At 37.6% G+C, this 144179-nt stretch overlaps 1 pseudogene; it reads left to right on the top strand.

Moving 5' to 3' along the window:
• The first annotated feature begins 35138 nt into the window (after nt 1–35138).
• On the top strand, nt 35139–134052 carry LOC124509274 (proteasome subunit beta type-6-like; annotated as a pseudogene).
• Nucleotides 134053–144179: the final 10127 nt, after the last annotated feature.

Genomic DNA, 144179 nt, shown 5'->3' with positions numbered 1-144179 from the left:
ACACTTAGCTAGATCTACCAGGAAGAAATGAGAGAGTGTCAAAGAATTCAATTTATAATTGAAATGAAAGAGGATAAATTATAACTAATACCACAGAAATACGAAGAATCATGAGACTACTATGAACAAGTATTCACCAACAAGTTGAAAAACTAGAAGAAATGGATAAAAGCCTAAAAACTTAAATTTTCCAAGACTGAATCATAAAGGAATATAAAATATGAATAGCTTGTTTACTGGTAAGGAGCTTGAATCAGTAATCAAAAACCTCCCAACTAAATAAAGTTCAGGATCAGATGGATTCACTGTTGAATTCTACAAAACACTGAAAACAATGATTTAATACTTATCCTTTTTAAAATCTTCCAAAAATAGGGGCTCCTGGGTGGCGCAGTCAGTTAAGCGTCCGACTTCAGCCAGGTCACGATCTCGCGGTCCGTGGGTTTGCGCCCCGCGTCGGGCTCTGGGCTGATGGCTCAGAGCCTGGAGCCTGTTTCCGATTCTGTGTCTCCCTCTCTCTCTGCCCCTCCCCCATTCATGCTCTGTCTCTCTCTGTCCCAAAAATAAATAAACGTTGAAAAAAAATTTTTTTTTAAATCTTCCAAAAATAAATAAAATAAAATAAAATAAAATAAAATCTTCCAAAAAATTGAAGAGAAAGGAACTCGCCCAAACTCATTTTACAAGTTTAGCATTATCCTGATAATAAAACCAGAGTAGGTCACCACAAAAAGTAAAATAACAAGCCAATATTTCTGATGAACATAGTTGTAGGATTCCTCAATTAAAAATTAGCAAACCGGGGCGCCTGGGTGGCGCAGTCGGTTAAGCGTCCGACTTCAGCCAGGTCACGATCTCGCGGTCCGGGAGTTCGAGCCCCGTGTCAGGCTCTGGGCTGATGGCTCAGAGCCTGGAGCCTGTTTCCGATTCTGTGTCTCCCTCTCTCTCTGCCCCTCCCCTGTTCATGCTCTGTCTCTCTCTGTCCCAAAAATAAATAAACGTTGAAAAAAAAAAATTTAAAAAATTAGCAAACCAAATTCAGCAATACAGTAAAAAATCATACAGCATGCACTTTTCCAAAGACATCCAGATGGCCAACAGAGACATGAAATGATGCCCAACGTCACTCATCAAAGGGCTAATATCCAAAATCTATAAATAACTCACCAAGCTCCACACCCGAAAACCAAATAGCCCAGTGAAGAAATGGGCAGAAGACATGAATAGACACTTTTCCAAAGAAGATATACAGATGCCAACAGACAAATGAAAAGATACTCAACATCACTCATCATCAGGGAAACACAAATCAAAACCACATTGAGATACCACCTCACACCAGTCAGAGTGACTAAAATTAACAACTCAAGAAACAACAGATGTTGTCAAGGATATGGAGAAATGGGAACCCTCTTGCACTGTTGGAGGAAATGCAAACTGGTGAGGCCACTCTGGAAAACAGTGTGGGGGTTCTGCAAAACAAATTAAAAATAGAATTACCCTAGAACCCACCAATAGCACTACTAAGAATTTATTCAAAGGATACAGGAGTGATGATTCATAGGGGCACATGTACCTCAATGTTTATAGCAGCACTATCAACAATAGCCAAATTATGGAAAGAGCCTGAATGTCCATCAACCAATGAGTGGATAAAGAAGATATGGTTTATATATACAATTAAATACTACTTGGCAATGAGAAAGAATGAAATCTTGCCATTTGCAACAATGTGGATGGATCTGGAGTGTATTAAGCTAAGTGAAATAAGTCAGTAAGAGAAAGACAGTTATCATGTTTTCACTCATTATGTGGAATTTGAGAAACTTAACAGAAGACCATGGGGGAAGGGAAGGGAAAAAAATAGTTTCAAACAGAGAGGGAGGCAAACCGTAAGAGACTTTTAAATACAGAGAACAAACTGAGGGTTGATGGGGGAATGGGAAAGAGGGGAAAGGGGGTGATGGGCATTGAGGAGGGCACTTGTTGGGATGAGCATTGGGTGTGGTATGTAAGGAATAAATCATAGGAATCTACTTCTGAATCCAAGATCACACTGTTTACACTGTATGTTAGCTAACTCGACAATAAATTATATTAAAAAAAATCATACAGCATGAACAGGTGGGATTTATTCCAGAAAAACAAGAATGGTTCAACACCTGCAAATCAATCAACATAATACACCACATTATTAAAATGAAAGATAAAAATGATATCATATCAGTAAATGTTGAAAAAGCATGTAACAAAATTCAACATCCTGTAATAATACAAGTTTCAACAAAATAAATATGAGAAGGATCATAACTCAAAATAATAAAGGACATATATAACAAACTTACAGCTAACATTATACTCAATGGAGGAAAGGATGCAAGCTTTCCCTCTGAAATGAGGAACAGAAACACTTCTATTAAACGTGGTACTGTAAGTTGTACCCAGAGCAATTAGGTGAGAAATAGAAATAATAGGCACCAAAATCATAAAGGAAAAAATAAAGTTGTCTCTGTTTGCAAATGGCATAATCTTATATATTAAAAATTCTAACAATGGTACCAAAAAACTGTAGAACTAATCAACGAATTCAGCAATGTTGCAAGATACAAACACAGAATGCAAAATTCAGTTGCATTTATATACACTAACAATAAAATATCTGAAAATGAAATCCAGAAAACCATCCCATTTACAATTTTATCAAAAGGAACAAAATACCTAGAAATACATTTAGCCAACGTGGTGAAAGACCTGTACACTGAAAACTACATGACATTGCTAAAAGAAATTAAAGATGAATAATGTAAACATGCTTCGTGTCATAGTTTGGAATAATTACTATTGTTAAAATGTCCATACTACCCAAGTAATCTACATATTCAATAAAATTCCTATAAAAAATCCAACGGCATTTTTCTCAGAACTAGAACTGTTAACTTAACATTTATATGGAACCACAAATGATCCCAAATAGCGAAAGCAATCTAGAGAAAGAAGAAAAAAGCCAGAGGTACCACAGTCCCTAAATTCAAACTATATTACAAAGCTATAGTGATCAAAACAGTATGGTTATGGTATAAAACCAGACACATTGATCAATGAACAGAATAAAGAGCCTTTAAATTAACCCATGCATATGTGGTTAATTAATAAAAAAAGGAGGTAAGAATATACAATGGGAAAAGGACAGTCTCTTAAATAAATTGCGTTAGAAACCTGGACAGCTACATGCAAAAAATATGAAACTAGATCAGTATCTTACAATATATACAAAAATAAACTCAAAGTGAATTAAAGCCTTGAGTGTTATACCTGGAACCATGAAAGGTCTAGATGAAAAAGGCAGTAAAATCCTTAACATTGGTATTGGTAATGTTTTTATGAATCTGACTACAAGGGAAAGTAAACAAAAGCAAAAATAATTACCTGTGGCTACATCAAACTGGAAAGCTTCTGCATACCAAAGAAAACCATAAAAAAATGAAAACGAATCCCATTGAATGTGAGAAGATACTTGGAAATCATATATCAAATAAAGTGTTAATATATAAAATATGTAAAGAACTCATTAAAATCAATAGTAAACATCCAATTTAAAAATGGGAAAAGCACCTGAATAAATTTTTCCAAAGAACACATATAGATGTCCAACTGGCACATGAAAAGTTAGCCAAAATCACTAATCATCAGGGATATATGCAAACCAAACCCTCAAAAAGATATTGCCACACGCTTGTCAGAATGGCTGTTATCAAAAAGACAAGAGGGGCGCCTGGGTGGCGCAGTCGGTTAAGCGTCCGACTTCAGCCAGGTCACGATCTCGCGGTCCGTGAGTTCGAGCCCCGCGTCAGGCTCTGGGCTGATGGCTCAGAGCCTGGAGCCTGTTTCCGATTCTGTGTCTCCCTCTCTCTGCCCCTCCCCCGTTCATGCTCTGTCTCTCTCTGTCCCAAAAATAAATAAACGTTGAAAAAAAAAAAAGACAAGAAATAACAGGCATTGGTGAAAATATGGAGAAAATAAAACCTTTTTGCAATGTTGGTGGCAATGAAAATTGGTGCAGCCACTATGAAAAACAGTATGGAGATAATTCAAAAATTAAAAAAAAAAATACCCCGGCAAATATGCCAGATCCCATTGAAGCAGCACCACAAGCCTGGCAGTGTGCAAGTAGCCCAGACAGGGGCCACACCACTCCACAGTGAGTCCTGCCACTGGGAGAGGGGAAGATAAGGTACACACCAGTCTGACTGTGGCCCCAGTGGTGGGCTGGGGGCTGGTGTTGGGTCTGACTGCGGCCCCACCCACCAAGACAAGTTACTCCTAACAGCACAGGGGAAGTGCCCTGCAGATTAAAGCCACCCCAGGGAATACCCAAAATGAAAAAAACAGAAGAATTCTCTTCAAAAGAAACTCCAGGAAGAAGCAACAGCTAATGAATTGAAAAAAACGATTTAAGCAATCTTACTGAACAAGAATTTAGAATAATAGTCATAAAATTAATCACTGGGCTTGAAAAAACCATAGAGAACAGCAGAGAATCTATTGCTACAGAGATCAAGGGACTAAGAAATAGTCATGAAGAGCTAAAAATGCTATAAATAAATGAGGTGCAAAATAAAATAGAGGCAGCCAAAGCACTGATTGAAAAGACACAGGAGAGGATAGGTGAATTAGAAGATAAAATTATGGAAAAAGAGGAAGCTGAGAAAAAGAGAGATAAAAAAAATCCAGGAGTATGAGGGGAGAATTAGAAAACAAAGTGATGCAATCAAATGGAGCAATATCCATATCATAGGAATTCAAAACACAAAGAGAGAGAGAAAGGGGCTGAAGGTGTACTTGAAGAAATCATAGCTGAGAACTTCCCTGATCTGGGGAAGAAAAAAGGCATTGAAATCCAAGAGGCACAGATCACTCCCTTCAGACATAACTTGAATCGATCTTCTGCATGACATATCATAGTGAAACTGGCAAAATACAAGGATAAAGTCAAAATTCTGAAAGCAGTTAGGGATAAACAGGCTCTAACTTACAAAGGTAGACCCATAAGAGTGGTGGCAGACCAATCTACTGAAACTTGGCGGACCAAAAAAAGATGGCAGGAAATCTTCAATGTGATGAACAGAAAAAATATGCAGTCAAGAATCCTTTATCCAGCAAGTATGCCATTCAGAATAGAAGGATAGATAAAGGTTTTCTCAAACAAACAAAAATTGAAGGAATTCACCACCAAAAAACCAGCCCTACAAGGGACCCTAAGGGGGATTCTGTGAGTGAAATGTTGCAAGGACAACAAAGTACCAGAGACATCACTACAAGAATGAAAGCTACAGACATCACAATGACTCTGAACTCATATCTTTCAATAATAACACTGAATGTAAATGCACTAAATGCTCCAACCAAAAGACATAGGGTATCACAATGGATAAAACACACACACACACACACACACACACACACACACACACACACAAAAGCAAGAACCATCTATTTGCTGTCTACAAGAGACTCATTTTAAACCTGAGGACACCTTCAGATTGAAAGTTAGGAGATGGAGAACTATCTATCATGCTACTGAAAGTCAAAAGAAAGCTGGAGTAGCCATACTTATATCAGACAAACTAGACTTCAAGTTAAGGGCTGTAACAAGAGATGAAGAAGGGCATTATATAATAATTACAGGGCCTATGCGTCAGGAAGAGCTAACAATTATAAATGGCTATGTGCCAAATACGGGAGCTCCCAGCTACATAAAACAATCACAAACATAAACAACCTTATTGATAAGAATGTGGTAATTGCAGGGGACTTTAATACCCCAGTTACAACAATGGATAGATCCTCTAGACACAAGATCAATAAAGAAACAAGAGCCCTGAATGATACATTTGACGAGATGGACTTGACAGATATATTTAGAACTCTGCATCTCAAAGCAACAGAATATACTTTCTTCTCGAGTGCACATGGAACGTTCTCCAAGATAGATCACATACTGGATCACAAAACAGCCCTTCATAAGTATAAAAGAAGTGAGATCGTACCATGCACTTTGAGAGCACAATGACATGACACTTGAAATTAACCACAGGAAAAATCTGGAAAACCTCCAAAGCATGGAGGTTAAGGAACACCCTACTAAAGAATGAATGGATCAACCAGGCAATTAGAGAACAAATTTTAAAAATATATATATGGAAACTAATGAAAATGAAAAGACTATCCAACAATCCAAATGCTTTGGGATGCAGCGAAGTCAGTCCTGAGAAGGAAATACATTGCAATCCAGGCCTATCTCAAGAAAGAAGAAAAATACCAAATACAAAATCCAACCAGCACACGTAAAGGATATAGGAGCAGAAAAGAAAAGACACCCCAAACCCAGCAGAAGAGAAATAAATATCAGAACGGAAATAAACAACATAGAATAAAAAAAAACTGTAGAGCAGATCAATGAAATCAAGAGTTGTTTATTTGAAAAAAAAATTGATAAACCTCTAGCCAGGCCTCTCAAAAAGAAAAGGGAGATGACCCAAATAGATAAAATCATGAATGAAAATGGAATGATTACACCCAATCCCTCAGAGATACAAGCAATTATCAGGGAATACTATGAAAAATTATATGCCAACAAACGGGTCAACCTGGAAGAAATGGACAAATTCCTAAGCACCCACACTCTACCAAAACTCAAACAGGAAGAAATAGAAAACTTGAACAGACCCATAACCAGCAAAGAAATTGAATGAGTTATCAAAAATCTCCCAATGAATAAGAGTCCACGACCAGATGGCTTCACTGGGGAATTCTACCAGGCATTTAAAGCAGAGATAATACCTATTCTTCTAAATCTGTTCCAAGAAATAGAAATGGAAGGAAAACTTACAGATTCATTCTATGAAGCCAACATTACTTTGATTTCCAAAGCAGACAGAGACCCAGCCACAAAAGAGAACTACAGACCAATATCCCTGATGAAAATGGATGCCAGAATTCTCAACAAGATACTAGCAAATAGAATTCGACAGCGTATAAAAAGAATTATTCACCATGATCAACTGGGATTCCTTCCTGGGCTGCATAGCTGGTTCCACATTCACAAAGCAACCAATCAATACATCACATTAATAAAAGAAAAGGTAGGAACCATATGATCCTGTAAATTGATGCAGAAAAAGCATTTGACAAAATTCATCATTGTTTCTTAAAAAAACCCTGGAAAAGGCGGAATAGAAGGAATATACTTAAACACCATAAAAGCCATTTATGAAAATCCCACAGCTAATATCATATTCAATGGGGGAAAACTGAGAGCTTTCCCCCTGAGATCAGGAATACGACAGGGATGTCCACTCTCACCGCTGTTGTTTAACATAGTGCTGGAAGTTCTAGCATCAGCAATCAGACAACAAAAGGAAATCAAAGGCACTAAAATTGGATAAGATGAAGTCAAGCTTTCACGTTTGCAGATGACATGATATTATACATGGAAAACCCGGTAGACTCCACTAAAAGTCTGCTAGAACTGATGCCTGAATTCATCAAAGTTGCAGGATACAAAATCAATGTACAGAAATCAGTTGCATTCTTATACACTAATAATGAAGCAACAGAAAGACAAATAAAGAAACTGATCCCATTCACAATTGCACCAAGAAGCATAAAATACCCAGGAAAAAATCTAACCAAAGATGTCAAAGACCTATATGCTAAAAACTATAGAAAGCTTAGGAAGGGAATTGAAGAAGATACAAAGAAATCGAAAAATATTCTGTGCTCATGGATTGGAAGAGTAAATATTGTTAAAATGTCAATACTACCCAAAGCTATCTACACATTCAATGCAATCCCAATCAAAATTGCACCAACATTCTTCTCGAAGCTAGGACAAGCAATCCTAAAATTTGTATGGAACCACAAAAGACCCTGAAAAGCCAAAGTAATATTGAAGAAGACCAAAGCAGAAAGCAACACAATCCCATATTTTAGCCTCTACTGCAAAGCTGTAATCATCAAGACAGCATGGTACTGGCACGAAAACAGACACATAGACCAATGGAATAGAATACAGACTCCAGAATTGGACCCACAAAAGTATGGCCAACTAATCTTTGACAAATCAGGAAATATTCAATGGAAAAAAAGACAGTCTCTTTAATAAATTGTACTGGGAGAAATGGGCAGCAATATACAGAAGAATGAAACTAGGCCACTTTCTTATACTATTCAAAAAATAAACTCAAATTGGATATACGACCTGAATCCTTTTCAGGAAAGGAAACCATCAAAACCCTAGAGGAGAAAGCAGGAAAAAAACCTCTCTGACCTCAGCCGCAGCATTTTCTTACTTGACACATCTCCAAAGGCAAGGGAATTAAAAGCAAAAATGAATTATTGGGACCTCATGAAGATAAATAATATCTTCTGCACTGCAAGGTAAACAATCAACAAAATTAAAAGGCAACCAATGGATTGGGAGAAGATATTTGCAAATGAAATATCAGACAAAGGGCTAGTATCCAAAATCTATAAAGAACTCACCAAACTCCACACCTGAAAACCAAATAATCTAGTGAAGAAATGGGCAGAAGAAATGAATAGACACTTCTCTCAAGAAGACATCCAGATGGCCAACAGGCACATGAAAAGATGCTCAACGTCACTCCTCATCAGGGAAATACAAATCAAAACCACACTGACATATCACCTCACACCAGCCAGATTGCCTAAAATGAACAAATCAGGAGACTATAGATACCGGTGAGCATGTGGAGAAATGGGAACCCTCTTGCACTGTTGGTGGGAATGCAAACTGGTGTAGCCACTCTGGAAAACAGTGTGAAGGTTTCTCAAAAAATTAAAAATAGACCTACCCTATGACCCAGCAATAGCACTGCTAGGAATTTACCCAAGGGATACAGGAGTGCTGATGCATAGGGCACCTGTACCCCAATGTTTATAGCAGGACTTTCAACAATAGCCAAATTATGGAAAGAGCCTAAATGTCCATCCACCAATGAATGGATAAAAAAATTATGGTTTATATACACAGTGGAATACTACATGGCAATGAGAAAGAATGAAATATTTCTTTTTGTAGCAACGTGGATGGAACTGGAGAGTGTTATGCTAAGTGAAAAAATTCATACAGGAAAACACAGATACCATATGTTTTCACTCTTATATGGATCCTGAGAAACTTAACAGAAGACCATGGAGGGGGGGGAAGAAAAAAAAAAGTTAGGGAGAGAGCCAAACTATAAGAGACTCTTAAAAACTGAGAATAAACTGAGGTTGGAGGGAGGAGAGGGTGGGTGATGGGCATTGAGGAGGACACCTATTGGGTTGAGCACTGGGTGTTGTATGGAAACAAATGTGACAATAAATTGCATATGAAAAAAAATTAAAAATAAAACTACTACAGGAGCTCTATCCAAAGAAAACAAAACCACTTTGTTGGTATATAATTTTTCATAATATTCCCCTCTAATTGTTTGTATTTCTGTGGTGTTGATTGTGATCTCTCCTCTTTCATTCATGATTTTATTTATTTGGATCTTTTCTCTTTTTGGTACGTCTGGCTAGTGGGCTATCAATTTTATTAAATATTTCAAAGAACCACCTCTTAGTTTCATTGCTCTGTTCTACTGGGTTGTTGTTGTTGTTGTTGTTGTTGTTGTTGTTGTTATTGTTGTTGTTACTATATCATTTACTTCTGCTCTAATTTTTACGATTTGCCTTCTTCTGTTGTATTTAGGCTTCATCTGATGTTCCTTCTGTAGCTCCTTTAGATGTAACATTAGGTTGTATATTTGAGACATTTCTTGCTTCATGAGGTAATCCTGTAATAATATATACTTCCCTCTTAGGACTGCCTTTGCTGGATTCCAAAATTCTGGATTGCCTTTGCAGGGTCACAAAGGTTCTGGACTACAGTGTTTTCATGCATTTCCTTCCATGCATTTTTTTAATTTTCTTCTTTAATTTCCTGATTAACACATTCAGTATTTACTAGAATGTTCTTTACCTCCGTGCATTGTGGTCTTTCCATATTTCGTCTTATGATTGACTTCAGGTTTCATAGAACTGTTCTCTGAAAATTTTCATGGTTCTATCTTAATATTTTGTACTTCCTAGGATTAACTGAATTCTTGGTCCATCTTTGCCATTGTAGATTTTGATAAAATAACTAAAATAATGTTTATTAATACCCTTGACATTGACAGTTGATGTCCCAAATCTGCTAGCTCTTTGTTTCAATGTTACAATATTTAATTGGGAGAATAAGTAGAAGATAACACCTTACTCCCCTCTCAAAGCTACTCAATTTATTTACTCAGCCATTCAATGCAAATAATAAAAAATAGAAAATATTGGGGCGCCTGGGTGGCGGAGTCAGTTAAGCGTCCGACTTCAGCCAGGTCACGATCTCACGGTCCGTGAGTTCGAGCCCCGCGTCGGGCTCTGGGCTGATGGCTCAGAGCCTGGAGCCTGTTTCCGATTCTGTGTCTCCCTCTCTCTCTGCCCCTCCCCCATTCATGCTCTGTCTCTCTCTGTCTCAAAAATAAATAAATAAACGTTGAAAAAATTTAAAAAAAAATAGAAAATATTGGCACTTTTTGAATACATTTTTTAGCATCTATTGAAAACATAAATGTCAGAAGAATGAAAATCTGCACTTCAGATTAACACCAGAATGTTGATGGAGGATTAAAATTTTCTATGGTATCATAGAAGAGGTAAAATGATTTCTGGAAATAATGCTATAAAATAGAAATGTAAAAAGTAGATCGACATTTCCCCTTATCCAGCTTTCTAAGGAAAACGTGATGATATATTGCTTCCCTTAAAAAAGGGCATCTGGGTCTTCAGGCAAATTAAATGTAAAAGTTATATTCAAGAGGGATTTGGGGCGCCTGGGTGGCGCAGTCGGTTAAGCGTCCGACTTCAGCCAGGTCACGATCTCGCGGTCCCGGAGTTCGAGCCCCGCGTCAGGCTCTGGGCTGATGGCTCAGAGCCTGGAGCCTGTTTCCGATTCTGTGTCTCCCTCTCTCTCTGCCCCTCCCCCGTTCATGCTCTGTCTCTCTCTGTCCCAAAAATAAATAAAAACGTTGAAAAAAAATTAAAAAAAAAAAGAGGGATTTATACTTCTGGAACGATGGAATAGATACACTTTTCCCTATTCTCACAAAGTACAACTGAAAATACTGGGGATTATATGTAAGACAAACATAAAATGACTCTGTAAGTTGGAGAGAAGACAAATCAGTTAGGGACCTTCGAACCTGAAGAACAACACAGTGGCAAGTTCTCCAGGTTTTCTTTTTGTCTTATGTATCCCAGACTGAGTGCTGAAGAAGGTAACAACCCAAAATTGCCTAAAGTTGAAGGGGAAAAAATCCTAACAAAAAGCTAGCTCTCTATACCCAAATCACTACAAATGGGGCACCTTAGCAAGAGAAAAAAATTAGGCAATAACTGCTGTACTTCAGCCGACACCACAGAAATAGCAACAGAATATTTATCCCTGCCAGCAAAAGCCAAGTGGAAAACCTAGACTTCCACCCTCTCCAGGCTTTAAAGAGGCACCCCAAACTCCCTGCCCGGATGTTTTCAGAAAAGGTAGGATGGAGAGATAGGAATTTAATCTCTACTGAGTATTAAAGAATATCTCCCACATTCAGTGTCAATCAAGACCAAAAGGTGGTATGATGAGGTTGGATTTCTACCCACATGTGGCTCTAAGGAGGCACTCCTCACTCTCCACACTGGATTAGTATGAGTAAAGACATATTACAGAGTCAGGACTTTCCCCATCACCTAGCAGTAATGAAGCAACTGCACCTTCCTTTTGGTATTAGTGAAGGCCATGTGGGGAGCAGTAATGAGGCACTGGTAACCCAGACAGCAAGAGAAGTTTGAGGGTAGGCCTAGTGGAGGAGCTCTCTTTCCTACAACCAGGAATAATAAGGGTGATCTTTCTTTGGGTGCCAAAAGAGGATTTTTATACTTATGGATTCAAGAAAATGAGAAAACCTCACACAGAATAAACTCAAACAAATTAATTTAAGAACACTTCATAATTATATTTCTGAAAACTAAAGACAAAGAAATAAATATGAAAGCAACAAGAGGAAAATGGCACCTTGATAATAAGGGAAAACTTCAAATGACAAGGATATATTATTATCAACCATGGATGCCCGAAGAAAGTGTCACATTATTCAAGTGGTAAAAATAAAAATAGTAAAAAATAAAAATTAAAAAGAATTAAAAAAAACATGAATTTAGAACTCTATATCCATCAAGAATAAAAGGGAAATCAAGACATTCTCAGATGAAGGAAAATCAAGGGAATTTGTTAGCAGCAGAATTAGCATAAAAACCTTTAAAGAAGGCTCTTTTTTTTATATATATATATGAAATTTATTGACAAATTGGTTTCCATACAACACCCAGTGCTCATCCCAAAAGGTGCCCTCCTCAATACCCATCACCCACCCTCCCCTCCCTCCCACCCCCCATCAACCCTCAGTTTGTTCTCAGTTTTTAACAGTCTCTTATGCTTTGGCTCTCTCCCACTCTAACCTCGTTTTTTTTTTTTTTCCTTCCCCTCCCCCATGGGTTCCTGTTAAGTTTCTCAGGATCCACATAAGAGTGAAACCATATGGTATCTGTCTTTCTCTGTATGGCTTATTTCACTTAGCATCACACTCTCCAGTTCCATCCACGTTGCTACAAAAGGCCATATTTCATTTTTTCTCATTGCCACATAGTATTCCATTGTGTATATATACCACAATTTCTTTATCCATTCATCAGTTGATGGACATTTAGGCTCTTTCCATAATTTGGCTATTGTTGAGAGTGCTGCTATGAACATTGGGGTACAAGTGCCCCTATGCATCAGTACTCCTGTATCCCTTGGATAAATTCCTAGCAGTGCTATTGCTGGGTCATAGGGTAGGTCTACTTTTAATTTTCTGAGGAACCTCCACACTGCTTTCCAGAGCGGCTGCACCAATTTGCATTCCCACCAACAGTGCAAGAGGGTTCCCGTTTCTCCACATCCTCGCCAGCATCTATAGTCTCCTGATTTGTTCATTTTGGCCACTCTGACTGGCGTGAGGTGATACCTGAGTGTGGTTTTGATTTGTATTTCCCTGATAAGGAGCGACGCTGAACATCTTTTCATGTGCCTATTGGCCATCCGGATGTCTTCTTTAGAGAAGTGTCTATTCATGTTTTCTGCCCATTTCTTCACTGGGTTATTTGTTTTTCGGGTGTGGAGTTTGGTGAGCTCTTTATAGATTTTGGATACTAGCCCTTTGTCTGATATGTCATTTGCAAATATCTTTTTCCATTCTGTTGGTTGCCTATTAGTTTTGTTGGTTGCTTCCTTTGCTGCGCAGAAGCTTTTTATCTTCATAAGGTCCCAGTAATTCACTTTTGCTTTTAATTCCCTTGCCTTTGGGGATGTGTCGAGTAAGAGATTGCTACGGCTGAGGTCAGAGAGGTCTTTTCCTGCTTTCTCCTCTAAGGTTCTGATGGTTTCCTGTCTCACATTTAGGTCCTTTATCCATTTTGAGTTTATTTTTGTAAATGGTGTGAGAAAGTGGTCTAGTTTCAACCTTCTGCATGTTGCTGTCCAGTTCTCCCAGCACCATTTGTTAAAGAGACTGTCTTTTTTCCATTGGATGTTCTTTCCTGCTTTGTCAAAGATAAGTTGGCCATACATTTGTGGGTCTAGTTCTGGGGTTTCTATTCTATTCCATTGGTCTATGTGTCTGTTTTTGTGCCAAGACCATGCTGTCTTGATGATTACAGCTTTGTAGTAGAGGCTAAGGTCTGGGATTGTGATGCCTCCTGCTTTGGTCTTCTTCTTCAAAATTCCTTTGGCTATTCGGGGCCTTTTGTGGTTCCATATGAATTTTAGGATAGCTTGTTCTAATTTCGAGAAGAATGCTGGTGCAATTTTGATTGGGATTGCATTGAATGTGTAGATAGCTTTGGGTAGTATTGACATTTTGACAATATTTATTTTTCCAATCCATGAGCAGGGAATGTCTTTCCATTTCTTTAAATCTTCTTCAATTACCTTCATAAGCTTTCTATAGTTTTCAGCATACAGATCCTTTACATCTTTGGTTAGATTTATTCCTAGGTATTTTATGCTTCTTGGTGCAATTGTGAATGGGATCAGTTTCTTTATTTGTCTTTCTGTTGCTTCATTGTTAGTGTATAAGAATGCAACTGATTTCTGTACATTGATTTTGTATCCTGCAACTTTGCTGAATTCATGTATCAGTTCTAGCAGACTTTTGGTGGAGTCTATCGGGTTTTCCATGTATAATATCATGTCATCTGCAAAAAGCGAAAGCTTGACTTCATCTTTGCCAATTTTGATGCCTTTGATTTCCTTTTGTTGTCTGATTGCTGATGCTAGCACTTCCAGCACTATGTTAAACAACAGCGGTGAGAGTGGGCATCCCTGTCGTGTTCCTGATCTCAGGGAAAAAATTCTCAGTTTTTCCCCGTTGAGGATGATGTTAGCTGTGGGCTTTTCATAAATGGCTTTTATGATCTTTAAGTATGTTCCTTCTATCCCGACTTTCTCAAGGGTTTTTATTAAGAAAGGGTGCTGGATTTTGTCAAAGGCCTTTTCTGCATCGATTGACAGCATCATATGGTTCTTCTCTTTTTTTTTGTTAATGTGATGTATCACGTTGATTGATTTGCGAATGTTGAACCAGCCCTGCATCCCAGGAATGAATCCCACTTGATCATGGTGAATCATTCTTTTTATATGCTGTTGAATTCGATTTGCTAGTATCTTATTGAGAATTTTTGCATCCATATTCATCAGGGATATTGGCCTGTAGTTCTCTTTTTTTACTGGGTCTCTGTCTGGTTTAGGAATCAAAGCAATACTGGCTTCATAGAATGAGTCTGGAAGTTTTCCTTCCCTTTCTACTTCTTGGAATAGCTTGAGAAGGATAGGTATTATCTCTGCTTTAAACGTCTGGTAGAACTCCCCTGGGAAGCCACCTGGTCCTGGACTCTTATTTGTTGGGAGATTTTTGATAACCGATTCAATTTCTTTGCTGGTTATGGGTCTGTTCAAGCTTTCTATTTCCTCCTGATTGAGTTTTGGAAGAGTGTGGGTGTTCAGGAATTTGTCCATTTCTTCCAGGTTGTCCAATTTGTTGGCATATAATTTTTCATAGTATTCCCTGATAATTGTTTGTATCTCTGAGGGATTGGTTGTCATAATTCCATTTTCATTCATGATTTTATCTATTTGGGTCATCTCCCTTTTCTTTTTGAGAAGCCTGGCTAGAGGTTTGTCAATTTTGTTTATTTTTTCAAAAAACCATCTCTTGGTTTCGTTGATCTGCTCTACAGTTTTTTTAGACTCTGTATTGTTTATTTCTGCTCTGATCTTTATTATTTCTCTTCTTCTGCTGGGTTTAGGCTGCCTTTGCTGTTCTGCTTCTATTTCCTTTAGGTGTGCTGTTAGATTTTGTATTTGGGATTTTTCTTGTTTCTTGAGATAGGCCTGGATTGCAATGTATTTTCCTCTCAGGACTGCCTTCGCTGCGTCCCAAAGCGTTTGGATTGTTGTATTTTCATTTTCGTTTGTTTCCATATATTTTTTGATTTCTTCTCTAATTGCCTGGTTGACCCACTCATTCGTTAGTAGGGTGTTCTTTAACCTCCATGCTTTTGGAGGTTTTCCAGACTTTTTCCTGTGGTTGATTTCAAGCTTCATAGCATTGTGGTCTGAAAGTATGCATGGTATGATTTCAATTCTTGTAAACTTATGAAGGGCTGTTTTGTGACCCAGTATATGATCTATCTTGGAGAATGTTCCATGTGCACTCGAGAAGAAAGTATATTCTATTGCTTTGGGATGCAGAGTTCTAAATATATCTGTCAAGTCCATCTGATCCAATGTCTCATTCAGGGCCCTTGTTTCTTTATTGACCGTGTGTCTAGATGATCTATCCACTTCTGTAAGTGGGGTGTTAAAGTCCCCTGCAATTACCACATTCTTATCAATAAGGTTGCTTATGTTTATGAGTAATTGTTTTATATATTTGGGGGCTCCGGTATTCGGCGCATAGACATTTATAATTGTTAGCTCTTCCTGATGGATAGACCCTGTAACTATTATATAATGTCCTTCTTCATCTCTTGTTACAGCCTTTAATTTAAAGTCTAGTTTGTCTGATATAAGTATGGCTACTCCAGCTTTCTTTTGGCTTCCAGTAGCATGATAAATAGTTCTCCATCCCCTCACTCTCAATCTAAAGGTGTCCTCAAGTCTAAAATGAGTCTCTTGTAGACAGCAAATAGATGGGTCTTGTTTTTTATCCATTCTGATACCCTATGTCTTTTGGTTGGCGCATTTAATCCATTTACATTCAGTGTTATTATAGAAAGATACGGGTTTAGAGTCATTGTGATGTCTGTCTGTTTTATGCTTGTAGTGATGTCTCTGGTACTTTGTCTCACAGGGTCCCCCTTAGGATCTCTTGTAGGGCTGGTTTAGTGGTGACAAATTCCTTCAGTTTTTGTTTGTTTGGGAAGACCTTTATCTCTCCTTCTATTCTAAATGACAGACTTGCTGGATAAAGGATTCTCGGCTGCATATTTTTGCTGTCTAGCACCCTGAAAATCTCGTGCCAATTCTTTCTGGCCTGCCAAGTTTCAAAAGAGAGATCAGTCACGAGTCTTATAGGTCTCCCTTTATATGTGAGGGCACGTTTACCCCTTGCTGCTTTCAGAATTTTCTCTTTATCCTTGTATTTTGCCAGTTTCACTATGATATGGCGTGCAGAAGATCGATTCAAGTTCCGTCTGAAGGGAGTTCTCTGTGCCTCTTGGATTTCAATGCCTTTTTCCTTCCCCAGTTCAGGGAAGTTCTCAGCTATAATTTCTTCAAGTACCCCTTCAGCACCTTTCCCTCTCTCTTCCTCCTCTGGGATACCAATTATGCGTATATTATTTCTTTTTAGTGTATCACTTAGTTCTCTAATTTTCCCCTCATACTCCTGGATTTTTTTATCTCTCTTTTTCTCAGCTTCCTCTTTTTCCATAACTTTATCTTCTAGTTCACCTATTCTCTCCTCTGCCTCTTCCATCCGAGCCGTGGTGGTTTGCATTTTGTTTTGCATTTCCTTTAAAGCGTTTTTCAGCTCCTCGTGACTGTTCCTTAGTCCCTTGATCTCTGTAGCAAGAGATTCTCTGCTGTCCTGTATGCTGTTTTCCAGCCCAGCGATTAATTTTATGACTATTATTCTAAATTCACTTTCTGTTATATTATTTAAATCCTTTTTGATCAGCTCATTAGCTGTTGTTATTTCCTGGAGATTCTTCTGAGGGGAATTCTTCCGCTTGGTCATTTTGGATAGTCCCTGGTGTGGTGAGGACCTGCAGGGCACTTCCCCTGTGCTGTGGTGTATAACTGGAGTTGGTGGGCGGGGCCGCAGTCCGACCTGATGTCTGCCCCCAGCCCACCGCTGGGGCCACAGTCAGACTGGTGTGTGCCTTCTCTTCCCCTCTCCTAGGGGCGGGATTCACTGTGGGGTGGCGTGGCCCGTCTGGGCTACTTGCACACTGCCAGGCTTGTGATGCTGGGGATCTGGCGTATTAGCTGGGGTGGGAAGGCAAGGTGCATGGCGGCAGGGGGGGCAGGCTTAGCTCGCTTCTCCTTAGGTGATCCACTTCAGGAGGGGCCCTGTGGCAGCCGGAGGGAGTCAGATCCGCTGCTGGAGGTTTGGCTCCGCAGAAGCACAGAGTTGGGTGTTTGCGCGGAGCGAGCAATTTCCCTGGCCGGAACCGGTTCCCTTTGGGATTTTGGCTGGGGGATGGGCGGGGGAGATGACGCTGGCGAGCGCCTTTGTTCCCCGCCAAACTGAGCTCTGTCCTCCGGTGGCTCCGCAGCTCACCCTCCCTTTGTCCTCCAGCCTTCCCGCTTTCAGAGCAGAGCTGTTAACTTATGACCTCCCAGACGCTAAGTCGCGCTTGCTGTCGGAACACAGTCTGTCAGGCCCCTCCGCTTTTGCAAGCCATACTCGGGGGCTCTGCTTGGCTGGCGAGCCGCCCCTCCGCCCTGGCTCCCTCCCGCCAGTCCGTGGAGCGCGCACCGCCTCGCCGCCCTTCCTACCCTCTTCCGTGGTCCTCTAGTCTGCACTTGGGTCCGGTGACTCCGTTCTGCTAATCCTCTGGCGGTTTTCTGGGTTATTTAGGCAGGTGTAAGTGGAATCTAAGTGATCAGCAGGACGCGCGGTGAGCCCAGCGTCCTCTTACGCCGCCATCTTCCTGTCGACTCCTAGAAGGCTCTTTTTTAATTAATTTATTTAAATTAGAGTTTTTAACATACAATGTAGTATTGGTTTCAGGAGTAGAACCCAGTGATTCATCACTTACAGATAATACCCAGGGCTCATCCCAAAAAGTGCCCTCCTTAATGCCCATCACCATTTAGCCCATTCCTGACCAACCTCTCCTCCAGCAATCTTCAGTTTGTTCTCTGTATTTAAGAATCTCTTATGGTTTGCCTCACTCTCTGTTTTTATCTTATTTTTCCTTCCCTTCCTTTATATTCATCTGTTGTGTTTCTTAAATTTCACATATGAGTGAAATAATTTGATATTTGTGTTTCTCTGACTGACTTATTTTGCTTAGTGTAGTACACTCTAGCTCCATCCATGTTGCAAATGACAAGGTTTCAGTTTTTTTGATGGTTGAACAATATTCTATCATATATATATACACCACATCTTCTTTATCCATTCATAGGTCAATGGACACGGGCTCTTTCCATAACTTGGCTGTTGTTGATATTGCTTCTATAAACATTGGGGTGCATGCACCCCCTTCAAATCAGCATTTTTATACCCTTTGGATAAATTCCTAGTAGTGAAATTGCTTGGTTATAGGGTAGTTCTATTTATTATTAGTGTGTGTGTGTGTGTGTGTGTGTGTGTGTGTGTGTGTAACTTCCATAGTGTTTTCCAGAGTGGGTAAACCAGGTATCATTCCAACCAAAAATGCAAAAGGGTTACCCTTTCTTCTCACCCTCACCAACACCTGTTGTTTCCTGAGTTGTTCATTTTAGCCATCCTGACAGGTGTGTGGTGGTATCTAATCATGGTTTTGATTTGTATTTCTCTGATGATGAGTGATGTTGAGCATTTTTTCATGTATCTGTTAGCCATCTGGATATCTTTTTTGGAAAAGTGTCTTTTCAAGTCTTCTGTCCATTTCTTCACTGGATTATTTGACTTTTGGGTGTTGAGTTTAAAAAGTTTTTTTTTTAAAGAATTTGGATACTAACCCCTTATCTGATATGTCACTTGCAAATATCATTCCCATTATGTTGGGAATTATAGTTTTGTTGATTGTTTCCTCTGCTGTGCAGAAGCTTTTAATCTTGATGAGGTCCCAATAGTTCATTTTTGCTTTTGTTTCCCTTCCCTCCAGAGACATGTCCAGTAAGAATTTTCTGTTGCTAAGGTCAAAAAGGTTGCTGCCTGTTTTCTCTAGGAGTTTGATGGTTTTGTCGTTTGGTCTTTTATCCACGTTGGATTTATTTTTGTGTATGGTGCAAGAAAGTGGTCTAGTTTCATTCTTCTGCATGTTGCTGCCCAGTGTTCCTAGCACCATTTGCTGAAGAGACTCATTTTTCCATTGGATTCTTTTTACTGCTTTGTCAAAGATTAGTTGGCCATACATTTGTAGGTTCATTTCTGTGTTCCCTATTCTGTTCCATTAATCTATGTGTCTGTTTCTGTGCCAGTACCATGCTCTATTGATGATTAGAGCTTTGTAATACAGCTTAAAGTCCAGAATTGTGATGCCTCCAGCTTTGCTTTTCTTTTTCAATATTACTTTGGCTGTTCAGGGTGTTTTGTGGTTCCATAAAAATTTTAGGATTGTTTATTCTACCTGTGTGAAGAATGCTGGTCTTATTTTGATAAGGTTTGCATTGAATATTTAGATTGCTTTGGGTAGTAGCGACATTGTAACAATATTTCTTCTTCCAATCCATGAGCATGGAATGTTTTTCCATTTCTTTGAGTCTTCTTCAATTTCTTTCACAAGCTGTTTATAGTTTTCAGTGAATAGATCTTTTACCTCTTTGGTTAGATTTATTCCTAGGTATCTTATGGGTTTGGGGGTAATTGTAAATGGGATTGATTCTTTAGGTCTAAAATGAGTCTTTAGAAACAGCATATTGATGGATCTTGTTTTGTTGTTGTTGTTGTTGTTTTCATTATGATACCCTATGTCTTTTAATAGGACCATTTAGTCCATTTGCATTCAGAGTTATTATTGAAAGATGTGTTTAGTGCCATCCTGTGATCAGAATATTTCATGTTTCTGGTGATTTTCTCTGGTCCTTTGTACTCCTTACTGTTTTGGTGTTCTTTTCCTTTTTTTCTCCACTCAGAGAATCCCCCTTACAATTTCTTGCAGGCCTGGCTTAGTGGTAACAAACTCCCATAGTTTTTGGTTGTCTGGAAAAGCCTTTATCTCTCCTTCTTTCATGAATGACAACCTTGTTGGATAAAGAATTCATTGCTGCATATATTTCCTATTCAACACATTGAATATTTCCTGCCACTCCCTTCTGGCCTGCCGAGTTTCACTGGACAGGTCTGCTTCTAACCTTATGTGTCTACCCTTATAGCCAATGTATCTTTTGTCCCTAGCTGCTTTCAGAATTCTCTCTTTATGCTTGTATTTTGTAAGTTTCCCTATTATAAGTTGTGGTGTTGACCTGTTTTTGTTAATTTTCAAGGGAGTTCCCCATGTCTCTTGGACTTGAATGCCTGTTTCCTTCCCCAGAGAAGGGAAGTTCTCAGCTTTAATTTGTTCAAATAAACCTTTGGCCCTTTTTTTTTTGCACTTCTTCTTCTGAGACTCCTATGATATGGATATTGTTTCTTTTCATGGAATCACTTACTTCTCTAATTCTCACCTTGTGATTTAGTAATTTCCTTTTTTCTTTTATTCTGCTTCATCATTTTCCATAATTTTATCTTCTATTTCACCTATTCTTTGCTTACCTCTTCATTCCTTACTGTCACTGTGTCTAATTTATTTTTCATCTCAGTTATAACATTTTTAAATTCACCCTGACTAATTCTTAGGTCTTTGATCTCTGCAGCAAGGATATCTCTGGTGTCTTCTATGCTTTCTTCAAGCCCAGCTAGTATTCTTATGACTGTTTTTCTAAATTCTTGTTCAGCTATATTGTGTAAATTTGTTTGGACCAAGTCCCTGGCTGTTATTTCTTCTTGACCTTTCTTTTGGGAAGAATTCCTCCATCTTGTCATTTTGACTAAGTTTCTGTCTTTTGCATGTTCTAAAATCTTGTTATATGTCCTGCACCTGAGAGCTATGCTATATTAAAAAGAGGTCATACACTGTCTGGCACCTGTCACTCCAAGAAATGTTTCTGCTGTATGCTGTGTGTCTTCTGCTGCTGTATTTTGTGCCTTCTACTCTTTCATAGTAATCAGTCCTCTGCAGAGCTCCTCCATGCTTGCAGTGGTGGATTGTTTGGACCTTTAACTAGGTGTGCTTTGATTTGTTTGTTAAGTAACCCTGGAAAAAAAAGGGGGGGAGACTGATGCCAAAAAAAGGGAAAAGCAAATGGAACAAAAAAATTTAAACAGAGAATCAAAAAACTATGAGGCTTACTCCATAGAAAAAGAAGAGAAAAAATAGAAAAAAATCAGAAGAAAAGAAAAAATAAAGAACAAGAAAAGGATAAAAAAGCTTGATATGAAAAAAGAGAGGGAGAGAGAGTGAATAAAGGAAAAGATACAAAATAAGTAAGGAACTATGAGCCTGATTCCAAATAATAATTAATACTTAATACTACTACTACTACTAATAAAAGTAAATATGGGGGGGATGAGTTGTCTCTTGGTGCCTGGGGGGGGGGGGTACTGACTTTGCTCTTCTAGAAGAGAGGCCACCTACATTCAGTGTCAGTATTGTCCCAGTAAATAAGCCAATGCCAGGCACAGAGGGGCAGGGTTTGGTGTAGACAGGTCCCACCTCCACTGGGAGCCACTGAGTTGCTCTGTGAAGTACTACCATGTTGGCGTTGGGGGTAAAATGGTACCACACTAATCTCTTGATCCCAGACCAGGGATCTCACCCCTGCTCTTCAGGCAGCCCTCACAGAATAGTAAAGGCAGTCAGCTTGCCTTGTGCCACAATGCTCCTGTGTTTTTTCTTTGGTGCACAGCTGGGATTCAAAACCTAAAGTCTTAAAAGATGTGGCAAAGTACATATCCACTCTCCACCTCTAGAGTAGAGCCTCTCCTTTGTGTTGATAAAAGGCCTTTGGCTGGCACCCCCAAGGTCTTTTGTCCTAGGGGAGGCATAAACCCTCTTCTAAAAGTACTCCAGGAAGGGAGTTCTCTTCCAAGTACACCCCAGGGATCTCTACCACATCCTATGCACTCCAGGGCCAGCTCCCTTTTCTCCAGGAACACTCACCACAGTTTCACTCCAGAGAAAGTCATGCACTTCCAAAACCTCAGATTTTGAGCTCCAAAAACTGTGAAAAAGAACTGGGAAAAGAACGCTCAGTACTTCTTGCTCTCCAGTCTGTGGTCCAGAGGGGTTTTCCTCTTGTGATAACTCGATGTTGCACTATCTCAACCCCTCTGTCATTCCCTCCCTTTTGTCTCTCCAGGGAAAGTGTTCACTCCCTTCCATGGTACTGCCATTTTTCTCTCCGTCAATTCATATCCACACACCTCCCACCTGCCAAGCTGTCTCCATCCATCTGTGGAGGTCATTCTGCCACTCTGTAGATTGATTTCCTGTGTGTTCCAAGTAATCTAACCTCAATACAACTGTGTTTGAGGAACGAGGAAAGCCTAGGATCCCCCTACTCCACCATCATAACTCCTCTCCTTTTTATTTTCAGCTTTTCTCATGTGTTATTGTTTCAGCGTGTTTTTTTTAATCTCAGCTATATTAGGGTATAATTGACAAATAAAATTATAAGATATTAAAAAATATATATGCAATGAAATATTATTCAGCCATTAAAATAGGAAATCCTGCCATTTATGACAATATGAATGGACCTTGAAGAAATAATGCTAAGTGAAATAAGTCAGACGGTGAAAGAAAAATACCATATGATTTCACTTTTATGTGGAATCTAAGCAAAAAAAAAAGTACCCAAATTCATAAAAAAAAAGTAGAGTGATAGTTGTGAGGGGTGGAGGTTTATGGAAAATGCAAATATTGGTCAAATGGTACAAATATCCAATTAAAGTATGAATAATTTCTGGAGCTCTAATATTTAACATGGTGATTATAGTTAACAATACTGTATTATATAGTTGAAAGTTGCCAAGAGAGTAGATCTTAATTGTTATCTACACACACATACACAAGTAATTATGTGAGGAGATACGTGTATTGACTAACCTTATTGTAATAATTTTGCAATATGTGTGTGTGTATCTAATTATGTCATATACCTTAAACTTACACAAAGGTATATGTCAATTATATCTCAAGAAACCTGGTTGGGGGGTAGGGGACAGAGCCTATAATAAGCTTTAATAATACTATTTAAAACAGATGTTAATAAAATACATTTGAAGAGGGTTATATGATTTGAATAATAACACATCAAGTTTCTATCATTTTCTTGATACTTTCTTTACCCATATGTAGTGCTGTTATATTAAGGAGGGATTATTATCATCATTAGCATTCTGTCTTGAAGCTTCATAAAAGCCATGTCAAAGAGGCAATAATTAAATAATGGGAAAATAGTTCTACAAAAATAGGCCAAGAGAAGAATATACGTTAAGATATTTGTAAATTTAATGCACAATGAAATAGGAGTATTTGGTTTATGAACTATGCTAAATGGTTTATTATGTAAAACATGCTTAATATTTCAATATGAGTGTATGAAGCAACTACTGAAATGAACTGAAAAGAGGCTGGCATTTTAATAACTACTTATGACTTTTTACAATGGAATAGGATACACATAAGATGCTCTAAACAGATTAGGTTTCCAGGGCCAAAAAAAGTATGTGCAGTTTTGAAAATAAAGTGAACTTCCTCTCTGCACATTTCTGAATGGTGAATGCTTGATTCGACATGCAATATTTTGATGACCTTATGTGTGATTCTCAAGAATCATTGTACAGTTTAAAATTGTACACAGGGTAGTCAATACATTTGTATATGAAAAAGAAATTGTTACTTTCAAAGCATAGCAAGATAAAAAACCTAGGGCTACTATGACCCCTAGTGGAGATAGAGAACAGTACCACTAAGACTCCTAAAGGAATTTAAGTCAGCCATACTTTTAAAAGTACACCTTTAAGATATTATGCTAAGTGAAATAAGTCAGAAAAAAAAAATACTGTGATATCACTTATATGTGAAATCTAAAAAAATCCTAAAAGTAATAGAAAAAGAAATCAGACTTGTGGTTACTAAAGACAGAGAGTGGAGGGAGGAGAGATTGGCAAACGTGGTCAAAAGGTGCAAACTTCCAGTTATAAGATAACATAAGTGCTAGGGAAGTAATGCACAACTTGATAACTATAGCTAGCACTGCTGCATTATATATAGAAATGGTAAATGATGAGTTCTCATCAGAAGGAAAATTTTTCCTTTTTTTATTCTTTCTTTTCTTTTTATTGTATCTATTTGAGGAGGTAGGAGTTAGCTGGACCTATTGTGGCAATCATGTCACAATATACTGTAAATCGTACCACCATACTGTGTACTTTAAATGTGTACACTGACATATGTCAATTATTTCTCAATAAAACTTGGGGAAAAGTACAGAATACTGGAAGGAGACTTCACAGATGTATAACTGTGTTTTGAAAGAGCAAGTAATATTTTGGTGAATACTTTAGGATTTTCTATCTATGTTATCATGTCATCTGTAAAGAGTGACAGTTTGGACTACTCGGAAGATGGTGGCATAGGAGGACGCTGGGCTCACCGTGCATCTTGCTGATCACTTAGATTCCACCTACACCTGCCTAAATAACCCAGAAAACCACCAGAGGATTAGCAGAACGGAGTTTCCGGAGCCAAGCGTAGACGAGAGAGGCCCACGGAAGAGGGTAGGAAGGGCGGCAAGGCGGTGCGCGCTCCACGGACTGGCGGGAGGGAGCCAAGGTGGAGGGGCAGCCTGCTGGCTAAGCGGAGCCCCCAAGTATGGCTGGCAAAAGTGGAGGGGGCGAACAGACTGTGTTCTGACAGCAAGCGCGACTTAGCATCTGGGAGGTCATAAGTTAACAGCTCTGCTCGGAAAGCGGGAAGGCTGGAGGACAAAGGGAGGGAGAGCTGCTGAGCCCCCAGATGACAGAGCTCAGTTTGGTGGGGAACAAAGGCGCTCGCCAGCGCCATCTCCCCCGCCCATCCCCCAGCCAAAATCCCAAAGGGAACCAGTTCTTGCCAGGGAACTTGCTCCCTCTGCGCAAATACCCAACGCTGTGCTTCTGCGGAGCCAAACCTCTGGCAGCGGATCTGATTCCCTCCCGCTGCCACAGGGCCCCTCCTCAAGTGGATCACCAAAGGAGAAGGGAGCTAAGCCTGCCCCTCCTGCCCCCATGCACCTTGCCTACCAACCCCAGCTAATACGCCAGATCCCCAGCACCACAAGCCTGGCAGTGTGCAAGTAGCCCAGATGGGCCACGCCACCCCACAGTGAATCCTGCCCCTAGGAGAGGGGAAGAGAAGGCACACACCAGTCTGACTGTGGCCCCAGGGGTGGGCTGGAGGCAGACACCAGGTCTGATTGCGGCCCCGCCCACCAACTCCAGTTATACACCACAGCACAGGGGAAGTGCCCTGCAGGTCCTCACCACTCCAGGGACTATCCAAAATGACCAAACGGAAGAATTCCCCCCAGAAGAATCTCCAGGAAATAACAACAGCTAATGAGCTGATCAAAAAGGATTTAAATAATATAACAGAAAGTGAATTTAGAATAATAGTCATAAAATTAATCGCTGGGCTGGAAAACAGTATAGAGGACAGCAGAGAATCTCTTGCTACAGAGATCAAGGGACTAAGGAACAATCACGAGGAGCTGAAAAACATTTAAAAGAAATGCAAAACAAAATGGAAACCACGACTGCTTGGATTGAAGAGGCAGAGGAGAGAATAGGTGAACTAGAAGATAAAGTTATGGAAAAAGAGGAAGCTGAGAACAAGAGAGATAAAAAAATCCAGGAGTATGAGTGGAAAATTAGAGAACTAAGTGATACACTAAAAAGAAATAATATACACATAATTGGTATCCCAGAGGAGGAAGAGAGAGGGAAAGGTGTTGAAGGGGTACTTGAAGAAATAATAGCTGAGGACTTCCCTGAACTGGGGAAGGAAAAAGGCATTGAAATCCAGGAGGCACAGAGAACTCCCTTCAGATGTAACTTGAATCGATCTTCTGCATGACATATCATAGTGAAACTGGCAAAATACAAGGATAAAGAGAAAATTCTGAAAGCACCAAGGGATAAACGTGCCCTCACATATAAAGGGAGACCTATAAGACTCGTGACTGATCTCTCTTTTGAAACTTGGCAGGCCAGAAAGGATTGGCATGAGATTTTCAGTGTGCTAAACAGAAAAAATATGGAGCCAAGAATCCTTTATCCAGCAAGTCTGTCATTTAGAATAGAAGGAGAGATAAAGGTCTTCCCAAACAAACAAAAACTGAAGGAATTTGTCACCACTAAACCAGCCCTACAAGAGATCCTAAGGGGGATCCTGTGAGACAAAGTACCAGAGACATCACTACAAGCATAAAACATACAGACATCACAATGACTCTAAACCCGTATCTTTCTATAATAACACTGAATGTAAATGGATTAAATGCGCCAACCAAAAGACATAGGGTATCAGAATGGATAAAAAAGCAAGACCCATCTATTTGCTGTCTACAAGAGACTCATTTTAGACCTGAGGACACCTTTAGATTCAGAGTGAGGGGATGGAGAACTATTTATCATGCTACTGGAAGCCAGAAGAAAGCTGGAGTAGCCATACTTATATCAGACAAACTAGACTTTAAATTAAAGGCTGTAACAAGAGATGAAGAAGGACATTATATAATAATTACAGGGTCTATCCATCAGGAAGAGCTAACAATTATAAATGTCTATGCGCCGAATACCGGAGCCCCCAAATATATAAAACAATTACTCATAAACACAAGCAAGCTTATTGATAAGAATGTGGTCATTGCAGGGGACTTTAACACTCCACTTACAGAAATGGATAGATCATCTAGACACACGGTCAATAAAGAAACAAGGGCCCTGAATGATACATTGGATCAGATGGACTTGACAGATATATTTAGAACTCTGCATCCCAAAGCAACAGAATATACTTTCTTCTCGAGTGCACACGGAACATTCTCCAAGATAGATCATATACATACTGGGTCACAAAATAGCCCTTCATAAGTTTACAAGAATTGAAATTATACCATGTATACTTTCAGACCACAATGCTATGAAGTTTGAAATCAACCACAGGAAAAAGTCTGGAAAACCTCCAAAAGCATGGAGGTTAAAGAACACCCTACTGAAGAATGAGTGGGTCAACCAGGCAATTAGAGAAGAAATTAAGAAATATATGGAAACAAACGAAAATGAAAATACAACAATCCAGACGCTTTGGGACGCAGCGAAGGCAGTCCTGAGAGGAAAATACATTGCAATCCAGGCCTATCTCAAGAAACAAGAAAAATCCCAAATAGAGAATCTAACAGCACACCTAAAGGAACTAGAAGCAGAACAGCAAAGGTAGCCTAAACCCAGCAGAAGAAGGGAAATAATTGAGATCAGAGCAGAATTAAACAATATAAAATCTAAAAAAACGGTAGAGCAGATCAACGAAACCAAGAGTTGTTTTTTTGAAAAAATAAACAAAATTGACAAATCTATAGTCAGGCTTCTCAAAAAGAAAAGGGAGATGACCCAAATAGATAAAATCATGAGTGAAAACGGAATTATTACAACCAATCCCTCAGAGATACAAACAATTATCAGGGAATACTATGAAAAATTATATGCCAACAAATTGGACAACCTGGAAGAAATGGACAAATTCCTGAACACCCACACTCTTCCAAAACTCAATCAGAGGGAAAGAGAAAGCTTGAACAGACCCATAACCAGCAAGGAATTTGAATCGGTTATCAAAAATCTCCCAACAAATAAGAGTCCAGGACCAGGTGGCTTCCCAGGGGAGTTCTACCAGACGTTTAAAGCAGAGATAATACCTATCCTTCTCAAGCTATTCCAAGAAATAGAAAGGGAAGGAAAACTTCCAGACTCATTCTATGAAGCCAGTATTACTTTGATTCCTAAACCAGACAGAGACCCAGTAAAAAAAGAGAACTACAGGCCAATATCCCTGATGAATATGGATGCAAAAATTCTCAATGAGATACTAGCAAATCGAATTCAACAGCATATAAAAAGAATTATTCACCATGATCAAGTGGGATTCATTCCTGGGATGCAGGGCTGGTTCAACATCCGAAAATCAATCAACGTGATACATCACATTAATAAAAGAAAAGATAAGAACCATATGATCCTGTCAATCGATGCAGAAAAGGCCTTTGACAAAATCCAGCACCCTTTCTTAATAAAAACCCTTGAGAAAGTCGGGATAGAAGGAACATACTTAAAGACCATCAAAGCCATTTATGAAAAGCCCACAGCTAACATCATCCTCAACGGGGAAAAACTAAGAGCTTTCTCCCTGAGATCAGGAACACGACAGGGATGTCCACTCTCACTGCTGTTGTTGAACATAGTGCTGGAAGTTCTAGCATCAGCAATCAGACAACAAAAGGAAATCAAAGGCATCCAAATTGGCAAAGATGAAGTCAAGCTTTTGCTTTTTGCAGATGACATGATATTATACATCGAAAATCTGATAGACTCCACCAATAGTCTGCTAGAACTGATACATGAATTAGGCAAAGTTGCAGGATACAAAATCAGTGTACAGAAATCAGTTGCATTCTTATACATTAACAATGAAGCAACAGAAAGACAAAGAAACTGATCCCATTCACAATTGCACCAAGAAGCATAAAATACCTGGGAATAAATCTAACCAAAGGTGTAAAAGATCTGTATGCTGAAAACTATAGAAAGCTTATGAAGGTAGTTGAAGAATACATAAAGAAATGGAAAGACATTCCCTGCTCATGGATTGGAAGAATAAATATTGTTAAAATGTCAATACTACCCAAAGCTATCTACACATTCAATGCAATCCCAATCAAAATTGCACCAACATTCTTCTCGAAACTAGAACAAGCAATCCTAAAATTCATATGGAACCACAAAAGGCCCCGAATAGCCAAAGGAATTTTGAAGAAGAAGACCAAAGCAGGAGGCATCACAATCCCAGACCTTAGCCTCTACTACAAAGCTGTAATCATCAAGACAGCATGGTCTTGGCACAAAAACAGACACATAGACCAATGGAATAGAATAGAAACCCCAGAACTAGACCCACAAACGTATGGCCAACTCATCTTTGACAAAGCAGGAAAGAACATCCAATGGAAAAAAGACAGTCTCTTTAACAAATGGTGCTGGGAGAACTGGACAGCAACATGCAGAAGGTTGAAACTAGACCACTTTCTCACACCATTCACAAAAATAAACTCAAAATGGACAAAGAACCTGAATGTGAGACAGGAAACCATCAAAACCCTAGAGGAGAAAGCAGGAAAAGACCTCTCTGACCTCAGCCGTAGCAATCTCTTACTCGACACATCCCCAAAGGCAAGGGAATTAAAAGCAAAAATGAATTACTGGGACCTTATGAAGATAAATAGCTTCTGCACAGCAAAGGAAACAACCAACAAAACTAAAAGGCAACCAACAGAATGGGAAAAGATATTTGCAAATGACATAACAGACAAAGGGCTAGTATCCAAAATCTATAAAGAGCTTCCCAAACTCCACACCCGAAAAACAAATAACCCAGTGAAGAAATGGGCAGAAAACATGAATAGACACTTCTCTAAAGAAGACATCCGGATGGCCACAGGCACATGAACAGATGTTCAACGTCGCTCCTCATCAGGGAAATACAAATCAAAACCACACTCAGATATCACCTCACGCCAGTCAGAGTGGCCAAAATGAACAAATCAGGAGACTATAGATGCTGGAGAGGATGTGGAGAAACGGGAACCCTCTTGCACTGTTTGTGGGAATGCAAATTGGTGCAGCCGCTCTGGAAACAGTGTGGAGGTTTCTCAAAAAATTAAAAATAGACCTACCCTATGACCCAGCAATAGCACTGCTAGGAATTTACCCAAGGGATACAGGAGTACTGATGCATAGGGGCACATGTACCCCAATGTTTATAGCAGCACTCTCAACAATAGCCAAATTGTGGAAAGAGCCTAAATGTCCATCAACTGATGAATGGATAAAGAAATTGTGGTTTATATACAACATGGAATACTACGTGGCAATGAGAAAGAATGAAATATGGCCCCTTGTAGCAACTTGGATGGAAGTGGAGAGTGTGATGCTAAGTGAAATAAGCCATACAGAGAAAGACAGATACCATATGGTTTCACTCTTATGTGGATCTTGAAAAACTGAACAGAAACCCATGGGGGAGGGGAAGGGAAAAAAAAAGAGGTTAGAGTGGGAGAGAGCCAAATCATAAGAGACTGTTAAAAACTGAGAACAAACTGAGGGTTGATGGGGGGTGGGAGGGAGGGGTGGGTGGGTGATGGGCATTGAGGAGGGCACCTTTTGGGATGAGCACTGGGTGTTGTATGGAAACCAATTTGACAATAAATTTCATATATTGAAAAAAAAAGAGTGACAGGTTAATTTCTTCTTTACCTGTATGGCTACTTCTTATTTCTTTTCCTTGTTTGATTACTTCTAGTACCATGTTGAATAAAAGTAACGAGGGTGCACATCCTTGTCTTGTTTCTGGAGGAAAAGTTCTGAGTTTTTCACCATTGACATGTTTTTTTTTGGTTTTTCATATATGGTCTTTATAATTTTGAGACAGTTTTTCCTCACTTCACTTTGTTGAAAGTTTTTATCATGAAAAGATGCTGAATATTGTTAAATGTTTTTTCTGTATCTAATGAGATGATCATATTATTTTTATCCTTCTTTTTAATGATGTGTGCATGATATCGATAGATTTGCCTATATTGAAGCATCTGTGCATCCCTGGAATAAATCCTACCAGATCGTGATAAATGATCTTTTTAACGTATTGTTGTATGCAGTTTGTTAATATTTTGTTAAGAATTGTTGCATAGATGGGGGCGCCTGGGTGGCGCAGTCGGTTAAGCGTCCGACTTCAGCCAGGTCACGATCTCGCAGTCCGTGAGTTCGAGCCCCGCGTCAGGCTCTGGGCTGATGGCTCAGAGCCTGGAGCCTGTTTCCGATTCTGTGTCTCCCTCTCTCTCTGCCCCTCCCCCGTTCATGCTCTGTCTCTCTCTCTGTCCCAAAAATAAATAAACGTTGAAAAAAAATTTTTTTAAAAGAATTGTTGCATAGATGTTAATTGGGGATATTAGCCTGTAGTGTTTTTGTTGTTTTTGTGGTGGTGGTATTGTCTCTGTCTGGTTTTGGTATCAGGATAATGCTGACATCATAGAACATAGTTGGAATCTTTCTTTCCGATATTAGTTTTTGGAATAGTTTGAGGAGAATAGGTATTAACTCTTCTTTAAATGTCTTGTAGAATTCACCTGTGAGTCCATCTTGTCCTGGACTTATGATTTTGGTAGTTTTTTGATTACCAATTCTATATCATTGCCAGTAATTGGTATGTTCATATTTTCTATTTCTTACCAGTTCAGTTTTGGAAGACTGTCTGTTTCTAGGAATTTATTCAGTTCATCAAGGTTGTACAGTTTTTTGGCATATAATTTTTCATAGTATTTCTTTATAATACTTTGTATTCTGGGGTATCAGTTGTCTCTTCTCTCTAATTTCTTATTTTATTTATTTGGGCCCTTTCTTTTTCTTGATGAGTCTGGCTAGGAATTTGTCAATTTTATTTATCTTTTCAAAGAATCAGTTCTTGATTTAATTTCTTTTCTCTATTATTTTTTAGTCTCTCTATCATTTATTTCTACTCTGATCTTTATGATTTTCTTTTTGTACTTACTTTGGGCCTTGTTCTTTGTCTAGCTCCTTCAGGTATAAGGTTAGATTATTTTGTATTGCTATATAGTTCCATCTTAGAACTGTTTTCACTGTGTTCCAAAGATTGTGGATCATTATGTTTTCATTTTCATTTGTCTCCATGTAATATTTTATTTTTTCTTTTATTTCTTCATTGGCCCATTAGTATTATAGTATAATTTAATCTCCATTTGATTATATGTTTTTCCAGTTTTTTTTCTTTGAGTTTTATATCTAGACTTATACTATTATGACTGGAAAAGATGCATAGTATGGTTTTAATCTTCTTAAACATATTGAGGCTTTGTTATTGACTAATATGTGATTTACTCTGCAGAATGTTCCACGTGCACTAGAAAAATATGGGTATACTGTTGGTTTTGGATATAATATTCCTGTATATATCTATTATATCCATCTGATCTAATGTGTCCTTCAAAGACATTATTTCATTATTCGTTTTCAGTCTATCTGATCTGTCCATTGATGTAAGTGGAGTGTTAACATCCCTTCTTATTATTCTTTTAGCATCAGTTTCTCTCTTTATTTCTCTTAATATTTGCTTTGTGTAATTAGGTGCTCCAGTGTTGGGAGCATAGATATTTATACTTGTTATATTCTCTTGTTCGATTGATCCCTTTGTCACTAATGTAATGCTATTCTTTGTCTTTTGCTAAAGTTTTTTTCTTTAACATCTATTTTGTCTGATATAAGTATTGCAGCCTCTGCTTTTTCTCCTTCCATTTGCATGATGAATATTTTCCCATCCTTTCACATTCAGTGTATATTTGTTTTTAGGTCTAAAGTGAGTCTCTTGTAGGCAAGATATAGATGGGTCTTTTTTAATGCATTCCACCACCCTGTGTCTTTTGATTGCAGCATTTAGGTCATTTATATTTAAAATAATTATTGATAGGTATGTACTTATTGTCATTTTTGGAAATTTGTTTTCTGGTCTTTTTGTAGTTCTTTTTTATTATTCTCTTCTTTTGCTGTCTTTCTTTGAGATTGATGAGTATTTATTTAGTTAGTTTATTTATTTTTTTGAGAGAGAGAGAGACAGAGTGAGCAGGAGAGGGGCAGAGAGAAAGAGGGAGAGAGGCAATTCCAAACAGGATCTGCACTGTCAGCATGGGGCACTATGCAGGGCTCATACTCAGGAACCATGAGACCATGACCTGAGACAAAAAATCAAGAGTCAGATTCTTAACTGACTGAGCCACCCAGGAGCCAGGGATTGATGAGTTCTTATAATGTTATGTTTGGTCCCCTTTCTCTTTAGTTTTTGTGCATCTATCATAGGTTTTGGGATTTTTTCCCCATGAGGTTGATATATAACATCCTAATTATACAGCAGATATATAACATCCTAATTATACAGCAGATATATAACATCCTAATTATATAGCAGTTTATATTAATTTGATGGTCATTTAAGTTCCAAAGCATTCTTTTAGAACAACTTTTCTTTTTCTTTCCCCCTTCTCTTCCCTTTTTATTCTTTTCTCCACATTTTATGTATATGTTGTCATATTTTACATATTTTTATTTATAAAATTTTTGTAACTAACTATGGACAATTCTTGTCCACTTAAAAGAGTCCCTTTAACTTTTCTTGTAAGGCTGGTTTACTATTGATAAAATCTTTTATCTTTTGTGTGGGAAACTCTCTTTTTCAAATCTGAATAATAACCTTGCTGGGTAAGTATCCTTGGTTGTAGGATTTTTTTTTAATTTTCATTTCAGTACTTTTAATAAATCATGCCACTGAAAATTTTCTGCTGGCCTTCAAATTTGTTTTTGCTGAAAAATCAGCTCACAGCCTTATATGTTGTCTAAGTAACTTTTTGTTTCTCTCTTTGCTTCTTTAAAAATTCTCTGTTTACCTAACTTTGACATTGTGATGTGGATCTCTTTGGGTTCCTTTCATTTGGAACTCTGTGTGATTCTTGGACCTGGATGTCTATTTCCTTCCATAGGTTAGGGAAGTTTTCAGTTATTATTTCTTCAAATAAGTTCTACATCTTTCTCCCTTCTTCCAGGACCCCTAAAATGTGAATACTTATTCACTTGGTGTTCCCAAGAGATCTTTTAATCTATCCTATTTTTAAAACATTATTTTTTCTTTTTACTTTTCAGCTTGTTTGCTTTCCATTACTCTGTCTTTGAGATCACTGAAACATGCTACTGAATCCTCTAATTTACTGTTGATTCACTCTAGTGAGTTTTTTATTTCACTTATTATTTAGGTCAGTTCAACTGTAATTGGTTCTTTTTTAATATTTTCTGTCTCTATTGAAGGTCTTATTGACTTCTTCTGTTGAGTACCTTTATCATCATTACTTTAAATTCTTTATAAGGCATATTTTTTCTTAACTTTATTTCATTTAACTTTTTCCCCAAGGCTTTCTCTTGTTCTTTCCTTTGGAGTATATTCTCCTGTCTCCCCATTTTCTTCACTTTCTGTGTTTATTTTCATGGATTTAGCAGAGCAGCTACTTATAAACTTAAAGACATGATTTTTTGTATGGTGTCACCTCTGTAGACTGTGTGATTGGTGACTTTTGCTGACTTGCTGGAGCTGTGGTGGCATATGCTACTCTCAAATCATAGCTTTTTATAGAAAGATGAAAAGAATAATAATAAAAGAAAAATAATAATAATTAAAGAAGAAAAGATAAAGAGAAATCAGAAAAAGAAAAAAAGAAGAAAATAAGAGAGAAAAAAGAGAAAAGAAAAAGAAAAAGAAAAAAACAACAAAAACAAAAACAAGAAAAATTAAAAAATAAAAAATAAAATAAACTTTGAAATTAAAAAAATCCTTCAAAATAAAATGAACAACAACAACAAAAGAAACACAAAACAGCTCATTCTCTCTGCCCAAACACCATGGAGGGTGGTGTGGGCTTGTGGTCCCTGGGCTCACTGATGTCACAAACTTACTGTCAGCTGGACCTTGTTCCAGTGTTGGCTTTTATGGTGGAGGGGAGTGAGCATTCTCTCAGCTCCTTTACCTTCTTAAACTGGCTTTTTTCTTCTGTGTCTCGGTGCTACTGGGTCTGGTGTGGGCTTACAGATATGGGCTTAGTGAGGTTGCAAGCTCACTTTGATGAGTGGACTCACCAGTCACAGCATCAGGACTCACCAGTTATGGCATCAGGACCTGGCAATTATCTCATCCACACCCAACATGCCAGGTACATTTGACTGTGCCAGACACTGTGAAGTTTACTTTGTTGGGTGCCTGATATTTTAAAAATTCATTTTTCAGCTTTATTCTCATACTGAATTAACATACTTTGATCATTTCAAGCTTTACCTTTAGGAATTTTTAAGGGATACAAGAAACTGAAAATATTTTTTTCTAGGGTTAATTTATCCTCTCTACTGAAGTAATATCTTTCTGAGTATTTTATTTAATGTCCCAGTCATTAGGCGATATCTTGATTTTGGCTTTTGAGAATGGGAACTTTTTTTTTTTAAGATGTAGATTCTTTAAATTTTTTTAATGTTTATTTTTGAGAGAGAGAGACAGCAGGGGAGGGGCAGAGAGAGAGAGGGAGACACAGAATCCAAAGGAGGGGCAGAGAGAGAGGGAGACACAGAATCTGAAGCAGGCTCCAGGCTGTCAGCACAGAACTGGAGGCAGTGCTCAAACCCATGGACCACGAGATCATGACCTGAACCAAAGTCAGATACTTAACCACCTGAGCCATCCAGACACCCCAACAATAGGAACACTTTATAACCCTATTTACATTCCAAAAATTGTTTTGCCTGCTCCTTTCTAATGGTCTGAGGATAGTTTCCTCACATACATAATCAGAACTCAGTGGGACACTGGAAGGAGAAATTTCTTCACGTCTCTAGAGCTCTCATTCTGTGTATACTTTTCCCCTCTAGTATTCTGTATTGTATATTCTAATCTCTTGGTGTCCTCAAATCCTCCATTCTGTCTCTTCAACTTAATGAGACTGCCAGACTCTTTTTGGGTTCTCATTTCCTGCATTATGTCTTGGAGGCTCTTTTCTGGCAATAAACTAGGACAATTGTTAGGGTAAGGGTTAGAGTTAGGGCTCACTTTGTTTCCCTTCTCTCAGGAACCCTGTGAGTCCTTGTCCAGTGTTTAAAGATCATTGTTTCATATATTTTGTCAGTTTTTTAATATGTTGTTTAAGGTAGGATGGAAAGTCCAGTCCTTGTTACTTTATTATGGCTGGAGTTTAGTTTTTTTATTAAAAATAAATTTATTTTTATTAAAAATAAAATTTTAAAAACAACCCCTAAAAATTAAACATGAAATGGACGCACCATACACTAAACTAAATTCAAAATAGATTAAAGACCTAAATGTGAGACCTGAAGCCTTAAAAATCCTAGAAAACAAACCAGGCAGTAACTTCTTTGACATCAGCCACAGCAACTTCTTTCTAGATATGTCTCCTGAGGCAAGGGAAACAAAAGCAAAAATATAAACTATTGAGACTACATCAAAATAAAAAGCTCCTGCACAGAGAAGGAAACAATAAAACTAAAAAGCAACCGACATAATGGGAGAAGATATTTGCAAATGACATATCTGATAAAGGGTTAGCATTCCAAGTATATAAGGAACTTATGAAACTCAACACCCCAAAAATAAATAATTAAAAAATGGGTAGAATACATGAAGATTTTTTTCCAAAGAAAACATCCAGATGCCAACAGACATATGAAAAGATGCTCAACATCACTCATCATCAGAGAGATGCAAAGCGATACAATGTGATATCACTTCACATCTGTCAGAATGGCTAAAATCAACAACACAAGAAACAACAGGTGTTGGTGAGGATGTGGAGAAAAGGGAACCCTCTTGTACTGTTTGTGGGAATGCAAACTGTTGCAGCTACTGTGGAAAACACTATGGAGGTTCCTCAAAAAGTTAAAAATAGAATTACCCTATGATCCAGTACTACTGGGTATTTACCCAAAGAATACAAAACACTAATTCAAAGGGACACATGCAGCCCTGTTTATAGTAGCATTGATTGCAATACCCAAGATATGGAAGCAGCTCACGTGTCCATGGACTGATGAATGGACACACGCACACACACACACACACACACACACACACACAGGAATATTATTCAGCCATTAAAAGAATGAAATTTTGCCATTTGCCATGAAATGGATGGAGCTAGAGAGTATAATGCTGAGATAAGTCAGTCAAAGATAAATACCATATGATTTAACTCTTATGTGGAATTTAAGACACAAAAAAAGTAAGCAAAAGGAAAGAGAGAGAGAAAGAGAGAGAGAGAAACCAAGAAACAACTCTTAACTATATTGAACAAACTGATGGTTACTACAGGGGAGGGGTGTTGGAGGATGGGTGAAATACATGATGAGAATTAAGGAGTGCCCCTTTATTGATGAACATTGGGTGGGTGATGAAATTAAAATAAAACCTTAAAAAGTGAAATGGAGAAATAATATTAAATTCATCAGTGACTACTCACTTCCTTATCTTAGTCACACTGACACGGAGTTGTCTTGTCCATTAATAATGTCATCTCCACAGATAAAAACATGTATATTAGCTGTGGCATAACCACGCAGAGAGAAGAATTACTTCAATTCACTTTTTTCTGTTTAAAAATTTATTGAAGACCTAAATAAATATGTATCCAGCAACAAGATAAAACAACAACAAGTATATCAGAATGCTTTAATTGTATTTCCCTGATGACTATTGAGTTTTAGCATGTTTCCATTTTTAATTGGTGATTTGAATATCCTCTTTTGTGAGGTGCATAGTCAAGTATTTTGCTCAATGTTATTGTTGGGTACCAATCTTTTTTCTTTTCTTTTCTTTTCTTTTCTTTTTTTTTCTTTTCTTTTCTTTTCTTTTCTTTTGTAGATTTGTAGTTCTTTATATCTTCTAGTTCCAATCCTTTTCAGTTACTGCATAGCAAATATTAATACCAAATATATTATTTCAGTCTATTGCTTAGTTTTACACTCTTTTTATAAGGTGTACTGATGGAAGAAGTATTAATCTTAATTTAGTCCAATTTGCCAAAATTTTAAGCTTATGGCTAGCAATAATTTTTACTGTTTAAGAAATCCTTGCCTACTTTATGTCATGAAATATTTTCTCCCATATTTTCTATTAGGCGTTATTGTCTTAGATTTCATATATAGACCTGGGATCCGTATGAAATTTATTTTGTATATTGTATAAATATGGCATCAGGATATGCTTTTTAAAACATGGGAATTTAGGGGTGTCTGGGTGGCTCAGTCGGTTAGGTGTCTGACTTCAGCTCAGGTCATGATCTCGCGGTCTGTGAGTTTGAGCCCCGCGTGTTGGGCTCTGCTGACAGCTCAGAGCCTGGAGCCTGTTTCGGATTCTGTGTCTCCCTCTCTCTCTGACCCTCCCCCGTTCCTGCTCTGTCTCTCTCTGTCTCAAAAATAAATAAACGTTAAATTAAAAAAAAATATATGGGTATTTGGTTGAAGAAGCAACATTTATTGATCACACTACCTGTGGTAAATTTAATTATTACCCCCATTTTTCATTCTTCATTGCATCCATTCCCTAGGTAACATTTCAGTTCCTTTTATAATGCAGATATTAATTTCCCACCTTTGATTTTTGGCTTGCTTTGGCCCAATGGTATGTTAGCAGATGAGATTCAAGACAAAAATTTGGAATATGCTTGTCTAGTGCACTTTGACTTTTTAAAATGTTTATTTACTTATTTTGAAAGAGAGAGAGAATGAGGGGGAAGGGGCAGAGAGAGAGGGAGAAGAGAATCCTAAGCAGGCTCCATGCCCAGCAGAAAGCCCCAAGTGGGGCTCAATCTCACAAACTGTGAGATCATGACCTGAGCTGAAATAGAGACACTTAATTCACTGAGCCACCCAGTGTCCCCACCTCTCCTTTCATGTATTCTGCTATTTCCATGAGAAGAACATGACTTAAAAAAAAAACATGACTTTTCTAACACAAAATAAGAAGAGAATTATAGAACTGAACCACCCCAACTTTTCCAATCACTAAAGCCTGAAGCACAGCTCCACCAGCTGAACATGAAACTTACATGTGAGAAATAAATTATTATTTTTGCATGCTGCTGGCATTTTAAGATTATTTACTTTCCTCAAGAATGAGGTATATGCAGGGGTGCCTGGGTGGCTCAGTCGGTTAAGCATAAGACTTGGCTCAGGTCATGATCTCACAGTTCATGAGTTAGAGCCTCGCATCTGGCTCTGTGCTGACAGCTCAGAGCCTGGAGCCTGCTTCAGATTCTGTGTCTCTTTCTCTCTTTGGCCCTCCCCCACTCATGCTCTGTCTTTCTCTGTATTTCTCAAAAATAAATAAGCATTAAAAAATTCTTTAAAAAAAGAATGTGTTATATATATTGAATCTGCAGCTGTTATATGGTATTGGGTTCCCAATAGTTACAATATATGGGTTTAGTAATCAATTAATGGAAGTAGAAATACCCTCTTACCATTATTACCAGTGACCCAATGAATAATTGCTGCTGCCTATTTCTGACACTTTAGGGCCTTCTTCATTAGAAGTTCTGATTCCTGAAAGGGAAGGGAGAATGCTTCTTCCAGAACACTTCATAAGGTTTCCACTGAATCTGAGGCAATCACTGTTGCCTGATTAGTTTGAAAATTTTCATGTTAGTGTATCAGAAGGCAAATAAGAGTTACTATGCTCATGGGGTTAATTGACCCTGACTACTATGATGAAATAGGGCTGTCGGTATATAATTAGACCAAAGAAGGAAGTTTGAGTGATTCATTTTGATATTTTCTCATGCTACCTTGACTGTTTGTAGTTAGTAAATGAATAATTGCAGCCACCCTGGTCTAACAAGGACAAGATAACCAAAGACGACATCTGTCAAGGGAACTAGCTGAAGTGCTGGCAGATGGTGAGGGAAATCTAAAATATATATTGGACTTCTGGTTTCTATTCTGACATGTAAAGGGCTTGAAATTCATTACTCCCATCTTTACAACAACAACAACAACAACAACAACAACCATGAAAATCAACAACTCTTCTTAGATTGTTCAGAGAATTGAGGTCACAGGACAAATGACTTCCCTGAAAAGTGGAGAAACAGGTGGATGCAGAGAATCTTAGCTTACATGAAACACAGCCACAGCTCTAGCCAGAAACTGGTGAGAACACAAATTATAATTAATTGCTGGAAGCTGAACCTGAGAGTTAAAAATTTCTGGGAGCCCACTCTTGGAGCACAGTTTCATGGCTTTAACCACGAAGAGCCCAATCAGGTTCTCACAGTGAATATCAGAAAAATTGTGTTTGGGACGGGAGGGGTAGAGTCACCATTCTGAAATACGCTCAGAGGAAAAGTAGTCATTTTGAAATACACCTAAAGTGTCCTGTTCTCCACTTCAGGGGTCTGCCTTAGGGAAATCTACTTTACCAGAGCCTGTCTAATCTAACAAAAAGGCAATTGGATGGCGTGACAATTAATTTCTTGTGTCAACTTGGCTAGGCCATTGTACCAATATTTGGTCAAACACTATTCCAGATTTCTTGGGAAGAATTTTTAGATGAGATTAGCATTTAAATCAGTAGACAATGAGTAAAGCATATTACCTGCCATAATGAGGGTGGGATTTTGGACCATTGTGATTTTGTTTTCTTTTGTCTCCATGTATTTTTTAATTTCCTCTTTGATTTTTGTTGTTGTTGCTGTTGACCCACTGATTAATTAGTAACATGTTGTATAGCCTCCACATGTTTCTTTTTCCCCAGAGTTTTTTTTTCTTTTTTTGTACTTGATTTCTAGTTTCACATCATTGAAGTCAGAAAGGGTGCTTTATATGATTTCAATCTTCTCAAATTTTTGAGAATTGTTTTGTGATCTAACATGTAATCTATCCTGAAAGATATTCCATGTGTATTTAAGAATAATGTTTATTCTTCTGTTTTGGGGTAAAGTGTTCTCTGTGTATTTTTTAAGTCCATATGGTCTAGGAGTCACATAAACACCCTATCCTCTTATTGATTTTCTGTCTGGATAATCTATATATTCTGCAAGTAGGGTGTTACTATCTCCTTCTACTATTGTGGTACTATAAATTTCTCGCATTATTTATGTTAATATTTGCTTTGTGTATTTTCTGGTCCAATATTGAGTGCATAGATATTTATAATTGTTATATCCTCCTGTTAGATTGATAATTTTATCACTATGTAGTGCTCTTATTTATGTCTCCTTATGGTCTTTGTTTTAAAATCTATTTTTCCTGCTATAAGTATTACTATCCTGGCTTTTTCCCCACTTCCATCTGCATGAAATATCTTAATCTACCTTTTCACTTTCAGTGTGTATGTGTCTCTACGTGTGAAGTGAATCTCTTTTAAGTTATATTTTTTAATATTTATTTATTTCAGAGAGAAAGGGGTAGAGAGAGAGAGTAAATGCGGGATGGACAGAGAGAGAGAGTGGTAAAGAGGATCCAAATTGGGCTCTGTGCTGACAGCAGAGAGCCTGATATAAGGTTCAAACTCACAAACCTTGAGATCATGACCTGAGCCAAAGTCAGATGCTTATCTAACTGAGCCACCCAGGCACTCCTTAGGTAGTATTTTTTGGGTCTTGTTTTTTGTTGTTGTTGTTGTTTTGTTTTGTTTTGTTTTTGTTTTTGTTTTTTATTAATTCTACCACATTATCTTTTGATTGGAGCATTTAGACCATTTCTATTTTAGAGTGATTATTGATAGGTATGCACTTATTGCCATTGTGTTAATGGTTTTCTGTTTGCTGTTGAAACTTTGTTCTCTTCCTTCTTTTGTTCTTTTTACTTGTGATGATGACTTTCTTTAGTGTTATTCTTTGATTATTTTCTCTTTAAGTTTTGTGCATCTATTATAGGATTTTGGTTTGTTTCCATGAATTTTGAATGCAAAATACAATATATGTAGCAGTGTATATTCATTTGATAGTCACTTAAGTTGAACACATTATAAAATAACTTCATTTTGGGGCACCTAGGTGGTTCAGTCGGTTAAGCGTCTGACTTTGGCTCAGGTCATGATCTCACAGTTTGTGAGTTTAAGCCCTGCATCGGGTTCTGTGCTGACAGCTCAGAGCGTGGAGCCTACTTCGGATTCTGTGTCTCCCTTTCTCTCTCTGCCTCTCCCCCACTTGTGCTCTGTCTCTCTCTCTCTCTCTCTCAAAAATAAATAAAATGTAAAAAATAAATAAATAACTTCATTTTTACTCTCCCCACTCCACACAATTTATGTGTATGTTGTCATATTTTACATCTTTTTATTTTGTGACTCCCCTTTACCTATTTTTTTAGATTTAATTGATTTCACTGATTTAGTTTTGTAATATTTGTTTTAGCTTTATCATTGAATGGATCTACTGCCTTTACTGTATGTTTGCTATTACACAGGAGATTTTTTTCCTTTCATAATTTTCCTACTTCTAACCATGGTACTTTCTTTTCCACTTAAAGTTAACATTTCTTGTAAGGCCAGTTTAGTGGTGATAAACTTCTTTATTTTTTTTTCAGGAGATCTTTATCTCTCCTTCAATTCTGAATGATAGACTTGTTGAATAGAATACTCTTGGTTGTATTTTTTTTTATTTTTCTTTCAATTTTTTTGAATTTACCATGCCACTCATTTCTGGCCTGTAATGTTTCTGCTGAAAACTAAGCTTGTAGCCTGTTGGGATATTCCTTGTATGTAAATAGTTGTTTCTCTCATGCAACTTTTTTTAAGTTTATTTATTATTTTGAGACAGATACAGAGAGAGAGAGAGAGAGAGAGAGAGAGAGAGAGAATCAGTGCGTGAGGAACAGAGAGATAGGGAGAGAGAAAATCCCAACAGACTCTGTCTGCACTGTCAGCACAGAGCCTGACATGGGGCCGGATCCCACCAACTGGAAGATCATGACCTGAGCTGAAATCCAGAGTAAGATATTTAACCAATTGAGCCACCCAGGTGCCCCTCTCTCATGCAACTTTTAAGATTATCTCTTTATCTTTAATCTTTGACATCTTAATTATTATTATGAACCTCCTTGGGTTCATCTTGTTAAGGGCTCTGTGAGCTTTCTGGCTGGCACTAGATACCTGTTCTTTCCCCATGTTAGCGAAGTTTTCAGCTATTATTTCTTATGATGTGTTTTCCCCCCATCTCACTTCTTCTGGGTCCACTATAATACAAATATTAGTATGCAGCTGTAAAGATTCTTTAACGTATCCTCATTAGTTTTTTTTTAACTATCTATCATCTGTCTTATCTATCATCTACCTATCTGTTTTGCTCTTCAGCTTTGATACTTTATATTACCCTTTCTCCAACATTTTTGATTATTTTTTCTGCCTCCTCTAATCTGCTGTTGATTCCATCTTCTGTAATTTTCACTTCAGTTATTGTGTGTTTCAACTTTGATTTTCAAAAATATTTCTTCTTTGTTGAAATTTTCACTACATTCATCCACTCTTTTCTCCAGTTCAGTGAATGTCATTATGATCATTACTTTGAACTGTTTATGAGGTAGATTGTTTATTTCAATTGTGTTTTTTATATCAATTAGATGTGTTTCTGACATTTTGTCTTGTTCTTTCACTTCAAGCATATTTTTATGTCTTTTCAATTTGTTTGATTTTTTGTGTTTTTATTTATAAATTAAGCAGAACATTTACTTCTCTTAGACTTGAAGAAATGGCCTTGTATAGGGATCTCCCCAGTGTAGAATACATGTGCCTAGCAGCTTTGGCATGAGTTTGGCACTTTGAGCTGAATTTTCTCTGGTGGGTTGGCTGAAACTCAATTGAGCCCAGGCTGGTTCCCAGGGCTCTCTGCAATGTGGGCTCCCTGGCAGAATAGGTGAAGCTGAAGTGGGTGCAAACAGCAGGGTCTTGTGTTCTGTGAAAGGAGCATCTTGGCAGGTCAGTTGGAGGCATAGCAGGTATAAGGGAAAGGGACACTATGCACAGCTGTTTCCTGGTAGATGGATGAGCTGAGGTTGGTGCAGGCCAGGGGGTCTTAGGATGTTTTTCACATGTGGGTCTCTTACACGACTGCTGGAGCTGAAGCAAGTATTGACTGGGATGTCCAGGGGCACTCTGAATGGGGGAATGCCCTGGCAAGTTTCCTAGTGCTGAGGTGGGTACAAGCCTGGATGTCCCAGGATGTTTTGTGCCTGTGTCACCTTGGCAAGATAAGTGGAGCTGTAGTCAATGCTGTCCAGGTGTGTCTATATGTGTTGCTTCAGAACCAACTTGATGGGAAGGCTGTGGCTGGTGTAGGCTGGGGCACTGGGGCTCATTAGGGCAGCCAGCCAGCCAGGGTGCCCATTCTCTGTTCCCAAATGCACTACCAAGGTAGAAGGGGAACATAAACAAAGGCATTTGTATGCCCCTCCAACATTAGAGAGAGTTCTGGCAGCTCCTCCCTCCATTTGGCAGAGTTCTAGTCATAGTTTCTTTATATCCTAGTTGCTTTTTTAAACTATAGCTTTTTTTTTCCCCTTTGCTCCAGGGCATCCAGGGCTGATGTGGCCAAGTGTCTTGGAGCTCACTCTGGCAGCAGACTGACTAGGGTGTTCAGAACCTGCTCCCATCTGCGTTGTCAAGGTAGAGGATTAACATCAACAAAGGCACTTGCCAACCCCTCCAACTCTGGAGAGAGTTCTAGCAGATTCTTAGATATGTCTTTTGCAAATATTTTCACCCAATCTGTGACTTGCCTTTTCATTCTCTTGAAAATGTTGTTCACAGAGTAGATCTTTTTAATTTGAATGAAATCAACTTATAATTTTTAATGGTGTTGTATCTAAACAGGTATTACCATACCCAAGACCATCTAGGTTTTCTCTTATGTAATCTTCTAAAAGATTTATAGTTTTGTGTTTTACATTTAAGTCTATGATCCATTACGAGTTAATTTTTGTAAAGGATGTAGTCTGTGTAGATTCTTTTTTGGGTTGTGTGTGGATGTTCAGTTGTTTTACATCATTTACTGAAGAGCTTATCTTTTCTACAATATACTGAATTTTCTCTTTTGTCAAAAATCAGTTGACTAAATTTATGTGGGCCCATTTCTGGGATCTCTGTTCTGGTTCATTGGTCTATTTGTCTATTCTCTCACCAAAACCACAGTATCTTGATTACTATAACTTGATAGTAAGTCTTGAAGTCAGAACATGTCCTCTAAAATTGTTCTATTTGAATTTTGTGTTGGCTATTCTGGGTCTTTTGTCTGTTCATATAAACTTTGGAATCAGTTTGCCGATATTCACAAAATAACTTGCCAAAATTTTATTGGTATTGCATTTAATCTACAGACCAAGATGAGAAGAATATGCACTTTGACAGTATTGAATCTTCTTATCCATGAACATGGAATATATCTTCATTTGTTTAGTTCTTTGAATTTGCTTATCAGATTTTGTAGTTTTTTTCATATATACTTTGCATATATTATACCAAAATATCTATTTTTTGTAAAATGATATTGTATTTTTTCAAGAAATAAACTGGATTTTTTATAAGGGTACAATCAACACTTATTAAGGCATAAGACATTTTTTCTGTATGAATTAATTGTATTAAAATCTTAATATAAACATCAATATGAAGAAAAATAGAAAGAATTCATAAACTCTCTACCCAAAAATAACCTCTAAACATCTTTGTGTATATGCTTCAATACATTTTCCCTACCTGTATTTTTTTAATATAATTTATTGTCAAATTGGCTTACATACCACACCCAGTGCTCATCCCACCATGTGCCCTCCTCAATGCCAATCACACATTTTCCCTCTCCATCACCCCCATTCACCTTCACTTTGTTCTGTATTTAAGAGTTTCTTGTATTTGCCTCCCTCCCTCTCTGTTTGTATCTATTTCCCCCCTTCTTTCCCCCATAGTCTTATGTTAAGTTTCTCAAGATCCACATATGAGTGAAAACATATAATATCTGTCCTTCTCTGAATGACTTATTTCACTCAGCATAATACCTTCCAGTTCCATCCATGTTTCTGCAAATAGCATGATTTCATTCTTTCTCATTCCCAAGTAGTATTCCATTGTATATATAAACCACATCTCCTTTATTCATTCATCAGTCGATGGACATTTAGGCTTTCTCCATGATTTGGCTATTGTTGAATGTGCTACTATAAACATTGGGGTACATGTGACCCTATGTATTAGCACTCCTGTATCCCTTGGTAAATTTCTAGTAGTGTTATTACTGGGTCGTAGGGTATTTCTATTTTTAATTTTTGGGGGAACCTCCACACTATTTTCCAGGGCAACTGAACCAGTTTGCATTCCCATCAACAGTGCAAGAGGGTTCCCATTTCTCCACATCCTCACCACCATCTATAGTTTCCTGAGTTGTTCATTTTAGACACTCTGGTGTGAAGTGATATCTAATTATGACTTTGATTTGTATTTCTCCGATGATGAGTGATGTTGAGCATCTTTTCATGTGTCTGTTGGTCATCTGGATGTCTTCTTTGGAAAAGTGTCTATTCATGTCTTCTGCCCATTTCTTCACTAGGTTATTTGTTTTTAGGGTATTGAGTTTAGTAGGTTATTTATAAATTTTGGATACTAACCCTTTATCTGATATGTTGTTTGCAAATATCTTTTCCCATTATGTAGGTTGCCTTTTAGTTTTGTTGATTGTTTCCTTGCAGTGCAGACACTTTTTATCTTGATGAGGTTCCAATGATTCATTTTTGCGTTTAGTTCCCTTGCCTTTGGAGATGTGTTGAGTAGGAAATTTCTGTGGCTGAGGTCAAAGAGGTTGTTGCCTGTTTTCTCCCATAGAGTTTTTATGGTTTCCTGTCTCACATTCAGGTCCTTCATCCATTTTGAGTTTATTTTTGTGTATGGTGTAAGAAAGTGGTCTAGTTTCATTATTCTTCATGTTGCTTTCCAGTTCTCCCAACACCATTTGCTAAATAGACTCGTTAGTGCTTTGTCAAAGATTAGTTGGCCATACATTTGTGGATCCAATTCTGGGTACTCTATTCTATTCTATTGGTCTTGTGTTTGCTTTTTTTGCCATTACCATACTGTCTTGATGATTACAGCTTTGTACTAGAGGCTAAAGTCTGGGATTGTGATGCCTTCTGCTTTGGTTTTCTTCTTCAATATTACTTTGGCTATTTGGGGTCTTTATCGCTTCCATACAAATTTTAGGATTGTTTGTTCTAGGTTTGGGAAGAATGCTGGTAAAATTTTGATTGAGATTGCATTGAATTTGTACATTGCTTTGAGTAGTATTGACATTTAAACAATATTTATTCTTCCAATTCATGAGCATGGAATATTTTTCCATTTCTTTGTACATTCTTCAATTTCCTTCATAAGCTTCCTATAGTTTTCAGCATGCGGATCTTTTACATCTTCGGATAGGTTTATTCCTAGGTATTTTATGATTCTTGGTGCAACTGTACATAGGATTGGTTTCTTTATTTCTCTTTCTTTTCCTTCATTATTGGTGTATAAAAATGCAACCTATTTCTGTACATTGATTTTGTTCCTTGCAACTTTGCTGAATTCATGTATCCGTTCTAGCAGTATTTTGGTGGAGTCTTTTGGGTTTTCCATGTAGAATATCATGTCATTTGAACTAAGTGAAAGTTTGACTTCTTCTTTGCCAACTTTGATGCCTTTTGTTTCATTTTGTTTTCTGATTACTGATGCTAGGACTTCTACCAATATGTTAAACAGCAGTGGTGAGAATGGACATCGCTGTCGAGTTCCTGACCTCAGGGGGAAAGCTTTCAGTTTTTCCCCATTGAGGATGATATTAGCTGTGCACTTTTCATATATGGTCATTATGATGTTTAAGTATTTTCCTTTTATCCCAACTTTCTTGGGGGTTTTTAGTAAGAAAGGATGCTGTATTTTGTCAAATGTGTTTTCTGCAATATTGACAGGATAATATGGTTCTTATCCTTTTATTAATGTGGTGCATCACATTGATTGATTTGTGAATATTGAACCAGCCCTGCAGCTCAGGAATGAATCCCATTGATCATGGTGAAAAATTCTTTACACATGCTGTTGAATTCGATTTGGCAGTATCTTGTTGAGAACTTTTGCATCCATGTTCATCAGGGATATTGTCCTGTAGTTGTCTTTGTTTTCTGGGTCTATGTCTGGTTTGGGAATCATAGTAATTCTGGTTTCATAGAATGAGTATACAGGTTTTCCTCCCCTTTCTATTTTTTTTTTTTTTGGAACAGGTTGAGAAAGATATGTATTATGTCTGCTTTAAATGTCTGGTAGAATTCCCCAGGAAGCCATCTGGTCCAGGGCTCTTATTTATTGGGAGATTTTTGATAACTGATTGAATTTCTTCGCTAGTTATGGGTCTGTTCAAATTTTCTATTTCTTCTCATTTGAGTTTTGGAAGTGGGTGGGTGCTTAGGAATTTGTCCATTTCTTCCATGTTGTCCAGTTTTTTGGCATATAATTTTTCATAGGATTCTCTGATAATTCCTTGTATTTCTGAGGGGCTGGTTGTGATAAAACCATTTTCATTCGTGATTTTATCTATTTGTGTCCTCTCTCTTTTCTTTATAAGAAGTCGGGATAGGAGTTTACCAATTTTGTTTATTTTTTCAAAAAAAACACCTCTTGGTTTCATTGATCTGTTCTACTGGGTTTTCTTATTCTATATTGTTTTTTTTTGTACTGTGTTATTTTTGAGAGAGAAAGACAGAGAGAGCACACTCACAAGCAGGGGAGGAACATAGAAAGAGGGAGACACAGAATCTGAAGCAGGCTCCAGGCTCTAAGCTGTAAGCACAGAGTCTGATGTGGGGCTTGAACTCACAAATGGTGAGATCATGACGCAAGTAGTGGTCAGACACCCAACTGACTGAGCCACCCAGGAGCCCCATATATTGTTTATTTCTGCTCTGATCTTTATTATTTCTCTTCTTCTGCTGGCTTTGTGTTTTTTTTTTTGTTTTTCTGCTTCTAGTTCCTTTAGGTGTTCTGTTAGATTTTGTATTTGGGGTTTTCTTGTTTCTTGAGATAGGCCTGGATTGCAATGTATTTTCCTATTAAGACTGCCTTTGCTGCATCCCAAAGGAATTGGATTGTTGTCTTTCCATTATCATTTGTTTCTATATATTTTTAAGTTTCTTCTTTAATTGCCTGGTTGATCCATTTGTCCTTTAGTAAGATTTTCTTTAACCTCCATGCATTTGGAGGTTTTCCAAATTTTTTTTTTTGTGGTTGAATTCAAGTTTCACAGCAATGTGATCTGAAAGTGTGCATGGTATGATCTCAATTCCTTTATATTTATTGAGGGCTGTTTTGTGACCCACTATGTGATCTATTTTGGAGAACGTTTCATGTGCACTCAAGAAGAATATGTATTTTGCTGCTTTAGAATTAAAAGCTCCAAATATATCTGTCAAGTCCATCTGGGCCAGTGTATCATTCAGGCCATTGTTTCTTTATTGATTTTCTGTCTAAGTGATCTGTCCATTGTTGTAAGTGGAGTATTAAAGTCCCCTACAATTACCACATTCTTATCAATAAGGTTGCTTATGTTTGTGATTAATTGTGTTGTGTATTTGAGTGCTCCTGAATTTGGTGCATAGACATTTATAATTGTTAGCTCTTCCTGATGGAGAGACCCTGTAATTATATAATATCCTCTTCATCTCTTGTTACAACTTTTAACTTAAATTCTAGTTTGTCTGATATAAGTATGGCTACTCCAGCTTTCTTTTCACTTCCAGTAGCATGATAGATCGTTTTCCATCCCCTCACTTTCAATCTGAAGATGTCCTCAGGTCTAAAATGAGTACCTTGTAGAAAGCAAATAGGTGGGTCTTTTTTTTTTTAATCCATTCTGATACCCTATGTCTTTTGATTGGAACATTTAGTCCATTTACATTCAGTGTTATTATTGAAAGATATGGGTTTAGAGTCATTGTGTTATCTGTAGGTTTCATGTTTGTAGTGATGTCTTTGGTACTTTGTGGTCCTTGCAACATTTCACTCACAGAGTCCCCCTTATGATCTTTTGTAGGGCTGGTTTAGTGGTGATGAAGTCATTCAGTTTTTGTTTGTTTGGGAAAACCTTTATCTCTCCTATTCTGAATGCAGGCTTGATAAAGGATTCCTGGTTGCATTTTTTTTTTCTGTTCATCACATTGAAGATTTCCTGCCATTCTTTTCTGGCCTGCCAAGTTTCAGCAGATAGGTCTGCTACCACCTTTATGTGTCTACCTTTGTATGTTAAGGCCTATTTATCCCTAGCTGCTTTGAGAATTCTCATTTTAACCTTGTATTTTTCCAGTTTCACTATTATATGTCATTCAGAAAGTTGATTCAAGTTATGTCTGAAGGGAGTTCTCTGCCTCTTGGATTTCAATGCCTGTTTCCTTCCCCAGATTGGGGAAGTTCTCAGCTATGATTTGTTCAAGTACACCTTCAGCCCCTTTCTCTCTTCTTCTTCTTCTTCTTCTTCTGGAATTCCTATGATATGGATATTGTTCTGTTTGACTGCATCACTTAGTTCTCTAATTCTCCCCTCATAATCCTGGATTTTTTTATGTCTCTTTTTCTCAGCTTCCTCTTTTTTCCATAATTTTATCTTCTAATCCACCTATTCTCCCCTCTGCCTCTTCAACCCGTGCTGTGGCCACCTCCATTTTATTTTGCACCTCATTTATAGCATTTTTAAATTCCTCACAACTGTTTTTTAGTCCTTGATCTCTGCAGCAATAGATTCTCTGCTCTCTTCTATGCTTTGTTCAATCCCACCAATTAATTATGCCTATTATTCTAAATTCTTGTTCAGTTATATTGTTTATATCTGTTTTGAGAAATTCTTTAGCTATCATTTCTGCCTGGAATTTCTTTTGAGGATAATTCTTCTGTTACATCATATTGATTAGTTTTCTGTCCCTTATGTGTTTTAAAAGGTGTCATGTTCCCTGCTCCTGTGAGCACTACTATATTAAAAAGGGGTCATACACCGTCCAGGGCCTTGCTCTTCTGGAGGAGTTTTTGGGAGAGTGTTACTTGCTGTCTGTTGTTGTGACTTTGTTTACTTTATTTCCCTTTTCCTAGTGATGTTTTGGACCCTCCACCAAATGATTTGTTCATTGAAGTAGCCCTGGAAAGGAAAACAAACAGACAAACAAAGAACAACAGAAAACGAAAGCACACAAACACACAAAGACACACACACAAAACAAAAACAAAAACAAAACAAACAAAACAAAGCAAAACAAAACCGGGAAACACCAGCTACAAGTAAACAACAGGGTGGAGGGGTGCCGATGGAAGTGACCTTATGGCATGCAAAGAGAGAAATGACAAGAGTGGGGAAAAAGAGTGGGGAAAAAAATAAAAAATTGACCAGGCAGAGCAACTATAGGCTTAATCCAGAGAGAAAGGAAGGAAAATAAAGAAGGAGGCAGGGAAAAAGAAAAAAAAATGATAAAATTGTCCAGACAGAGAAACTATATGGCTGAGTCCAGAGAGAGAGAAATGAAAATAAGGAAGGAGGTGTAGAACATGTATCAAGAGAATGGATTAAATATGTCTGCCTAAGCAGAGCAACAGCCAGAGTAACCAGACTAGAGGAGGAAAGAGATAAGAAGAAGAAAAGGAAGGAAGAATATATGTGTATAATAAGAATTGTCTGATAATTAAACCAGGGAATGCAACAGAGCTGGTCTGTAGGAGGGGCTGCCTGGTTCATCCTTGTCAATCCCACTCCAGTAGATATGCAGTTACTAAGCACAGAGGGGTGTTGTTTTGGTGTAGGTGGGTCCCAACTCCAGTGTAGGCTCGCTGTCTATTCCCTGAAGCGCCCCACCTATGACCTGTCAGGTGGGGTCCTGGTAACAATTCTGCCTCTTTTCCTCCTGGTCTCTTGGGGTTCAAAGTCTTTTGGCCTCAACACACCTTTGTTTCATAGATGAGGGAACTTTGGATTCCCCTACTTCTCTGCCATGTTCACCCTCCCTCCAACATCTCCCTTCTGAACTGCCACTTTGACCCACTCAGATCCTCTGTGGGGGGTGGGTCTCGCTGAGCAATGGCCTGATACTGGCCCATCCCCAGGAATGTTCATGAGACTGAGTTGCTGCCAGTGCCCAGAGACTGTGGCTAGGTGACAGCCCACCCCAGAAAAATTTCACGTGATCTTGTAGCAGCAACAGTTCAAGGCTTATGGAAAATCACAACACACATCTAGTACCAGACTTCCCCCTTAACATCCTTGTTCCAACACAAGAGAATGTGCTTGTTCTCTGGGATATGCTGGGAACTTTGTGGGGTGGCTGCACAGCCTCTACCAAATGTCCTCCCCACAGGGGAACCGTCACTCCCTATGTGGCCCATGGACCCTTGGACCTTACTCTCTGCTCTTGGGGATTCTCCCTTCCCACCAGAACACCAGCAGGTATTGAGCTGCTGAGTCTCAGACTCTGCTCTCCCTCTGCTCATAGAGTCTTGATGGAATTTAGGCCCTCTCCTTTCTCCCTTTTTTTGTTCAGTCCCTGTGGTTATTTCCACCTTCCCACTTTCTCTCCAGCTGCCTAAGGGAGGTGTTTTCTCCCCTACCCCGCGTCTCCATCGTCTTTCTGCAAGTGAAAACAGATTCCTGCCCTCCACAGCTACTCTCTTCCCTGGTTCACCTCTCCCTGTTGTGTACCTGTCTAATTCTGTGGTTCAGGTTGTGCAGATTGTTGTGTGAATCCTTAGATCTGTTTTCTAGGCGTGCAAGATGGTTTAGTGTTGATCTGGCTGCATTTCAGCAATGAGAGATGCAAAACAAAACAAACAAAACAAAACAAAACAAAACTTCCATTCTGTTCTGCCATCTTAGATCCTCTCCCAATATCGTATTTTTAAATTATATTTCTACTCACTCATTGGTCATAGGAAAGATATTGAATTTTATATGTAAATTTTGTATTCTACAACCTTGCTATAATCGCTTATTAGTTTTAGGAGGATTTTGTTGATTCTTTAGGATTTTCTGCATAGATGGTCAATCCATCCCTGAACAAAGACAGTTTTATTCCTTACTTCCCAATTTGTATGTCTTTTATTACATTTTCTTGCCTTATTGTATTACCAAGGAGTCCAGTACAATGTTGAGAAGGAGTGGTGAGAAGGAATATCCTGGCCTTGTACCTGATCTTAGTAAGAAAGCTTTGAGTTTCCCAACATTAAGTTGACATTAGCTGTAAGATTTTTGTATTTTTTTATCAAGTTGAGAAAGTTTCTATTTCTAATTTATTAAGAGTTATCATGAATGACTGTTGGATTTTGTCAACTGCTTCTCCTGCAGCTGTTGATATGATCATATGATTTTCAGTCTGTTGAGGTGATGGATTACATTGATTGATTCTTAAATGTTGATATGGCCTTGCACACTGGAATAAATCCACTTGGTCATGGTGTATATTTCATTTTGTACATTTTAAATTCAACTTGCTAATATTTTCTTAAGTATTTTGCATCTATATTCATGAAAGATATTGATCTGTAATGTTTTCTCTTATAATGGTTTTGTTTGGTTTTGATATTAGGATAATGCTGGCCTCATAGAATGAGTTAGTAAACATACATAATTAAATACAATGTAGTTATAATTATTTTGAATGAACTGCTATCTCTTAGATCAATTGAAAATAAGAGTAATAAAAGTTTTTATTTTACCTGCACTGAATCCTTCTTTTATACTCTCCCTTCCTTTGTGTAGATCCAAGTGTCTGATCTGTATTATTTTCTTTCTCTCTAAAGAACTTAGTTTTAATATTTCATTCAAGACATGTCTACTGTCAAGAAACTTCTTGAATTTTTGTTTGCCTGAGAAAGAGTTAATTTCTCTACTTCTGAAAAATAATTTCTCAGGGTACATAATTCTTGGTGTATGGGTTTTTTCTCTCAACATTTTAAATATTTTTCTCCTGTCTCTTCTTGTTTGCATAGTTTATAAAATACAAATTGAATTGTAACACTTGTCTGCCTATGTGAATTTTTTTTATCCTGCTTAGTATTCTTTGAGGTTCCCAGATTTTTGATTTGGTATCTGATATAAATAGAGGAAATTTTCTGTCATTTTTTTTCAAATATTTATTTTCTTTCTTTCTTCTCCTGGTTTTCCCATTACATGTATGTTATACATTTATAGTTTTGCCATAGTCCTTGGATATTCTGTGATGTTTTTTTTTAATAGTCTTGTTTTCTTTGAGTTTTGGATTCTATTGACATATTCTGTTGCTCAGAGATTCTTTCCTTTTCCATGTCCAGTCTACTATTAATCAAAGGCATTTTTATTTCAGTTACTATTTTTTATCTCTAGCATTTTTTAAAGATTTCCATATTTATGCTTAAATTGTCCATCTATTCTTGAATGCTGTCTGCTTTTCATTAATGACCCATAGAAGGCCTGACAATTTTGTTTTTGATTTGTTTTTATAATGAAAGTGTCTGACTTACACTCTGATTGCTTAGGCATCCACTTCAAAGCGGCACCTACTTCAAAGATGTCTATTTGAACAAACACACTGAAGCCCTGTGATTAAATAAAGAGCCAGGCCACAGCCCATTCCCCACCTCCCTCCTCAAGCTACTTTTTTTTATTTAGAGATCTTGGTTAACTTTTATAACTGACTATTTGGGCAACTTTTTTTTTTCTCTTCACAGGCTTTAAATTCCTGATCTTATAAATTCACCAATAAGAGTGATCTGGTGAAACTATACGCCCACACAATTGACCCTAATGAAAGCAGAAGCCCAGGCCTGTGCTCTCTCTCTCTACTCACAGCATCACTGTGTGGCCCCAGGTGTGCTGTGTAATTTCAAGAACTCATAAGTCATAAACTGTGTTTTTTTTTCCTTAAAGTTTCCTTATGGTTATTGCTGAGGACATCTTGTAATCATAAAACCACAAAGGGGTAGTCCAACCACAACATTGGTTGTCAATGGGCTGAGACTAGCACAATTGGTATAGCAGACACAGTTGCTTGAATGCCCTTACAGTTAAACAAGGAAAATGCCCTTTAGCTGCAACTTGCTTACTCACCACCTAACTCAGGTGGATAACACCATGTTGGAAAGAAGCACCGTTTACTGGGGCTATGTCACATTGCTATGGCTTTCACATACTGCCTCTGTCATGTGTCACTTGCTGTATCCAACCCAAAAATCATTGTTGCCATATTAATCCAATGATCTCCCCAGAGCAGTATGATCGTGGCCATATATTCTAACAAGAAAATCAAACTATTAATTGTAAAGGCCTTAATTTACTATTAATGTTCATGAATGTCCCTCATGCCTTGAGGCCAAAGAGTACTAAAAAAGGTCGAGTGGATCTTAAAACTATTGTCACTACCCAAGGAGAAGTTCTGGTATAAAAGCACAAGAAAATCCTATAGGTAAAGAAAACAGAAATTCTCACTCCATCTGCAACTACTCAGTGGGTCATTCCTGGACTATATGTCAACCTATAGAGTGAAATAGCTTTGCATCAAGAAATCAATGGCATTACTAGAGGGAAAATACAACAGAGGTCCACTTCAGTCCCTTCGGTTGCTCTTCATCCCCTGACATAATGGGATAATGTGGACCCATTTCCAGGCACAATGCTGCTAAAAAATTAATGGAAAAATATCAGTGTTCTGAATATCTGATGACAGTACCTCCTAAAATACTGAGGAGGTAACCAGCTCCTTGATAAATGCAAAACCTCATAGAAGATGTAATACACACACACACACACACACACACAATGTAATATAACTCAGCCATAAAAAGAATGAAATATTGAAATTTGCAATGATATGGATGAAGTTAGAAGAGTATTATGCCAAGTAATGAAATAAGTCAGAGAAAAACAAATACCATTTTATTTCACTTATATGTAGAATTTAAGAAACAAAACAGATGAACATGGGGCAAAAAAGAGGGAAACCAGGAAACAAACTCTTAACTCTAGAGAACAAACTGAAGGTTACTGGAGGGGAGGTGGGAAGGGGGGGGATGGGAATTAAGGAGGGCATTTGTGATGAGACTGGGTGTTGCATGTAAGTGATGAATCACTAAATTCTGCACCTGAAACTACTATTACAGTGTATGTTAACTAATTGGAATGTAAATAAAAACTTGGAGGAAAAAAAAAACACCTCATGGAAGTATTCTGAGTGTTGTCCAGTGCCATGCATACTAACATGCCAAATCTCTGTTACTATATTCCAGAGGTCTAGGGCTTTTCCTAAGTACCCTTTGTGTATTTCACTGGTTAGAGGTACACCTCAATCCCAGAAAGGACAATTGGGACGCCCTGAAAAGGAAAGCAGCCATCTAGGATAAGGGGTCACAGTGACATCATCTCAAGTTTTCTAGTAACAACACCTAAGTTTAAGATAATAGGAGAAAAGCAAGAAGTAGAAACTGAGATCAGAAATTATACCATAATTGAAATGTAAACCTTCCTTAAGGATTTTATGCAGCAATAAGGAGAGAGGGGAGCTAATTAGCTATTGCAGGTGTGTTTTGTTTGTTTTGTTTTGTTTTAGAGAAGGCTCTAAATTGTTACAGCTGCCTAAATTCATCTACTGGCTGGCATCTCTAAAGACCCTAAAATTCATAACATTCTTAAAGATCCATCTGGGCTAGATGTTCACTTCTTTTGAGATATTGTAGATTTAGAGCCCCCTTCGTTTTCCACAAAATGGGGCAGAACTAAGAAGCACACGTTACAAAGCATCCTTGCCACCAAAAGAAAAGCTGGCGGGGTTTTTGAGGCCTCTAGTGAGGAGAAATCAGGAAAAGGGAAGGCAAAAGCCCCTAGAGCCACTGATATTTGTACCAGGCCCCTCCGTCTCCCCACTTGGATATGTATTGCCTGGAACCATGCCCATCTTTTCATCACAGCGATCACTGCTAAGGCTCACAGGTAATGAAACCATTAGGTAAGGCCCATCTCCTGATGAACAAAATTGGCAGGGTCCAATGGGTTTATCATTTTCCATGACCATAGTGACCCAAATGACCCTCTACTTTTCCAATCCTGAAGAGGCCTTATTTCATCCTGAGTCCAGAGAATACTTGTTTTAAAATTAGTTTGAGTATAGTTGACACACAACTTTACATTAGTGTCAGATGTACAACTTAGTGATTTGACAAGTCTGTAAATTATGCTATGTTCGCCACAAATATAGATACCATCTGTCCCATGATATCACTACAGCAGTATTATTGATTATATTACTTATGCTCTGCTTTTTTTATATTCCTGTGACTTACTCATTGCATAACTGTAGGCCTATATGTCCATCTTCCCTTCACCCATTTTTCCTACTCCCCTTAATCCCATCCCCTCTGTCAATCATCAATTTGTTCTCTGTATTTATAGCTTTGATTCTGCTTTTTGCATGTTTATTCATTTTTTTAGATTCCATTTAGGAGTTTAGTCATATAGTATTTGTTTTTCTCAGTCCAACTTATTGCATTTAGCGTAATACCCTCTGGGTCCATCTATGTTGTCTCAAATGGTATGATCTCATCTTTTTATGGCTGTGTAATATTCCATTGTATGTATTCACCACATTTTCCTTATACATTTGTTTATTAATGGACACTTAGACTGCTTCCATGTCTTTGTTATTGTAAAAAATGCTGCAATAAACAGGGGTGCATATATCTTTCTGAGTTAGTATTTTTATTTTCCCTAGGTAAATATCTATTTGTGGAATTATTTGATCATATGTTATTTCTATTTTTAATTTTTGTAGAAACTATTGTGTTTTCCACAGTGGCTGCACCATTTTACATTGTCACCAACAGTGCATGAAGCTTCCTTTTTTTCCCGCATCCTCACCAACACTTTTTTCTTTTCTTCTTGATTTTAACCATTCTAACAGATGTGAGGTGATATCACATTATGGTTTTGATTTACATTTCCCTCACAATTAGTGATGCTGAACATCTTTCCATGTGTCTATTGGCCATCTGTGTGTCTTCTTTGGAAAAAAATGTTCAGGTCTTCTGTCGATTCTTTATTCAGGTTGACTTTTTGGTGTTGAGTTGCATGAGTACTTTATATATTTGGATATTAGCCCCTTTTTGGATATATCATTTGCAAATATCTTCTCCCATTCACTAGGTCACCTTTTTTTTCTGATTGTTTCCTTTGCTGTACAATAGTGTTTTCTTTTGATATAGTTCCAGTAGTTTATTTTTGCTTCTGTTTCCCTTGCCTGAAGAGCCCCATCTAGAAAAATGTTACTAGGTTAAAGTCAGAGAAATCACTGTTTGTATTCTTTTCTAGGATTTTTATGGTTTTGAGTCTCACATGTAGGTCCTTAATCCATTTTGAGTTTATTTTTGTGTATGATGTTAGAAAGTGGTCCAATTTCATTCTTTTACATGTAGATGTCCAGATTTCCCAGCACCATTTTTTGAATAGACTGTTTATTCCCATAGTATATTCTTGCTTCCTTTCTCATAGATAAATTGATCATATAACTGTGAGTTTATTTCCAAGGTCTGTATTCTGTTCCACTGATTCATGTTTTTGTTTTTGTGCAAGTACCATACTGTTTTAATTACTACAGGTTTGCAGTTTATCTTAAAATTTGGAATTGTGATACCTTCAGCTTTGTTCTTCTTCAAGATTTCTTTGGCTACTTGGGGTCTACTGTGGTTCCACACAAATTTTAGTATTAAAATTTGTTCTAATTCTGTGAAAAATGCTGCCAGTATTTTTCTAATAAAATTTTTAACATTTATTCATTTTTGAAAGACAGAGACAGAATGCAAGCAGGGGTGGGGCAGAGAGAGAGAGGAGGACACAGAATCTGAAGCAGGATCCAGGCTCTGAGCTGTCAGCACAGAGCCAGACATGGGGCTCAGACTCATGGACTGTGAGATCATGACCTGAGCCAAAGTCGCACGCTTAACTGAGCCACCCAGATGCACCACTGCTGGTATTTTGATAGAGAATGAATTCAGTATTTAGATTTCTTTGTATAATATGGACATTTTAACAATATTACATCTTCCAGTCCATGAGTGTGGAATATCTATTTGTTGTGTCATCTTCAATTTCTTTTATCAATATTTTATAGACCTCAGAGTACTGGCCTTTCACTTGTTTTGATTAAGTTTATTCTTAAGTATTTTATTCTTTTTGGTGCAGTTGCAAATGGTGGGATTTTTACATTTTTCTTACTGTGACTTTGTTGTTGGTGTATAGAAATGCTACTGATTTCTATGTCTGTATTTTGTATCCTGCCACTTTACTGACATCATTTACTTTTTCTAGTATTTATTTTGGTGGAGTTGTTAGGATTTTCTTTTTATAGAATGTTCTTCCTGGTTACAGAGCAGGACTACATTTTATTGGGACTGCTGAAACCATCCAAAAGGCACTAAAATCCATAGGAGAAAACATACTTTATTTATATGTTTCTTTATGATTTAAGTCTTGCCATGCCTTACATAAATACCCCAGGAAGTAACTAAAACACTACCTATAATTACCTGAAACTGAAGGAAAAAAATTGTGGGGTGGGAAGCCTTTTAAAATAGAATTGCTATAAGAAATATCTAGGTGACACAGTCAGTTGAGCATCTGACTCTTGATTTTGGCTCAGGTCATGATCTCCTGGTTCATGGATTTGAGCCCCACATCAGGATCTGCACTGACAGATTTTCTCTCTATCTCCCTCTCTTTCTACCCCCCTTCTCTCTCTCAAAATAAATAAACTTTAAAAATACAAGTGTTATAATAGCTTTTTTGCCCAAACTCTAGTCCACAGCCTTCTTAAGATTGTCAATGACAAATACAAATCTTAGAAATCTCCTCCACAAATATTGGTAAAAATAATTACTCATTGGAGCAGGTAACTTTACCTTGTTCTATCTGCAAGAGACACAAAGTAGATTCAACTATTGTTTTATAAACTAGTTAGTTTTGTATTATATCTGATTCATGGCAAAATTTTTGGAATAGAAGCTATAAGGTCTCTGTGTCTGTGCATTTATGTATGTCTATGGGTGAATGTTGTTTATATGTGATTTTTTATACCTATGAATGGTATTGCCAAAATTAATTTATAAAAAATTTTATTTAATTGGCTTAGGAAAAATAAGTGCTTATCAAATTAAATATTTTTAAACCCTAAGAAATATACAAGAAACTAACCCAATACTTTACAAGTTCACATTACGTGGGATAACATTGAATAAATAAAAGATAGTTAAGTTTGTTGGTTTAGTTAAAATGGCTTCAGAGTAATCAACATTAAGCACAATACAAATATACAATTTTTATTCTACCTGCATTTATTGGTCAAATAAGCTCATGTTATCTCTGTTAAAAAATTTGTCATGATGGCTACTTATATTAGTGTCTCATAAAACTTTCGTAAGTAATCTAAATTGTTAAGAATCAATTAGTTAAATAAAAATAAGGAGGGGACCTGCAGAAGATGGTGGCGTAGGAGGACGCTGGGCTCACTGCACATCCTGCTGATCACTTAGATTCCACCTACACCTGCCTAAATAACCCAGAAAACCAACAGAAGACTAGCAAAATGGAGTCTCCTGAGCCAAGCGCAGACGAAAGACCCACGGAAGAGGGTAGGAAGGGCGGAGAGGCAGTGCCTGCTGCACCGACTGGTGGGAGGGAGCTGGGGTGGAGGGGCAGCCTGCCGGCCAATCAGAGCCCCTGAGTCTGGCTTGCAAAAGTGGAGGGGCCTGACGGACTGTGTTCCGACAGCAAGCGTGATTTAGCATCTGGGAGGTCATAAGTTAACAGCTCTCCTCAGAAAGTGGGAAGGCTGGAGTACAAAGGGAGGGAGAGTTGCTGAGCCCCAGGATGACAGAGCTTGCTTGGCGGGGAACAAAGGCGCTTGCCAGCATCATCTCCCTCGCCCATCCCCCAGCCAAAATCCCAAAGGGAACCAGTTCCTGCCAGGGAACTTGCTCCCTCTGCAAAAACACCCAACGCTGTGCTTCTGTGGAGCCACCCCTCCAGCAGCGGGTCTGACTCCCTCCCACTGCCACACGGCCCCTCCTGAAGTGGATCACCAAGGGAGAAGCAAGCTAAGCCTGCCGCTCCTGCCCCCTTGCACCTTGCCTACCCACCCTAGCTAATACGCCAGATCCCCAGCACCACAAGCCTAGCAGTGTGCAAGTAGCCCAGATGGGCCACGCCACACCACAGTGAATCCCACCCCTGGGAGAGGGAAAGAGAAGGCACACACCAGTCTGACTGTGGCCCCAGGGGTGGGCTGGGGGCAGACATCAGGTCTGACTGCGGCCCCGCCCACCAGCTCCAGTTATAAACCACAGCACAGGGGAAGTGCCCTGCAGGTCCACACCACTCCAGGGAATATCCAAAATGCCCAAACGGAAGAATTCCCCTCAAAAGAATCTCCAGGAAATAACAACAGCTAATGAACTGATCAAAAAGGATTTAAATAATAAAACAGAAAGTGAATTTAGAATAATAGTCATAAAATTAATCGCTGGTCTTGAAAACAGTATAGAGGACAGCAGAGAATCTCTTGCTACAGAGATCAAGGGACTAAGGAATAGTCAGGAGGAGCTGAAAAACACTTTAAACGAGATGCAAAATAAATTGGAAACAACCACAGCTCGGATTGAAGAGGCAGAGGAGAGAATAGGTGAACTAGAAGATAAAATTATGGAAAAAGAAGAAGCTAAGAAAAAGAGAGATAAAAAAATCCAGGAGTATGAGTGGAAAATTAGAGAATTAAGTGATACATTAAAAAGAAATAATATACGCATAATTGGTATCCCAGAGGAGGAAGAGAGAGGGAAAGGTGCTGAAGGGGTACTTGAAGAAATCATAGCTGAGAACTTCCCTGAACTGAGGAAGGAAAAAAGCATTGAAATCCAAGAGGCACAGAGAACTCCCTTCAGACGTAACTTGAATCGATCTTCTGCACGACATATCATAGTGAAACTGGCAAAATACAAGGATAAAGAGAAAATTCTGAAAGCAGCAAGGGGTAAACGTGCCCTCACATATAAAGGGAGACCTATAAGACTCATGACTGATCTCTCTTTTGAAACTTGGCAGGCCAGAAAGGAATGGCAGGAGATCTTCAATGTGATGAATAGAAAAAACATGGAGCCGAGAATCCTTTATCCAGCAAGTTTGTCATTTAGAATAGAAGGAGAGATAAAGGTCTTCCCAAACAAACAAAAACTGAAGGAATTTGTCACCACTAAACCAGCCCTACAAGAGATCCTAAGGGGGACCCTGTGAGACAAAGTACCAGAGACATCACTACAAGCATAAAACATACAGACATCACAATGACTCTAAACCCGTATCTTTCTATAATAACACTGAATGTAAATGGATTAAATGCGCCAACCAAAAGACATAGGGTATCCGAATGGATAAAAAAACAAGACCCATCTATTTGCTGTCTACAAGAGACTCATTTTAGACCTGAGGACACCTTCAGATTCAGAGTGAGGGGATGGAGAACTATTTATTATGCTACTGGAAGCCAAAAGAAAGCTGGAGTAGCCATACTTATATCAGACAAACTAGACTTTAAATTAAAGGCTGTAACAAGAGGTGAAGAAGGGCATTATATAATAGTTACAGGGTCTATCCATCAGGAAGAGCTAACAATTATAAATGTCTATGCGCCGAATACGGGAGCCCCCAAATATATAAAACAATTACTCATAAACATAAGCAAGCTTATTGATAAGAATGTGGTCATTGCAGGGGACTTTAACACTCCACTTACAGAAATGGATAGATCATCTAGACACACAGTCAATAAAGAAACAAGGGCCCTGAATGACACATTGGATCACATAGACTTGTCAGATATATTTAGAACTCTGCATCCCAAAGCACCAGAATATACTTTCTTCTCGAGTGCACATGGAACATTCTCCAAGATAGATCATATACTGGGTCACAAAACAGCCCTTCATAAGTTTACAAGAATTGAAATTATACCATGCATACTTTCAGACCACAATGCTATGAAGCTTGAAATCAACCACAGGAAAAAGTCTGGAAAACCTCCAAAAGCATGGAGGTTAAAGAACACCCTACTGAAGAATGAGTGGGTCAACCAGGCAATTAGAGAAGAAATTAAGAAATATATGGAAACAAACGAAAATGAAAATACAACAATCCAAACACTTTGGGACGCAGTGAAATAAGCCATACAGAGAAAGACAGATACCATATGGTTTCACTCTTATGTGGATCCTGAGAAACTTAACAGGAACCCATGGGGCAGGGGAAGGAAAAAAAAAAAAGAGAGGTTAGAGTGGGAGAGAGCCAAAGCATAAGAGACTGTTAAAAACTGAGAACAAACTGAGGGTTGATGGGGGATGGGAGGGAGGGGAGGGTGGGTGATGGGTATTGAGGAGGGCACCTTTTGGGATGAGCACTGGGTGTTGTATGGAAACCAATTTGTCAATAAATTTCATAAATAAAAAATAAATAAATAAATAAATAAATAAAAGAAACAAGAAAAATCCCAAATACAAAATCTAACAGCACACCTAAAGGAAAAAGAGGCAGAACAGCAAAGGCAGCCTAAACCCAGCAGAAGAAGAGAAATAATAAAGATCAGAGCAGAAATAAACAATATAGAATCTAAAAAAACTGCAGAGCAGATCAACGAAACCAAGAGTTATTTTTTTGAAAAAATAAACAAAATTGACAAACCTCTATCCAGGCTTCACAAAAAGAAAAGGGAGATGACCCAAATAGATAAAATCATGAATGAAAATGGAATTATTACAACCAATCCCTCAGAGATACAAACAATTATCAGGGAATACTCTGAAAAATTATATGCCAACAAATTGGACAACCTGAAAGGAATGGACAAATTCCTAAACACCCACACTCTTCCAAAACTCAATCAGGAGAAAATAGAAAGCTTGAACAGACCCATAACCAGCGAAGAAATTGAATCGGTTATCAAAAATCTCCCAACAAATAAGAGTCCAGGACCAGATGGCTTCCCAGGTAAGTTCTACCAGACGTTTAAAGCAGAGATAATACCTATCCTTCTCAAGCTATTCCAAGAAATAGAAAGTGAAGAAAAACTCCCAGATTCATTCTATGAAGCCAGTATTTCTTTGATTCCTAAACCAGACAGAGATCCAGTAAAAAAAGAGAATTACAGGACAGTATCCCTGATGAATATGGATGCAAAAATTCTCAATGAGACACTAGCAAATCGAATTCAACGGCATATAAAAAGAATGATTCACCATGATCAAGTGGGATTCATTCCTGGGATGCAGGGCTGGTTCAACATTCGCAAATCAATAAACGTGATACATCACATTAATAAAAGAAAAGTTAAGAACTATATGATCCTATCAATCAATGCAGAAAAGGCCTTTGACAAAATCCAGCACCCTTTCTTAATAAAAACCTTTGAGAAAGTCGGGATAGACAGAACAGACTTAAACATCATCAAAGCAATTTTTGAAAAGCCCACAGCTAACATCATCCTCAATGGGGAAAAATTGAGAGCTTTTTCCCTGAGATCAGGAACACGACAGGGATGCCCACTCTCACCGCTGTTGTTTAACATAGTGCTGGAAGTTATAGCATCAGCAATCAGACAACAAAAGGAAATCAAAGCATCCAAATTGGCAAAGATGAAGTCAAGCTTTCACTTTTTGCAGATGACATGATACTATACATGGAAAATCCGATAGACTCTACCAAAAGTGTGGAAGAACTGATACATGAATTCAGCCAAGTTGCAGGATACAAAATCAATGTACAGAAATCAGTTGCATACTTATACACTAACAATGAAGCAACAGAAAGACAAATAAAGAAACTGATCCCATTCACAGTTGCCCCAAGAAGCATAAAATACCTAGGAATAAATCTAACCAAAGATGTAAAAGATCTGTATACTGAAAACTATAGAAAGCTTATGAAGGAAATTGAAGGAGATATAAAGAAATGGAAAGACATTCCCTGCTCATGGATTGGAAGAATAAATATTGTCAAAATGTCAATACTATCCAAAGCTATCTACACATTCAATGCAATCCCAATCAAAATTGCACCAACATTCTTCTCGAAACTAGAACAAGCAATCCTAAAATTCATATGGAACCACAAAAGGCCCCGAATAGCCAAAGGAATTTTGAAGAAGAAGACCAAAGCAGGAGGCATCACAATCCCAGATGTTAGCCTCTACTACAAATCTGTAATCATCAAGACAGCATGGTCTTGGCACAAAAACAGACACATAGACCAATGGAATAGAATAGAAACCCCAGAACTAGACCCACAAACGTATGGCCAACTCATCTTTGACAAAGCAGGAAAGAACATCCAATGGAAAAAAGACAGCCTCTTTAACAAATGGTGCTGGGAGAATTGGACAGCAACATGCAGAAGATTGAAACTAGACCACTTTCTCACACCATTCACAAAAATAAACTCAAAATGGATAAAGGACCTGAATGTGAGACAGGAAACCATCAAAACCGTAGAGTAGAAAGCAGAAAAAGACCTCTCTGACCTCAGCCGTAGCAATCTCTTCCTTGACACATCCCCAAAGGCAAGGGAATTAAAAGCAAAAATGAACTACTGGGACCTTATGAAGATAAAAAGCTTCTGCACAGCAAAGGAAACAACCAACGAAACTAAAAGGCAACCAACGGAATGGGAAAATATATTTGCAAATGACATATCAGACAAACGGCTAGTATCCAAAATCTATAAAGAGCTCACCAAACTCCACACCCGAAAAACAAATAACCCAGTGAAGAAATGGGCAGAAAACATGAATAGACACTTCTCTAAAGAAGGCATCCGGATGGCCAACAGGCAAATGAAAAGATGCTCAACGTCACTCCTTATCAGGGAAATACATATCAAAACCACACTCAGATATCACCTCACGCCAGTCAGAGTGGCCAAAATGAACAAATCAGGAGACTATAGATACTGGTGAGCCTATGGAGAAATGGGAACCCTCTTGCACTGTTGGTGGGAATGCAAATTGTTGCAGCCGCTCTGGAAAACAGTGTGGAGGTTCCTCAGAAAATTCAAAATAGACCTACCCTATGACCCAGAAATAGCACTGCTAGGAATTTACCCAAGGGATACAGGAGTGCTGATGCATAGGGGCACTTGTACCCCAATGTTTATAGCAGCACTCTCAACAATAGCCAAATTATGGAAAGAGCCTAAATGTCCATCACCTGATGAATGGATAAAGAAATTGTGGTTATATACACAATGGAGTACTACATGGCCATGAGAAAGAACGAAATATGGCCCTTTGTAGCAACGTGGATGGAACTGGAGAGTGTGATGCTAAGTGAAATAAGCCATACAGAGAAAGACAGATACCATATGGTTTCACTCTTATGTGGATCCTGAGAAACTTAACAGAAACCCATGGGGGAGGGGAAGGAAAAAAAAAAGAGGTTAGAGTGGGAGAGAGCCAAATCATAAGAGACTGTTAAAAACTGAGAACAAACTGGGGGTTGATGTGGGGTGGGAAGGAGGGGAGGGTGGGTGATGGGTATTAAGGAGGGCACCTTTTGGGAGGAATACTGTGTGTTGTATGGAAACCAATTTGACAATAAATTTCATATATTAAAAAAAATAAGTGGGATAAAACTTAAGTGGACTTTTCAATAGCAATTATGTTTTATGATATGTCTACTTAAATAGTTTTGTCACCAGCTACATCCCAAGACCTGACCTTTGCTGACTACCTGCTTGTACTCATTGACTTTGTCCGCATTTTTCCTTAATATTTTCCTTTCAGCTTATCTCTTAACTTGGGCAAATGGAAACCAAACCATCCCTCAAACAAAAGCAGCTGCCATGACAAGACCTCTAGCCATCCCAGACCACCCAGACCAATTTGACTGTAATCCCTGTCTTGTACCTGCACAGATGGACCATCGAATGACCTCTAGAATGACCTACAACTACATTTACTTTATTATAATGCTAAAATATCCACCCAAGGAAGACCATAAACTCATTCACATAACATATATATATATATATATATATGCATGTTTCCTTAAAGTGCATGCATAGCCTTATGCCCACCTTTATATACAATGACAAGGCTTCCGTATCTAAATATTCATCCTAGCCCAAAATGAAGGGAACTTATTCACACGTGTGGAAAGTCATGGCTTTGGAAGTTTTTCTTCACGATCTCCTATTTGCTGCAAATAAAGTTTACTTTGTGCAACAACTCTGCCTGGTGTATCTGTGACTCACCATGGAGCAAATTCACGTTGTTTCTGTTACAGTTTCCCATATCTCTTCAGTAACTTACACCCTTAAAGTTTTCCTAAATTAAGCTAAATGTTCTTTGAATATATAGGTTGTTTCAAATTAAGTACTGAAACATTGAATTCATTGAATATCTAGATTGTTTCAAAATATAGTACTAAAACATTAATTATCAAATATAATTTTATTGACTTCCAGATAATTACAGAGAAACTAAAGTATTTGGATGTGTTAGTGACTATGTCCAGCACTACATTAAAAGCCATATTAAAAAAGGCATATGCTTCTAGAAATTTTGAAATGTATCCTTAAATTTGTCAATCTACAGAGAGATCACATAACAGTTCACAGTTAATTATAATTTTTATGGCTTTTTGTTTTAACATTGATAGTTTTTTAATATTTTGGCTTTATTTCCAGACTTAAGGAAACCTTTTCTCTTAAGCTATCCATGACTTAACCACAATTTGGTGAAGTACATCTTTGGGTACCAAACTGAAGAAATTATTTTTTTACTCCATACTGATCCTTCTAGAACTTGGAATTTCAGGCAGTATTCTTATTTTCTTGGCAATATAGTTATTTTCATGAGTTCCATAAGAATCTATTCTTCTTGTAACAGTACATAGTTGCAAACATTAGCTATATTACCAAAGCTTTGACTGGAGTGTCATATTAGGGAGAGAGATGCATGTACTCAGATACGACTAGATATCTTTAATGGACCAAAGGTGACTTTATGAAACCAATAATGCCTCTTGGAAAAATTGGCCTGGTATCTTGCTTCCACGTTTCCCAGAAGCATTGCCAGATGAGTAAGAAGGGCATTTCTTGGCTGGACCAGGAACACCAGGATATTTTACGGACGTCAAGAAGATAAGAATTTACTCAAACCCACAGATAATTCAGGCAAAGTCTGATCACTGGTCTTTAGCTTGCTGTTATCATGAGGCTTTTTAGAGTCCAATCTGACATTCCTTTTGAAGATGTCCAGCAAAACAGAGCCTATATAGTCCATCACTATTCTTGTTGCAGTTATGTAAATATGCAGTTATGTAAATATTATGTAAATAATCAGGACAAGTTAAATGAAACTAGATTTATTTTGTAAAAAAATTAGTCTTACTTTGATTATCTCTGATAGAAATGGGAGTGACTATAAATGGGAAAATTATGTTCCAGTGGAAAACTATAATACACCCATGTGGAAAATCAGATTCTAGTCCTCTTAATTGTCTTTGAAATTTTGTTTTTGCCTGTAAACTGGATTGGATGCTGAATTCTAGTTTTTTTTTTTAATTTTTTTTCAACGTTTATTTATTTTTGGGACAGAGAGAGACAGAGCATGAACGGGGGAGGGGCAGAGAGAGAGGGAGACACAGAATCAGAAACAGGCTCCAGGTTCTGAGCCATCAGCCCAGAGCCTGACGCGGGGCTTGAACTCACGAACCGCGAGATCGTGACCTGGCTGAAGTCGGACGCTTAACCGACTGCGCCACCCAGGCGCCCCTGCTGAATTCTAGTTTTATCCAAACTAATGTTTCCATTTTTCCTCCTATCCTTCTAACTTGGAATTATTAAGAACTAAAACTGTACTTTTTCTGAAACTATGCAAGCTAAAGTTGGACAGCTTGATAAAAACTTCAGAGAAATCAGTATAACAGCTCATGTATAAAACAACCATTATGCCTGCCACTATGTGCATCACTCAGAAAGATTATTAGACACAGTCAAAGTATAAACGAGGGACACAGAGGAAGATGGAGGCATAGGAGGATGCTGGAATCACTGCGTCCTAGTGATCACTTATATTCCACCCACACCTGCTTAAATAACCCAGAAAAAAGCCAGAAGACTACCAGAATGGATTCTCTAGAGCCAAGCATAGAAGAGAGGCCCACGGAAGAGGGTAGGAAGGGCGGAGAGGCAGTGCTCCTGACACAGACTGGCAGGAGGGAGCCGGGGCAGAGGGGCAGGCTGCCAGCAAAGCAGAGCCCCCCCAGTCTGGCTTGCAAAAGCAGAGGGGCCCAACAGAGTGTGTTCGGACAGCAAATGGGACTTAACATCTGTAAGGTTATAAGTTAACAGGTCTGCTCAGAGAGAGGGAGGGCTGGAGGACAACAGGAGGAAGAGTTATTGAGCCCCTGAGGACAGAGTTCAGCTTGGCAGGGAACAAAGGTGCTTGCCAGCGCCATCTCCCTCGCCCATCCCCCAGCCAAAATCCCAAAGGGAACCAGTTCCTGTCAGGGAGCTTGCTTGCACCGCACAAACAACCAATGTTGTGCTTCTGTGGATCCATCCCTCCAGCGGCAGGTCTGACTCACTCCTGGTACTGCAGGGCCGCTCACGAAGCAGAGCACCAAAGGCAAAGGAGGTGAGCCTACCCCTCCCACCCCTGTGCACCTTGCTGATCTGCCCCAACTAATACACCAGATCCCCAGCACCACAAGCCTGGCAGTGTGCAAGTAGCCCAAACAGGCCACTCCACCCCACAGTGAATCCCGCCCCTAGGAGAGGGGACAACAAGGTACACAACAGTCTGACTGTGGCCCCAGTGGTGGGCTGGGGTCAGACATCAGGTCTGACTGCGGCCCCGCCCACCAACGCAAGTTATACAAGCAGCACAGGGGAAGTGCCCTGCAGTTCTGCACCACTCCAGGGACTATCCAAAATGATGAAGCAGAAGAATTCCCCTCAAAAGAAACTCCAGGAAATACCGACAGCTAACGAACTGATCAAAAACGGTTTGAACAATATAACAGAAAGTGAATTTAGACTAATAGTCATAAAGTAAATCACTGGACTTGAAAACAGTATAAAGAACAGCACAGAATCTATTGCTACAGAGATCAAGGGACTAAGAAACAGCCAGGAGCAGCTAAAACATGCTATTAATGAGCTTCAAAATAAAACGGAGGCGACCACAGCTCTGATTGAAGAGACAGAGGGGAGAATAGGTGAACTAGAAGATAAAATTATGGAAAAAGAAGAAGATGAGAAAAATTCCATAATTTTATCTTCTAGTTCACCTATTCTCTCCTCTGCCTCTTCAATCTGAGCCTTGGCCATTTCCGTTTTATTTTGCATCTTGTTTATAGCGTTTTTTTAGCTCCTCCTGACTATTCCTAAGTCCCTTGATCTCTGTAGCAATAGGTTCTCTGCTGTCCTTTATACTGTTTTCAAGCTCAGCGACTTTTTATGACTATTATTCTAAATTCACTTTCCGTTATATCATTTAAATCCTTTTGATCACTTCATTAGCTGTCGTTATTTCCTGGAGTTTCTTTTGAGGGCATTTCTTCCGTTTGGTCATTTTGGATAGTCCCTGGAGTGGTGAGGACCTGCAGGGCACTTCCCCTGTGCTTTGTCTTCTATAACTGGAGTTGGTGGGCGAGGCCGCTGTCAGACCTGATGTCTGACCCCTGCCCACCGCTGGGGCCACAGTCAGACTATGGCTTTCTCTTCCCCTCTCCTAGGGGCGGGATTCACTGTGGGGTGGCGTGGCCCGTCTGGGCTACTTGCACACTGCCAGGCTTGTGGTGCTGGGGATCTGGCGTATTAGCTGGGGTGGGTAGGCAAGGTGCAAGGGGGCAGGAGGGGCAGGCTCAGCTCGCTATTCCTTCAGAGATCCGCTTTGGGAGGGGCCCTGCAGCACCAGGAGTGACTCAGATCTGCTGGAGGGATAGATCTGCAGAAGCACTGCATTGGGTGTTTGTGCGGTGCAAGCACGTTCCCTGGCAGGAACTGGTTCCCTTTGGGATTTTGGCTGGGGGATGGGCGAGAGAGATGGCGCTGGGGAGCGCCTTTGTTCCCCACCACACTGAGCTCTGTAGTCCCGGGGCTCAGCAACTCTCCCTCCCATTTTCCTCCAGCCTTTCCGCTCTCTGAGCAGAGATGTTAACTTATAACCTCCCAGATGCTAAGTCCCGCTTGCAGTCTGAACACACTCTGTTCCACCCCTCTGCTTTTGCAAGCCATTCTTGGGGGCTCTGCTTGGCCGGCAGGCTGTCTCTCCGTCCCGGCTCCCTCCTGCCAGTCCGTGTAGTGCACACTGCCTCTCCGCCCTTCCTACCCTCTTCCGTGGGCCTCTCATCTGAACTTTGCTCTGGAGACTCCATTATGCTAGTCTTCTGGCAGTTTTCTGGGTTATTTAAGCAGGTGTAGGTGGAATCTAAGTGATCAGCAGGAAGCGCGGTGAGCCCAGCGTCCTCCTACGCTGCCATCTTCCCTAGCCTCCTCCATAGTACTTTTATTGTGTGTGTGGTAACAGTGTTTAAGATCTAGTATCTTAGGTCCCCATGCCCTTGGGCCAGGAGTCAGCAGGAAGGGCAGTGGCATGTGGAGCCCGCACCCAGCTCTGTCCTTCCACACACACTGCTTGGTGGCCAGGCTTGGGTATGTTCAACAGAACTACCAGTGAGCTGTGGCTCTCCAGGTCATATGATTGGTGCTGGAGTGACACAGTGAGCAAGACTGTGGTTGTAAGGGATCTTGGACATCACATGCTCTGAAACTCATTCCACAGATTCAAGTAAGAACCTAGAGACCATCCAGTGTGTTCCTGTATAAACATACAATTATTTAGCTTTAAAAAAAGAAGGGAGCCTATGGAGATGTCAGTGGAGTAGGAGGACAATAGACTCACCTCATTCCAAGAACCCAACTCGATAACTGTCAAATCACCCTAAATGCCCCAGAAGTTGACTTGAAGACTGACAGAACAAACTTTACAGCTAAAGGGAGAGAAGATGCCATGTCAAAGAAGGAGCAGTGGATACAGTGTCTTTTTTAACACGGAGAAGTCAGAGATAGAGACAAAATGAGAAGGCAGAGGAATTTATCCCAAATGAAAGAACAAGATAAGACCATGGCCAGATATTTAAGCAAAACAGATAAAAGTAATATGCCTAATGGAGAGTTTAAAGAAAAAATCATAAGGGTACTCATTGGGCTTGAGAAAAGAATAGAAGACATCAGTGAGACCCTTAACACAGAGATAAAAGGGTTTAAAAAGTATTGATGACGATTAAGAGTGCAATAAACAAAACTGGAAGCAGGCTCGATACAAGGCAGGCTGGAATAAGAAGAGGAACAAATTAAGATTCAGAAGACAAAATAATGGAAAATAATGAAGCTTAACAAAAGAGAGAACAAAGAATTATGCAACACAAAAACAGAAATAAGGAACCCAGTGACTCCATTAATGTAAAACATTTTTATTATAAGAATTACAGAAGAATAGAGGGAAAAAAGGTAGGCAGGAATTTATTTGAAGAAATAACAGCTTAAAACTTCCCAAATTTGGGGAAAGAAACAGACATTCAGATCCAGGACACACTGACAACTATCATAAAAATCAACAAAAGCAAACCAACACCAAGACGTATTATAATTACATTTACAAAATAAAAAATAAAGACAAAGAAAAAAACCTTAAGAGCAGCAAGACAAAAGAAGTCCTTAATGGGAAGACCCAACAGGCTAGCAGGATATCTCGTAACAGAAACTTGACAAGCCAGAAGGGAGTGGTATGATATATTCAACGGGCTGAATGGAAAGCTGAATGCAGCCAAGAATCCTCTATCCAGCAAGACTATCACTCAGAATAAAGGAGAAATAGTTTCCCAGACCAAAAAAAAAAAAAAAGTAAAGGAGTTCATGACTACTAAACCAGCCTTCTAAGAAATGCTAAAGAGGATTCTTTGAGTGCAAAGGTGAGATCAAAAGTGGCAAAGACCAAAAAGGATCAGAGGAAATCTCCAGACACAATGGCAAAACAAGAAATAAAATGGCGATAAATACATATCTGTCAATACTTACTTTGAAAGTAAATGAGCTAAATGTTTCAATCAAGAGACAGAGGGTGGGCGAATAGATTAAAAAAAAAAAAAAGGACTCACCTATGCTGCCTACAAAAGACTCATTTTAGACCTAAAGACACTTGGAGATTGAAAGTGAATGGAGAAACATTTTTTCACGAAAATGGATGTCAAAAGAAAACCGAAGTAGCAATACATATAGTGGACAAACTAGACTTTAAAACAAAGACTGTGAGAAGAGACATAGAAGCACATTATATCATAATAAAAGGGACAATCCAATAAGAAAAAAAACCAAAAATTGTAAATATACATGCAACATGGAAGTGCCCAAGTATATAAAACAATTTATAACACACATAAAAGAACGGACTGACAATAATACAGTAGGAGTGAGGGACTTTAACACCCCACATACATCAGTGGACAGATTATCTAAACAGAAAATCAACAAGGAAACAATGACTTTGAATGACACCGGAACAGATCATCTTAAGAGATATATTAAGAAGATACTATCTTAAAACAGCAGAATACATTCTCCAGAAAAGATCACATATTAGTTCACAGAACAGACCTCAATGAATACAAAAAGATTGAAGTCATACCATGCAACTTTCCTCACCACAATGTGAGGAAACTAGAAGTCAAGAACAAGAAAAAAAAATCTGGAAATACTACATATATAATGAATAGTCAACCAGGATATTAAAGAAAAAAAAATTAAAAATACATGAAACAAATGAAAATGAAAACACAACAGTCCAATACCTTTGGGATGCAGTAAAAGGGCTTTTAAAGGAACCCTTACACCAAACGAAGCTAGAAAAGGAACAACTAAAGCCAGTAGAATGAAGGAAATAATAAAGATTAGAGCAGAAATAAATAAAATAGATATAAAAAAATTATAGAATAGGTAAATGAAACCAGTAACTGGTTCTTTAAAAAAAATAAAATTGATAAACCACTAGCCATACACATGAAAAAGAGAAGGAATGAAAAAAAATTAAAAATGAGAGAGAAGAAATAATAACCAATAACACAGAAATATAAACAATTATAAGATAATATTATCAAAAACTATATACCAACGAATTGGACAAGCTGGAAAAAAATGGGTGAATTCCTAGAAACATATAACTACCAAAACTGAAAGAGGAAGAAATAGAAAACATTAACAGGTCAATTGTCAGCAAAGAAATTGTTTCAGTAATCAAGAAACTCCCCAAACAGAAGGCTAAGACCGGATGGTTTCGCAAGGAATTCTACCAAACATTTAAGAAGAATTTCTATTTATTTATCTGAAAGTATTCTCAAAAAATAGAAAAACAGGGAAATTTTCCAAATTAATTCTATGAGGACAAAAATACCATGATTCCAAATCCAGATAATGACACCAGTAAAACTGAGAATTATAAGCCTGTATCCCTGAGGAGCACCAATGCAAAAATTCTTAATAAAATAGTAGCGTACTAATTCCAACAGTACATTAAAAAATATATATTCAACACGATCAAGTGGGATTTATTCCTAAGTTGCAAGGGTAGTTCAATATTCACAAGTAAGTCACAGTGATGCACCACATGAATAAACGAAATGATAAGAAACATACGATCATTTGTCAAAAAGCATTTGACAAAGTACAACATCCATTCCTGATAAAAGCCCTCAACAAAGTAGGTCTATAGGGAAAATACGTCCATGTAATAAAGGCCATATGTGAAAAACCAACAGGTAATATCATCATAAATGGGGGGGAAATTAGGAGATTTCCTCTATGATCGGGAACAAGACAGGGATGTTTACTCTTACCACTGTTATTTAACATAGTACTGGAACTTCTAGCCACAGCAATCACACAATAAAATTAAATACAAGACATCCAAATTGGCACATAAAAAGTAAAACTTTCACTATTTGCAGAAGACATGATACTACACATAGAAAGCTTGAAACACTTGATCAAAAAACTGCTGGAATTTATGCATGAATTCAGTAAAGTCCCAGGATACAAAAATCAAAGTACAGACACATGTTGCATTTCTACACACCAATAGTGAAGTTGTAGAAAGTGAAATGAAGCAATCAATCCCCTTTACAATTGCACCAAAAAAATAAATAAATAAGATACCTAGGAATAAACCTAATCCAAGAGGTGAAAAACCTTTATATGAAAACTGTACAACACTGATGAAAGAATTTGAAGATGACACAAAGAAATGGAAAGATATTCAATTTTCATGGATCAGAAGAAGAAATATTGCTAAAATGTCAGTATCACCCAAAGTAATCTACACCTTTAATGCAATCTCTATCAAAATATTGTCAGCATTTTTCACAGAGCTTGAACCAACAATACTAAAATTTATATGGAACCACATTAAAAATTTATTTTAATAACAAAATTTGCTATTCAGACCTTGAACCAAAAGCGATCTTTAAAAAGAAAGGTAAAGTCGGAGGTATCAAAATTCTGGGCTTCAAATTATATTACCAAGCTGTAGTAATCAAGACAGTATGGTACTGGAACAAAAACAGTCATATAGATCAATGGAACAGAATAGGAAACTCAGGAATGAACCCATAACTCTATGGTCCACGAATCTTCAACAAAGAAGTAAATAATATCCAATGGAAAACAGTCTTTTCAACAAATGGTGTTGGGAATCTTGGACAGCAACATGCTAAAGAATGAAACTGGATCACTTTCTTGCACCATACACAAATACAAATCTAAATGGGTTAAAGACCAAAAAAAATGGATTAAAGACCTAAATGAGAGACAGGAAACCATAAAAAATCCTAGAGGAAAACTGAGGCAGTAACCTCTCTGAGATCAGCCTTAGTAACTTCTTTCTAGATCTGTCTCCTGAGGTAACAGAAACAAAAGCAAAAATAAATGATTGGGACTTCATCAAAGTAAAAAAGCTCTGCACCATGAAGGAAACATTCAATGAAACTAAAAGGTAACCTAAGAAATGGGAGAATATATTTGCAAATGACATATCTGATAAATGGTTAGTTTCCAAAATATATAAGGAGCCTATAAATTTCAACACCCAAAACCAAATACTGCTGTTAGAAAATGGGCAGAAGACATGAGTAGACATATTTTCTGAAGAAGACACCCAGATGGCCAACTGACACATGAAAAGATGCTTAACATAACTCATAACAAGGAAAATGCAAATGAAAAGTACAATGCGATACCACCTCATTCTTGTCAGAGTGGCTAAAATTTAACAACACAGGAAAGAACAGGTGTTGGCAAGGATGTGGAGAAAGGGGAACCCTCTCGCACTTTTGGTGGGAATGCAAACTGGTGCAGTCACTGTGTAAAACCAGTATGGAGGTTCCTCAGAAATTTAAAAATAGAACTACCCTATGATTCACCAATTATACTACTTGGTATTTACCCAAATGATAAAAAAAATACTAATTCAGAGACGTATGAGCATCCTGATATTTATAGCAGCATTATCTACAATAGCCAAATAATTGAAACATCCTAAGTGTTCATCAACTGATGAATGGATAAAGAAGATGTGGTATATATCAAGAATGGCATATTACCCATTCATAAAAAAAAATGAAACCTTACCATTTGCAATGACATGAATCGAGCTGGAGAGTATTTTCCTAAGTGAAATAAGTCAGAAAAAGACAAATACCATTCAATTTCACTAATATATGGTATTGAAAAAACAAAACAAATGAGCTAATGGGGGGGAGAGATAGGGAGGGAGAGAGAGAGGAAAACCAAGAAACAGATTCTTAACTATAGAGAACAAGAATAAAGTGATTGTTACCAGAAGGCAGTTGGGTGGGTGGATGAGTTAAATAGATGATGGGGATTAAGAAGTGCACTTGTATGATGAGCATCGGGTGTTATATGCAAGTGTTGCATCACCATATTGTACACCTGAAACTAATATTACACTGTATTACACTAAATGGAATTTAAATGAAAACTTTTAAAAAGGGAAAAAAGATTATCTTAGAAAATTTCAAATATACAATGCAGAATTAACTATAGTTGCTACAATATGTGTTAGTTCCTCAGTACTCATTCATCTTATAAATGAAAATTTGTACACTTTGACCAACATCTGCCCATTTTCCTCACTTCCCAGACCCAAGAAACCACCATTCTATTTACTGTTTCTGTATATTTGACTTTTTTAAAGGTTCATTTCATTTTTTTAATTTAAATTTTACTTAGTTAACATACTCTGTGATATGTGTTTCAGGTGTAAAATTCAGTGATTCATCACTTACATACAACACCCAGTGCTCATCATAAGTGTCCTCCTTAATACCCATCACCCATCTAGTCTATCTCCCATCAACCTCCCTCCATCAATCCTCAGTTTATTCTCAATTGTTAGGAGTCTCATGGTTTGTTTCCCTCTCTCCTCTTAGAAAGAAAGAAAGAAAGAAAGAAAGAAAGAAAGAAAGAAAGAAAGAGGCAGGGAGGGAGCCAAACCGTAAGAGAATCTTAAAAACTGAGAACAATCTGAGGGTTGATGGGGGGTGGGAGGGAGAGGAGGGTGGGTGATGGGTATTAAGAAGGGCACCTGTTGGGATGAGCATCGGGTGTTGTATGGAAACCAATTTGACAATAAATTTCATATTAAAAAAATAAAAAATAAAAGATATTTTAAATTAGTCAAAAAAATCTTTTTATTATGATAAAACTAATGCATAAGCAATGTAAACATTTTGAAGAGAATAAAGAAAAAAATGAAAAAGAAACTAAAATGCAGCACAGGGCATGGGAGAAGATATTTGCAAACATACTTACTGCACTTTGCATGAGGTTTTCCAGTTTATTCATGTTCTTGCAAATGAAAGAAGTTCCTTCTTTTTACGGCTGAATAATAGTAAATTGTATGTATATAGCACATTTTTAAATTCAATTATCTGTCAGTGGATACCCAGGTTTTCTGGATATCTTGAATATCATAATACTACAATAAAAATGGTAGTGTAGATATCACTTCAAGATTCTGATTGCACTTTGTATAAATAACCGTAAGAGGGATTGCTGGATCATATAATAGTTCTATTTTTTTATTTTTTTAGGTTCCTCTTTACTGGTTTTCACAATGACTGAGCCGATTTACATTCACACTTACAGTATATAAGGATTCCATTTTCTCCACATCCTCACCATCACTTATCTTTTGACTTTTTAATAGTCATCCTAACAATTGTGAGGTGATTGTCATTGTGTTTTTGATTTGCATTTCCCTAATAATTAGTGATATTAAGCATCTTTTGATTAACTTCTTGACCATTTGTATGTCTCCTTTGGGAAAATGTCTATTAGATACTCTTCCCATTTTTAATAAAATAGTAAAAATAATAATATGATTATATTTTTTCCTGAGTTGTATGAGTTTCTTATATATTTTGGATATTAATCCCATATCAGATATATGGTTTGCAATATTTTTTACCATTCCATAGATTGCCTTTTCATTTTGTTGATTATTTCTTTTGCTGTACAGAAGCTTTTTAATTTAATATAGCCTCAATTTTTTGTTTGTTTGCTTTTGTTGACTGTCCTTTTAATAGCATTTTTAAAACTTCATTACTAAGACCAGTGTCAAAGAAGTTTTTCCTCACTGTTTTCTGGGAGTTTTATGCTTTCACTTTTACACTTAAGTCTTTAATCCATTTTGAATTAATTTTTTGGATGGTGTCAGATTGGGGTACAGTTGTACTTTTTCCATGCAAGTATCCAGTTTCCCAAACATCATGTATTGAAGAGACAATATTTTTTCCCTTGTGTATTTTTGGTGCCCTGTCAAAGATCAGTTGACTGTGTATGTGGGTTTATTTCTGGGCTCTGTATTATGTTCCACTGGTCTATGCGTGGCGTCTGTTTTTATGTCACTACCACACAGTTTTGATTACTATAGCTTTATAATAGAGTTGTAAATCAGGGACAGTGGTGCCTCTAGTTTTCTTATTTTCTTTAGGATTATTTTGACTATTTGGGGTCTTTTGTATTTCCATACGGATTTTGGGATTGCTTTATTTTCTATTTCTGTACAAAAATGACATTGGAATCTTGATAGGGATAATACTGAATCTGTAGATGGTTCTGAGTGGTCAATGTGTTTATATCCCATTGTTATACTGTTTTGATTACTATGGATTTGTAATAAAGTTTGAAATTATAAAGTATAATGGCTCCATTTTTTTCTTTATCCAGATCACCTTGGATATTCAGGATCTTTTGCGGTTCCAAATGAATTTTAGGAATATTTTTTTTTCTGCTTCTGTGAAAAATGCTATTGAGATTTGATGGAGATCGTAAAATATTGACGGTTTTGGGTAGTATGGACATGTTAACAATATTAATTATTGATATGTGACATCATCAAGATGGTGATACAAGTCACTTCTAACTATAGTGTGCTTCCCAAGATGATCAACTAGCAACTAGTCAGACAAGACACCACTGTGAAAATTTTAGAACTCAGCAGGAGAGGCTGAAGCACTTCTGCAACCACAAAGGATAAGAAAGACTGCATTAGAAGGGTAAGTGGAGCAGCTTCACCCTGACCATATGTCCCCTACCTCAGGCTGGCACAATGCCACACAGAGAAGTCCTCCCTTGGCCTACAGTTTCCCCAGTGTAAAAAGAGTTCCCAAGGTGGGTATCCAGCTCCCTTAGCATTGTGAGTCACTTCTCAGGGGGCTTGCTTGGATCTCTTTTCACAAGAATTTCAGGGGTAACATACAGGACTTGACTACTGGAGATCAGATTGTGATGGAGAAGAGGGCGGGCAGAAATTATAACAACCAGTGCTTGGATCTTGGCAAACTGACTTCTTATTCACACTGGCATCCAAGTGGTTTTGTCCATCTGCAGAGCCAAGAGGATGGCCATGTCTGATCAGGGAATTTGATATGTAATTCTGCATTAACTGGGACCCTAAAGAGTGAGTCGTGCTGGCTTTGGAGCCTATCCTGACAGCCCCCTGGCCAAGGACACTAATTCATAGCCCCACATACTACTGAGAATGTCTCCCTGTTCTTTCCTAACAAGGAATCCTGGCCAGATAATATGAAAAGCTGTGTAGCTCAGCAGCACTTGAGACAGCCCAGCCAGTACCCTGCTCTTCTGCAGAGCCAAGCCAATGCTCCATTTGGTCAGAGAGCTTGGTGGAAAGTTCCATCTGATTTGAGACTCCAAACAATGAGTCTTTCTGGCTTGGGGCCTGTTTTGTTGCCTTGAGAGGAAAGGAAGCTAAGTTTTGTTTGTTTGATATTTAATTGTATTTTTTATTTTTTAAAAATTTATACAGAAATTAGTTAGCATATAGTGCAACAATAATTTCAAGAGTAGATTCCTTCGTGTCCCTTACCCATTTAGCCTATCCCCCCTCCCACAACCCCTCCCGTAACCCTCAGTTTGTTCTCCATATTTATGAGTGTTTTCTGTTTTGTCCCCCTCCCTGTTTTTATATTATTTTTGTTTCCCTTCTCTTATGTTCATCTGTTTTGTCTCTTAAAGTCCTCATATGAGTGGTCACATGATTTTTGTCTTTCTCTGACTAATTTCACTTAGCATAATACCCTCCAGTTCCATCCATGTAGTTGCAAATGGCAAGATTTCATTCTTTTTGATTGCTGAGTAATACTCCATTGTGTGTGTGTGTGTGTGTGTGTGTGTGTGTGTGTGTACACACACCAAATCTTCTTTATCCATTCATCCATCGAAGGACATTTGGGCTTTTTCCATACTTTGGCTATTGTTGATAGTGCTGCTATAAACATGGGGGTGCATGTGTCCCTTCGAAACAGCACACCTGTATCCTGTGGATAAATGCCTAGTAGTACAATTGCTGGGTCATAGGGTAGTTCTATTTTTAGTTTTTGAGGAACCTGCATACTGTTTTCCAGAGTGGCTGCACCAGCTTGCATTCCCATCAGCAATGCAAAAGAGATCCTCTTTCTCTGCATCCTTGACAACATCTGTTGTTGCTTGAGTTGTTCATGTTAGCCATTCTGACAGGTGTAAGGTGGTATCTCATTGTGGTTTTGATTTGTATTTCCCTGATGATGAGTGATGTTGAGCATTTTTTCATGTGTCGTTTGGCCATCTGGATGTTTTCCTTGGAGAAATGTCTATTCATGTCTTTAGCCCATTTCTTCACTGGATTATTTGTTTTTTCGGTGTTGAGTTTGATCCGTTCTTTATAGATTTTGGCTACTAAACCTTTATATGATATGTCAGATAAAGGAAGCTAATTTTTAAGTTCTGCTTACTGCTGAGTGCCATCCTCAGCCCATGCAACCAGGAAACCTGGCCAGAGCCCTTGCAAACCTTTGTAGTCCAACAGGACTTAAACATGGAGCAAAGGAGCAGCTCTCCCTGTCTGTAGAGTCAAGATGATGGTCCCATTGGGCCAGGGAACTTAGTTTGCAGTTCTGGCTGATTATGAGATTTCAAACAATTCTTGCTTTGCCACTTTTCCTGGGTAGAGAAGTTAATTTATAGCTTTGCTATTTCTTATGATACCCCCCCACCCCAACCCTGTCTAATCAGGAAGTCTGGCTGGAGCACCTGGAAAGCTGTGTGGTCCAGCATAGCCTGGCCAGAGGCTCTGCCCTTCTGCAGAGCCAAGCCAGTGGCTTAGTCTGGTCAGAGAACTGGAGACAATGTTCTGCCTGATTCAAGATCCCAAACAATAAGGCTTACTGGCTTTAGAGACTGTTCTGCCACCCTATCCAGGCAAGGAATCTAATTCATAGCCCTCTTTATTCAAGAATTCTGACCTCTGCCCTGCCTGATCAGGAAGCCTGTCTGGAGCACCTAGGAAGCTGCTTAGCCCAACAGCAATTGATCAGAGAACTCTACTAAGGGCTCTGTCCATCTGCAGAGCTGAGCTAGCAGCCCCAACTGATCAGTGTTCTTGGTGTGCAATTTTCCTTATTTTATCTCTAAATGAGAAGTCTAGACAGCCTTGGAGAGTATTCTATAGCCCTGCCCATATAAGGAAGTTTATTTATAGCCTTGACTATTTTGAAAACAGACTATGACTATGCTAGCCAGGAAACCTAACCAGAGCATTGGAAAACTGTAGTCCATCCTGCATTAGTATGTGAACAGAAAGCCCAGCCAGCAGCTATGTCTGTCTGCAAAAAAATGTCAGTGGCCTGACTGAGCAGGGATCTCAGTGTGCAGTGTGCAGTACTGCCAGATTCAGATCTTAAACAAGGAGACATATTGGTCTTGGGACCCATTTTGCTGCCCTACCTGGGCAGTGAAGTTAATTAATGACCCTGCTTACTGCTGAGTATAATACCTTGTCCTCCATTCCAAGGAAGACCTGACCAGAGGATCCAGGCAAGTGCAGAGCCTACCCTACAGTTGTGTTTATTCAGGAAATTAAGCCAGTACTCTAATCCAACTGTTCCCAAATTGCAGCACCTGCCCTTCCCAACTTCAGTAGTCAGGCACTGGACTCACACAAAAACAGACCCTGAAGGAAAGCTGCAATTCCCCATGAATGCTATTAGCTGATCCCTCCAGACTGGTGAAAAACTGTCTCTGCCAACACATTTGTAAAGTATGAAAGAGTATATTGCTTACTCAAATTCAGTTACCAATGTAAAGAATAAAGGACCATAAAAATTAGAATAAATAAACTTTATGCTAAAACTGCTCAAAATAAACAAAGATTATTGTATAATGATAAATGGACTAATCCATTCAGAAAATATAACAACTGTAAATATCTATGCACACAACATAGAACACATAAATATATGATGCAAACACTAATAGAAATAAATGGAGAAATAAATAGCAATACCATAATAGTTGAGGACATTAAAACACAACTGTAACAATGGATAGATTATCCAGATTTGAAGGTTTAAAGAACAGTATAGGCTAATTAGGGCTAACAGAGAGAAAATATTCAGTACAACTCCAGCAGAATAGCACATGGGATGTTTTATAGGATAACTCATATATTAAGCTATGAAACAAGTCAGAGAAAATTTAACAGAATTGAAATATCAAGTACATTTTCTTTTTGTAAGTTTGTATTTACATTCCAGTGAGTTAACGTACAGTGTAATATTACTTTCAGGTGTACAATTTAGTGATTCAACAACTACATACGTTGCACTTTGCTCATCACAACAAGTGCAGTACTTAATCCCATTAGATATTTAACCCATCCCCCCATTCACCTCCCCTCTGGTAATCATTACTTTGTTCTCTATAGTTGAGTCTCTTTCTTAGTTTTCCTCTCTCTCTCTCCCTCTCTCTCTCTCACTCTCTCCCTTTTTACCTCTATGATCATTTGTTATGTTTATTATATTCCACATATGAGTGAAATCATACGGTATTTGTCTGACTGGCTTGTTTCACCTAGCATATTATTCACTAACTCCATCCATGTCCTTGCAAATGGCAACACTTCATTCTTTTTTATGGCTAGGTAATATTCCACTGTGTATATATACCACATTTTCTTTATACTTTCATCAGTCGATGAACATGGGTTGTTCCCATATATTATAATACTGCTATAAACAGCAAGGTGCAGGGGCGCCTGGGTGGCTCAGTCGGTTAAGCAGCCAACTGCAGCTCAGGTCATGATCTCGTGGTTCATGGGTTTGAGCCCCACATCAGGCTCCATGCTAACAGCTCAGAGCCTGGAGACTGCCTTGGATTCTGTGTCTCCCTCTCTTTGCCCCTCCCCTGCTTGCACTTTGTCTCTCTCTAAAATAAATAAGCATTTTTTTAAAAAAAACAGCAAGGTGTATGTAACCCTTTGAATTAGCACTCTTGAATCCTTTTGGTGAATACCTACTAGTGCAATTGTTGAAATGTAAGGTAGTTCTATTTTTGACTCTTTAAAGAAACTCATAATGTTTTCCAGAGTGCCTGCATCAGTTTGCATTCCCACTAAGAGTGCAAGAGGGTTCCCCTTTCTCCACATCTTCACCCATACCTGTTGTTTCTTGCATTGTTAATTTTAGCCATTGTGACTGGTGTGAGGTGATGTCTTATTGTAGATTTGGTATTTCCTTGATCATCAGTAATGCTGAGCATCTTTTAATGTCTTGGCCATCTGGATGTCTTCTTTGGAAAAATGTCTATTCTGGTCTTTTGCCCATTTTTTTAACTGGATTATTCATTTTTTGGGTGTTGAGATTTATAAGTTCCTTATATATTTTGGATACTAACCGTTTATCTGATATTTCATTTGCAAATATCTTCTTCCATTCTGTCAGTTGCTTTTTAGTTTTGTGGACTGTTTCCTTTGCTGTTCAGAGGTTTTTATTTTGATGAAGTCCCAATATTTTATTTTTAGTTTTGTTTCCCTTTCCTCAGGAGGCATATCTAAAAATTCATTATGGTCATTGTCAAAGTTGCTGCCTCTGTTCTCCTCTAGATTTTAATGTTTTCCTGTCTCACATTTAGATATTTAAACCATTTTGAATTTATTTTTGAGTATGGTGTAGGAAAGTGGTCCAGTTTCTTTAAAAAGTTTTTAACGTTTATTCATTTTTGAGAGACAGAGACAAAACACAAGCAGGGGAGGGGGAGAGAGAGAGGGAGATACAGAATCCAAAGGAGGCTCCAGGTTCTGAGCTGTCAGCCCAGAGCCCAATGCGATTCGGGGCTCAAGCCCACAAGTTGTGAAATCATGACCTGAGCCTAAGTCAGATACTCAACTGACTGAGCCACCCAGGTACCCTGAAAGTGGTCGAGTTTCATTCTTTTATATGTTCCTGTTCAGTTTTCCCAACAGTGTTGAAGAGACTGTCTTTTTTTTTTTCCATTGGATATTCTTTCCTACTTTGTTAAAGGTAATTGGCCATATAGTTGTGGACTCATTCCTGGATTTCCTATTCTTTTCTTCTGATATATGTGTCTATTTTTGTGCCAGTACCATACTGTCTTGATCACTACCACTTTGTAATATAACTTGAAGTCCAGAATTGTCATAGCTGTAGCTTTGCTTTTCTTTTTCAAGGTTGCTTTGCTATTTGGGGTCTTCTGTGGTTCCATACAAAGTTTAGGAGTTTTTCTACTTCTGTGAAAAATGCTGATGGTATTTTGATATGTATTACAGTAAATATGTAGATCATTTTGGGTTGCATACACATTGTAACAATATTCATTCTTGTGGCCCATGAGCATGAAATGCCTTTCCCTTACTTTGTGTCATCTTCAATTTCTTTCATCAGTGTTTTATAGTTTCAGATACATGTTTTTCATCATTTGGGTTAGGTTTATTCTTAAGTACCTTGTGTTTTTTGGTACAATTGTAAATGGGATTGACTCTTTAATTTCACTTTCTGCTGCTTCATTATTGGTGTATGGAAATGCAACAGATTTCTGAATTTTCATTTTGTATCCTTGGACTTTATTGAATTTGTGTATCAGTTCTAGCAATTTTTGGTGGAGTCTTTCAGGTTTTCTATATAAAGTATCATGTCATCTTGAAATAGGGAAAGTTTGACTTCTTCTTTGCTGATTTGGAAGCCTCTTATTTCTTTGTCAGACTGCTGTGGCTAGGACTTACAGTACTATATTAAATAACAGTGGTGAGAGTGGACATCCCTGCCTTGTTCCTAATTTTAGAGGGAAAGATGTCATGTTTTCCTCCGTTGATATTATTTTACCTGTGGGTTTTTGTATATGTACTTATGTGGATATTACCTGTGGATTGTTGTATATAGACTTTATTATGTGGAGGTATGTTCCCTCTAGACCTACTTTGTTGAAGGTTTTTACCATGAATGGACATTGTACTTTGCAAATGCTTTTACTGCATCAATTGAAATTATGATATATTTAGTATCCTTCCATTTATTAATGTGGTGTATCACATAGATTGATTTGTGAATATTGAACCACCTTTCAGCTCAAGAATAAATCCCACTTGTTTGTGGTGAATGATTCTTTTAAGATACTATTGAATTTGATTTGCTAGTACCTCGTTGAGAATTTTTGCATCTGTGTTCATCAGAGACATTGGCCTGTAGTTCTATTTTAATGGAGTCTTTATCTGGTTTTGGTATCAGGGTAATGCTGGCCTCATAAAATGAATTAGAAGTTTTCCTTACATTTCTATTTTTTGAAATAGTTTCAGAAGAATAGATATTAACTTTTCCTTAAATGTTTGGTAGAATTCCCCTGTGAAGCCATCTGGCCCTGTACTTTTGTTTGTTTGGAGATTTTTGATTGTTGATTCAACTTTTTTGCTCATTATCAGTCTGTTCAAGTTTTCTATTTCTTCCTGTTTCAGTTTTGGTAGTTTATATGTTTCTAGGGATTTAATCATTTCTCCTGGGTGTCCAATTTGTTGGCATATATTTTTTCACAATATTCTGTTATAATTGTTTGTATTTCTGTGGTGTTGGTTGTTACTTCTCTATAATTTGTGATTTTATTTTGGGGGGGGCTCTTTCTCTTTTCTTTTTGATAAGCCTAGCTAGGGTTTTGTTGATTTTGTTAATTTTTTTTTTAAAGAACCAACGATAGTTTCATTGATTTTTTCTCTTTTTGTTTCCACATCTTTTATTTATGCCCTAATCTTTATTATTTCCCTTCTTTTGGTGGCTTTATGCTTTGTTTGTTGTTTTTCTAGTTCTTTAAACTGTAAGGTTAGGTTGTTTATTTGAGATTTTTCTTGCTTCTTAAGATACAACTCTCTTGTTCTGTAATTCGCTAGGAGCACTTTTTCTGCATCCCAAAAATTTGGGGCTGTCGTGTTTTCATTTTGTTTCCATGTATTTTTTTTTCAATTTCATTTTTGTTTTCTTGGTTGTCTCATTCATCGTTTAGTAGCATTTTGTTTACCCTCCGTGTATTTGTGGTCTTTCCAAATTTTTTCTTGTCCTTGACCTTAAGTTTGGTAACACTGTGGTCAGAAAGTATGCATGGTATGATTTCAATCTTTTTGTACTTGTTGAGGACTGATTTGTGACCTGTATGTGATCTATCTTGGATAATGACTCATTTGCACTTGAAAATAATGTTTATTCTGCTGTTTTAGGATGCAATGTTCTGAATATATCTGTTAAGTCCATCTAGTTCAGTGTATCATTCAAAGCCATTGTTTCCTTAATGATTTTCTGTTTAGATGCTCTGTTCCTTTATATAAATGGGGTGTTAAAAATCCTCTAGTGTTATTGCATTATGGATTAATTCCTTTATGTTTGTTATTAACGTATATTTTTATATGTTTTATGTATTTGGATGCTCCCATGTTCAGTTCATAAATATTTACAATTGTCAGATCTTCTTGTTGCACATTCCCTTTTATTATAAAATAGTTCCCTTCATCTATTGTTACAGTTGTTGATTTAAAGTCCAGTTTATCCTATAATCACATTGCTACTCAGGCTTTTTTTGATGACCATTTGCATGATAAATGTTTTTCCAAGCCCTCACTGTTAATCTGCACATGTTTTTGTTTTTAATTTTTTTTTTTAATTTTTGAAAGTGAGAGACAGAATGTGAGTGGCAGAGGGGCAGAGAGAGGGGGAGACAAGGAATACGAAGCAGGATCCAGGCTCTGAGCTGTCAGCACAGAGCCTGATGCAGGGCTGGAACTTCCCACTTAAGCCAAAGTCGGATGCTTAACGAACTGAGCCACCTAGGTACCCCTAATCTTCACATGTCTTTAGGTCTTAAAAGAGTCTCTTGTAGGCAGAATATATATGGGTCTTGTTTTCTCATCCATTATGATACCCTATGTCATTTGATTGGACTGTTAAGTTGATTTACATTCAGAGTAATTATTGAGAAATATGTATTTAGTGCCGTTTTACTACTTGTTTTGTCATTGTTTCTGGAGATTTGCTCTGTTACTTTTTCGTCTTTGTCATTATTGGTCCTTCCTTTCCACTCAGAGTCCCCTTTAATATTTCTTTCTGGGTTGGTTTAGTTTTCAAAAGCCTTTTTAGTTTTTGTTTGCCTGGGAAACTCTTTAGAACTCTTTCTGTTATGAATGACAACCTTGTTGGATAGAGTATTTTTGGCTACCGTTTTTTTTTTTTTTTTATCCCATTCAGCACATTGAATATGTCATGCCACTCCCTTTTGTCTTGCCAGGGTCCTGTTGGGAAATCTGTAGCTAGCTTTATGTGTCTTGCCTTGTAAGTTAAAGACAAATAAGATGTTTTCCTTAATACTATATTTTGCAAATTTAATTACAATATGTCTTGGTGTTGGCCTGCTTTTGTTGATTTTGATGGGAGTTCTCTGTGCCTCCTGGATCTAGATGTATGCTTCCTTCTCAAGACTAGGGATTTTTTAGCTATTACTTTCTCAAATAAATTTTCTGCCATATTTTTTCTCCTTTCTTCTTCTGGGACTCCTATAATATGAATTTTCTTGCATTTTATGGATTTACTGATTTCCATGAGTCTATTATCATGACTATCATTTGTCTTTCTTTTTTTCAGCTTCTTTATTTTCCATTATTTTATCTTTTAAATCCCTTGTTTCTTTGCTTTTCCTATATTTTTGTTCATTGCATCAAGACTGCTTCAAATCTCAGTTACTGTATTTTTTTTATTTCTGAATGATTCCTTTTTAACCCTTTTATCTCTGCAGTAAGGGGCTTCCTGAAGCCTCCCATTCTTTTCTCAATCCCAGAGAGAATTTTTATGATTGTTGCTTGAAATTCCTCATCAGGTATGTTACTTATATCTGTTTCACTTAGATTTGTGGCCATGACCTTCTTATTTTTTCATTTGGGATGAATTCCTCCATCTTGGCATTTTGTCTAAGTCTCTTTCTTCTTCTCTGTGTTAGAAAATACCATTATGTTTTATGCTTCCAAAAGTAATGGATTTAGGAAGAAGGGGTCATATACTGTCCCAAGCCTTTTGCTCTAGGTTGTGTCTCTATTGTATGCTGTGTGTATTCTGCTGTTGTGTTTTGACTATTTCTTTTTTAGGCCAGTCTTCTGCAGATGTTCTTCTTGTATGTAGTGGGCAGTGTTTGATCTTTTACCAGAATGTGGCAAGTTTTACCTACATGTGTTCTCTGGTATGCTTGTGAAATGAGACTTGATACTATTTCCACTAGAATTGAAGCCCTGCAGAATTCTCTCAGTAGGAGATATGATGTGGTCAGATATTTCTGCTGTTCTTCTGGGGAAGGGAACCACTGTGTTGGGACTGAGGTAAACTTAACCAAGAAGGGTTGTGCTGTCAAGTACATTTTCTACCTAAAATGGTATAAAACTATATATTACAAATATGAGGAAAACTGGAAAATTCATAAATACATGGAAACTAAACAACCCGCTTCTGGGACAATGATCAAAGAACTAATTCAAAGGTTATAAAAATGTATCTTGGCACAAATTAAAATGGAAACACTAGTTATCAAACCTTAATAGGTACATCATAAGCAGTTATAAGAAAGAATTTTATACCTAGAGTTGCATACGTTAAGAAAATAAAAATATCTCAAATAGACAACCTCACTTTATACATCAAGGAACTAGAAAAAGAATAAACTAGCCAAAGTTAACAAAAGGAAGGAAATGATGAAAATTAGGGTGGAAATGAATTAAATAAAGAAGAGAAAAATAGAAAAGATTAATAAAGCTATGATATGGTCCTTTGGAAAGATAAACAAAATTGTGAAGCCATTAGCTAGATAAATGAAGAAAAAATGAAGAGAAGACCCTAATCGATAAAACTACAAATGAAAGAGGAGACATTACAACTAATACCAGAGACATGATAAAAATATATATATATGGTAATACTTTAACAGACATACTCCAACAAACTGAACAAATTATAAGAAATGGGTAAATTTCTAGAAACATAAAAATTACCAAGACTTAATCAGGAAAAATAGAAATATAAACACCAAATAATGAGTAAGAAGAATGAGTCAGTAATAAAATATCTCCAAACCCAATAAAGCCCTGGCCCTACCTGCTGTACGAATACCAGTTAAGTTTACTGCTAAATTATGCAAAATATATATAGCTGAATTAACACCTATCCTTATCAAACTCTTCCACAAAATTTAAGAGGAAGGAAAACATCCAAGTTTACTTTACCATCTCTGCATTACCCTTATACCAATGCCAAATAAAAAAGACTAGAAGACACAAACACTATATGCCAATATCCCTGGTGAATATAGATGCAATATTTTTCAACAAAACATTACAAAACTGAATTCAACAGCACTTTAAAGGAGTATTTACCATGACCAAGTGGAATTTATCCCTGGGATGCAAGAATGGTTCAAAGCATTAAAATAAAAATGTGTGTTATACTACTTTAATAAAATAGAACTTAAAATGACATATAATCGTCTCAATAGATGCAGAAGAAAAAAAAACATTTGACAAGTACCACCCCCTTACATTGTAGAAACTCTCAAAAAATTGTGTCTAGAAGGAACATACTTCAATGCAATAAATGACACAGTGACAACACACAACCGACCTCATAATCAAAAAAGTTTGAAAGTGTTTCCTATAAGATCAGGAACAAGACAAACAAGTCCACTGTCACCACTCCTGTTCAGTACAGTACTGGAAGTCCTAGGCAGATCAATTAGACAATACAAAGAAATAAATCACATAAGAATTAGATTGGAGAAAGTAAAATTGTTTCTATTTGCAGATCACATGATTTTACATATAGAATAATCTCAAAGACTCCACCAATTTTTATATTTAATCAATAAATACAGAAAACTTGTAGGATAACAAATCTACATTTAAAAATCAATGGTGGTAGATTTACATTTCTGAAAGATAAACAAATGGTAGAACTTGGGGAAGAAGGTGGAGTAGGAGGACCCTAGGCTCACTTCATCCCATGATCACAACTAAATAATACCCATAGCAGTTTATGTAACCCAGAAAATTGCCACAAGACTGGTAGAATAAACTCCACATGTAAATGTAGAGAAGAGGCCACATCAAAAAGTGTAGGAAGGGAAGAGATGTAGTCAGGAGCTAAATGTATTGGCAATACTGTTTGTGGAGAAAGGAATGCCATGGGCACAGAAAAGAGAGAGAAACAGAGTTCCAAACTGGGATACCTGCAAGGGCAAGATGAATCCACATAACATTTAGCTTTGAAAGTCAGAGGGGCCAATTTTTCTGAATTTTTTTAAGCCAAGGGACTTACAACCTGATATTTAAAGCAATCAATGGCTTGGCTCTGGGAGAGCTAAGAGGGCAAGAGGAAACTGTCTCTTACCACAAAGAAAGAATATAACAAACAGCCCATAGAGACACAGCATATAAGCAGCAATTTGAAAGGTGCCTGAGGCATAATGAGAGGAGTGTTATTTACTCATCTTAGAGCCTGTCCCAGATGAACAGAACTCTTCCTAAAGAGTTAGGGAGCTCTTCCTCAAGGAATAAAAGAACTGGAAGACATCATTTTCCTCCTCCACACCCCTACATAAACACAAGAGAACCTAAGGGCCTGGCTACTGAACTTGCTAGCATACCTTCCCTGCCACCATATGCTGTGCATCTGCCAAACTACCACTCTGGACATTACCTCTGTCCCAGTGTTGCAGGACCCCTCAAATGGTACTCAAAGCTTGCTAGCACTGCCTCCATGCTGTACTTCCCCCTGCAATGTGCTTCTGCAGATCCAAAAGATCTATTCAGTCTTTTTGCTGAAGGACCCCTCCCCTGACAGCACAGAGCTTTCTTGAACCAGCACCCAAAAGCACAGCCACCCCAATGCACTGCTCCTGCATTGTGCTTTGGAGGACCCTTCCTCACCTATATGCTCTTGGCCAGGATGATGGTGCAAGCCTGACAGTGTACAAACAGCCTCTACAGTGACAAGCACCACTCCAAAGTGACTCCTTCCTTCAAGAGTGGGAAAAGTAACCAAATATGTCAGCCAGGCTGCTGCCCCAGCAGTGGACTGGAGGGAAACAACTGGCTTGATGACAGGTCCCACCCACCAATGAAAGCTTCTCAGGGGACAACACAGGGAAAGCACCCTGCAGTTTGGTGCTACAGTGTCTCTGGCAAAAGTCTGGTCTGAATCAATTCAGGTGCAAGTCATCCCAAGACTGGCCTGCTAACAGAGACCAAACACTGCACAAAACAGACAAAGAGAGGCCTTGCAATCAACTGGATTGAAAGAAAAAGTGGCTGAGATACAACAGCAGGGCAAACACATGACACACAAGAGACAGCCCTGAAGCACCAGTTCTCATGAACAGAGGATACTACATAACAGGGCACTACAGAACCTCCTCTTCATTAGGCCATTATTTCCAGTACAGGAATGTAGCTATCTTTCCTAAAATAAGGAAATAGACACAGAGAGTGAGAGAAAAAGAAGAGACAGAGGAATATGTCCAAAATGTAACAACAGGACAAAAACTCAGCAAGAGACCTAAGTGGAACAGATATAAGTAAGGTCTGATAGAGAACTTAAAGTAATGATCATAAAGACAGTCACCAGACTTGAGAAATGAGTGGAGGACATCAGTGAGACTCTGGAAAAAGAGATGGAAAAAAAAAGGAACAATCAGAGGTGAGGAACACAACAAATAAAATTAAAAATACACCTGATGGAATAAATAGGGTGCTAGAGGAAACAGAGGAAGGAATTAATGATCTGGAAGACAGAGCAATGAAAATTAATCATGTTGAGAAAGGAGAGAAAAAAGAATTATGAAAAATGAGAGTGAACATACGAAACTCAATAACTCCATCAACTGTAATGACATTTGCATTATAAGAATCCCAGAAGAAGAAGAAGAGTGAAGAAGGGGCAGAAATTTTATTTGAATAAATAATAACAGAAAACTTCATTAATATGGGTAAGGAAAATAATACTCAGATCAAGGAGGCACAGAAAGCACCCAAAAAAATCAACTTAAGGAGGTCCACAAGTAGCATAGTAATTAAAGTGAGAAATGAAGTGATAAAAAATTTAAAGCAACAATAAAAAAGAAGGTAGTTATATTCAAGTGTAACCCCATAAATCTATCAGTGGGTTTTTCAACAGAAACTTTGCAGGCCAGAAGGGAATGGCATGGTATATTCCTAATGCTGAAAATGAAAAATCTGCAGTCAAAAATACTCTGTCTAGCAAGACTACCATTCAGAATAGAAAGAGAGATAGAGTCTCTGAGTTAAACACAAATAAAACAAAACAAAAACACTAAACAAGTTCCTGACCACTAAACCAGCCTGGCAAGAAATATTAAAGGGGATACTTTGAGAGGAAAGGAAAGACCATAAATGAGACTATGAAACCTAAGTACCTCTGCATAAATTAATAAAGGAATTCACAAAGTAAAAGGATGTAAAATATGACACCATGTACTTAAAACATGGTGGGGGTAGGAGTAAAGTTGGGTTCAAATTTAAGTGACTATCAACTTATTGACTGCTATGTGTAGGAAATGTTAATAGAAACCTAATGATAATTACAAATCAAAAACCACTAACAGATATGCAATAAATAAAAAGAGAATAACCCAACTGTATCACTGAAGAAAACCAGCAAGGCATGAAAAGAGAAAAAGAAGAAAGGCTTATAGAAAAACTATAGAAACAACAAAATAAGTAATAAAGTGGCAATGGATACATATATAATAATAATTACTTTGACTGTAAATGGACTAAACAATCCAATCAAAAGACATAGGGTGACAGAATGGTTAAAAAAACAAGACCCATATATATGCTGCCTACAAGATACTTATTTAAAACCTAAAAACACCTTCAGGTTGAAAGTGACAGGTGGAGAAATATTTACCATGCAAATGTATCTCAAAAGAAACCTGGGGTAATATTTATATCAGACAAAATAGACTTTAATCCAAAGTCTCTAAAAAGAAACAAAGAAGGACACTATATGATAATATAATGACATATATGATAATAAAGAGGAAAATCCAACAAGAAGATATATAACAATTGCAAATATTTATGCACCAAGATGAGTGCACCCAAATACATAAAACAGTTAATAACAAACATAAAGGAAGTCATTTATAATAATATAGTAATAGTAGGGACCTTTAACACTACATTTGCATCGATGGACAGATCATCTAAGCAGAAAATTAACAAGGAGACAATGGCTTTAAACTGGAGACAATGGCTTTAAACACACTGGACCAAGTAGATTTAACAGATATATTCAGAACATTCCATCCTAAAACGGTAGAATACACATCCTTCTCAAGTGCACATGGAACATTCTTTAAAATAGGTCACATATTCGGCCACAAAAAAGTCTCAACAAATTCAAAAGAATTGCAGTCATACCATGTAACTTTTCTGACCCCAACACTGTGAAACTAGAAATCAACCACAAGAAAAAATCTGGAAAGGTGATAAATACATGCACGTTAAATAACATGCTACTAAACAATGAATGGATCAACCAAGAAATCAAAGAAGAAACCAAAGATCACATGGAAACAAATGAAAATAAAAACACAATGGTCCAAAATGTTTGGTACATAGCAAAAGTGATTCTAAGAGGGAAATTTGTAGTAATACAGGCTTAACTCAGAATGCAAGAAAAATCTCAGTCTAACCTTACACCGAAAGGAGTTAGAAAATGAAGAATAAACAATATCCAAAAACAGTAGAAGAAAATAAATAATAACCATTCAAACATAAACAAAATAAAAACTAAACAAAAATAAAAACATAAAACAAAACAAAAAGCAGATAAATGAAACCAGGACCTGATTCGTGGAAGAGATCAACAAAATTGAAAAATGTTTGGCTAGGGGCATTTGGGTGGCTCAGTTGGTTAAGTATCCAACTCTTGATTTTAACTCAGTTCATGATCCTATGGTTCATGGAATTGAGCCTGTGTAGTCTCTGCACTACAATGCAGATCCTGCTTGGGATTCCCTCTCTCCATCTCTGGCCATCCCCTGCTCTCTCTCTCTCTCTCACTCTCTCTCTCTCTCTCTCAAAATAAATAAATAAACATTTTTAAAAAATTAACCAGACTCACCAAAAGAAAGAGGGTGAGAGAGAGAGAGAGAGAGGGAGGGAGGGAGGGAGGGAGAGGGGGGATTCAAATAAAGAAAATAATAAATAAAAAAGGAAAAATAACAAATGACACTTCAGAAATAAAAAAAAAAGATTATAAGAGAATATTATGGAATAGTGCATGGTAACAATGGAACAACCTAGTACAAAGGATAAATTCCCAAACATATAATCTCCTAAAACCAAATCAGGAAGAAATAGAAAATTTGAACAGACCAATGACCAACAATAAAATTGAATCAGTAATCTAAAAACACCCAAAAAACAAATGACAAGGACCAGCTGGCTTCCCAAATAAATTCTATAAAACATTTAAATAATTGGTATATATATATTTCTCAAAGTATTTCAAAAAATAGAAGAAGAGAAGTTTTGAAATTCATTTTATGAGTCCAGTATTATCATGATACCAAAGCCAGGTAAAGACACTACAAAAAAAAAAAAAAAACAAAAAAAAACGAAAAACAAAGAACAAAAAACAAAAAAACAAGAGTACTGTAGGCCAATATCTCTGATGAGCATAGATGCAAAAGCCCTCAAAAGAATATCAGCAAAGAGAATCCAATAATACATTAAAATATATTCACCACAGTCACATGGGATTTATTCCTGGTCTGCAAGGGTGGTTCAATATTTTAAAATCAACCAATATTATGCATCACATCAATAAGAGAAAGGATAAGAACCATATGATCATTTCAATAGATGCGGAAGAATCCTTTGACAAAGTACAGCATCCATTCATGATAAAAATTTTCAACAAGATAGTCTTAGAGAAAACATACCTCTACATGATAAAAGCCACATATGAAAAGCCCACAGCTAACATCATACTCAATGGGGAAAAACTGGGAGTTTTTCTCCGAAAATAAGGAACAAGGCAAGGATATCCTCTCTCACTACTTTTATTCAACATAATACTGGAAGTCCTAGTCACAACAATCAGACAAGAGAAAGTAACAAAATGAATCCAAATTAGTAAATATGAAGTAAAACTTTCACTATTTGCAGGTGATGTGACTATATATAGGAAACCTTAAAGACTCCACTAAAAAAAAAAAACAAAACAAAACTACTACGACTGATAAATGAAGTCAGTAAGGTCTCAGGATACAAAATCAAAAGGCAGAAATCTTGTAATTCCAAACTCTAATAATGAAGCAACAGAAAGATTAATTAAGGAATCAATCTTATTTACAATTTCACCAAAGATAATAAAATACTTAGGAAAAAACTTAACTAACACGGTGAAACACCTGTACTTTGAAAACTATAAAATGTTGAAACTGAAGATATTCCATGCTTATGGATTAGAAGAACAAATATTGTCAAAAATGTCCATGTTACCCAAAGCAATCTACACATTTAATACAATCCTTATCAAGATACTGATAACATTTTTCATTGAACTGGAACAAAACTATCCTAAAATTTGTATGGAACCATAAAGATCCTGTAAAGCCAAATCAATCTTGAAAACACTACAAAGCTGAAGTTATCACAATTTCAGATTTTAGGTTGTACTACAAAGCAGTAGTAATCAAAACAGTATTGGACTGGCATAAAAATAGACACCTAGATCACTGGAAAATTCTTGAAAGCCCAGATATAAACCCACTATTATATGGTCAAATAATCTTCAAACACAGTAGCAAGAATATGAAATGTGGAAAACACAGTCACCTCAAAAATGGTGTTAGGAAAACTGGACATCTGCATGCATAAATAAATTAATGTGTACCACTTTTTATATCATACATAAAAATAAACTCAAAATAAATTCAGGACTTAAATGTGAGAAATGAAACCATAAAAATCCTAGAAGAGAGTACAGACAGTAACTTCTCTGACATTGGCCATAGCAAAATTTTTCTGGATGTGTTTCCTGAGCAAATAAAAAAAAAATAAAAAAAACTATTGGGACTTCATCAAACTAAAAAGCTTCTGCACAGCAAAGGAAACAAGAAACAAAACTAAAAGACAACCTACCAAACAAGAGAAGATATTTGAAAAGATATCCAGTAAAGGGTTAGTATCAAAAATATATAAAGAGCTGATAAATTGGAAACATATGGAGGTTACTCAAAAAGTTAAAAATAGAACTGCCCTATGATCCAATAATTGCACTACTAAGTATTTACCGAACTAAGATTTACTGAACAAACTACCGAAAGAATATGAAAATACTAATTCAAAGGGACGCATGCACCTCGATGTTATAGCAGCATTATCTACAGTAGCCAAATTGTGGAAACAGCCCAAGTGTCCATCAACTGATGAAAGGATAAAGATGATGTGGTATACATATACAATGGAATATTACTTAGCCATAAAAAGAATGAAATCTTGCCATTTTCAATGACTTGGATGGAGCCAGAGAGTATTATGCTAAGTGAAGTAAGTCAGAGAAAGAGATATATGATGATTTTATCTATGTGTGGAATTTAATAAACAAACAAGCAAACAACAACAAACAAGCAAAGGGAAATAAAAAAAGGGAAACAGGCCAACCAAGCAAAAGACTCTTAACTATAGAAAACAAACTGATGGTTATCAGAGGGGAGGAATAGGTTAAATGTGTGATGGGGATTAAGGAGTGCACTCCTTAATTGTGATGAGCACCAGGTATTGTATGAAAGTGTTGAATTACTATATTGTAAACCTGAAACCAATATTACATTGTATGTTAACTATCTGGAATTTAAATAAAAACTTTAAAAAAAACTTTAAAATTAGTTTATATAACTCAACACCCAAAAAACAAATAACCCAATTGAATATGATAAGAAGTCATGAACAAACACTTTTCATGAACTGAACACATACAGATGGACAACAGACACATGAAAATGTATTCAATATTACTCATCATCAGGGAAATGCAAATCAAAACCACAATAAGATTATACCTCATGTATGTCAGAATGGCTAAAATAAAATAAAAGAAATAGGTTTGGGGAGGATGTGGAGATAAAGGGACCCTCATGCACTCTTGCTGAGAATGCAAATTGGTGCAGCCACTGTGGAAGACAGTATGGAGGTTCCTTAAGAAATTAAAAATAGAACTACCCTATGACCCAATAATCGCAGTACTGGGCATTTACCAAAAGAATGTGAAAACAATAATTTGAAGGGATATATGCACCCCTGTGTTTATTTCAGTATTACTTACATTAGCCAAATTATTGAAGCAGCCCAAATGTTAATAGATAGATGAAAAGGTGGGGTGAGGGGTATTGAGGAGGGAACCTGTTGGGATGAGCACTGGGTGTTGTATGGAAACCAATTTGACAGTAAATTTCATATTAAAAAATAAATAAAATAAAAAAAGAAGTGGCATATATATTCAATGGAGTATTACTCTGCCATAAAAATGATGAGATCGTGCCATATGCAACAACATGGATGGATCTATAGAGTATAATGCTAAGCGAAATAAGTCAGTCAGAGAAAGACAAATGCCATATGATTTTACCCATATGTGGAATTTAAGAAGAAATCACACAAAGAAAAAAGAGACAAACCAATAAAAGCAGACTGTTAACTATAGAGAACATACTGATGGCTGTTCTAGGTGGGTGAGTGAATTAGGTGAAGAGAGTAAAAGTACACATCATAATGAGCACTTAGTAAAGTACACAATTGTTGAATAATTATTGTATACCTGGGACTGATACAACAGTGTGTGTCAACTACACTGGAATTAAAAAAAAAAAGAGCAGCTATCATATAAAAAAGCTAGCCTTAAAATTCCCCCAAATATCAGGGGAGCTTTTGGAACTTTCCCTGTGTGAAGGAGCTGGTGGACACAGTTTTTGCTCTCCATTCACCTTGAAAGTGCAGACCTGTGCAGAAGCTGAGTGCCCTAACAAACATGTTGCCTCAGTGAGCTCCAGACCCCTATGCCACACCAGCCTTAGCTGTCCCACAAAGGTGGCCACATAGTGGTGCATACTGGGACACTCTGGTTAGTGTTCATTACACCACCAACCTTTACACAAAAATGACACAGGCACAAAGGACCCAGAGCACTTTAGGCCCACATCACTTTGGCTACAGATGGTTTGTTAATGCACTTCTGGTGCAGAGTATGTTGGAACCTCCTGGATGATATCTGCTTCAGATTCAGCCACCCTGCCAAAATGCCACCTTCACAGAGTGCTCCAGAACACTCCTGCTGCACTGGACTCTTCTACAGTCACCACCAGTCCAGGACACCCACTATGTTGTGTACCTCAGGATACACTGGATTGCAACAAAATCAATTTCAGCTTTCCTGTCAGGTCACTCTTAATGTGGAAAACCCTGGAACAAGCCAACCTGCAATCACTTCATCTTCAGCTGAAATGCTAGAGAACATTTTGTGTGGAAAGTCCAAAGATCACACCCACCCACACCCACTCTAACTTTAGCTGTCCTGACAGAGGATCCCCTTTTTGAGCACCGCAGGACCCCATGATACAAACACCAGGAAACTTTCTGTGCAGAGTGTTGTAACACCCTAGTTTACATCCACTTATGCTTATCTATTCTGCGAAGGTATTCTTCGTGAGTAGAAACACAGTTCCCCAGCTTGCACCCACTTTAGTTTCAGCTATTCTGCCAGGTTACCCTCTGTACAGGGAGCCCAGGAACTTTCTGGATCATACACCACCTCACTCCAGCTTCCCTGCCAATGTACCTCTTGCACAAAAAGCACCAAGACACTCTAGATTACACCAAATGCAGCTTCAGCTATGAAGATGCTTTCTGCAAGTAGAGTCTCAGGACAACCTGGTTTGCAACCACTTTAGCTTTAGCTGTCCTGCCAGGGAACCTGTTGCATAAAGAGCCAAAGACCACACAAATTTGTTCCCACTTCAATTTTCGCTATTTTGACACAGCACTCACTGTGTGGATGGTCCTGGGATGCCAGGCCCCACCTACAACCAGTCAGAAAATTTCACCAAGAACTCACTCTCAACATAGGGGATACCATACCCAAGACAATTCCATCAAGATTAGAAGTAGCTGTTTTGCCTAACCCATAGAAGCCAACACAGAAATTCAAGAAAAATGGGGAGACAGTGGAATATGTCCCAAAATAAAGAATAAGAAAAATAACCTAAGAAAATAACTAAATGAAAAGGAGATATGCAAAATGCCTAATAAAAATTTACATGAATGGTCATAATTATGCTAACCAGGCTGCAGAGAAGAGTGGAAATCTCACTGGGACCTTCAGAAAAGATATAGAAAATTAAAAAAAAAGAACCAATAAGTGTTGAAGAATACAGTAACTAAAATAAAAATCAACAGTACAGTAGCAATGCAGAATGTATAAGTGATTTGGAAAACAAGGTAATAAAAAGCACTGAAGCAGAACAACAACAAAAAATAATAATAATTTTAAAAAATGATGAGAGGTTAAGGAATCTCTTGGACGACATCAAATGAACAAACATATGCATTGTAGGATTCCCAGAAGAAAAGACAGAAAAGTACAAAAACACTTATTAGAGGAAATAATAGCTGAAAATTTCCCCAACCAAGTGAAGGGAACATTCACGCTCAAAGAAGTACAGAAAGTTCCAAGTAATATTAACCCAAAAAAGAGCACACAATGACACATAATTAAAATATCAAAGTTTAGGAAGATGGCGGCGTAGGAGGACGCTGGGCTCACCGCGCGTCCTGCTGATCACTTAGATTCCACCTACACCTGCCTAAATAACCCAGAAAACCGCCAGAGGATTAGCAGAACAGAGTCACCGGACCCAAGTGCAGACGAGAGGCCCACGGAAGAGGGTAGGAAGGGCGGCGAGGCGGTGCGCGCTCCACGGACTGGCGGGAGGGAGCCGGGGCGGAGGGGCGACTCGCCGGCCAAGCAGAGCCCCTGAGTCCGGCTTGCAAAAGCGGAGGGGCCTGACGGACTGTGTTCCGACAGCAAGCGCGACTTAGCGTCTGGGAGGTCATAAGTTAACAGCTCTGCTCGGAAAGCGGGAAGGCTGGAGGACAAAGGGAGGGTGAGCTGCGGAGCCCCCGGACGACAGAGCTCAGTTTGGCGGGGAACAAAGGCGCTAGCCAGCGCCATCTCCCCCGCCCATCCCCCAGCCAAAATCCCAAAGGGAACCGGCTCCTGCCAGGGAAATTGCTCGCTCCGCGCGAACACCCAACTCTGTGCTTCTGCAGAGCCAAACCTCCGGCAGTGATCTGACTCCCTCCGGCTGCCACAGGGCCCCTCCTGAAGTGGATCACCTAAGGAGAAGCGAGCTAAGCCTGCCCCCCCTGCCGCCGTGCACCTTGCCTTCCCACCCCAGCTAATACGCCAGATCCCCAGCATCACAAGCCTGGCAGTGTGCAAGTAGCCCAGACGGGCCACGCCACCCCACAGTGAATCCCGCCCCTAGGAGAGGGGAAGAGAAGGCACACACCAGTCTGACTGTGGCCCCAGCGGTGGGCTGGGGGCAGACATCAGGTCGGACTGCGGCCCCGCCCACCAACTCCAGTTATACACCACAGCACAGGGGAAGTGCCCTGCAGGCCCTCACCACACCAGGGACTATCCAAAATGACCAAGCAGAAGAATTCCCCTCAGAAGGATCTCCAGGAAATAACAACAGCTAATGAGCTGATCAAAAAGGATTTAAATAATATAACAGAAAGTGAATTTAGAATAATAGTCATAAAATTAATCGCTGGGCTGGAATACAGCATACAGGACAGCAGAGAATCTCTTGCTACAGACATCAGGGGACTAAGGAACAGTCACGAGGAGCTGAAAAACGCTTTAAATGAAATGCAAAACAAAATGCAAACCACCACGGCTCGGATGGAAGAGGCAGAGGAGAGAATAGGTGAACTAGAAGATAAAGTTATGGAAAAAGAGGAAGCTGAGAAAAAGAGAGATAAAAAAATCCAGGAGTATGAGGGGAAAATTAGAGAAGTAAGTGATACACTAAAAAGAAATAATATACGCATAATTGGTATCCCAGAGGAGGAAGAGAGAGGGAAAGGTGCTGAAGGGGTACTTGAAGAAATCATAGCTGAGAACTTCCCTGAACTGGGGAAGGAAAAAGGCATTGAAATCCAAGAGGCACAGAGAACTCCCTTCAGACGTAACTTGAATCGATCTTCTGCACGACATATCATAGTGAAACTGGCAAAATACAAGGATAAAGAGAAAATTCTGAAAGCAGCAAGGGGTAAACGTGCCCTCACATATAAAGGGAGACCTATAAGACTCGTGACTGATCTCTCTTTTGAAACTTGGCAGGCCAGAAAGAATTGGCATGAGATTTTCAGGGTGCTAGACAGCAAAAATATGCAGCCGAGAATCCTTTATCCAGCAAGTCTGTCATTTAGAATAGAAGGAGAGATAAAGGTCTTCCCAAACAAACAAAAACTGAAGGAATTTGTCACCACTAAACCAGCCCTACAAGAGATCCTAAGGGGGACCCTGTGAGACAAAGTACCAGAGACATCACTACAAGCATAAAACATACAGACATCACAATGACTCTAAACCCGTATCTTTCTATAATAACACTGAATGTAAATGGATTAAATGCGCCAACCAAAAGACATAGGGTATCAGAATGGATAAAAAAACAAGACCCATCTATTTGCTGTCTACAAGAGACTCATTTTAGACCTGAGGACACCTTTAGATTGAGAGTGAGGGGATGGAGAACTATTTATCATGCTACTGGAAGCCAAAAGAAAGCTGGAGTAGCCATACTTATATCAGACAAACTAGACTTTAAATTAAAGGCTGTAACAAGAGATGAAGAAGGACATTATATAATAGTTACAGGGTCTATCCATCAGGAAGAGCTAACAATTATAAATGTCTATGCGCCAAAAACCGGAGCCCCCAAATATATAAAACAATTACTCATAAACAGAAGCAACCTTATTGATAAGAATGTGGTAATTGCTGGGGACTTTAACACCCCACTTACAGAAATGGACAGATCATCTAGACACACGGTCAATAAAGAAACAAGGGCCCTGCATGAGACACTGGATCAGATGGACTTGACAGATCTATTTAGAACTCTGCATCCCAAAGCAACAGAATATACTTTCTTCTCAAGTGCACATGGAACATTCTCCAAGATAGATCATATACTGGGTCACAAAACAGCCCTTCATAAGTTTACAAGAATTGAAATTATACCATGCATACTTTCAGACCACAATGCTATGAAGCTTGAAATCAACCACAGGAAAAAGTCTGGAAAACCTCCAAAAGCATGGAGGTTAAAGAACACCCTACTAACGAATGAGTGGGTCAACCAGGCAATTAGAGAAGAAATCAAAAAATATATGGAAACAAACGAAAATGAAAATACAACAATCCAAACGCTTTGGGACGCAGCGAAGGCAGTCCTGAGAGGAAAATACATTGCAATCCAGGCCTATCTCAAGAAACAAGAAAAATCCCAAATACAAAATCTAACAGCACACCTAAAGGAAATAGAAGCAGAACAGCAAAGGCAGCCTAAAGCCAGCAGAAGAAGAGAAATAATAAAGATCAGAGCAGAAATAAACAATATAGAATCTAAAAAAACTGTAGAGCAGATCAACGAAACCAAGAGTTGGTTTTTTGAAAAAATAAACAAAATTGACAAACCTCTAGCCAGGCTTCTCAAAAAGAAAAGGGAGATGACCCAAATAGATAAAATCATGAATGAAAATGGAATTATTACAACCAATCCCTCAGAGATACAAACAATTATCAGGGAATACTATGAAAAATTATATGCCAACAAATTGGACAACCTGGAAGAAATGGACAAATTCCTGAACACCCACACTCTTCCAAAACTCAATCAGGAGGAAATAGAAAGCTTGAACAGACCCATAACCAGCGAAGAAATTGAATCGGTTATCAAAAATCTCCCAACAAATAAGAGTCCAGGACCAGATGGCTTCCCAGGGGAGTTCTACCAGACGTTTAAAGCAGAGATAATACCTATCCTTCTCAAGCTATTCCAAGAAATAGAAAGGGAAGGAAAACTTCCAGACTCATTCTATGAAGCCAGTATTGCTTTGATTCCTAAACCAGACAGAGACCCAGTAAAAAAAGAGAACTACAGGCCAATATCCCTGATGAATATGGATGCCAAAATTCTCAATAAGATATTAGCAAATCGAATTCAATGGCATATAAAAAGAATGATTCACCATGATCAAGTGGGATTCATTCCTGGGATGCAGGGCTGGTTCAACATTCGCAAATCAATCAACGTGATACATCACATTAACAAAAAAAAAGAGAAGAACCATATGATCCTGTCAATCAGTGCAGAAAAGGCCTTTGACAAAATCCAGCACCCTTTCTTAATAAAAACCCTTCAGAAAGTCGGGATAGAAGGAACATACTTAAAGATCATCAAAGCCATTTATGAAAAGCCCACAGCTAACATCATCCTCAACGGGGAAAAACTGAGAGCTTTTTCCCTGAGATCAGGAACACGACAGGGATGCCCACTCTCACCGTTGTTGTTTAACATAGTGCTGGAAGTGCTAGCATCAGCAATCAGACAACAAAAGGAAATCAAAGGCATCAAAATTGGCAAAGATGAAGTCAAGCTTTCGCTTTTTGCAGATGACATGATATTATACATGGAAAATCCGATAGACTCCACCAAAAGTCTGCTAGAACTGATACATGAATTCAGCAAAGTTGCAGGATACAAAATCAATGTACAGAAATCAGTTGCATTCTTATACACTAACAATGAAGCAACAGAAAGACAAATAAAGAAACTGATCCCATTCACAATTGCACCAAGAAGCATAAAATACCTAGGAATAAATCTAACCAAAGATGTAAAGGATCTGTATGCTGAAAACTATAGAAAGCTTATGAAGGTAATTGAAGAAGATTTAAAGAAATGGAAAGACATTCCCTGCTCATGGATTGGAAAAATAAATATTGTCAAAATGTCAATACTACCCAAAGCTATCTACACATTCAATGCAATCCCAATCAAAATTGCACCAGCATTCTTCTCGAAACTAGAACAAGCAATCCTAAAATTCATATGGAACCACAAAAGGCCCCGAATAGCCAAAGGAATTTTGAAGAAGAAGACCAAAGCAGGAGGCATCACAATCCCAGACTTCAGCCTCTACTACAAAGCTGTCATCATCAAGACAGCATGGTATTGGCACAAAAACAGACACACAGACCAATGGAATAGAATAGAAACCCCAGAACTAGACCCACAAACGTATGGCCAACTCATCTTTGACAAAGCAGGAAAGAACATCCAATGGAAAAAAGACAGCCTCTTTAACAAATGGTGCTGGGAGAACTGGACAGCAACATGCAGAAGGTTGAAACTAGACCACTTTCTCACACCATTTACAAAAATAAACTCAAAATGGATAAAGGACCTAAATGTGAGACAGGAAACCATCAGAACCTTAGAGGAGAAAGCAGGAAAAGACCTCTCTGACCTCAGCCGTAGCAATCTCTTACTCGACACATCCCCAAAGGCAAGGGAATTAAAAGCAAAAGTGAATTACTGGGACCTTATGAAGATAAAAAGCTTCTGCACAGCAAAGGAAACAACCAACAAAACTAAAAGGCAACCAACGGAATGGGAAAAGATATTTGCAAATGACATATCGGACAAAGGGCTAGTATCTAAAATCTATAAAGAGCTCACCAAACTCCACACCCGAAAAACAAATAACCCAGTGAAGAAATGGGCAGAAAACATGAATAGACACTTCTCTAAAGAAGACATCCAGATGGCCAACAGGCACATGAAAAGATGTTCAGCGTCGCTCCTTATCAGGGAAATACAAATCAAAACCACACTCAGGTATCACCTCACGCCAGTCAGAGTGGCCAAAATGAACAAATCAGGAGACTATAGATGCTGGAGAGGATGTGGAGAAATGGGAACCCTCTTGCACTGTTTGTGGGAATGCAAATTGGTGCAGCCGCTCTGGAAAGCAGTGTGGAGGTTCCTCAGAAAATTAAAAATAGACCTACCCTATGACCCAGCAATAGCACTGCTAGGAATCTACCCAAGGGATACAGGAGTACTGATGCATAGGGGCACTTGTACCCCAATGTTCATAGCAGCACTCTCAACAATAGCCAAATTATGGAAAGAGCCTAAATGTCCATCAACTGATGAATGGATAAAGAAATTGTGGTATATATACACAATGGAATACTACGTGGCAATGAGAAAAAACGAAATATGGCCTTTTGTAGCAACGTGGATGGAACTGGAGAGTGTGATGCTAAGTGAAATAAGCCATACAGAGAAAGACAGATACCATATGGTTTCACTCTTATGTGGATCCTGAGAAACTTAACAGGAACCCATGGGGGAGGGGAAGGTAAAAAAAAAAAAAGGACGTTAGAGTGGGAGAGAGCCAAAGCATAAGAGACTGTTAAAAACTGAGAACAAACTGAGGGTTGATGGGGGGTGGCAGGGAGGGGCGGGTGGGTGATGGGTATTGAGGAGGGCACCTTTTGGGATGAGCACTGGGTGTTGTATGGAAACCAATTTGTCAATAAACTTCATATAAAAAAAAATCAAAGTTTAAAGATAAATAATTTTAAAAGCCGCATGAGAGAAGCAAAACATTACCTGCAAGGTAAATCCTTAATAATATCAGCTGGTTTTCCTTCAGAAAATATTCAAGCTAGAAGGGACTGGCAATGTGTATTCAAAGTGCTTAAAGGAAAAAAAAATCTACAGTCTACAATCAGGAATACTCTACCTGACAATCTTATTATTCAGATTTGAAGGAGAGATAAAAAGTTTCCCAGAAAAACACAAATTAAAAGTGTTTATCCCCACTAAACCAGCCTTACAAAGGATGGTAAAGGGACTTATCAAAGTGGAAAATAAATGGCCATAATTACACATGAGAAAATTAGGAACAAAAAGTTATAAAATATGATAGCATATACATAAATGTGAGGGAGGTAGTAAAAAAAGGAAGTTTCTTTGGAATGTGTTTGTACTTAAATGACAACCAACTTAATATAGACTGCTGTATACTTAGGATGTTATATATCAATCCCATTGTAACTACAAATCCAAAAAATATAATAGATGCACACACACAAAAAAAACAATAAGGAGAAATAATGCCAAACATAACACTACAGAAACTCCTCAATCACAAAGAACAAGAGAAGAAAAAAGGAACAGAGAACAACTGCAAAAATAACCAGAAAACAATTAACAAAATGGCATTAAATACATACTTATCAATAATTATTTTAAATAAATGTCCTAAATGCTTCAATCCCAAGACATAGGTTATCAAAATGGATAAAACAACAAGACCAATGTATACGTGGCCTATAAGACACTCACCACAGATCCAAAGACACATACAGACTAAAAGTGAAGTTATGGAAAAACATATGCCATCGAAAATTGAAGTGAAGAAAAAGCTAAGGTAGCAATACTTATATCAAACAAAATAGACATTAAAACAAAGCCTGTTGCAAGAGATAAAGAAAAGAATTACATCATGATAGAGATCAAACAAGGAAATATAAAAACTTCAAAAATCTTCACACACATAATGACACAATAAATGCATATAGAAAATATTAATGGACATAAGAAAAGACACTGATGGTAATACAATAATAGGGGGCAGTTTAATGCCCCATTTACATCAATGTATAGATCATCCAGTCAGAAAATCAATAAGAAAACCTTGTCTTTGAATTTCACATTTCACCAGATGAACAAAACAGATATGTACAGAACATTCCATCCAAAACCAGTAGAATGCTTCACCAAAAACCATACTACATCTAAGAATAAACCCGACCAAATAGGCAAAAGATCTATACTCTGAAAAATATAGAATGCTTATGAATGAAATTGAAGAGGTCACAAAGAAATGGAAAACCATTCCATGGTCATGGATTGGAAGAACAAATATTGTTAAAATGTCTATACTACCTAAAGCAATCTACACAATTAATGCAATCCCTATTGAAGTACTACCAGCGTTTTTCACAGAGCTAGAACAAACAATCCTAAAATTTGTATGGAACTATGATAGACCCCAAATAGCCAAAGCAATCTTGAAAAAGAAAAGCATAGCTGGAGGCATCACAATTCTGGGCTTCAGGCTATATTGCAAAGCCATAGTCATCAAGACAGTATGGTATTGACACAAAAACAGACACACAAAGCAAGAAAGAATATCCAAGGGGGGGAGGGGGAAACAGTGTCCTCAAAAAATGGTGCTGGGAAAACTGGACAGCAAAATGCATAAGAATGAAACTGGACCACTTCTTACACCATATACAAAAATAAATTCAAAATGGTTGAAAGACCTAAATGTGAGACAGGAAACCATCAAAACCCTACAGGAGAACACAGGCAGCAACCTTTTTGACATTGACCATAGCAACTTCTTACTAGACACATCTCCAGAAGCAAGGAAACAAAAGCAAAAATGAACTATTGGGACTTCATCAAGATTAAAAACAAAAAAACAAAAGAAAAACAAAACAAAACAACAACAACAAAAAACCTTCTCTGTAGAGAAGGAAAACAATCAACAAAACTAAAATAAGCCCATGGAATGGGAGAAGATATTTACAAGTGATATATATGATAAAGTATCCAAAATCTGTAAAGAATTTATCAAACTCAACACCCAGAAAAACAAAATAATGCAGTTCAGAAATGGGCAGAAGACCTGAATAAACATTTTTCCAGAGAAGATGTTCAGATGGCTAACAGACACATGAAAAGAGGTTCAACATCACTCATTATGAGAGAAATGCAAATTCAGACAACAATAAGATACCACCTCATATATCTCAAAATAGCTAAAATTAACAACACAGGAAACAACAGATGTTGGCAAGGAATCAGGGAAATGGGAACCCTCTGGCATTGTTGGGAATGCAAACTGGTGCAGCCACTCTGGAAAACAACATGGAGTTTCCTCAAAAAGTTAAAAATAGAACTGCCCTATAATCCAGCAATTACAATACTAGATATTTACACAAATGATACAAAAATGCTAATTCAAAGGGACATGCACCCAGATGTTATAACAGCTTTATCAACAATAACCAAATTGTGGAAAGAATCCAAATGTCCATCAGCTGATAATTAGACAAAGAAAATGTGACATAGAGGCACCTGGGAAGCTGAGTTGGTTGGGCGTATGACTCTTGATTTCAGCTCAGGTCATGATCCCAGGATCATGGGATCAAGCTCTGCTTGGGATTCTCTCTCCCTCTGCCCCTCTCCCTGGCCCATGAGCTCTCTCTCTCTCTCTCTCTCTCAGAATGATGTGATACACTCACACACACTACTACTCAGCTATAAAAAAATAATGAAATCTTGCCATTTTCATGATGTGGACAGAGCTAGAGTATATTATGTAAAACAAAATAAATCAACCAGAGAAAGAGAAACACCATATGATTTCTGTCATATATGGACTTTAAGAAACTAAACAGATGAACACAGGGGAAGGAAAATAAAGAAAGGACATTATACTTCCTTCTTAACCATAGACTCTTATCTACAGAGAATAAACAGTGTTGCTGGAGGTGAGGTGGGTGGGGATGGGCTAAATTAAACGGGTGATGGGTATTAAGGAGGACGCTTGTGATGAAACCTGTTATATATGTGATGAATCACTAAATTCTACTCTTGAAACCAATATTATACTATATGTTAACTAACTAGAATTTAAATAAAAATTTGAAACAAATTACCAGTAACCAATATACTTTCCAAGTGCACATGGAAAATTATACAAGATAGATCACATGTTAGGCCACAAAACAAGTCTCAATAAATCTAAGATTGGCATCATAACATACCTTGTTTTTGACTCCAATAGTATGAAACAATAAGTCAATTACAAGAAAAAATTGGAAAAAAAAACCAAAAACGCGGAGACTAAACAATATAGTAAGCAACCAATGATTCATGAAGCAATCAAAGAAATAATAAAAAACATACAAGAAGGTAAATGAAAATGAAAACACAATGATCCAAAATCATTTGGATGCAGCAAAATCAGTTCTATAAGGGAAATTGATAGCGGTAAAGGGTTACCTCAAGAAACAAGATGTTGAGCATCTTTTCATATGTCTGTTAGCCCCTCACACTGGTCAGAGTGTCTAAAATTAACAACTCAGGAAACAACAGATGTTGGCAAGGATGTGGAGAAAGGGGAACACTCTTGCTCTGTTGGTGGGAATGCAAACTGGTGCAGCTTCCCTGGAAAACAGTGTGGAGGTTCCTCAAAAATTAAAAATAGAATTACCCTATGACTCAGCAATAGCACTTCTAGGAATTTATCCAAAGGATACAGGAGTCTTATTTGTAGGAGCACAGGTATGCCAATATTTATGGCAGCACCATCAACAATAGCCAAATTATGGAAAGAGCCCAAATGTCCATCAGCTACTGAATGGATAAAGATGTGGTATGTATATACAATAGAATACTACTCGGTGATGAAAAAAATGAAATCTTGCCATTTGCAACAATGTGGATGGAACTGGAAGGTATTATACTAAGTGTAATAAGTCAGAAAAAGACATCATATGCTTTCACTCATATGTGTAATTTGAGAAACTTAATAGAAGACTATAGGGGAAGGGAAGGAAAAATAAGTTACAGAGAGGGAGGCAAACCATAAAGACTCTTAAATACAGAGAACAAACTTATGGTTGATGGGAATGGGGGGTTGGGAGGTGGGGGAAATGGGTGATGGGCATTGAGGAAAGCACTTGTTAGGATGAATCATGGGAATCTAATCCTGAAGCCAAGACTACACTGTACACACTGTATGTTAGCTAACTTGACATTAAATTATTAAAAACAAAAAAGAAACAAGAAAATGTTCAAATAGTTAATCTGATCTTACACATAAATGATGGGAAAAAGGGACAAACAAAACCCAAGGTGAGTAATAAAAAGGAAAAAAAAACCACAAAGATCAAGGCAGATATAAGTAGCATAAAGTCTAAAAAATGTAAAGACAAGAAAAGGAAAAAGTCAATCCTGCCAAGAGCTGTTTCTTTGAAAAGATAAACAAAATTAAAAATCTTTAGCCAGACTCAAGAAAAAAAGTGAAAATGCCCAAAAAATAAAATCAGAAATGAGAGAGAAGTGACAATTGAAACCACAGAAATACAAAGGGTTATAAAAGAATACTAAAAAAATTATATATGAACAAATTGCACAATCGGGAAGTAATGAATGTATTTATAGTAACATATAACCTTTCAACACTGAATCAAGAAATAGAAAAGAAAAAAAAGAAATAGAACATTTCAATAGAAGAATTAATAGTAATGAAATTAAATCAATGATACTGATTAAAAAAATACTACCAAAAAATTTCCAGGACCATCTGGATTCACAGATGAATTCTACCAAACATTAAAAGAAGAGTTAATACCTATTCACCTCAATCTATTCCAAAAAGAAAAAAGAACCAAAAAAAAAGAAGAGCTTCTAAATACATTCTATGTGGCCAGCGTTACCCTGTACTAAAACCAGATAAAGACACAATAAACACACACACACACACACACACACACACACACAAACACAATAGGCCAATATCTCTGATGAACATAGATGAAATACTACTAAAAAAATATTAGCAAACCATATTCAACAATACATTAAAGGAATTACACATTACAATCATGTGGGATTTAATCTGGGTACACAAGGATTGTTCCATTATTGCAAATCAATCAATATAATATATGATATTAACAAAACCAAGGATTGAAAGCATATGATTACCTCAATAAATGTAAAAATACCATTTGAAAAAGTACAGTATCCATTTATGATAAAACTCTCAACAAAGTGGCTTTAGGGTGATCATGCCTCAACATAATAAGAGACATATATGAAAAACCCATAGTTAACATTATATTCGATGGTGAAAACTTGAGAGGTTCTATTCTAAGATTAGGAAAAAGACAGGGATATCCAATGTCACCATTTTTATTCAACATAGTACTGGAAGTCCTACACACAGGTATCATACGATTTTACTCACATGTGGAATTTGAGAAACACAACAGATGAACATATGGAAAGGGAAGGGAAAATAAAATAAAAACAGAGAGGGAGGCAAACCATAAGAGAGTCTTAAATACAGAGAACAAACTGAGGGTTGCTGGAGGGGATGTAGATGGGGGGATGGGTTAAATGGGTGATGGGCATTAAGGAGAGCACTTTTGTGGATGAGCACTAGGTGTCCTATGTAAGAGATGAATCATTGGGTTCTACTCCTGAAGGCAAGAATACACTGTATGTTAACTAAATTGAATTTAAATAATAAAAAAAGACAAGCAATAACAAGTGTTGTCAAGAACTTTGACAAAAAGCTATTATTGTACACTGCTGGTGGAAATAGAAATTGATAGAGCTACTGTGGAGAACAATATGGAAGTTATCTAAAAATACAATTACCATATGATTAATTAATTCTACTACTTAATTTTTATGAAAAGAAAACAAAAACACTAAATCAAAAATATATGTTCATCCTTAAGTATATTAAAGCATTATGTATATTAGCCAAGATATGGAAGGAAGCTAACTGTCCATGGATAGTTGATTGGACAAGGAAGATGTATATACATATACATATACATATACATATACATATACATATATACATATGGTATACACATGTACATATAGAAAAAAATGTTACATAGCCATAAAAAAGGATGAGATCTTGCCATTTGTGATAATGTGTAGAACTAACAGATATTATACTAAGTGAAATAAGTCAACCAGAGAAAGACAGATACCATATGATTTCACTCATATGTGGGATATAAACAACAAATGAGTAACAAAGAAAAAGCAGAATCGGATCTATAAATATACAGAAAAGAATTATGATTGCCAGAGGGGCGGAAAAAGGGGGATGGGCAAAATGTGTAAAGGGTATTGGGAGATACAGCCTTCCAGTTATGGAAAAAATAAGTCATAGTAATAAAAGGTACAGCATAAGGAATATAATCAATGATATTGTAATAGCATTGTGTGGTGACAGATGGTAGCTACATTTGTGGAGAGCATAGCATAATATATAAACTTACTGAATCACTGTGTTGTACCCCTGAAACTAATGTAACATTTTGTCAATCATAGTCAAAACTTTTTAAAGGTAAACAATAAAAACAAATTGAAAATAAGGATTTAACCATTATTAAAAAATTATTTATAAATATGGACTATATAATAGTTTTATTTTTTGAAATAAAAGAATATTAAAATGTAGTTCAAAAGAAAATATTTTTTCTTTTTTTTCCAAATTTTTATATAAATTCTAGTTAATTAACATATAGTGCATTATTAATTTCAGGAGTAGAATTCAGTGATTCATCACTTACATACAACACCCGATGCTCTTCATAACAAGTGCCCTCCTTAATACCCATTATCCATCTAGCCCATTCCCCACCCACCTCCTTCCATCAATCCACATTTTGTTCCATATATTTAAGTGTCTCTCATGGTTAGTTTCCCTTTCTCTTTTTTCCCCACTCCCATATGTTCATCTATTTTGTTTCTTAAATTTTGTATATAAGTGAAATCATATGGTATTTTTCTTTCTCTGACTTATTTTGCTTTGCATAATACACTTAATACACTCTAGCTCCAAACATATTGCAAACGGCAAGATTTAATTCTTTCTGAAGGCTGAGTAATAGCCTTCAGATATACATCTTGATCCATTCATCAGTCCATGGACATTTGTGCTCTTTACATAGCTTGGCTATTGTTGGTAATGCTGCTATAAACATTGGGGTGCATGTACCCCTTCAAACCTGTATTTTTTATCCTTTTGGATAAATACCTAGTAGTGTAATTGCTGGGTCTTAAGGTAGCTCTACTTTTAACTTTTTGAGGAACCTCCATACTGTTTTCCTGAATGCCTGCCTGCACCAGTTTGCATTCACACCAACAGTGCCAGAGGGTTCCCCTTTCCCTGCATCCTTGCCAACATCTGTTGTATATTGTGCTGTTAATTTTAGCTATTTTCACAGATATGAGTTGATATCTCATCATGGTTTTGATTTGCATTTCCCTGATAATGAATGATGTTGAGCATCTTTTCATACTTCTGTTGACCATCTGGATGTCTTCTTTAGAAAAGTGTCTATTCATGTCTTCTTCCCATTTATTAACTGGATTATTAATTAATATTTGGGGGGATGTTGATATATATATATATGTATATATGTATGTGTATGTACATATATATATATATATATATATATATATATATATAATTTATTGTCGAATTGGTTTCCATACAACACCCAGTGCTCATCCCAACAAGTGTCCTCCTCCATGCCCATCACCCACTTTCCCCTCTCCCCCACCCCCTATCAACCCTCTGTTCTCAGTCCTTAAGTGTCTCTTATGGTTTGGCTCTCTCCTCTGCAACTTTTTTTCCCCTTCCCCCCCGCCATGGTCTTCTGTTAAGTTTCTCAAGGTCCACATATGAATGAAAACATATGGTATCTGTCTTTCTCTGCCTTATTTCACTTAGTGTAATTTGGATACTAACCCTTTATCAGATGTCAACTGCAAATATCTTCTCCCATTCGATTGCTTGTGTTTTAGTTTTCTGACTGTTTCCTTCTCTCTGGAGAAGCTTTTTATCTTGATGACATCCCAATAGTTAATTTCTGCTTTTGTTTCCTTGCCTCTGGAGATGTTTCTACTAAGAAATTGCAATGGTCAGTGTCAAAAAGCTTGCTGCCTTCTACTGTAAGGTTTTAATGGTTTCTGTCTCACATTTAGGACTTTCAACCATTTTGAATTTACTTTTGTATATGGTGTAAGAAAGTGGTCCAGTTTCATTCTTCTGCATGTTGCTTTCCAGTTTTCCCAATATCATTTGTTGAAGACACCATTGTTTTCCCCATTGGATATTCTTTCCTGCTTTGTTGAAGATTAATTAACCATATAATTGTGGGTTCATTTCTGGTCTTTCTGTTCTGTTCCATTGATCTGTGTGTCTGTTTTTGTGCTAATACCATACTGTCTTGATGACTACAACTTTGTAATATAGCTTTAAATCTGGTATTGTGATGCCCTCACCTTTGGTTTTCTTTTTCAGGTTTGCTTTGGCTATTTGGAATCTTTTTTTGTTCCATACAAATTTTAGGATGTTTGCTCCAGCTCTGTAAAAAATGTTCTTTGTATTTTGATGGGGATTGCATTAAATGTGTAGATTGCTTTAGGTAGTATAGACATTTTAACAATGTTTGTTCTTCCAATGCGTGAGCATGGAATGATTTTCCATTTCTTTGTGTCATCTTCAATTTCTTTCATAAGTGTTCTATAGTTTTAAGAGTATAGATCTTTTACCACTTTTGTTAGGTTTATTCTTAGATTCCTAATTTTTTGGTGCAATTGCAAGCAAGATCGATTCCTTGACTTCTTTTTTGGCTGCTTCATTATTGGCATATAGAAATGCAACCAGTTCCTGTACATTGATTTCATATCCTGAGACTTTGCTGAATTCATGACAATACTTCAGTTGACAGGTAAAATAGTTGTAGAAGTTTAAGGTTCAAAAATTTACACACCTGTGTTATAAGTCACACAGATGAAAAGAATAACATCGGGAATTTAGTCAATAATATCTTAATAAGTACTTAATAAGTACTTAATAAGACCTAGAATCATTTACTTGAGTGCCTATACACTAGGGAAAGGAGAATATACAGTTACTTTGAGGAATATTGGACACAGTATCTGACTTGACATTGATATCCAGAGAACTGAAGCATCACCATCACGGTACCCTTAGTAAGGCCTTAGAGATGGGTTATGGGTTGAATTGTGTCCCTCAAATTTCTCTGCTGATATCCTAACCTTCAATACTTCAGAACATGACCTTTGAGGGAGAGTCTTTACAGAGATAAATGTTTAAATGAGGTCATTGGGATAGATCCCAATCTAATGTGATATGTCTCTTTATAAAAAATGGAAATTTGGACACAGAGACATATGTAGAGGGAGAATACCATTGTGAATATGAATGCATCCATCTACAAGCCAAGGAGAGTCCTTCCCTCACAGTCCTCAGAAGAAACCAACTTTGTCAACACCTTGATTATGTTTTTATAGCCTACAAAATGGTGAGAGAATAAATTTATATGGCTCAAGCCATTCAGTTTGTGGCAGCTTAAGTACCTGCCACTTTGGTAGGCTACCCTAGAAAACAAGTACATATGAACAGGTAATAAGTAGAGTCTTGGTTATGGCTCAGCTTATGATTGGTCTAATGGATGTTGCAAACCCAACCACTGGTTATTTCCTCAACTTCTAAGTGTATCATTTTCAGCTGTATACTTGGCAGTTGGAGTAACCCTCTATGTGGTCCATGGACTGTGGAGTAGTAGCTATTATAGTAATGAAATCAAGTGGAAACCTTAGAAACTTCCTCTCCACCCTTTAGGAGAAACATAAAAGTATATATAGCATCCCTAGGTCCACTTGGGAATGATTTATATTACTTTTAAGGAGAAAAAGTATACAAGAATAACATTCCCACTCATAGCTCTGCTTAATTTGTCAGTTTGCCTACTGAGAAAACTGGATGAATCATGGAGAATGACTATAAACTACTACAAGTTCATCCAGGTAGTATTCCCAACTGTAGCTGCTCTGCTAGACATGGTACTGTTGCTAGATCAGCTTGGAAAGACCTCACATACACTGATTTGGGAAATTATTTTCTATTTATTCAGAAAAGGGAAACAAAACAGTTCACAATCATATGAGGCAATGATATGCATTTACAGTTTGCTGAGATCTATGTTAAATCTCCCATTCTTTCTCATAATATAGTCTAAACTATTCTGAAACATCTGTATACCCTATAGAATATTACATCAGTGGCATTATGCTGATTAGGCAGGATTATAAAAAAAAATTGAAAAATATGCTGGAAGGCTTTATTAAGGGACATTTATTTCAGAGAATGGAGGACAAATAATAGAAATATTCAGGAACTTGCAATTTTACTAAAACTTTTAGTCCAGTGGTCAAAGACATGCTGAGACACTGCCCCTCTACAGAAAAAAAAAAAAATTGTGTCTGGCATTTATTACTAAGCAGAAAGAAATACATTGTCTGGTGGTCTTCTTTGGATTCTGGAGTAACACAGTCCACACAAAAGAATACTGCTCCATTTGACTTACTGGGTGACACTAAAGGCTGACAGATTTCAATGGGGCCTTGAAACAGAAAAGGGCTTGATAATAAGCCCAAGTTGTGGTGTCAGTATCCCTGCTGCTTGTGGCACAGAATGAAGAAAATTCTCTGGTTTTGGAGGTGTAAGTGTTAGGAAAGGTGCAATGTGGTGTTTCTGACAGGTGCCAGTGTGAGAATCTCAATTAAAGCCCCTGGGTTTCTGAAGCAAAGCCATGGTGTCTATATCCAAGAATTATATGCCCTTTAACAGACAACTCTTGGCATGGTACTGGACTATAATAGAGACAAAATGTTTTACAATAGGATACCAAATGATTATGAATCCAGAACTGCCAATCATAATCCAGATTCTGTTGAAGAATTTTTCCTAATCAAAAAGTCATGAAGGCCCAGCAGCTATCCATCATAAAATGGACATGATCATTCTGGGATCAAGTCTAAGCAGGACCAGAAGTTATAAATAAATTTTATGAACAGGTTACACAGACCCCTATGTCATCCAACATACTTGCACTAGCACCCTCCCTCTGCTTACATCTGTGAATATTTGAATAAGGAGAGAAAGCCTGAATTTCATTCATAAATAGGTTGGTTTCGTTTGTGGGTTCAAGCTAAAAATATATGGTACCTACATTACAGCCACACTCAGGGATGGCCTTAAAGGAGTATAGTATCTAACCAGAGGATTCACTTCACAGTAAAGGAGAAGTGGGAGTAAACTGGCCAAGAGATTCACTGATAATACATATTGCACTATCCAGAATCAACTGTCTTCAGAGAGAGCCTGAATGACCTATTGAAGGCATAATAAAATATTAACTTGGGTGCAATACTCTTCAAAATTGAGTGACATTCTTTAAGATGCAGTGCATGCATGAAAACAGCAACTTCTATGTAATGGTGTGCCTTGAATAGGGAGAGCATATGTGCTTAGAAATGAAGTGATATACTAAGGAGTGGCCTCACTTACTATCCCTCTCAATGGCTCACTAGAGCTTGAGTTCTTCTTGTTACATCAGTTCTGGCCAATGTAGTGTTATAAGTCCTAATCCTCCTAAAAGGAACATATTCTTGCCAGGGGAAATAACAATAGTCCCAGTGAAGTGCAAGTTATGTCTATTGACAGGGAACTTTGGACTCCTTATGTTTAGAGGCCAGCTATTGTGAAGAAAAATCACCACCTTGACAGGGTAATTTAACCTGATCAGCAAGAGGAGATAGAATTCCTTTTTACAATATAAGAGAGAAACAATATCTGTGAAAGGCACATGATCTCTTGGTACTGTGGTACTTGGTACTTCCATTTTTTACTATGAATGGAGTTTGAAGAGGGTATGATTACTAGGGTCTCAGACCCTTCTGGAATGAAATTCGAGGTTGTACCACCAGGTAAGGCAGCAAGATCTATAGAAGCAATACCTGAGGTTGAAGAGAAAGAATGGACAGCATAGGAAGTCAGCCAATTGTGGCCCTAACATCAACAACAGTGATGAAGGCTATTGTTTTTCCACTTTTCTCCCTAAGAAGAAGTCCACAGGAGCGTTGGAGGGATGAGTATGGATAGAGAAATTAATCTGTGTAGTGACTGAGTTTGCTGCTCAGATCTCACTTCAAGAAAGATTGGGGCGCCTGGGTGGCTCAGTCGGTTGAGCCTCCGACTTCGGCTCAGGTCATGATCTCGTGGTCTGTGAGTTCCAGCGCTGCATTGGGCTCTGTGCTGACAGCTCAGAGCCTGGAGTCTGCTTCTGATTCTGTGTCTCCCTCTCTCTCTCTCTGCCCCTCCCCGACTAATGCTCTCTCTCTGTCTCAGAAATAAACATTAAAAACCTGCATATCAAGATAATCCCTTCTTTAAAAAAAAAAAAAAGAAAGATTGTGCTATGAGGAGTGTAGATACTGATAGCCTCAAGCTACTGAAAATTTAGAATCCACCAGTGTGCATGCCAGGGCCACTCTTTCACTGGATTGCTTCCAGCTAATGATTTAGCACCATGGGGGTACAAAGGTCAGGATATTCCTTACCAACACAAACTCTTCTAAAGAGCAGTATTTACTCATGGCTTTTCACTGGCCTGGTTGAGACTCTCTGAGCTGCATCACAGTCTCAGGCTCTTCCTTCCAGCTTTCCTTTTTCTTTCTCTAACATGGGTCACAACTGCATGGTAATCTGAAGATTCTCCCTACCTACTCACTCTTTCTCCTTTTCTCCTTTACCTTTCACCACTGTTTCCCTTAGTAAGTCATTTATATTTTTCATTATCCCTTAGCTTGTAATTCCTGGAGGATCGCTGGTGCTCTAGGGTAGAAGTCCAGAGAGACATTTCAGGTGGAGGGTAAATTCTCTAGCTGCCATTTGCCAACTGTTTTGGAAGTATTTTACCAACATTTACAGATCTATCCTTGTGTACTGGCTGAATATTGGTATTGGGTCTAAATTTCATCCCTGTTTCTCATTTATTTCTCCAACATCACTTATTATTTATAGGTAATTGCTTTTATTATTTTATTTTATATCATTCAAGAGCTTCTTTTAGGAAATACAGGTACACACACACACACACACAGACACACACATGCATTCTCTCTTCTGTCTTTTAAAAAATACTATAGCTTATATAGCATATAGTCTCTTATTCACCTTGATTTTTTTCACTAAAACTTAAGTAAAAGATCTTTCCATCTCACTACATAGAGAGCTTCTTTATTCCTTTTCAGATTCATGTGGCATTCCATTACAATGAAATACTGTTATATATTCAACCAATCATTTAATGACAGATAAATGGACTGTTTTTAAACTTTTCATATTTACAATGTTGCAATAAAAAAACTTTTTTGTGACATTTAAGGAATGTGTAAAGTTATCAAATGGGTTAGAAAAATGACACCTCTTTAAGAATTGGATCTGAAATGTAGTAATTTCTGAGTAAATGGAGGACAAGATTATAACAAAAGGCAGAAATCAGACGGTATGGAATGAAGGAGTTCTCCATTTTTATATCTGTCTATAGCTCTATCTATATATTTGTTGTTTCAATAGATAGGATATTTGTGTTCTCTCAAAATTCATATATTAAAATCTTAATCCCCAATGTGGTGGCATTAGAGTGGGGCTTAAGACCCCAAAGGTAGAGCCTTTGAGAAGTGCTTTGCGGGAGCAGAGCCCTCAAGAAAGGAATTAGTGTTTTTATAAAAGAGAACCCAGAGCTCCCTAGTCCCCTTCCACTATGTGAGGACACAGTGATAAGGGAGGTCTATAAACCAGAAGGTAGGCTCTCACAAGACCCTGAATTTTCTGGTTCCTTGATCTTGGACTACCCAGCCTCTAGAATTGTGAGAAATAAATTTGTTTATGAGCTACCCAATTTATGGTATTTTTGTTATAGCAGCCAAGACAGACAAAGACGATTATCTACTCTAATCTAATCTAATCCGACTTCGGATTAGACTGTCTTTCTTTCCACACCCCTTTACAGCTTTCAGGAATAAACATTACAAGCATATTTATGGAAATATGTAAAATAATTGACAAATATGTGTTATTCTTTCAGGGTAACTTGCAGATTATCATTAAATAAAGTAATAAACTAAAGAAAAAGTGTCTAAAGTAAATGATTACATTTAGAGGTCTATATGTATGTAGGAAGTGGGGGTTACTCTCTACATATATCTCTTTATTTCTTTTAAGGGTGTAAAAGATATGATTCTTTCCTTCCATTATCTGTTTACTTTTTCTTAACGCTAAGAAAAGGTAGATAAAACAAAACATGATAAATGTATTCAAAGGGAGACTGTAAAGTTTTAACCTAAATTTAGAAATGGTTTCTAATTAAAATTTCAGAATATGGGGTAAAATGCTACAGCATTTTGGCTTGAATAGTTCAAGCATTTAATAAAGCATGTACCACTAAAATTACCTCTATAAATTATACACAAAAAAATCAGCTCCCGGTGTAAGCGTTAAATTGTAGTGTAGGGCTAACCTGTAGCCTTGAGAAATAACAGCTCTGTTTGGATACTGTAGGTTAAGAGATAACAGCCTTGTCCTATCAATCAAGGGAACAAATGTTCAAGGAAAATCAACTGGATTAGTGTTTGATTGGATTGGGGCAAGGGCTTCTCTGAACTGTTTCCACCCCCATCTGGGAACTCTTTGTTCTGTTCCCAGGTGGTGATAAGAGGATGTGGTAGGCTATAAAAACTCTGTACCCCGGCTGTTCAAGGCCACACTCTGATCAAGAGTGTCATCCCGATCTGTCGGCCTTGCCTCTCATTGCAATAAACTTTGTTGTGATTGTCACTGGTGCCTGTAGCATTCTGTTTCAGGAGTCATGTGGATGCAACACTGGGATTCATGGAAGACTTGTTTTTATTTATTACAGTTCCACACAAGTAGAAATGATCATTTGGGAGTAGCCAGTGTTTACTGTGGTAAGGCCATTCTGTGAAACCAAGTGCTCAGTTGTTCTTTTTTTTTTTTTTCTTTTTCTTTTTCTTTAAAGCAGTTTATGAATCCACTTTGCTTCAGGCTGAGGAATAAAGTAAAAAAAGGAAAAAAAAGAAAATAAAAAGTAAAATATTATTTATCTATTAATTATGGAGAGTTCCTGGTTTTTTAGAGACCACACCAAAACACATAATGTCACAAGTGAAAGGAACTTGGACATCATTTTTATTATTTCTTATTAAAAATGCAGGTCCCTGGACTCCACCCCAGACTTATCAAGTCGAAGTCTGAGATGGAGTGAGAAATTTGCATGTTCAACAACTTCCCTGGGTGCTCCTAATGTTCACCAAAAGGTGAGAAGTACTGAATACTCATCCAACAATAAGGATTTGTGTTGGAACCAAGTTCTATCCAAGTACATTATGTATCTAAGATCTCACAACTATTTTAATAGACCAGAACTTTTGAAATTGATAATATAATATAAAAACACAAAAAATAGTTAACAATAATGGAAAGTCACTTCAAATTCCACCCTACTAATATAAATATATTCATATTTGCATATTACTATCTTTGTTCAGAAACATGCAGATTTTTGCTTAGTTGTGATCCCATAGTATTTTTTTCCTGTTTTTATCTCTTAAAAGTATAATATGAACTTTTTCCTTTAATTATCAAGGTTTTATAATTATTTCAATGAATGCATATGATTATATATATTTTACTAAACCATTCTCCTAATTTGATACCTTTAGTCTAATTCCAAAGTTTTTCCTTTATAGACTGTATTGTAATCATTGTCTTTATTCCTAGAGTTTGTTTATCCATCTGCTGATATTTTTATTACAATACATTTCAAGTAATGGGATTACTGAGTCAAATAGTATTACCACATTTACGACTCTTCCTTCATAGTTCCATATAATTCTAGAGGAAGGTTAAACCAGTTTACACTGTTCTTTTGCGTCAGCAGTGAATAAAAGTACCACCATCCTTAAAGCCTCAAGAACTCTGTGAGATATATATGTAAGATATCTTAAACACATAATACATATAAAATTTGTTATATTTATATAATTTATGTATGTATTATATCTTTACTTCATTATTATATGAGAAATGATCTCATAGGATTGTTTTCATTACTAACCATGGTCAATATATTTTTTTTTATTTTTAAATGTTTTATTATTATTTATTTTTGAGAGAGAGACAGAGCACGAGTGGAGGAGGGGTAGGGAGAGAGGGAGACACAGAATCCAAAGCAGGCTCCAGGCTCCGAGCTGCCAGCATAGAGCCTGACATGGGGCCTGAACTCACGAACCATGAGATCATGACTTGAGTTGAAGTCAGATGTTTAACTGACTGAGCCACCCAGGCACCCCATAGTCAATATTTTTTAATAATTTTATTTCTTATATTTATTTATTTCCTCCTGTATAAATTATGTTTCTATTTCTTGGCCATTTATTATAGATACCTTTATTTTACTATAAGAAATGTGTCTTATTACTCACACTCTTGATTTATAGTTCAGTATTTTTTTCTACATCATACTTCTCAAATAATTAGGATGAAGTGTTGACTGTGTGTAGCCTAAAATACAGATAGGATAACTTTCATCTACATATAGTGGTTTAAGAGAATTACTGGAAATGCCACTTTCTAAAGCATTTCACATTACCTCAAGTCCAAATATTTGACATTCATTCATTTATATTTTGGCTTTAAGAGTTTTAAATGCTTCTGTTAAACCATAGTTAATACTTTAAGGGTGACTACTATGGACTGAATGTTTGTGTGTCCCTAAAATTCATATTCTGAAACCTTAATGCCCAATATGATGATATTTGAAGGTAGAGAATTTTAGGGAGTAATTAGGTTTAGATGAGGTCCTAAGGGTGGAGTCCTCATGATGGGATTGGTCCCCTTATAAGAGAATGAATAGACCAGATCTCTTTCTATGCCATGCAATGATATATCAAGAAAGTGGTGTCTATAAGCCAAGAAGAGGTCTTTTATCAGAACTCAGCCATGCTTATACCCCAATCATGGACTTCTAGACTATCAAATTGTGAGAAATGTGTGTTAAGTCACCCACTGTATGGTATTTGTCATAGCAGCCTGAGCTAAGATAGTATGAAATTATTTTGACAATTCAGGGAATAATAAGTGGCAGAATTTTTTCCATATGAGAAAGATTTTTGAGTTTCTGGGACTTTCCATAAGATGAAACATTGTCTAAAGAAGGGAGATCTTGAGAAAAAATGAAATATGGCCTTTTGTAGCAACGTGGATGGAACTGGAGAGTGTGATGCTAAGTGAAATAAGCCATACAGAGAAAGACAGATATCACATGGTTTCACTCTTATGTGGATCCTGAGAAACTTGACAGGAACCCATGGGGGAGGGGAAGGAGAAAAAAAAAAAAAAAAAAGGACGTTAGAGTGGGAGAGAGCCAAAGCATAAGAGACTGTTAAAAACTGAGAACAAACTGAGGGTTGATGGGGGGTGGGAGGGAGGGGCGGGTGGGTGATGGGTATTGAGGAGGGCACCTTTTGGGATGAGCACTGGGTGTTGTATGGAAACCAATTTGTCAATAAACTTCATATAAAAATAAAAAAAAAATAAAAAAAAAAGAAGGGAGATCTTGGCATTAAAATTTGTTCTTGACAGCCAAATGTCAACAAGAAGAAATCAAAACTAATGGAGACTGAGGAGAAATAAGTAGACTAGTTGCATTTTTGAAGCACAGCAAAGCAACAGCATATCAACACAGTTATGCAATAAAGGAAAAAAAATCTTTTGAAACTACACTATTAAAAATCATAGGCCTTTGTTCACCTTATTTCCATTTAATTTATAGTTTAATATCAAAAAGAAAACCTGTGTAGATGCATCACAATAATCTATTGTGGCTTTTATGCCCCTTAGGCTTTAATTATGTTTACTATGTGAGTTGCCAACCCTGTGTCTCTACCATCATTCACTTTGTCTGGATTCTTCCTGGAAATTCTATGTTTCACTTCAGTTAATATCACCTTTCAATATCATACTCTTATCTTGTATCTAATGATAAAATTTTATAGCCTGGTTCTCCTATTAACTAGTTGAGTGTACTTGGATACAAATTTCTCCACTGTCTTTGCCTTTCAAAATGTTTCTTATCTTTCATGATACAGGTCAAATATCACCTTAATAGTTATTTGACAGCTTTTTTTTTTACCCTTTTTTAATGAATGAATGGATGAATGAATCAATGAATCAATGAATGTATTTATGAACTGGGCACACTAAAAATTATACTATCTAGTATCATCTGGATTTTTAAAACTGCCCAGCAATTATTTTATTCATTTCTTCCTATTTTTTAAATAAATGTCACACTAATTTTCTTGTTCAATAAATATCAGGTGCCAGCCACTTTCTTGGGAATTTGGGATATATTAGTAAACAAAACAAAGAGCTTTGCCCTCACAACGATTACATTATATATTATATTATATGTTATATGTATAATACATTATATATTATATATTACATTATATATAATAAACATATTATATATATGTGTATATATATATACATATTCATATTTGTCAAACTACTGCCACAATCACTCCCAAACATTTCAATCACTCCCAAAAGATGCTATGTATCCCTTGATTGCAAGTTTTAAGGAGATGTGATGTGTTTTAACATGATGTGATGTATGTTTTCTACAGAAGAGAGTTAACAGTGGCTGGGACCAGGGAGGTAGCAGTGTAGTTGATGAAAGGTGTTCATATTTTAGATATTTTTTGAGTAAACCAGATCTAACAAGGATTGTAAAAGAAAAAGAAAAATCAAGATGTCTTTGGTATATCCTAACCTTCTTCTTTTTTTTTTTTAACATTTTTTTTAACGTTTGTTTATTTTTGAGACAGAGAGAGACAGAGCATGAATGGGGGAGGGTCAGAGAGAGGGAGACACAGAATCTGAAACAGGCTCCAGGCTCTGAGCTGCCAGCACAGAGCCCGACGCGGGGCTCGAACTCACGGACCGCGAGATCATGACCTGAGCCGAAGTCGGACGCTTAACCGACTGAGCCACCCAGGCGCCCCAATCCTAACCTTATTCTTGATCTTAATTTTTGATCTTAATTTGTCTTGACTTAATGGGAAAGTATGACATTTTCTATCAGTTTTTTATAGATAGCTATTATCAAAAGAAGACAATTCTCTATTCTTTTTTTTTTAGTTTTTATTTAAAGTCTATTTAGTTAACATACAGTTTAATATTAGTTTCTGGTATACAGTATAGTAATTCAACAATTCCATACAACACCTAGTGCTCATCACAAGTGCACTCCTTAATCTCAATCACCTATTTAACCATACACTCACCCATCTCCCTTCTGGTTACCATCACTTTGTTCTCTATAGTTCAGAGTCTGTTACTTGGTTTGTACCTCTCTCTCTATTCTCCACTTTGCTCATTTGTTTTGTTTCTTAAAATCCACATGTGATTGAAATCATTTATTTATCTTCTGACTTATTTTGCTTGCATAATATTCCCCAGCTCCATCCATATCGTTGCAAATCACAAAATTTTTCTTGTGTGAAAACTTGTTTGTCCTGATATTCAGCACCAAAGCAACAAATCGAAAAGTGCCTAGACCATGAATGACAAAGACACATTTACTAATTTTAAGCAGCTTCCAGACAGGTAGAAACCTGCAAATACGTTATCAGGTGGCAGAAGCACTGGAGAGTGTCATTTTTGCAATATCATCTTGACTTGCTGCTGATAATGGCAATGATACCGATTTTTGATTCTCTTCCTCTAGCTTGTTAACATCAGTGGTCTTGTGCTGCCTATCCTTCACTGTAATCAGAATGTATGAGTACCCCATGCCCCACCCAACGTGCAGGATACCCAAGCCATAATAGGGCCAAGTGAGTGCCCAAGCACCCCAACCCATGCAGAGACCAAGGCACAAAAAGGGTGGGTAAGCACCCTAGGCCCTGCACTACCCACACAGAAACCAAGCCAAAGCTAAGTTGAGAAAGGGCCTCACATCCTGCCATCCCTATGTAGTGGAAATGCCACAACTGGGTTAGTTAGTACCTTGAGCCTCACCCAAACCATTCAGAGACTTGAGCCACAGTTTGGGAAAATGCCTTTAGATTCACATTCCCTGTGCAACATACTAGCCACAAACTGAACAAATGAGTGCCCAAAGCCCTTGCCTACCCCACACAGAGACCAAGAAACAATGAGATGAGCAAGTGGCTAAAATTATACTCTCCTTGTGCAGGGGTTGAGTTACAAACAGTTCAAGAAAAGGCCTCATGCTTCACCATCTCTGTACAGCAGCTGTAGCCTTATCACAACCCATGGATATGTGCAACCCACAAGAAGTACAACTATAGAGTACCTGGCTCTGGTAGCCAAGGAAGATTGCATTTCTGGACCACACGTTTCAGCTTCTACACAATACTTCTCCTTCAATAGTGAGGGGGGGGGTGGCCATTTTGCCTAATACAATACAAACACAGATAGGCAAAATGAGGAAACAGGAAAATGTTCCAAATCAAAGAATAAGGCAAATTTCCATATTAAACTTAATGAAATGGAAATAAGCAATCTAACTGATAAAGCATTCGAAGTAATGGTCATAAAGATGCTCATTGATCTTGGGAGAAGAATGGATGAACATAGTGAGAACTTCAACAATGTAATAGAAAATATAAGAAAGTGCCAAACAAATTATAACTGTACTGAAAAATACATTAGAGAGGTTCAACAACACAATGAACAAAATAGAAGTATGAATTTGTGGGCTGGAATATAGAGCAATGGCAAACACCCAGAGCACCAAAAGGGGAGAAAAAAAAAAGACATCTGGATAACATCAAGCAGAATGGGAGAAGGGAAAGAGAAAGGGACACAGAAAATATCTCAAGAAATAAGTGCTAAGATGTCTCTAATCTGGGACAGTAAAACATACATACAGGTTCACAAAGCCCCAAGAGTTCCAAATAATATGAAACCAAAGAGAAACACACTGGGACACATTTTAAAATGGTAAAAGTTAAGGACAAAAAGAATTTTAAAAGCACCAAGAGTAAAGCAACTTACTACATACAAGGGAAACCCCATAAAGCTATCGGCAGATTTTTCAGCCGAAACATTATAGGCCAGAAAGGAGTAGCATGACATATTCTGAAGTGCTGAAAGAGGAAAACTGCAAACCAAGAATCCTCTGCCTAGCAAGTTTATTATTCAAAATTAAGATTTACAAATTGTTTTCCAGATAAGCAAGAACTAAAGGAAATTTTCACCACTAAATCAGCTTTAAAAGAGATGTTAAAGACATTTCTCTGAACTAAAATGGACAGGCATTAGTGAGTAATAAGAAAACAGAGAAAAGCAAAAACCTCACTGGAAAGGATAAATAAATAAATGTTCAACCACATATAAAGTTAAGTATGATGGGTAAAATAAAAGTAGTAAAATTAAAAATACAATAATTAATTAAGGGATATATAAAATAAAATTATATAAAGTGTGTTTTCAAAATACTTTTGGGTGATATGAGTAAATATTTGGAATGAGTACAAAATTAATATCAACTTAAAATAGAGTATAACAAATAGAACAAAGTGAGGGTTTCTCGAGGGGAGGTGGATGAGGGGATGGGCCAAATGGGTGATGGGCATTAAGGAGGGCATTTGTTGGGATGAAGACTAAGTGCTATATGTAAGTGATGAATCACTGGGTTCTACTCCTGAAACCAATACTACACTGTATGTTAACTAACTTAAATTTAAATAAATAAATTTTAAAAAGACTACAATATACCTAAGATATTTTATTTTATATGAAACTCACAGTACTACAAACAGCAACAACAATGAAAAAAGCTTATAGTGAATACAAGAAAGACAATGAGAAAAGGATCTAAACATAATACTAAAGAGGAGGAGGAGCCAAGATGGCAGAACAGCATGGAAGGTTTTTGTGTGTCTCGCATCCATGAAATACAGCCAGACCAACACTAAACCATCCAACACACCTAGAAAACTGGAGGTTTAACCCAACAATCTGCACAACCTGAAACACAGAATTCAGCAGGTATGTGGCACAGAGAGGTGAACTTGGGGAGAGAGAAGCTGGTGGCAGTCAGAGAGAGGATGGAGAATTGGGGGTGGGGAGAATACAGGAAAAGCACCCCTCGCCAAAAACAGCTGGAGAGAAAGTGGAAAATTGGAAACAGTCACAGGGTCTAAAATAAAAAGGGAGAAAGGAGAAAGGAGAGGGTTTAAATTCTATTAAGACTGTAAACAAGGGGAGCGCAAAGTCTGCAACTCTGCAGCTTGATAACTGACTGTGCTCTGGTGGGAAAGGTGAATCCCCAGGAACAGAGTGAGGTGTGGGGAGATCTCAGGCCACACGGGGAAAAGCGGTTCCACTGCTGGGAGGACATTTGGTAGAGACTGTTGAAGCCACCTAGACCCAGCAGACCCCAGAAAATGGCTACATTCGCTGGTGCTGGAACAAGGTCATTAAGGGTGAAGCCTGGTGTCAGATGTGTGTTGTGATTTTCCATAATCCCTGAAAAGTTCCTGCTACACTATCTTGATAACTTTTTCTGGGGTGGGCTGGCACCTGGCCTCAGTCACAGGGCACCAGCAGCAGCAGGGTCTAGCAAGCGATCCTGGGTGCAGTCAACCTTTGGCCTTTGTTCATTTGGCCATTGCTCGATGAGACCCTCTTGCAGAGGGGCGGAATGGCTAAAAGCAGCAGTCCTTCAGAAGTAAGGGGCTGGGGGAAAAAAACACATCTGAGACAAAACTTGGGAGAGGTACTGCCTGGGGCTTGTTCATAGTGAAGAAGCGGAGAGTGGATGAAAGCTGAAGACAGAGGACGGTGCACGATTACTGATCGGGGAGAACACAGTTCCAATACTAGAGACTGGGTAGCTAGAACAGAGAATTAGTGATATAGAGGACAAAATTACAGAGAATAATGAAGCAGAAAAAAAGAGGGAGATTAAGGCAAAAATGCACAATTTAAGACTTAGAGAAATCAGTGACTCATTAAAAAGGAACAACATCAGAATCAAAGGGGTCCCAGAAGAGAAAGAGAGAAAAATCAGGGTAGAAGGGTTATGTGAGCATATCATACACAAATTCTCAAAATACTTAGGCAAGGAGAGAATCATGAAAGCATCAAGGGAAAAAAAGTCCTTAACTTACAAGGGAAGACAGATCAGGTTTGCAGCAGAAATTTCCACAGAAACTTGGCAGGCCAGAAAGGAGTGGCAGGGTATATTCAAGGTACTGAATCAGGAAAATATGCAGCCAAGAATTCTTTATCCTGCAAAGCTGTCATTCAAAATAGAAGGACAGATAAAAAGTTTCCCAGAGAAACAAAAATTAAAGGAATTTGTGACCACTAAACCAGCCCTGCAAGAAATTTTAAGGGGGAACTTCTGAGGGGAGAAAAGATGTATACATATGTATAATATATATATATATATATATATATATATATATATATATATCAGTACTCACTCTAAATGTCATTGGGCTCAATGCTCCAATCAAAAGACATAGGGTAACAGAATAGATAAGAAAACAAGATCCATCTATATGCTGATTACAAGAGACCCACTTTAGACCTAAAGATACCTTCAGATTGAAAGTAAGGGGATGGAGAACCATCTATGATGTAATGGTCAACAAAAGAAAGCCATAGTAGCCATACTTATATCAGACAATCTAGACTTTAAAATAAAGACTATATCAAGAGATGCAGAAAGGCATTATATCATCATTAAGGGCTCTATCCACCAAGAAGACCTAACAATGGTAAACATTTATGCTCCAAATGTGGCAGCACCCAAATATATAAATCAATTAATCTCAAACATAAAGAAACTCATCAATGGTAATACCATAATAGTAGGAGACTTCAACACCCCACTCACTACAATGGACAGATCATCTAATCAAAAAATCAACAAGAAACAATGGCTTTGAATGATACACTAGACCAGATGGATTTGACAGATATATTCAGAAAATTTCATTCTAAAGCAGCAGAATACAGTTTCTTCTCCAGTGCACATGGAATAATGCTCTCCAGAATAGATCATATACTGGGACACAAATCAACCCTTAGTAAGTACAAAAAGGTCGAGATCATACTGTGCATATTTTTAGACCACAACACTATGAAACTCAAAATCAACCACAAGACAAAATTTGGAAAGGTAACAAATACTTGGAGACTGAAGAACATCCTACTAAAGAATGAATGGGCTAACCTAGCAGTTAAAGAGGAAATTAAAAAGTATATGGAAGTCGATGAAAATGATAACACAATCCAAAACCTCTGGAACGCAGCAAAGGTCATCATAAGAGGAATGAATATAGCAATCCAGGCCTTCCTAAAGAAGGAAGAAAGATCTCAGATACACAACCTAACCTTATGCCTTAAGAAGCTGGAAAAAGCAGCAAATAAAACCAAAATCCAGAAGAAGACAGGAAATAATAAAGGTTAGAGCAGAAATTAATGCTATTGAAACTAAAAGAAAACAGTAGAACAGATTAATGAAACCAGAAGCTGGTTCTTTCAAAGGATTAACAAAATTGATAAACCACTCGCCACTTTGATCAAAAAGAAAAGAGAAAGGACCCAAGTAAATAAAATCAAGAATGAAAGAGGAGAGATCACAACCAACACAGCAGAGATACAATCAACAATAAGAGAATATTATGAGCAGTTATATGACAATGAAATGGTCAATCTGAAGGAAATAGACAAATTCCTAGAAACATATACACTACCAAAACTGAAACAGGAAGAAATAGAAAATTTGAACAGACGCATAACCAGTAAGGAAATAGAATTAGTAATCAAAAATCTCCCAAAATACAAGAGTCCAGGGCCAGGCGGCTTTCCAGGGGAATTCTACCAAACATTTAAGGAAGAGTTAACACTTATCTCTTGAAGGTGTTCCAAACAATAGAAATGGAAGGAAAACTTCCATACTCTTTCTATGAAGCCAGCATTACCTTGGTTCCAAATCCAGACAGAGACCCTACTAAAAAGGAGAACCATAGACTGATTTCCCTGATGAACATAGATGCAAAAATCCTCAACAGGATATTAGCCAACTGGCTCCAACAATACAGTAAACAAATTATTCACCACGACCAAGTGGGATTTATACCTGGGTTGCAAGGCTGTTTCATATCTGCAAAACAATTAACGTGATTCATTACATCAATAAAAGAAAGGACAAGAACCATATGATCCTCTCAATACACGCAGAGAAAGCATTTGACAAAATACAGCATTCTTTCTTGATACAACCCCTCAACAAAGTAGGGATAGAAGGAGCATACCTCAAGATCACAAAAGCCATACATGAAAGACTCAACACTAATATCATCTCCCATGGGGAAAAACTGAGAGCTTTGCCCCTAATATCAGGAACAAGACAAGGATGTCCACTCCTGCCACTGTTATTCAACAAAGTATTGGAAGTCTTAGCCTCTGCAGTCAGACAATACAAAGAAATAAAGAAAATTCAATACTTACTATTCCCAAATTATCCCAAAAATGGAATAAAAAGTAGCAGTGCCAAACTTATTTTAAGAGGCAAGTATTATTCTGATACCAAAAGGAGAGAGAGAGAGAAAGAAAGACACAAACAAACAATCGGGCCAATATTTCTAAAGAACTTAGATTTAAAAATTCTCAAAAACCTATTAGCAAATTGAATTAAACAATATATTAAAAGAATAATACATGGTCAAATTAGATTATTTCGGGGATTCAATGATGGTTGAACATATGAAAATCAATCAACATGATATTCCACATTAAAAAATGAAGGATTAAAAAGTACATGATTAGTGACAGTACTGGAGAAGGAAGTTGGAAGCCACTGTAGTAGCCTCTGGAGGAGCAGGCAACGTTGATCTGTGGTCTAGAGGCCATTATCCCCAACTGGGAAACCCAGGAAATCTCCACAGGGACTACTCTAATGGCTGAGCAATTTGATGGGGTCGTGATTTTGGGAGCCCACTCCATAACAACCACTGGGTCCTATATTGCCAGTTGAGTGACTGATAGGCTGACCCCTATTCATGACTGTATTTTTTGCTGCCACTAAGGCTCAGCAGCTTATATGCAGGCAGTAGGTGATGCTGTCAGTTATCAGTTTGATTTCCACAGCATCGAGCTGAATGAGCCTCCTATGGTACACACAGCAACCAGCCTCTTTTAGGAGATGTGTTAATGGTATCTAGAAGACCTGATGGCAGGAATCATCATTGCAGGCTGGTAACCCCAAGAAGGAGGCCAGTTGTACTCAGTGCCCATTGTAGGTATGATGCTAAGGCAGTCCTTTGCCACTGGGGGTTCTGGGAGCTCATATACCTATGGCTATTGGAAAGCATGACCAAGGAAGAGTGTCTGGAATTCACTGCCAATGATATTAATTTGGTCATGGAATGGGTGGTTCCAGTGGAGGGGTGATTTGCCTGGAAGCCATTGCAGAATAAAGGGTAGAGCAGAAGGTACTTTTGGGAGCCTAGATTCCCAAACTCACCATTGCCACATCCACAATTCCTAGAATTCTAGGATACAATAAAAGACACACCATTGTGATGGAAAATTCACTAAAAATTTCATCAAAAAAGAAAAAAAGTATGATCATTTCTATAGATGCAGAAAAAGCATTTGACAAACTTCAACGTCAATTTATGATAAAAATTCACAACAAAGTGTTTATAGAAGGAACGTACTTCAACATATAAAAGCCATATATAATAAACCCACAGCTAAGATACTCAGCAGTGAAAAGCTGGAAGCTTTTCCTCTAAATCAGAAACAAGAAAAGTAGGCCTGCTCTCAGCACTTTTATTCAACATAGTATTAAAGTCTTAGTTGCAGCGATTAGGAAAGAAAAAGAAGTAAAAGGTATCCAAATTGAAAAAGAAGAAGTAAAATTGTCACTATTTGAAGATGACATGAAAATGAATTCAGTAACATTACAGGATACAGAATTAATATACAGACATATATATCTATACACTAAAATGAACTATCAGAAAGAAAAATTAAGAAAACAATCCCTTTTACAATAACATCAAAATAATAAAATACTCAGGAATAGATTTAACCAAGGAGGTGAAACTCTTATATTCAGAAAACTATGGCATTGTAAAAGTGATTAAAGACAACACAAATAAGTGAAAATATATTTTGTACTCATGGACAGGAAGAATTAATATCTTTTTTTTTTTTTTTAATTTTTTTTTCAACGTTTTTTTATTTTATTTTTGGGACAGAGAGAGACAGAGCATGAACGGGGGAGGGGCAGAGAGAGAGGGAGACACAGAATTGGAAACAGGCTCCAGGCTCTGAGCAGTCAGCACAGAGCCCGACGCGGGGCTCGAACTCACGGACCGCGAGATCGTGACCTGGCTGAAGTCGGACGCTTAACCGACTGCGCCACCCAGGCGCCCCAAGAATTAATATCTTTAAGATATCTATACCAAAGAGTTAATATCATTAAAATATCTATACTAACCAAAGCAATCTAAAGATCCAATACAATCCCTACAAAATACTAATGACATTTTTACAGAATTACAGTAAATAATCCTGATATTTGAAGTAAACTACAATGGATACTTAATAGCCAAAGAAATCTTGAAAAATAATAAATCTGGAAATATTAGATGCTACATGATTCTGAACTACACTACAAAACTATAATAAAAGTATATGGTACTGGAACCAAAAGAGGCACGTAAGTTAATGGAACAGAATAGATACCCAAAAAATAAACTCATTTTCTGTGATCAATTTATCTACAACAGAGGAGGCAAGAACATATAGTGGGGGGAAATAAACCAGAATTTTTAATAAATTGTGTGCAAAACTAAACCACATTCTTACAGTGAATACAAAAATAAACTCGAAGTGAATTAAATATTTAAATGTAAGGCCTGAAACCAAAAAAATTCCTGGATGAAAATACAAACAGTAAGTTTTTTTGCATTGATCTTACCAATATTTTAGTGGATGCATTTCCTCAGACAAGGACAATTAAAGCAAAAATGAATAAATGAAACTACAGCAAACTAAAATCTTCTGCACAGTGAAGGAAACCAACAACAAAATAAATAGACAATCTACTAAACAGGAGAAGACACCTGGGGTTGATATCCAAAAGATATAATGATCTTGTACAGCTCAATAGTAAAAGAAAAAAAGGCTAATTAAAAATTGGCATGCAACCTGAATAGACACTCTTCCAAAGAAGTCAACAGGCAACAACCGGGAGATGGCCAACAGGAAGATCAAAACATGCTCAATATCACTAATCATCAGGGAAATGCAAATAAAAACTTTAAGGACACACCAACTCATGCCTGCCAAAATGGTAATTATCAAACAAACAAAAAGCAAGAAATAACAAGTGTTGGGGAGGGTGTGGAGGAATGGGAATCTTTGTGCACTGTTGGTCAAAATATAAATTGATGCAGCCACTATGAAAAACAGTATGGAGTTTCCTCAAAAAAAAAAAAAAAGATTCAATTACCATGTGATCCAGCAATTACACTTCTCATTATTTATCCAAGGAATGTAAAAACACTAATTCTAAAAGATAGATGTATTCCTTTGTTTATTATAGCTTTATATACAATAATCAAGATATGGAAGCAACCTAAGTATCCATTAATAATAAATGGATACAGAATGTATCACAAACACACTGGAATATTATTCAGCCATACAAAAGAATGAAATCCTGCCAAATCCAACAACATGCAATCACGTAGAGGATATTATGCTAAGTGAAATAAGTCAGAGAAAGGCAAATGACATGATTTTTACTTATATGTGGAATCTAAAAATAAGTCAATAAAGCAAGACAGAAGTAGGCTCATAGGTGCAGACAGCAAACTGATAGTTGCCAGAAGGGAGGGGATGGAGAAATGGGTGAAATAGGAAAAGGGGACATACAAACTTCCAGTTTAAATGATTAAGTCAGGGGCACCTGGGTGGCTCATTTAAGCGTCTGACTCTAGATTTTGGCTCAGGACATGATCTCAAAGTTTGTGGGTTTGAGCCCCATGTCTGTGCTGTGCACAGAGCCTGCTTGGGATTCTCCCTCTCCCTCTTTCTTTCCCCCACTTTCTCTCTCTCAAAATAAATAAACTTTAAAAAATAAAATAAAATGATTAAGTCATGGGGATGTCCATCATAGGGAATATAGTTAATAATATTGTAATAAGTCTGTATGGTGACAAATGAAAACTAGACTTCTGGTGGTGATCATGTATTAATGTATAAAATTATCAAATCACTATGAGGTACATTTGTAACTACTATATGTTGTATTTCAATCATATTTCAATAAAAATATAAAATAAGAGAAGGTCTAGAGAAAAGGGACAGGAAAGAACTGAAGAGGAATAACAGTACAAAAATTTTTCAAATAAAATACTTAAAGTTACAAAGACAATTAATGAAGGAACTAAAAATAAAGATAGAACCATATTAGGAAAAGAGGAGAGGAGATGGTGTATATGAACAAAATCTTCACCCATTATGGAAGACCATTTTGAGAAAATGTATAAAATTGAAAAGTAACCATAAAATATATTATTTAGAGATATGGAAGCAGCCAACAAACAAAATAAATACAGAATCACATTTATACGTACCTATGTCCTTCGGTTTGCCTATACAACTAATTTTACTGGTACTTGGATATCTTATCTTCAAATACAATGATAATGCTTCAAATTAAAGAAATTGTGTCTTTTGAAAACAGACCAAACCAAGTAATGACAGTGTTAGAAAAATGAGCCCTTATGTCATAAGTACATATTTTAAATACAATTCTTAAATTATTATTTTTTTACACTCTGGAAATCAGTGTAGTATCTAAGAATTCCCATACCTTTTCCTTGGAAAAATTTCATTAGATAATTTTCATTTCATGTCACTATTATTTCTTGTGATCTAGTAGTTCAGCCACCTATGTTACATCATTAGGGGTATTCCATTCCTGATCCATCCCAGTTATGTGCAGGCATATGGCTTACATCTTTCAGACTCCATTAAAACACCAAACACTTTCACTGTACTGTTCACTCCGGTTTCAATTTATAGCTCATTTAACTTAATTCTTCATTTTGGAGACAAAGAAATAGGCCCAGAATAGGAAAAGGATTTATTGGTTTTATTTTGTCATAAAACGATATGTGTTTTAGGGTAAAAAGTACAAATTTAAAGAGTGTGCACAGTTCTATAGTTCCTGTGTCTTTATTCAATTTGTGAATTCACAAAAAAATCACACAGAGTAGAGAGATTTTGGAGGAAGATGGTGGTGTAGGAGGACGCTGGGTTCACCGCGTCCTACTGATCACTTAGATTCCAACCACATCTGCCTAAATAACCCAGAAAACCCGCCAGAAGACTAGCAAAACGGACTCGCCAGAGCAAAGCGTACACAAGAGGCCCACGGAAAAGGGTAGAAAAGGCTGAGAGGCAGTGAACATTACATGGACTGGCAGGAGGGAGCCGGGGAGGTGGAGGGGCAGCCAGCCTTCCCAGGAGGCAGAGCCCCCGAGTCTGGCTTGCAAAAGCGGAGGGGCTGGACGGAGTGTGTTCTCACAGCCAGCAGAACTTAACATCTGGAATGTTATAAGTCAACACCTCTGCTCAGAGAGTGGGATGGCTAGAGGAAAATGGGAGGGAGAGTTGTTGAGCCCCAAAGGACAGAGCTCAGCTTGGCAGGGAACAAAGGCGCTGGCCAGCGCCATCTCCCTTGCCCATCCCTCAGCCAAAATCCCAAAGGGAACCAGTTCCCGTCACGGAACTTGCTTGCACCGTGCAAACACCCAATTCTGTGCTTCTGTGGATCCATCCCTCCGAAGGGTTGGCCTCCCTCCCGGTGCCACAGGGCTCCTCCCGAAGCAGGCCACCTAAGGCAAAGCAAGCTGAGTCTGCCCCTCCTGCCTCTGGCACCCTGCTGATCCACCCCAGCTAATATGCCAGATCCCATCGAAGCAGCACCACAAGTCTGGCAGTGTGCAAGTAGTCCAGACAGGGGCCACACCACTCCACATTGAGTCCTGCCCCTAGGAGAGGGGAAGATAAGGTACAGACAAATCTGACTGTGGCTCCAGCGGTGGGCTGGGGGCAGACATCAGGTCTGACCACCAACGTAAGTTACTCCAGACAGCACAGAGGAAGAGCCCTGCAGTTCCACGCCACTCCAGAGTCTATCCAAAATGACAACATGGAAGAATTCTCCTCAAAAGAAACTCCAGGAAGTAGAGACAGCTAGACAACTGACCAAAAACGATATAAGCAATGTAACAGAAAATGAATTTAAAGTAATAGTCATAAAATTAATCGCTGGGCTTGAACAAAAGCATAAAACACAGCAGAGAATCTATCACTACAGAGATCAAGGGACTAAGAAACACCCAGGAGGAGCTAAAAAATGCTATAAATGAACTGCAAAATAAAATGGAGATGACCACAGCTTGGATTGAAGAGGCAGAGGAGAAAATAGGTGAATTAGAAGATAAAACTATGGAAAAAGAGGAAGCTGAGAAAAAGAGAGATAAAAAAATACAGAAGTAAGAGGGGAAAATTAGAAAACTAAGTAACAATAAAACGTAATACCATATGCATAATTGGGATTCCAGGGGAGGAAGAGAGAGACAAAGGTGTTGAAGTTGTACTTGAAGAAATAATAGCTGAGAACTTCCCTGATCTGGGGAAGAAAAAAGGCATTGAAATCCAAGAGGCACAGAGAACTCCCTTAAGATGTATCTTGAATCGATCTTCTGATGACATATCATAGTGAAACTGGCAAAATACAAGGATAAAGAGAAAATTCGGAAAGCAGCTAGGGGTTAACATGCTCTAACACATAAAGGGAGATCGATAAGACTAGTGATGGATCTCTCCACTGAAACTTGTCAGGCCAGAAAGGAATGGCAGGAAATCTTCAATGTGATAAACAAAAATTATGCAGCCAAGAATCCGTTATCCAGGAAGTCTGTCATTTAGAATAGAAGAGATACAGTCTTCACAAACAAACAAAAACTAAAGACATTCGTCACCACTAAACCAACCACACAAGAGATCCTAAGGGGGACCTGTGAGACAAGGTACCAGAGACATCACTACAAGCATGGAAACTACAGACATCACAATGACTCTAAACCCATATCTTTCTGTAATAACACTGAATGTAAATGTACTAAATGCTCCAACCAAAAGATATAGGGTATCAGAATGGATAAAAATACAATCTATTTGCTGTCTACAAGAGACTCATTTTAGACCTGAGGACACCTTCAGATTGAAAGTGACAGGATGGAGAACTATCATGCTACTGGAAGTCAAAAGAAAGCTGGGGTAGCCATACTTATATCAGAAAAACTAGAGTTCCAATTAAAGGCCTCAACAAGAGATGAAGAAGGGCATTATATAATAATCACAGGGTCTATCCATCAGGAAAAGCTAACAATTATAAATGTCAGTGTGCCGAATATGGGAGCCCCCAAATATATAAAACAATTAATCACAAACATAAGCAACCTGACTGATAAGAAGGTGGTAATTGGAGGAGACTTTAATACTCCACATACAACAATGGATAGATCATCTAGACACAGGATCAATAAAGAAACAAGTGCCCTGAATGATACATTGGATCAGATGGACTTGACAGATATATTTAGAACTCTGCATCCCAAAGCAACAAGAATATACTTTCTTCTCGAGTACACATGGAACATTCTCCAAGATAGATCACATACTGCACCACAAAACAGCCCTTCATAAGTATACAAGCATTGAGATCATACCATGCATACTTTCAGACCACAATGTGATGAAATTTCAAATCAACCACAGGAAAAAGTCTGGAAAACCTCCAAAAGCATGGAGGTTAAAGAACACTCTACTAAAGAATGAATGGGTCAACCAGGCAATTAGAGAAGAAATCAAGAAACATATGGAAACAAATGAAAATGAAAAGGCAACAATCCAAACGCTTTGGGATACAGCAAAGGCAGTCCTGGGAGGAAAATACATTGCAATCCAGGCCTATCTCAAGAAACAAGAAAAATCCCAAATACAAAATCTAACAGCACACATACAGGAAATAGAAGCAGAACAGCAAAGACACCCCAAACCCAGCAGAAGAAGAGAAATAATAAAGATCAGAGCAGAAATAAACAATATAGAATCTAAAAACTACTGTACAGCAGATCAATGAAACCAAGAGTTGTTTTTTTGAAAAAATAAACAAAATTGATAAACCTCTAGCCAGGCGCCTCAAAAAGAAAAGACAGAGGGACCAAATAGATAAAATCATGAATGAAAATGGAAGTATTACAACCAATCCCTCAGAAATACAAGCAATTATCAGGGAATACTATGAAAAATTATATGCCAACAAACTGGACAACCTGGAAGAAAAGGACAAATTCTTAAACACCCACACACTCCCAAAACTCAAACAGGAAGAAATAGAAAGCTTGAGCAGACCCATAACCGTGAAGAAATTGATTCAGTTATCAAACATCTCCCAACAAATAACAGTCCAGGACGAGATGGCTTCCCAGGGGAATTCTACCAGACGTTTCAAGCAGAGATAATACCTATCCTTCTCAAGCTATTCCAAGAAATAGAAAGGGAAGGAAAACTTCCAGACTCATTCTATGAAGCCAGCATTATTTTGATTCCTAAACCAGACAGAGACCCAGTAAAAAAAGAGAACTACAGGCCAATATCCCTGATGAATATGGATGCAAAAATTCTCAATAAGATACTAGCAAATCGAATTCAACAGCATATAAAAAGAATTATTCACCATGATCAAGTGGGACTCATTCCTGAGCTGCAGGACTGGTTCAACATTCACAAATCAATCAATGTGGTACATCACATTAATAAAAGAAAAGAGAAGAACCATATGATCCTGTCAATCGATGCAGAAAAAGCATTTGACAAAATTCAGCATCCTTTCTTAATAAAAACTCTTGAGAAAGTCGGGATCGAAGGAGCATACTTAAACCTCATAAAAGCCATTTATGAAAAGCCCACAGCTAATATCATCCTCAATGGGGAAAATCTGAGAGCTTTCTCCCTGAGATCAGGAACATGACAGGGATGTCCACTCTCACCGCTGTTGTTTAAAAAGCCTAAATATCCATCAACTGATGAGTGGATAAAGAAATTGTGGTTTATTTACACAATGCAATACTACATGGCAATGAGAAAGAATGAAATATGGCCCTTTGTAGCAACGTGGATGGAACTGGAGAGTGTTATGTTAAGTGAAATAAGTCACACATAGAAAGACAGATATCATATATTTTCACTCTTATGTGGATCCTGAGAAACTTAACAGAAGTCTATGGGGGAGGGGGAAGAAAAAAAAAGATGTTAGAGAGGGAGAGAGCCAAAGCATAAGAGGGTCTTAAAAACTGAGAACAAACTGAGGATTAATGGGGGGTAGGAGGGAGGGGAGAGTGGGTGATGTGTATCGAGGAGGGCACCTTTTGGGATGAGCACTGGGTGTTGTATGGAAACCAATTTTACAATAAATTTCATATTAAAAAAATCACATAGAGTAACTAAGTAATAGAGTAAGTACTCTAAGGTAGACTCCAGTTTACAAACAATATCTTTCCTTGAATAGAAATAATTTTTCATCCTCCTTCCTTGTTTTTTTTTTCTCGTTATTTGATTTGCCTTCATTTGACTCTAATTAACCATAGGAATTGACAATATAAGCTATTTAATCAAATGCTTAGGATTGTGTATAATACCACCTAATTTCTGGGTGCTCAGTAAATGAAAATACCTGCTGGAAAATAAAATAAGCTATCAATGACTGTTTCTCTTGGTTAGAAGGTGACAATTAACATATTGATTTATTTTTTGACTTGAACATTTTGTACTGAACTGGTTTCTTTTACCTTATGTTCATATTGCCCAAATGCAAATTAAAATTTACACACATCAGTATTTGAGAAATCTTGATAGGAATATGGGTCTATGAATATGTTTAATACAACCCTAGATATATTACTAAGCAATTTACATGCTTTACTTTCCTGTAAAGAATGTGGTATTCATGTCCCATTTTACACTTGAGGAAAATGATATTCTAAATGATTAAAAAAAAGTTCTTCAAAGGAATTCTGCAAGTAACTGGTAGTGTAGCAATTAAAATCAAAGCTTTCTGACTCCAAAACTGTAGGAAGTAGCAACTAGATTATGCAACATTCATGATACTTTCTATTTTCAAATTATTTAGGTATTTTGAGGAAGGTGAGAAAATCTTTGCTGACACATTTTAAGATACTAGAACCTTGACTATCACAATGTTCACAGTTTGGGACTAGATGACCGCTTATTATTTCCTTAGGACAAGCTTTTTAAAAATTTTTAAAAAAATGTTTATTTTTGAGACAGAGCAAGAGACAGAGGACAAGTGGGGTAGGGGTAGACAGGGGGTGACACAGAATCTGAAGCGGGGCCCAGGCTGCAAGCTGCCAGCACAGAGCCCAACACGGGACTCATACCCAAGAACTGCAAGATCATGATCTGAGCCAAAGTCAACTGCCCAACCAACTGAGCCACTCAGGTGCCCCAGGACTAGCTTTTTATTTTTAAATTCCCTGTTGAAAACTAGGTTATGGCAAAGATTATTTTCACCAATATAGAAAGCCAAGAATAAATAAAAAGAATTCTAATATATTTGGCTATATAAAGGTTTATAAATTTTTGCATAGCAAAACCAACAACAACAACAACAAACATAACCCAACGCTAATATCATCCTCCATGGGGAAAAACTGAGAGCTTTCCCCCTAAGGTCACGAACAAGACAGGGATGTCCACTCTTGCCACTGTTATTCTACATAGTATTGGAAGTCTTAGCCTCTGCAATCAGACAACACAAAGAAATAAGAAAGCATGCAAATCGGCCAGGAGGGGGTCAAACTTTCACTCTTCGCAGATGACATGATACTCTATATGGAAAAACCAGAAGATTCCTCCAAAAAACTGCTAGAATTGATTCATGAATTCAGCAAAGTTGCAGGATATAAAATCAACACACAGAAATCGGTTGCATTCTTATACACCAACAATGAAGCGGCAGAAAGAGAAATCAAGGAATCCATCCCATTTACAGTTGCACCAAAACCCATAAAGTACCTAGGAATACATCTAACCAAAGAGATGAAAAATCTATACACTGAAAATACAAAAAGTTTAACAAAGAATTTGAAGAAGACACACACACACACACACACACACACACACACACACACACAAAATAGAAAAATATTCCATGCTCCTGGATAGGAAGAACAAATATTGTTAAAATGTCAATACTACCCAAAGCAATCTACATATTCAATGCAATCCTAATCAAAATTGCATCAACATTCTTCTCGAAGCTAGAAGAAATAATCCTAAAATTTGTATGGAACCAGAAAAGACCCCGAATATCCAAAGCAATCTTGAAAAAGAAAACCAAATCAGGAGGCATCACAATCCCAGACTTCATGTTATACTACAAAGCTGTAATCTTCAAGACAGTATGGTACTGGCATAAGAACAGACACTCTGATCAATGGAACAGAATAGAGAACCCATAAATGGACCCACAAACGTATGGCCGACTAATCTTTGACAAAGCAGGGAAGAATATCCAATGGAATAAAGAGAGTCTCTTCAGCAAGTGATGCTGGGAAAACTGGACGGTGACATGCAGAAAAATGAACCTGGACCACTGTGTTACACCATACACGAAAATAAACTTAAAATAAATGAGAGACCTAAATGTAAGATAGGAAGTCATCAGAATCCTCGAGGAGAAAGCAGGCAAAAACCTCTTAGAATTTTGCCGCAGCAACTTCTTACTCAACAAGTCTCTGGAGGCAAGGGAAACAAGCAAAAATGAACTAC

Source organism: Lynx rufus, unplaced genomic scaffold (genome assembly GCF_022079265.1).
Source record: "Lynx rufus isolate CCGP_SWC_20201006 ecotype Redwood Valley unplaced genomic scaffold, mLynRuf1.p SCAF_14, whole genome shotgun sequence".
Taxonomy (NCBI): Eukaryota; Metazoa; Chordata; class Mammalia; order Carnivora; family Felidae; genus Lynx; species Lynx rufus.
This window is presented reverse-complemented; position numbering and strand designations above follow the sequence as displayed.